The sequence below is a fragment of the Salvelinus alpinus genome, chromosome 1 (assembly GCF_045679555.1).
Source record: "Salvelinus alpinus chromosome 1, SLU_Salpinus.1, whole genome shotgun sequence".
NCBI classification, from domain to species: domain Eukaryota; kingdom Metazoa; phylum Chordata; class Actinopteri; order Salmoniformes; family Salmonidae; genus Salvelinus; species Salvelinus alpinus.
Window position 1 is genome coordinate 65,703,333 of NC_092086.1, and position 144,179 is coordinate 65,847,511.

The window sequence follows — 144,179 nt, forward strand, 5'->3', positions numbered from 1 at the left end:
AAAAAGGTTAGCATGAACAGAGACTGTCGCATGGAATGTAGCTACGTCACTATCAGCCAACGAGCCGATCCCAAATTACTTTCTTCAGATAGCAAACGTTAGCTAACTAACCCTGCTTTTATAGCTAAAATGCAGAGAAGCTGTTGCGTACCGTTTTGTTTGAACAATAGTAAGAGAAAAGACCACCAAATCAAGTTTCATCAACTGCCCAATGACCAGGTTAGACGAACCTCTCCTGGTTTCAGGCTATACGCCGCCATTGATGGAAATCTGTGGGCACCGGTTACTCGATACATTTCAAGCACTTCATTCACTGTAAGTGGCTAGCTAACACTGCTTATTTTTTTTATTTTTTTTCACCTTTATTTAACCAGGTAGGCTAGTTGAGAACAAGTTCTCATTTGCAACTGCGACCTGGCCAAGATAAAGCAAAGCAGTTCGACACACAACAACACAGAGTTACACATGGAATAAACAAACACAGTCAATAATACAACAGAAAAAAGTCTATATACAGTATGTGCAAATGAGGTAGGAATAATGGCAATAAATAGGCCATGGTGACGTAGTAATTACAATATAGCAATTAAACAATGGAATGATGAATGTGTAAGTAGAGATACTGGGGTGCATGGGAGCAAAATAAATAAATACACTATGGGGATGAGGTAGTTGGATGGGCTATTTACAGATGGGCTATGTGCAGTGATCTGTGAGCTGCTCTGACAGCTGGTGCTTAAAGCTAGTGAGGGAAATATGAGTCTCCAGCTTCAGTGATAATTGTAGTTCGTTCCAGTCATTGGCAGCAGAGAACTGGAAGGAAAGACGGCCAAAGGAAGAATTGGCTTTGGGGGTGACCAGTGAAATATACCTGCTGGAGCGCGTGCACCGGGTGTGGTCCCGTGTGGCTCAGTTGGTAGAGCATGGCGCTTGCAACGCCAGGGTTGTGGGTTCATTCCCCACGGGGGGACCAGGATGAATATGTATGAACTTTCCAATTTGTAAGTCGCTCTGGATAAGAGCGTCTGCTAAATGACTTAAATGTAAATGTGGGTGCTGCTATGGTGACCAGTGAGCTGAGATAAGGCGGGGCTTTACCTAGCAGAGACTTGTAGATTACCTGGAGCCAGTAGGTTTGGCCATGAAGCGAGGGCCAGCCAACGAGAGTGTACAGGTCGCAGTGGTGGGTAGTATATGGGGCTTTGGTGACAAAACGGATGGCACTGTGACAGACTGCATCCAATTTGCTGAGTAGAGTGTTGGATGCTATTTTGTAAATGACATCACCGAAGTCAAGGATCGGTAGGATGGTCAGTTTTACGAGGGTATGTTTGGCAGCATGAGTGAAGGATGCTTTGTTGCGAAATAGGAAGTCGATTCTAGATTTCATTTTGGATTGGAGATGCTTGATGTGAGTCTGGATGGAGAGTTTACAGTCTAGCCAGACACCTATGTATTTGTAGTTGTCCACATATTCTAAGTCAGAACCGTCCAGAGTAGTGATGCTGAACGGGCGGGCAGGTGTGGGCAGCGATTGGTTGAAGAGCATGCATTTAGTTTTACTTGCATTTAAGAGCAGTTGGAGGCGACGGAAGGAGAGTTGTATGGCATTGAAGCTCGTCTGGAGGTTAGTTAACACAGTGTCCAAAGAAGGGCCAGATGTATACAGAATGGTGTCGTCTGCGTAGAGGTGGATCAGAGAATCACCAGCAGCAAGAGCAACATCATTGATGTATACAGAGAAGAGAGTCGGCCCGAGAATTGAACCCTGTGGCACCCCATAGAGACTGCCAGAGGTCCGGACAACAGGCCCTCCGATTTGACACACTGAACTCTATCAGAGAAGTAGTTGGTGAACTAGGCGAGGCAATCATTTGAGAAACCAAGACTGTTGAGTCTGCCGATAAGAATGTGGTGATTGACAGAGTCGAAAGCCTTGGCCAGGTCGAAGAATACGGCTGCACAGTAATGTCTCTTATCGATGGCGGTTATGATATCTTTTAGGACCTTGAGCGTGGCTGAGGTGCACCCATGATCAGCTCTGAAACCAGATTGCATAGCGGAGAAGGTACGGTGGGATTCGAAATGGTCGGTAATCTGTTTGTTAACTTGGCTTTCGAAGACCTTAGAAGGGTAGGATAGATATAGGTCTGTAGCAGTTTGGGTCTAGAGTGTCTCCCCCTTTGAAGAGGGGGATGACTGCGTCAGTTTTCCAATCTTTGGGATCTTTTCCAATCTTTGTTTGTACCCGTGCGGCAAACTAGCTGTGTATTGCCTGTGTAAACCTGGAGATTCCAACAAGACGACATCCCTAGCCACGTCCTCACGGCATGCGCAGACAAGTTGTCTGGAGTGTTTACGGACATTTAAAATCTCTCCCTATCCAAGTCTGCTGTCCACGCTTGCTTCAAGTTGTCCACTATTTTTCCTGTACCCAAGCAAAGGTAATTGACTAACGCTTCTGTCATCATGGAGTGCTTTGAGAGGCTAGTTAAGGATCATATCAGCTCCACTTTACCTGACACCCTAGACCCACTTCAATCTGCATACCGCCTCAATAGATCCTTCTAGGCAGAGTTCCTCTGTCCAGTGTCTGTGTTCTTTTGCCCATCTTAATCTTTTCTTTTTATTGGCCAGTCTGAGATATGGCTTTTTCTTTGCAACTCTGCCTAGAAGGCCAGCATCCCGGAGTCGCCTCTTCACTGTTGACGTTGAGACTGGTGTTTTGTGGGTACTATTTAATGAATCTGCCAGTTGAGGACTTGTGAGGTGTCTGTTTCTCAAACTAGACACTCTAATGTACTTGTCCTCTTGCTCAGTTGTGCACCGGGGCCTCCCACTCCTCTTTCTATTCTGGTTAGAGCCTGTTTGCCCTGTTCTGTGACGGGAGTAGTACAAAGCGTTGTACGAGATCTTCAGTTTCTTGGCAATTTCTCACATGGAATAGCCTTAATTTCTCAGAACAAGAATAGACTGACGAGTTTCAGAAGAAAGGCTTTGTTTCTGGCCATTTTGAGCCTGTAATCGAACCCACAAATGATGACGCTCCAGATACTCAACTAGTCTAAAGGACAGTTTTATTGCTTCTTTAATCAGAACAACAGTTTTCAACTGTGCTAACATAATTGCAAAAGGGTTTTCTAATGATCAATTAGCTAATCCAAGTTTATCATTTTAAAAGGCTAACACAAAGTGCCATTGGAACACAGGAGTGATGGTTGCTGATAATGGGCCTCTGTACGCCTATGTAGATATTCCATAAAAAATTGGCCTTTTCCGGCTACAATAGTCGTTTACAACATTAACAATGTGTACACTGTATTTCTGATCAATTTGATGTTATTTTAACGGACAAAAAATAAAAAAAATCTTTCAAAAACAAGGACATTTCTAAGTGACCCCAAGCTTTTGAACGGTAGTGTATGTAAGAAGGCTGTTCATTGACTATAGCTCAGCCTTCAACACTATAGCACCCTCCAAGCTCATCATTAAGCTAGGGACCCTGGGTCTGAACCCCACCCTGTGCAACTGGGTCCTGGACTTCCTGACGGGCTGCCCCCAGGTGGTGAAGGTAGGATGCAACACCTCCACTACGCTCATCCTCAACACAGGGGCGCGTGCTCAGCCCCCTCCTGTACTCCCTGTTATCCAATAACTGTGTGGCCACGCACGCTTGCAACTCAATCATCAAGTTTGCAGACGACACAACAGTAGTAGGCCTAATTACCAACAATGACGAGACAGCCTACAGGGAGGAGGTGAGGTTCCTTGGCGAAGTGGTGCCAGGAAAATAACCTCTCCCTCAACGTCAACTCCTTCAAGACTATTGGAAAAGCATTCCAGGTGAAGCTGGTTGAGAGAATGTCAAGAGTGTGCAAAGCTGTCATCGGTAGCTACTGTCAAAGGTGGCTACTTTTAATAATCTCAAATATAAAAATATATTCTGATTTGTTTAATTACTTTTCTGTTACTACATGATTCCATATGTGTTATTTCATAGTGTTGATGTTTTCACTATTATTCTACAATGTAGAAAATAGTAAAAAATAAAGAAAAACCCTTGAATGAGTAGGTGTGTCCAAACTTTTGACTGGTACTGTACGTCATGATTTGACATATTTTTCTGAATTCCCAGTTGTTTTGAACACAGCATTACTGTCAGTGTTAGCAGGTCGGGTAACACATTAGTGGCAGAAATATGTATCATGTAAATCATTTGTTGTTGTGAGAGCCAAGTATGTTAAAAAGACACGTGAGGCTGCTGAAAACGTTTGTTGAAACGACAGTGTCAGTAGTTTGCTTAGGATGACGCCAAAGATAGGCTAATTGCATGGGAGTACCCTACCTAAAACACTGACCTATAGAACAATTTTAATAGGATCTCTGTCTAGTTTGCTAACGTTATTTATGATCACTCAAATAAGTACCTTTTCATATATAGGCTATGCACTATATTATGCTATATGTATGCTATATATTTTTTATTAGATGTGTCCATTAGTTATTTTGTCCGATTTATAGTGAATGAACACGGTCAACGTTTTCATAAAACAACGCGCTTCAAGTATCGCGCGCTTTTTGGATTAGTGGGTTAGTTGCCGTACAACAACAACAGAAATGGCGTCTTCCCAGGATGTCCACGTCCGTATTTGTGGACAAGAAATAATCAAATATGATCTCGAAATTAAAGCTCTCATTCAGGTACCTCCATCTTAACAACTTTTAACTTATTTTATTTATTAGGTTTACCTTGTGTCATTTCAATTTGCGGTTGTGAGCCAAGATAGTGTACATTTGGCCAGCTGTCTAATCTAGCCTAGTTCATTTTGGCTGGCTAGCTAACTAACGTTTGCTAACTGTTAATTGCGGAGAGCAAGCGATGCAATATAGCCTGTTTCAAGAATGTGGATTATATTGAATGGACAGTTACATAAAAAAAACATACTATATTCTCTTGATTAGGACATTAGAGAATGTCCGGGGCCACAAAGTGTGCTGATGGATTTCAACTCCAAAGTAAAAGAGAAATTAAATCAACTGCGACTGAGAATCCAGGTAGTTATGTAAATCAATGCTAATTTATTTTAGATCGCATTTATTGTGATTAGCTAGCTAGGAAAAACTCATCTGAACTATACATTACATTCACAGAATATGGAACAAATGGCTAAGGAACAAGACAGAGAGACAGACAAACAAGCCATCCTGAGTGAGACAGAGAGTCATCGCAGACAGAATCTGAGGTGAGAGATTGGGATCCAGATTCCTATTTAACATGCCAATTGACCTCACACCTTTTGGAATTCCCTGACTGAATATTTTCATAATATTTCCATCTACAGTAACCAGACAGCTTGGAGGAAGGCAAACTTGGCATGTAAACTGTCCATTGACAACCTTGAGAAAGATCAACTTCTGAATGGTGGAGACTCTACTGTGAGACAGCGGTGAGTAGTGCTCATCTCATCAGGCACAGCTGTTAGCTATTTTATTAATGCTCTATTTCCAGTTTCTTATTCCTACAATCATTATTCTTCATAACCTGAAAAATCATATTTTCAACACACCCTAATGTACAGGCTGAAAGATACTCCTCTAATAGGGTGACAGGGACAGAAAGTTGAGATTGCATTGAATTTAGTTCTAGTGTGTCATCCCCCCCCCCCCCTCTCTCTGTGTGTGTGTGTGTGTGTGTGTGTTCTCAGGAAGGCAACTAAGGAGAGTCTGGTCCAGACGTCTAGTGACATCACAGAGAGTCTGATGAGCATCAGTCGTATGATGGCCCAGTCGGTGTCTCAGAGCGAGGAGACCATCGGCACTCTGGGTAAGAGACTACTCATTCAGGAAAGGAGAACAGTCACAAAATGGGTGCCAGTGGTTAGGGCTTGAAGACAAATATAAGATACGATAACTTTGTCCATTCACAAGAAGAAAAAAAAGTTAGCATACAAAATACACAATCAATACACTATAATACAAGAAATGTAATACAAAGATGGCTGGAAAGTGAGAACACATAGCCTAGTCCCTTTGGTATACTGTCCTCAGTGTCCCTGGGTGGTTCCAGACTTCGTCCATTAGGCTAGAACACTTTGCATTTCCAGCACCTATTCTAATTCATGCAAGCCACTCTCTTATTAAGCTACGATAAATTACTGTAAAACTTTAATTAAACACTGAGTCTCAAATAGCTGCCTGTGCCTTTTTATTATCCAGGCAATGGCACACATTTCAGCTAAAAAACGCCGGTTTCAAATAAATGATTTCTAAATTACTTGTTTACGAGGTTACTATGAATTAACATTAATTGTTTCCGAGGTTTAATCTTTGATTTGTTACATTGCCATAATTTGAGTCACTACTGAATTATTTAATCTGTTTGTTTTTTTCGGCAGTAAGAAACTGCTAGCTAAAACAGAACAGAAACAGAACTTCGGGGGTACAGAAATCGGCAGATCGCCCTCTAGCCGCGAAAGTAAGAATTGCATGAAAATGCAGTCGAGGAGAATATTTTGTTTCCATAGAGGCCTTTTTCCCTTTATTCAGATTACAACTGCTCACTTTCGGTTGTTTGAAAACAGAATCATCTCCAAAATATAGTTCTTTTTTAAACAAGCCTTAGAAAGTTGGTTGCAATTTTAGTTTAATCCACCTGAAAAAAACTGAACAAATATTGTGGTTAAACTCAAATATACTAATTGATAAAAATAACTTATTTTTCGATAAAAAAAAAAAAAAGTATAATTTTTGTAAATTATATCATAAACAGGACTGGTGGAGTTATGTCACATATGCAGCTAACACAGACATATGGAAATGTCTGCTCTACCCAAAATTACAACCTAGAATTACCACAAAAAAAGGAAGAGGCAAGTGGAAGGGCGAAAAAGTAATGAACTTGTCTGTCGGCCCTGCATTAAAGACCAAAAATGGTTAAATAAAATTGTGATAAATAAAAACGTATACCAATTTCATTTAAGGACCGAAAAATTGACAGCTGTGGCATATAAATTGCTAAATAGTTGGGAAGAGATTTTCGATGTACCTATTCCATGGCACATGGTTTATGAATTGACACGCAAAACAACGCCGGATTCAAAACTTCAAATTTTTCAATTTAAATGATTATACAACATTTTTGTAATTAATAGAATGTTATATCATTTATTTATTTTGGTACTGTCCATATGTAGCTTGTTTTTGGTCACAGGTCCAAGAATGGCTGAAGAATTGCAACATTTGCCTAGAACTAACGCTGCAGATAGCAATACTGGGTGATTTGAAAGTCATAGTCAATCAATCAATAAAATTATTATTATTTTAGCAAAGAATTTGTAGAAGCTATGAGAATAGAAATGTTTAGTACTTCTGTGAAGCATCGCAGCACAGTTGAAACATATATGGCAAATAGAAATACAAAATGGATGGTGTTAAGAGATGGATGGGAGGGGTTGAATGGAGCTGAAGGGTGGAACTAATAACAAGATAACCAATGTAAAACATACGGGGTCTTTAAAATGTATATAGGTTCAGAAATGTTGTTAAATAGCACAGTTACAAATAGAAATCAAACTGGATGGACATCAGAAATAGAGGAAGGACTAAAAACAAACTAAATATAACTATTGTAAAATGTGTATAAACTGAAGGTAGAAGCCTAAGTGTTATTGTTTATTCGTTTACTCCAATTGGGGGAGGGGTGGTAGGGTTTGCGGGGAATAATGAAGGTATATTCTTTTTAAAAAGTATATATATGTATGTATGAATGTTTATGAGTATGTATGTACAGTTGAAGTCAGAAGTTTACATACACTTAGGTTGGAGTCATTAAAACTATTTTTTCAACCACTCCACAAATTTCTTGTTAAGAAACTGTAGTTTTTGCAAGTCGGTTAGGACATCTACTTTGTGCATGACAAGTAATTTTTCCAACAATTGTTTACAGATAGATTAATTCACTGTATCACTATTCCAGTGGGTCAGAAGTTTACATACACTAAGTTGACTGTGCCTTTTAAACAACTTGGAAAATTCCCAAAAATGATGTCATGGCTTTAGAAGCTTCTGATAGGCTAATTGACATAATTTGAGTCAATTGGAGGTGTACCTGTGGATGTATTTTAAGGCCTACCTTCAAACTCAGTGCTTCTTTGCTTGACATCATGGGAAAATCAAAAATCAGGCAAGACCCCAGAAAAGAAATTGTGGACCTCCACAAGTCTGGTTCATCCTTGGGAGCAATTTCCATACGCCTGAAGGTACCACGTTCATCTGTACAAACAATAGTACGAAAGTATAAACACCATGGGACCACACAGCCATCATACCGTTCAGGAAGGAGACACGTTCTGTCTCCTAGAGATGAACGTACTTTGGTGCGAAAAGTGCAAATCAATCCCAGAACAGCAGCAAATGACGTTGTGAAGATGCTGGAGGAAACGGGTACAAAAGTATCTATATCCACAGTAAAACGAGCCCTATATCAACATAATCTGAAAGGCTGCTCAGCAAGGAAGAAGCCAATGCTCCAAAACCACCATAAAAAAGCCAGACTACGGTTTGCAACTGCACATGGGGACAACGATCGTACTTTTTCGAGAAATGTCCTCTGGTCTGATGAAACAAAAATAGAACTGTTTGCCCATAATGATCATCGTTATGTTTGGAGGGAAAAGGGGGAGGTTTGCAAGCCGAAGAACAGCATCCCAACCGTGAAGCACGGGGGTGGAAGCATCATGTTTTGAGGGTGCTTTGCTGCAGGAGGGACTGGTGCACTTCACAAAATAGATGGCATCATGAGGGAGGAACATTATGTGGATATATTGAAGCAACATCTCAAGACATCAGTCAGGAAGTTAAAGCTAGGTCGCAAATGGGTCTTCCAAATGGACAATGACCCCAAGCATACTTCCAAAGTTGTGGCAAAATGGCTTAAGGACAGCAATTTCAAGTATTGGAGTGGGCGTCACACAGCCCTGACCTCAATCCTATAGAAAATGTGTGGGCAGAACTGAAAGTGTGTGCGAGCAAGGAGGCCTACACACCTGGCTCAGTTACTCTAGCTCTGTCAGGAGGAAGGGGCCAAAATTCACCCAACTTATTGTGGAAAGCTAAAAAAGCCTGTGGATACTATGCGATTAGAATGGTTCAAAATTCATGTAAACCATCACAGCACAATTTGAAAATATATGGCACATGGAAACAAAACGAGGGTGGTCTATGTTGATGGGCGGAGAGTGCCTAAGGGGTGGGATTAAAGAGTTTGTTTGATAATGTATTATGTGATTGCTTTATATAAAAGTACCATGTATGTAGCAGAAAAGCTGTAAAAATGTGCGCTGTAAAAATAGATGTCCTCCGAAGAGGTGGATGTATTAATAAAAAATAAATGAGACGCAGTGTGTAAATGATAACACATTACTGCAGGAAATGTATTAATATGCTGGAATTATACAATTAACTATGCAAATGAGCAAAAGCTGTGTGCATTAAGGAAATAGACGCCTGGCTCAAATAAGCACCTGTTGTGTTCAGTGATTTCAGCAAATAAGCTATTATTGAAATTTTACAGTAGTCATTATGTTTTGTAGAAATGCACCTTCACTCATACAGTACTTGTCCTCTATGTAGCTACATCTTCAAGAACAGTCCTGGAAACGGATGAAGAGTTCAAATCCATGACAGGAACCATACATTTGGGAAGGAAACTGATCTCGAAGTATAATCGACGAGAATTGACTGACAAACTACTAATCTTTCTAGCAGTAGCTTTGTTTTTAGCAACTGTCTTGTACATTTTGAAAAAAAGGCTGTTCCCATTCATTTAGAGGAAATTGTAAGCAATTGCCAGTTTTTTTTGTCCTTTGATATTACTCCCCAGAACTACATCTGTAATGTCATGCTGCATTTCTACCATTTCAATGTCTTTCTTGCCCTACTACAGCCTTGTGCCCTATTGTCTTGTGCATGGACATTTTGCATAATCAAAACTGTATGTCTGACATGTATTATCTATCTATACCACAGAGGAATGACCTTTAATGGTAAACTCAATGAGATGACATTGCACCGCAGATGTTGAGATGAGCGTGATGAAATACTAACAGAGTATCTTGAGCATGTGCACTTCACGCTGCTACGACGTGGTAGCTACAGGACCAAAACAGAAGTTTAGCCTCGCGCAACTTGATCCATTGTTTCTTTATTTCGTGCATGCAACGTCATCTCGCCGAGTCTTTACTGGCAGGAATACTTTTTTATTCCATTACCTTATTCTTACTGTATAGTATACCTCAAATGTACACACTGGTGTTAGTCCATACAAGGAGGAAATAATAAGTATAATAAAGTTTGGACGTAATGTCTGCTAATTGTTTTTGGATAGAAAACATATGGCCTAAACTCACCAAAGGAGTTTGAGTAATTTGAATTATGACTCAACTGACGCCTCGCTCAATTAAGTCTATTGTAAAGTTTTAATCGCTGGTGCTGTTAGTCACAACAAAAATATGGCCTATTATTCACTTTTTTTTTGGAAGAGGTAGTTGAGGCTTTACCATACATGGTAAATTAGACCAATTCATCCACTTATGGAAGCATTGCAATCCAGTTAGAAATAGTTACTGCTCTGCCTGTCCCGTCCTTTCCACCCGTTTCGCTCTGCTTGCTCCACCTGGTTCTGGTAAGTTCTTCGCATTAGTGTAGGAAATTGAGTTTGTTTTTCCACTTAAATGTAAATGTTTCCTGTGTCTTTTATTGCTAGGTAGCGGAAAAATCTTGCTCTCCATAAGACTTCGTCTTTAAATGTCCATTTTGGATTCCTCCAATACGTCTTCTACATATTACCAGTAGATGGCAGTAAGCAACCAAGGTATTATGGCCAGATTTGCCAGTTAAATGTCTTTAGGAGCAGACCCCTTTTTTCCAATTTTTGCCTAAAATTACGCCGTTAGATTGGGGTAACTCAGGCCCTGAAGCAAGGATATGCATTTTCTTGGTACCATTTGGAAATGTGAAAGGTATGTGGGAGAATGTAAAAGATAAAGAAAAACATTTTTTGTACCATCATCTTTGAAAGGCCATCATGTATTATTCCAGCCCAGGTGGCCACTAGATGGCAGTGTATGTGCAAAGTTTTAGGCAATGAACCATTGCATTTGATTTTGTTTTTAGACTGCCTGAAATGTGCCTACTTTGTTCAAAACTGCTCTCAAACAATAGTATGGTATTTCACTGTAATAGCTACTGTAAATTGAACATTGCAGTTAGATTAAATTCTTGTTTAGCTTTCTGCCAATATCAGATGTCTGTGTCTTGGGAAATTCTCGTTACTTACAACCTCATGCTAATTGCATTAGCCTATGTTAGCTCAACTGTACCTCAGGGAACCCACCGATCCTGAAGACGATTTGAGTTGAGGTCAATGGTGTCAAAATAATATTTATAATTTGCTATTTGAGGCTTAATTGACTAAGTTTTGTAGGTTTTAGGTTGGCGAGAATGACCCCGCCTTTGTGGAAATATATTTACATTGTTAGGGCATTGAGTCGTTTCTCTCGTCATTCTATTGATCTTTGGAAATGGTTTGTCTAATTTGGCAAGCACATTAATAACGCTTTATTTTCCACGCTGACATTTGAGCGGAGTCTGCCCTCTCCCGTCGCCTTCCTCTGGTATTACGACGTAATTGACACTACAACTTATGCGCAGTCATAGTTTTGACTGCTCCCACTTCAAATTGTGCGTGTGAGTTATTTTACATCAACTAGTCTCAATTAGACCTTTTGCACTCACTAGGATTTTATTCTGCTTATAAAATTTCAATAAATGCAGTCAAAATAGCAACAAAGTATCTAAAAATGTTTAATGTCCAAAAGTACAGAAGAGATGTATAAAATGGTTTGCTTGCATCAAGGCCTAATGTTATGCGTAGCTTAAGATAATCTAAATACATTTGTAAAAAAAGGTTTAAATACAGACATTGAATCAGAGTACAAACAAACTTCATAAGAAATAAGTTGCCTTTTCAAGTACAGACCTTCATTTCCCGATAGGTAAAAGTGAATGAAGTCATTCATTTGATTACAATTAGGTAATATCATACAAGCCAACTGTACAAAATGCATGTAAAAATGAATGTGAGATAGCTGAGTTGTATTCATACCAGTTCAATGTCCTCAATGTGTTCAGTATGAAACATCTCTAGAGCTGGCATGGCGTGAGGTAGGTTCCTTGGAGTACTAATGATGTTAGAACAAGCATTTATGATGTACTGTAGCTAGCCATTTGCATCAAAAGCTAGTAAAATGTTGAACTGTCAGTGGCAAAATGTTCTGACAAGACACTATGTAGTCATCCTGTGACAAACACTTTGTAGTTGAAAAATACATTGCAGTAGACCCCATTTGATACATGTATATTATCAAAGACCTCAGTGAGAAGTCTAAGGCCCATAATATTTTAACCAAGAAATTATGGGTCTCATGGTTTTGTTACGAGACCTGAGGTTTGTCTTTGAGTGAACATACATTACCATGATGCAGAGTTGTTACTATTGTGAGATTTGTTACGAACTTTCCTGATTGTGGTAGGCCACTTGTTCCTTGTAATTAGTGATCATGCACAATGCATCATGTGCCAGAGATGGACTTCTCTTTGCAGAGTTGATGTGCAATTACTGAGTTGGAAGAGAACGTAAACCTGTCTTAGACCTACAAATGAAAAATCCTTGTGCGGTTCACTTTTGTGCTGCAAATAAAAGTAGAAAAGAATTGTTTCCACAGAAACGTTGAGCTTGCAAAAGCACTCATCTCTATACAAATATGTTTTTCAGTAGTGACAGTATAAATAGGTAGAGCAGGTAAAGCCTAGTATTAAAGGCTCAGTTTACTTTAATTATATTTACCTCTTCTGATACCTAGAAATCTATGACCTGGAGTCAGCCATCCAAGATGTGGGTGTTTAAGTATATTAGGAAATGTACTTTTAAGAGACATAGTATCTAGAAAAATCAATAGCTCAGTCTCAATACATTGAGTGTGTACCAAGTTAAGTGTCCAGCTAAAACTAGATTACAGCCACAATTTTAAGAAATGGAAAACTTCAAACCTTCTGCAAGAGTCCTTGCTTATGACAAGCACTCATACGTCTTCACTGAAATATTATTGATAACTGGCTCTGTATATAATGGTCATACTGTAAATTGTATATACCTATTTACTTTTAAAAGGAATCAAATGAAAGCCATTTTACAATGTTTTGCATTGCACCTGTAATTAAAACAAATCAAAAGGAACTACTACTGAAAAACAAGTGCATGGCCTCAAATCTATATTTGACCACACATACTCTCCTAAATTGTAAAGGTGACAGGGTATGAATGGAGGAGCATGGTACAGGACCATTACTCTTCCTTTCTGTCATTGTTTGTAACCACTGAGGTTCAGTAGTAGGGCTGTTTGAGGGGGAAAAGTGGTTAGAGGTTAGGGGCTGCTCTATTGTGTCTACAGGCTAAAGACATTGCACTCAGTGTTTCACCCCTGGATGGCGGTATTGGGTGGGTGACTGGCCACAGCAAGCCCTCGGTCTGTGGTGTTGTCCAGGGGCTCCTGACTGAAACTCACAGAGGGGTGGCGGTAGCCCCTGTCTAGCTGGCCCGTCTTAGGTTTCTCCTGTTCAATGTCTGGGAGGAAGAGCTGTCCAGCAGGATGCAGAGAGGCGGGAGGGACGGTGATGTGTTGGGGGTCATCTGAACGACCAAGGGAGCATGGGCTCAGGCTGTCACACAGGGCCCCCCAGTTCTGCTCACACTGCATCCTCACTCTCTGTGCTACGGCCGTCCTCACCTCCTCACCACAACCCAGCAGGATGTTCACCAGCTCCACATGAGTCCTGAGGTAGGAGGAAAAATTATATTTCTGAATGCAGACTACTACAGTAATTGAATTTTGGATCAGGTGGAGTCTGGACCCTAGAAACATACTACACTGAGTTTAGTATGAAATGGAAAAAGGCCTCTTATGCTCACCCTTTGGGGAAGAGGTCCTGGAAGTGGATCATCTCCACCATGACTTTGATGTTCTCCTGGATGGCGGAACAAAGGTTGTGTTTGACGTAGCACTCTCTCTGCAGGTGGATCATCATCTCCTTCACTGCCAGGCACTTCCTGCTCACACAGCTGAACCGGTGCCTCAGGCTGTGGGCCATGCACTTCAGGGCATCCTTGATGAAGGACTTCCCCTACAGAGTTCAACATAATGGCTGACACATCACCTCGGGGCTGGCACAATAATTGTATAATCATGTAACCTACAATTATGGACCAAAAAAGTCATTCTACATTTGAGGGAGGGGTTCAACTTTATTTAAGTAGATATAGTTTACCCAATAGCAGTTTCATTTTTACATGAAGATGGTAAAGTTGGTAATCAATTTACATGCAGAAGGTTCGGGAGGAGAATCTTAATTTCCGGAAGTTCCAAGCAGTCAAAACTGTTTGAGACAGAACAGAGCTTTGGCGACACCCCTACTAATTAGATACAGTTGAAGTCGGAAGTTTACATACACTTAGGTTGGAGTCATTAAAACTTGTTTTTCAACCACTCCACAAATTTCTTGTTAACAAAACTAGTTTTGGCAAGTTGGTTAGGACATCTACTTTGTGCATGACACAAGTAATTTTTCCAACAACTGTTTAGACAGATTATTTCACTGTATCACTATTCCAGTGGGTCAGAACTATACATACGCTAAGTTGACTGTGCCTTTAAACAGCTTGGAAAATTCCAGAAAATTATGTCATGGCTTTAGAAGCTTCTGATAGGCTAATTGACATAATTTGAGTCAATTGGAGGTGTACCTGTGGATGTATTTCAAGGCCCTACCTTCAAACTCAGTGCCTCTGCTTGACATCATGGGAAAATCAAAAGAAATCAGCCAAGACCTCAGGAAAAAAAAATTGTGGACCTCCACAAGTCTGGTTCATCCTTGGGAGCAATTTCCATATGCCTGAAGGTACCACATTCATCTGTACTAACAATAGTACAGAAGTAAAGACCATGAAGCCGTCATACCGCTCAGGAAGGACTCGCGTTCTGTCTCCTAGAGATTTTGCACATCAATCCCAGAACAGCAAAGGACCTTGTGAAGATGCTGGAGGAAACAGGTACAAAGGTATCTATATCCACAGTAAAACGAGTCCTATAATCGACATAACCTGAAAGGCCGCTCAGCAAGGAAGCCACTGCTCAAAAACTGCCATAACACCAGACTACGGTTTGCAATTGCACATGGGGACAAAGATCGTACTTTGAGAAATGTCCTCTGGTCTGATGAAACAAAAATAGAACGGTTTAGCCATAATGACCATTGTTATGTTTGGAGGAAAAAGGGGGAGGCTTGCAAGCCAAAGAACACCATCCCAACCGTGAAGCACGGGGGTGGCATCATGTTGTTTGGTGTGCTTTGCTGCAGGAGGGACTAGTGCATTTCACAAAATAGATGGGATAATGAGGAAGGAAAATTATGGCTATATTGAAGCAACATCTCAAGACATCAGTCAGGAAGTTAAAGCTTGGTCACAAATGGGTCTTCCAAATGGACAATGCTTCCAAAGTTGTGGCAAAATGGCTTAAGGACCATAAAGTCAAGGTATTGGAGTGGCCATCACAAAGCCCTGACCTCAATCCTATAGAACATTTGTGGACAGAACTGAAAGCGTGTGAGAGCAAGGAGGCCTACAAACCGGACTCAGTTACACCAGTTCTGTCAGGAGGAATAGGCCAAAATTCACCCAACTTATTGTGGGAAGCTTGTGGAAGGCTACCCGAAACATTTGATCCAAGTTAACCAATTTAAAGGCAATGCTACCAAATACTAATTGAGTGTATGTAAACTTATGACCCACTGGGAATGTGATTAAAAAAACTGAAATTCTCCACTGACACTTCATTCTTAAAATAAAGTGGTGATCCTAATTGACCTAAGACAGGGAATTTTTTACTAGGATTAAATGTCAGGAATTGTAAAAACGGTGTTTAAATGTAATTGGCTAAGGAGTATGCATTATGATAAGCTCAATAGTTTCACAAAAATGTAAATTGTTACACCAAATTCCAGAGTATTTTCCAAAACATACTAAACATGTTCATACAGTTACATAAAGGATGTACTGCATGTAGGCTGCAGTACACTCTTAGCACCTTAAGAGGTTCTTCAGCTGTCCCCATAGGAGAACCCTTTCTACAGCAGATTCAACATGGACCCCAAAAGTATTATTCTTTTTTTCTATGGGAACAGATGAAAAAAACATTTTGGACCCCTTTTTCTAAGAGTGGAGAGGATTTGTGGAATAGAGATACTGGCACTCTGACAGCAGCACACTTCCGAAGGGTAGATCATATGTTTAGGAGAAGTGGAATACCTGGGAGTCAAACTTGCCGGCGTTGTGCAGAAATGTCACGCAGATCTCATGTAGGCCTCGTATTTCACAGGAGTTGTTGTTGAAGCATTCGAACATGCCACAGCCCACATCCCCAGCGTTCACCAGACAGTGCTGGATCTCCGCTGATGGAGGGAACATGTTACTTAACATGAGGGTGGCATGCATGTTTGTGGTCTCTTCAGAGACCAGTAGCTTGTTAATAATAATGCAACAGTCGATCATGTCAATGTGCTGGGTCCTAGGGAATAATTGAAAAGTCCTCCAAATATGACTGCTGCTTTCACAGTAAAAGATAATCCTCTTACAAAATATACAGCCAACTGTAGAGATGAAACATTTTAAATATGTGATCCTTAGTAGCCAACTAAAATACTTTTACAATATTATAGGGTTAGACTAGTGCTGTCAGGACTGGTCCTGGTCGTCCTGCCGCCCTAGAGACAAAGAAAAATGTGTCCCTCCTATTCATTCAGGCAAGGTACATTTAAAAGAAAATATATATATATTTTTTAAATGGGGGGCTTGCCTGTTTTGCATGTAATTTTGGCATTAATACATTTTATTAAAAACAATGTCACCTTTATTTAACCAGGTTGGCCAGAACAAGTTCTCATTTACAACTGCAACCTGGCCAAGCTAGCGCAAAGCAGCGCGACAAACAGTTACACATGGGATAAACAAATGTACAGTCAATAACAATAGAAGAATCTATAGACTGTGTGCAGATGTAGTAAGATCAGGGAGGTAAGGCAATAAATAGGCCATAGTGGCAAAATAATTACAATTTAGCAATTAAACACTGGAGTGATAGATGTGCAGGTAGAGATACTGGGGTGCAAAGGACCAAGAAGATAAATAACAATATGGGGATGAGGTAGTTGGGTGTGCTATTTACAGATGGGCTGTGTACAGGTACAGTGATCAGTAAGCTGCTCTGACAGCTGACGCTTAAAGTTACACTCCAGCAATTTTTTGCAATTTGTTCCAGTCATTGGCAGCAGAAAACTGGAAGGAAAAGCAGCCAAAGGAAGAGTTGGCTTTGGGGATGACCAGTGAAATATACCTGCTGGAGCGTGTGCTACGGGTGGGTGTTGCTATGGTGACCAGTGAGCTGAGATAAGGCGGAGCTTTACCTAGCAAAGACTTAGATGACCTGGTGCCAGTGGGTTTGACGACGAATATGTAGCGAGGGCCAGCCAACGAGAGCACATAGGTCAAAGTGGTGGGTAGTATATGGGGCTTTTGTGCCAAAACAGATGGCACTGATAGACTACATCCAATTTTCTGAGTAGAGTGTTGGAGGCTATTTTGTAAATGACATCGCAGAAGTCAAGGATCGGTAGGATGGTCAGTTTTACGAGAGTGTTTGGCAGCATGAGTGTAGGAGGCTTTGTTGCGAAATAAGCCGATTCTAGATATAATTTTGGATTGGAGATGCTTAATGTGAGTCTGGAAGGAGAGTTTAGTCTAACCAGACATAGGTATTTGTCCACATATTCTAAGTCAGAACCATCCAGAGTAGTGATGCTAGTCGGGCAGGCAGCAATCGGTTGAAGAGCATGCATTTAGTTTTACTTGTATTTAAGAGCAGTTGGAGGCCATGGAAGGAGTGTTGTATGGCGTTGAAGCTCGTCTGGAGGTTTTTAAACAGTGTTCAAAGGGCCAGATGTATACAGAATGGTGTCGTCTGCGTAGAGGTGGATCAGAGAATCACCAGCAGCAAGAGCAACATCATTGATGTATACAGAGAAAAGAGTTGGCCCGAGAATTGAACCCTGTGGCACCCCCATAGAGACTGCCAGAGGTCCAGACAACAGGCCCTTCGATTTGACACTGAACTCTGATAAGTAGTTGGTGAACCAGGCGAGGCAGTCATTTGAGAAACCAAGGCTATTCAGTCTGCCGATAAGAATGCGGTGATTGACAGTGTCGAAAGCCTTGGCCAGGTCGATGAAGACAGCTGCACAGTACGGTCTTTTATCGATGGCGGTTATGATATCCTTTAGGACCTTGAGCGTGGCTGAGGTGCACCCATGACCAGCTCAGAAACCAGATTGCATAGTGGAGAAGGTACGGTGGGATTCGAAATGGTCTGTGATCTGTTAACTTGGCGTTCGAAGATGTTAGAAAGGCAGGGCAGGATGGATATAGGTCTATAACAGTGGGCCTAGAGTGTCTCCCCCTTTGAAGAGGGGGATGACCGCGGCAGTTTTCTAATCTTTGGGGATCTCAGACGATACAAGAGAGTGGTCAAGTTGCTGCAGGGGGTGCAGAGCTGTTGGCCCAGGTAGGGGTAGCCAGGTGGAAAGCATGGCCAGCCGTAGAAAAATGCTTATTGAAATTATCGATTATCGTAGAGTTATCGGTGGTGAAAGTGTCTCCTAGCCTCAGTGCAGTGGGCAGCTGGGAGGAGGTGCTCTTATTCTGAATGGACTTTGTGTCCCAAAACTTTTTGGAATTAGTGCCACAGGATGCAAATTTGTTTGAAAAAGCTAGCCTTAGCTTTACTAACTGACAGAGTATACTGGTCCCTGACATGCCTGAAAAGTTGCATATCGTGGGGGCTATTCGATGCTAATGCAGAACACCACAGGATATTTGTGCTGGTCAAGGGCAGTCAAGTCTGGGGTGAACCAAGGGCTATATCTGTTCTTAGTTCTACATTTTTTGAATGCATGTCACATCAGTTTGTAAACAATGTAAAAAAAAAAAATATATATAATTGAGTTAAGCTGCGTACAAACAGGCAGCTCCAAAATGCAGGTGTTTCAGCCTAACTCATTGCTTTGTTCGTGGTGGGGCAGGCCAGCAGAAAATAGGAGCACCAAGATTTACATGCTAAAATCGCCACTGCGCCTACACCCCGCAAAAAAAAAAAACACTGCTGGAGACTAGGCACATGGAACGCTGGGACCATGATTCGCGAGTTTTGCACGTTGCCGCGAGCCTGCGTCCATGTGGCATTACATTGATGGATTACATAAACCCAGGGCATAAAAAAAAAAAAAAAAATTCAACATATTCACGGTGGTGCGTGGTTGCGCCGGGGGTAAGAACAGCCTGCTGTCAGAGCTTGTGTTGGCATTTCAACTGGAATGTGCTTGGATAAGAGTTGGTCACTTGGCGCATTGAATTACAGTGAAGTGACAGAACTAGAGATCACTGCGTACCTGCGTAGGACGACACTATAAAACCAAATTCTACCACAGGTCATTTCGGGGACATCATTTTGTAAAAAGTTTCATCCACAGTGAAATAGTTTAATGTGGCCTACAAAGAATACGACCTGAGAGTCGCTAGGGCATTGTGCAGACCGTTTTATGAAAACGTGAGAAACTTAAAGCAGGGTATTTATTAGACTTTATCTGGTGAACGTATAATCCGCATTTCAGACATACAAGTATGAGGCAGTAGCTATAGCCTACAAGCAGAATTTAGCCGACATACCTGTGTTTTGCAGTGAGAGTCGTCTTTTCTGCTGGTTCAATTGTTTCTCTTGAGGGGTTTCGTGAAGTTCGTTTGGAGCGGTCATCTTTACTTGCTGAAAGGCTATACAAAGAAAAACCGCCAAAGACAATTTAAGGAGCATCTCCATTCGCACTAATACACTCCAAAAAGAAAATAGCATTTTGAATATTTTTTTGTTTTTTGTTGTTGTATTAAATTCAACTAAATGGTAACTTTCCAGCAGAGACGTGAATCGAAACGAGCATTGCTGGGGAATGGATGCTGTCTATATTTCCCTCAACTCTTATGTCAGTTTTAATGAAGGCGCTAAACAGGTGCTGTAGTTTGTGGCTGCCGACCAATCACATGTCAGGCATCCACGGCCAAAGTTTAAATGGCCTGCGTTCAATAAAATTTCGCCATACTGTACTAAAGAATTGGAAGTATTGAAGTCAAAGGCTGTAATATATTTCATATTACAACGCAGTGATGCATTTATGGTTTTGAATTATGTGATGTAAAACTACAAAGTAAGGGTGGAGTTAGGTTTTGTTTGTTATAACAATGGAGGCTAGTAATTACTGCTGTTGAGGTGGCATTTGAAAAAGACAGAATTAAATCTTGAAATGTAGTTTCTTGAAGAGTGTGCATGCACATAGACATGGATAACAAAGGCTTGTGGACTACTAGGACACATGATATTGCCATTGCCTGAATGTATACAATGGCACAGGAAAGCAATGTCCCTTACCCCCAAAGAACCTAAGCACATTGTAAATCAGTTACACTGATGGGATTATCACTTCTAGCCTCAATTAATCAGGCAGCTAACGGGGGTGAGAGAATGTCAGCGTTCCGTGACAGCCAGTGTGGCAGTAGGCAGCTGCAAAGTAGTAGCCTTCATGAGGGCAATGCTCGAGGGATCAGTTTTGCAATACCCCAGAAAAATTTCACTTAGTTTTGAGTCTTTAACGGCGAGATAGTCAATGAGGGGGTGTGTACTGTGAAGTGGTGCTATTCAAAATAGTTGAGTGGAAGTCAGGAGCCTTAGTTCCCATAGCCTGGGCAGTGATTTGTGGGAAACATCCTGCTGTCTTGCCTCAAGGTTACAAATGCATGAGAGGCATAGTACATACCATGGAAAACAGAATGTGTCAAAGTGGCCTATAGTGCCAAAGAATCCCAAAGGAACATGAGGTGAGAGAGAATCCGATGCCTTTCCAGGGCTCAGTGCCAAGCCAAACATATCCACTGTCATCCTTATATTGGCACTGTGTGTCAGAGGCACACTTCAGGAGGCCAACAGAAAGTATTCACACCCCTTTGTTATGTTACAAAGTGGGATTAAAATGGGTTTACACCCCCAGAAAATACTCTGTCAGTGGCAGAACAATTCTAACATTTGTACTTATTGTCCTGCTGATAGGTGAATTCATCTCCCATTATCTGGTGGAAAGCAGACTGAACCAGGTTTTCACGCTAGGATTTTACCTGTGCTTAGCTGCATTCTGTTTCTTTTTTATCCCGAAAATGCCCCAGTCATTAACAATTACAAGCATACCCATAACATGATGCAGCCACCACTATGCTTGAAAATATGGAAAGTGGTACTCGGTAATGTGTTGTATTGGATTTGCCCCAAACATAACACTTTGTATTCAGGACAAAAATGGAATTGCTTTGCAATTTATTTTGCAGTATTACTTTAGTACCTTGTTGCAAACAGGATGCATGTTTTGGAATATTTTTATTCTGTACAGGCTTCCTTCTTTTCAGGCTGTCAATTCGGTTAGTATTGTGGAGTAAGTGGATCCATCCTCAGTTTTCTCTTATCACAGCCGTTAAACTCTGTAACTGTTTTAAAGTCACCATTAGCCTCATTGTGAAATCCCTGAGCAGTTTCCTTATTTTCTGGCAACTGAGTATCTGTATCTTTTTAGTGACTTGGTGTATCGATACACCATCCTAAAAGTAATTAATAACTTCACCATGCTCAAGGGGATATTCAATATCTGCTTTTTTTTTACCCATCTACCAATATGTGCCCTTCTTTCCAGCACTGGAAAACTTCACTGCTCTTTGTGGTTGAATCTGTGTTTGAAATGCACTCTTCGACTGAGGGACCTTACAGATAATTGTATGTATGGGTGTACAGTGATTAGGTAGTCATTCAAAATTAATGTTAAACATTATTGTACACAGTGAGTCCCTACAACTTATGATGTGAGTTGTTAAGCACATGTTTACTCCTGAACTTATTTAGGCTTGCCATAACAAAGGGGTTGAATACTTATTGTCTCAAGACATTTCAGCTTTTTATTTTTGGCATTAATTAGGAACATTTTTGAAAAACATAATTCCACTTTGACATTATAGGGTATTGTGTGTAGGCCAGTGACAAAAGACAAACAAATATCAATCTAAGTCAAGGGGTGTGAATACTTTCTGAAACCACTGTACCTTAAAGCGGACTATTGAAGTCACTTGAGTGACAATTCATTTTTTTCCGGTACAGTTTAGAAATGTGTATATACAATATATACTGAATAAAAATATAAAGGCAACAGGTAAAGTGTTGGTCCCATGTTTCATGAGCAAAAATAAATATCCCAGAAATTGTCCATATGCACAAAAAGCTTATTTCTCTCAAATTTTGTACACACATTTGTTTACATCCCTGTTCGTGAGCATTTCTCCTTTGCCAAGATAATCCATCCACCTGACAGGTGTGACATATCAAGAAGCTGATTAAACAGGATGATCATTACACAGGTGCACCTTGTGGTGGGAACAATTAAAGGCCATTTTAAAATGTGCAGTTTTGACACATAACACAATGCCACAGATGTCTCAAGTTTTGAGGGAGTGTGCAATTGGAATGCTGACTGCAGGAATATTCATCAGAGCTGTTGCTAGATAATTGAATGTTCATTTCTTTACCATAAGCCACCTCCAACGTTGTTTTAGAGAATTTGGCAGTACGTCCAACCGGCCTCTCAACCGTAGACGACTTGTAACCAAGGCAGCCCAGGACCTACACATCCGGCTTCTTCACCTGCGGGATGGTCTGAGACCAGTCACCCGGACAGCTGATGAAACTGTGGGCTTGCACAACCAAAGAATTTCTGCACAAACTGTCAGAAACTGTCTCAGGGAAGCTCATCTGTGTGCTTGTCGTCCTCACCAGGGTCTTGACCCGACTGCAGTTCGGTGTCGTAACTGACTTCAGTGGGAAAATGCTCTCCTTCGATGGCCACTGTTAAACTGGAGAAGTGTGCTCTTCATGGATTTATCCCGGTTTCAACTGTACTGGGCAGATGGCAGACAGCGTGTATGGCTTTGTGTGGGTGAGCGGTTTGCTGATGTCAACGTTGTGAACATAGTGCCCCGTGGTGGCAGTGGGGTTATGATATGGGCAGGTATAAGCTACGCACAACAAACACAATTGCATTTTATCGATGGCAATTTGAATGCACAGAGATATCTTGACGAGATCCTGAGGCCCATTGTCGTGCTATTCATCCGCCGCCATCACCTCATGTTTCAGCATGATAATGCACGGCCCCATGTCGCACGGATCTGTACACAATTCCTGAAAGCTGAAAATTCCCCAGTTCTTCCATGGCCTGCAAACTCATCCGACATGTCACCCATTGTGCATGTTTGGGATGCTCTGGATTGACGTGTTCAATAGCGTGTTCCAGTTCCAATATCCAGCAACATGGCACAGCCACTGAGGAGGAGTGGGACAACATTCCACAGGCCATCAACAGCTTGATCAACTCTATGCGAAGGAGATGTCATGCTGCATGAGACAAATTGTGGTCACACCAGATACTGACTGTTTTTCTGATCCACACCCCTAGTTAAAAAAAAACAGTATCTGTGACCAACACCAGATGCATATCTGTATTCCGAGTCGTGAAATCCATAGATTGGGGCCTAATTAATTGTTTTCAATTGGCTGGTTGCCATACATGAACTGTAACTCAGTAAAATCTTTAGAATTGTTGCTTTTATATTTTCACATTCAGCAGACGCTTTCATCCAAGTGACGTAGTCATTCATGCATACATTTTATGTATGGGTGGTCGCGGGAATCGAACCCACAATCTTGGTGCTGCCAACTGAGGTACAGAGGACCACAGAAATGCCCAAAACCAACATCTTCAACTCAGAAGTCATAGATACATTTCAAAACAATTTGTCTTTGCTTTTAGTATTAAGGTGCTTAATAGAAGATTAGATTTAATGATTATTACTGGAGGGGAATCAAACCTAGGTCTGGTTGCAATGCTGACCCAACCCGGGTTAGCACCATCCATCCCTCTAACTGATATAGGATCTGCACTTGTTAACAGGGTCACACACTGATCGCTGGGTCATACTACCCCCCTCTCTCAGGAAACACAGCCATCTGCCTCCATTGCACCACTACTCCCAGAAGAATCAACTACACCCATCTGTAAGCAAACAGGTGTAACGTATCCTTTCTGTGCAGTGCCAGATGTGTTAACTTTTCAGAGGCACCCGCACCTCAACTTGAAAAGAAGAATACTAATTGTTGCCCAAGCGGTTCAATTTTGGATGATCAATTACCTGAGGCAGTGGGGAGAGGTTTCCTTTTACTCAAGTGATTCAGTATGCTCCTGTCAAAACCGCAGCTGAAATATGAGCCTGGTGGTCAGAGAAGGTGGAGGTCAGGGGAAGGTCACACAGAGAACAGAGTAGGACAAGCTGATGACCTCAACACTGACCTCATCCAAATATAATTCTGGAAAAATGGAAGGGGGGGATGGATTCCAAGAACCAAGAGAACTAAGATCAGTGATATGGTGAATCACAAAGTGTTCTGTCAAATATTGCATATATTGAGGTTCCACATCATCCTGCAGCCGTCATCTTATAATTGTGTAGAACAGATATTGTAATAGTCCCCTGAGCCATAGAGTAGTTGGCCTGTGTTTGTTTTGAGAAGTCCAATTGGCTTAGTTAATATCATTAGCATTACTCCCAGTGGCCTGGTAAGGAGAGGGGGGGGTCTGAGGTTTACAAAGCATATATCATTCATGGCTGTGTACTGAGGTCTGGGAATAATGGCATACTTCCCTCAGTAATAGCAGGGCCCTAGAGATGGCCCCAGTGTTTAGTTAGGCTAACATTAATGTTACAGAATGGGTGAGATCCAGTAATGGGACAAGATGAGAAGCTATCTCTCTCCCAGCAGAAGGCAAGTTCAGCAACAGCTTTCACCCTCTCTCCAAAGATGTATGTTCCTCCATGGCCAAATATGGTCAAATGTTATGGTGCTATAACTTTATGGCCTTCTGAAATGGCTGTAAATGGTTTAGGGTTGAAAGAATTTTGCGAGCTGATTACACAACTCCAGTTAAACCGAGTTTAATTCATTCCCTCAATAGCGTGGGTGCTGAATGTTTAGGCTGTTGAATATACCGATGTTTACTTTATTAACAACAGCTCAAGTGTTTACATAGCATAGACATATCACTCTCTAAACTTCCTTAGTGAAAGTGTTCAGTGCCATAACGGCGCCAGGAGCATAAGTGACACTGAAGAACAGTCAAATAGGGACATACAGTACATTCGGAAAGTATTCAGACCCAATTACTTGTTCCACATTTTGTTACATTTCAGCCTTATTCTAAAATTGATTAAATAAATTAAATTGATTGGACATGATTTGGAAAGGCACGTTTATATTTTATATAATGTCAGAGCAAAAACCAAGCCATGAGGTCGATGGAATTGTCTGTAGAGCTCTGAGACAGGATTGTGTCGGGGCACAGATCTGGGGAAGGGTACCAAAACATTTCTGGAGCATTGAAGGTCCCCAGGAACACAGTGGCCTCCATAATTCTTAAATGGAAGAAGTTTGGAACCACCAAGACTCTTCCTAGAGCTGGGGAGAAAGGCCTTGGTCAGGGAGGTGACCAAGAACCCAATGGTCACTCTGATAGAGCTCAGAGTTCCTCTGTGAAGATGGGAGAACCTTCCAGAAGGACAACCATCTCTGAAGCGCTCCACCAATCAGGCCTCTATGGTCGAGTGGCCAGACGGAAGCCACTCCTCAGTAAAAGACACATGACAGCCCACTTGGAGTCTGCTAAAAGGCACCCAAAGGACTCAGACAAGGACTTGATAAACAAGATTCACTGGTCTGATGAAACCAAGATTAAACTATTTGGCCAGAATGGAGGAAACCTGGCACCATCCCTACGGTGAGGCATGGTGGTGGCAGCATCATGCTGTGAGGATGTTTTTCAGCGGCAGGGACTGGGAGACTAGTCAGGATCGAGGGAAAGATTCATGAAGCAAAGCACAGAAAGATCCTTGATCAAAACCTGCTCCAAAGTGCTCAGGACCTCAGACTGGGGCGAAGGTTCACCTTCCAACAGGACAACAACCCTAAGCACACAGCCAAGACAACGCAGGAGTGGCTTCGGGACAAGTCTCTGAATGTCCTTGAGTGGCGCAGCCAGAGCCCGGACTTGAACCCGATCGAACATCTCTGGAGAGACCTGCAAATTGTTGTGCAGCGACACTCCCCATCCAACCTGACAGAACTTGAGAGGATCTGCAGAGAAGAATGGGAGAAACTCCCCAAATACAGGTGTGCCAAACTTGTTGCGTCCTACCCAAGAAGACTTGAGGCTGTAATCGCTGCCAAAGGTGCTTTAACAAAGTAATGAGTAAATGGTCTGAATACTTATGTAAATGTGACATTTCAGTTTTTTATTTATTTTTACATTTGCAAACATTTCTGGTTTCGTTTTGTCATTATGGGGTATTCTGTGTAGATTGATGAGAAAAACAAACAATTTCATCAATTTTAAAATAACGTAACAAAATGTGGAAAGTGTCAAGGGGTCTGAATACTTTCCGGATGCACTGTATCTACTGCATGTCAGGCAGGGGGGATGACAATCAACCATGAAGTGGACTACAAGGACCACATAATTATAGCTATGCGTTGTCATGGAATGTGGTTGGTTGTTCCTTACTTTGAGACAACAGAACCCTACAATGGATGAGTTATGAATGAGCAGGGAGTTGGAAGAATGAAGAATACAAGTAAAAGGTGTAACCTTCTAAAGCGATTGACCATGTTGGTGGCTAATTACTACCCTAGTGTTCTGTTTTTCCAAGACCACTGCTTGAAATCAGGGTAATTTTATCTAAAGTGTTGGAAGAGAGAATATCTGAAACCTCTGGTTTTGCTCAGCCACAGTTTTTCCCACAATAATATTTCTCCGTGTGCAATCATGATTGTGAAATAGTCCGATTCCATTTTTCCCATATGCAGGTAACCGATACAGGGATACTTGCCGTACTCTGTTGTTCAGTAGTAAATGTAAACTGTTTACCCTTCTGACTCTCACCCAACACATCCAAAGAATGTGGTCCTCAAAACAGTCTACATCATTTGTCTCTTGTGTAATACCGATACCACCACATGTAAAACCTGTGTAACCACTCTGGAGTCAGATTTAACAAAATTACTTAATGAAAACAGTTGTCATCAATAAAAGTGGCTATTGCTGACTGGTGGAAGGTATTGAATAGCCTGCTTTTCCAGACCTACACGCATATGTCCTCATTAGCTGTGGCAACACAATGACATAGGATTAACCACACTGTTGACGGTGTGGTTAAGGGGTGGTGTTCTCTGGGTGTGCTGTGGGTGTGCTGCTCTCAGACAGCGGGCCTAATGGAGCCGGTCTCGGGTCTCTGGTGGCAGCAGATGCTGACTCTGCAAAGTGAATCTGAACTGTCAGAGGAAAGCAACGATAGTCTTAGCCTATTATGTCAGAGCACATTTAACAGGGCCCCGCATGCTGCCAAGAAAAGGAGCAGGCTTCTCAGGAGGGTAGTAAGTTTGGGTTTAGGAGGGTTGCTGCTGCTGTTCAAATAAACACACTTTACCAAGCTGAGAAAAGAGTACAGGCTGCAGGGCCAGGCAGGCCTCCCCCAGGGCCCAACACAGGGCAGGACTACCGCATTTGGGCCCCTGGAAAACTGTTTTCTTTTTTTTTTACACATTTGTACACACCTTACACAAATTTTATAATGCTATTCTTCAAATTTCCTCACGAGTCTACGAGAAAATGTTGCAGTTTTAAAGCAAGTTTCCTGCTATTCTACACATTTTGTCATGAGGCTGAGAGAATTTTGCAGTTAAAGCAAATTTCCTGCAATTCTACACTTTTTGCCATGGGTCAGAGAGAAACATGTGCTATTTTAAAGCTCTATTGTTCACATTTTGCCATGAGGCTTAGAGACAATGTTGCAGTTTTAAAGCTATTTTCCTGCAATTCTACACATTTTGCTATCATACGCTACATGACCAAAAGTATATGGACACCTGCTCGTCGAACATCTCATTCCAAAATCATGGGCGTTAATGTGGAGTTGGTCCCCCCTTGCTGCAATAACAGCCTCCACTCTTCTGGGAAGGCCTTCCACTAGATGTTGGAACATTGCTGCGGGGACTTGCTTCCATTCAGGCACAAGAGTATTAGTGAGGTCGAGCACTGATGTTGGGCAATTAGGCCTGGCTCGCAGTTGGCGTTCCAATTCACGGGGTTCAGGTCAGGGGTCTGTGCAGGCCAGTCAAGTTCTTCCACACCGATCTCGACAAAGCATTTCTGTATGGACCTCGCTTTATGCACGGGGTATTGTTATGCGGGAACAGGAAAGGGCCTTCTCCAAACTGTTGCCACAAAGTTGGAAGCACAGAATCATCTAGAATGTTATTGTAAGCTGTAGCGTTAAGATTTTCCTTCACTGGAACTAAGGGGCCTAGCCTGAACCATGAAAAACAGCCCCAGACCATTATTCCTCCTCCACCAAACTTTACAGTTGTCAGTATGCATTGGGGCAGGTAGCGTTCTCTTGGCATCCGCCAAACCCAGATTCGTCTGTCAGACTGCCAGATGGTGAAGCGTGATTCATCACTCCAGAGAACACGTTTCCACTGCTCCAGAGTCCAATGGCAGCGAGCTTTACACCACTCCAGCCGACACTTGGCATTGAGCATGGTGATCATAGGCTTGTGTGCGGCTGCTCGGCCATGGAAACCCATTTCATAAAGCTCCCGACGAACATTTCTTGTGCTGACATTGCTTCCAGAGGCAGTTTGGAACTTGGTAGTGAGTATAGCAAATGAGAACAGACAATGTTTACACGCTATACGCTTCAGCACACACCGGTCCCATTCTGTGAGCTTGTGTTTCCTACCACTTTGCGGCTGAGCCGTTGTTGCTCCTAGACATTTCCATTTCACAATTTAAAGCACTTAAAGTTGACACAGCTCTAGCAGTGCAGAAATTTGATGAACTGACTTGTTGGAAAGGTGGCATCCGATGACGGTGCCACGTTGAAAGTCACTGAGCTCTTCATTAAGGCCATTCTACTGCCAATGTTTGTCTATGGAGATTGCATGGCTGTGTGCTCGATTTTATACACCTGTCAGCCACTAGTGTGGCTGAAATAGCCGAGTCCACTAATTTGAAGGGGTGTCCAAATACCTTTATGTATATATAGTGTATTTGCAGGGTCACAAAAACAAGCCTTGGCACACACGTCCATGATCTCACATGACCTCTCTGAGTTGGGACTAACAATGAACTTGGAAAAGAGCTCTCTGGTCCCAACTCAGTGTGTGCACTTCCTGGCCTTGACACTGTACACTCAAATCATGCGAGCAACAGTCTCCAGAAAGAGTGGTATCTTTGACAAATTGTCTTTTAACAGCTCTATAGAGCTCTATAGAGTCAGAGGCTCCTAGGCCTCCAAGCTGCTGCAGTCCATGTTGTACCATTGGGCTTCTCCACATGTGGCCAATATAATGCTGGTACAACAGACATAATCTATGTCCCAAAAGGGACAAACACAAAAAGCTGACAATTTCAATGAGTTACTGGAGAGCAATACAATGGTGGTGCCTAGCACATCAGACTCCCAGTGGAGTTCTCCTATGCCCAGTTCACAACCGGGTCTTTGACCACAGAGCCTCCCTACAGGGATGGGGAGTAGTCTTGAACCAGTCTGGGGTCCATGGTGTATGGTTAGCACCATGGACAACGGCTCACATCAACGTACTGGAGCTCAAGGTGGTTCACCTTGCACTCCGGCACTTCCTCCCAGTATTGAGAAGACAACATGCACTGATATGGACAGACAACACAACCGTGGTTGCACACATCAGCCCCCCGGGAAGGATTGAGGTCAATGATACTGCACTAACAAAGGAGCTACTGCTTTGGGCAAACAGACACCTTACGTCCCTCAGAGCAATACACCTCCCAGGGGTGGAGAATGAGGCAGCAGAACCTCTTCTCCAGAGGAGGCCTTCTTCCTCTGTAGTGGAGAGGATCTGGGCGCGATTCAGAATGGACGTCACCGATCTGTTTGCAGCGCAAGATTCAACCCATTGTCCTATGCAGTTTCTCCAAGGGTTCTGCAGGCCCACTTGGGGCGATGCCCATTCACACAGAATAGTCAAGGAGGCTGCTGTATGCGTTTCCACTAATTTCCTTGCTCCCTCAGGTCTTGAAGAAGATCAGTCTTGAGAGTGTGTAAGTTATGCTTGTTGCATCACACAGCATCACTCGTTTTCAGACCTTGTACAGCTGACAACCTCCCAACCATGGGAACTCCCGCTTCGAGCGGACCTCATGTCACAAGCGAACGGCACGCTCTGGCACCCCAAACCAGCATACTGAAGTTGTGAATGTGGCCCCTGAAAGTAACTGCCTTGTAGCTGCAGGGTTGCTCTCTTTGGTAGTTGATACAATTCAGGCAGCCAAGGCATCCTCTACGCAAACCCTGTATTCCTACAAGGGAAATGTGTTCAGGAAGTGGTGTGTCGACCATGCAGAATTGTTAACTTCCTGGCCAATTCCTGTCATTTTGACTTTCCTCCAGGAGCTTATGGCTCCAGGGAAGTCCCCATCTACATTGAAAGTGTGTATGGCAGCCATCTCTATGAATCATGACCAGATTGCGGATGCATTACTACAGGCACACCCTCTAGTATCGCAATTCATGAAAGGTGCCCTCAGGCTACCGCCACCCAAGGCTACTTCAGTACCCTCATGGGAGTTAGATGTTGTCCTACGATCATTTATGAGTCGACCATTTGAGCCCCTGTCTTCACTTGAGCTATGGGAGATCTCAGTCAAGAATGCCGTTCTATTGGTTATTGTTTCAGCCAAGCGTGTTAGAGAATTACAGTACATGCGCTTTCTACCCATCCTTCATGCCTCACTTTAGCAGAAGATGCATGTAAGGTAGTGCTTTGGCCAGATCCAGCAATCTTACCTAAGGTCCTTTCATCATCACATGTTAACCAGCCCTTAATCATAGCGGCATTTCACCTGCCTCCCTACTCCTCACAGGAGAGTTGTGATACACTTTGCCCTGTTAGGGCATTGAGTGCCTATCTTGCTGCGACAAGAACTGTTCGTCAAACAGAAGAGCTTCTTGTGTGTTATGGGAAAAACACCAAAGGGCGTGCTGTCTTGAAGCAGAGACTGGCACATTGGATGAAAGTCCCAGGGTGCATAACCTGTTTTTGTGAACGATCCCCCTGGACTTTGGGACAGTCTAGTAAAGCCCAAGGGCAGCATGATCATGTGCAGCATGCCATGATGACATCACAGGGTCCCAGTGGAGTAGCGCCACACAGACATGGTGATCTCCAGTCTCCTCCCCCTGGCCCTGGGCGATTGAAGATGGGAGGGGGAGCTGTTGTTTTGTTTTGGGAAGGGGGTGAAGAGGTCTCGTGTGTGTGTGTGTGTGTGTGTGTGTGTGTGTGTGTGTGTGTGTGTGTGTGTGTGTGTGTGTGTGTGTGTGTGTGTGTGCGTGCGTGCGTGCGTGCGTGCGTGCGTGCGTGCGTGCGTGCGTGCGTGCGTGCGTGCGTGCGTGCGTGGGTGCGTGTGTGTGTGGGTGGGTTTACACATAGTGGGCCCCATGTTCGGACTGGTGACTGTCCAGCTCTCTTTCATCCTCGCAGAGAGCTTTCAAAACAACCAAAGACAACAGTTCCAACTTCAGGCAACCTCTGTGTTGATCACCCACTGAATGACCCCTGCCCTAGAAACATATGCCTACACATTGTCTCAAACACACAATGTTCATGTGCATTCTTGTACCCCCTGTCTCTCACATGATGATGTTATGAAAAATGCAAAACGTAAAACTGGTTTTATGTATTGTCTAACTGTCAGAATTGTAAAATGCAAGTCTTGTGTGTGCATGCTGTATGAACACAATTTTAGTCGCTTTTAAATGATGATGGATTAAACACAAAAGAAAAGGTAATGCAGGTTTAGTATAAGCATCCCAGAGACTGTATTTTGATATTGGGGTCATTCTTGAATTACGGTGGCATTTGCTTAAATGTAAATGTATTTGGGTACATTTTCCCCATTCTAAATCAACTAATATGGTAGCAAAATGATTGGAGTGAAGAGATGGAAGATGTGGGTTGAGAATGAACTCTGTGAGACACTCAAGTCAAACTTTCTGATAGTGTTGAAGGCACCTGGTTTGTGTTCCACTGTGATACAGTAGGTCATGACAATGCATACAGAGAGAGTATTTGTCCTGTCCCCTACTAGCGGCCCCTAAGCACGTGGGAAAAGACAACAGGGCCCACTACACACAACGTCTACTCAAATCTGCACATTGCCTGACATTAAACATGTGAGTTGCATACACTTTGCCCTTTTAGGGCATTGCGCCTCAGACTCATGCCAAAAACAAGTGGATAAATCAATGAAATTACATCAGCGTTGACATCTGCAGATGAATAGAATAGCCAAGCTGTGCTCATGTTACGAACTTACTTTCTTCTTTCTCACTCTGAAAAACAGTAGAATGTGCTTGTAATGGCCAAATTAATAATATATTTTTTTAAATAAAATGTACAATGAATACAATTGCCTAATATGTATATAGGCCTGCTAATAATTCTCTCTGTGTAATGAATCGATCCTTATTTGTTTTGTTGTTGACATATATACTGTAGCCAGCCGCTATCCTCTGTCCTTATTGAGTCCTTATTCCGCAACTAATTACTTCAAAATATAACTTTCCAAATATGATATGAATCAGAAATTTGCAAAGAACACATTCACCATGCGTACAGTCAGGTCCAAAATGATTGGCAACGTTGATAAAGATGTGCAAAAAAGACTGTAGGCCTGTAAAATAAATAATACAAATACTGCTATATTGTATGCAAAAACAAATATTGAAAATTATATTATTTTCTGCTAATACATTTGCTCAGAGAAAGAGGTTAGGTTTAACAAGTAATAAAAACAAATCTAAAAAAGATGGGGGTCAAAATGATTGGCACCGCTGAATTCAGTACTAGAGCACCCTCCCATTGTGGGGTTAACGATACTGAGCCTTTTTCTAAAATGTCTAAAACACACACCAGTGGTGGGTTTGGTGTCGAAAAAAACGGAAGCACATGCAGAAAAGTATCTCATACCTACTGTAAAATATGATGGTGGATGTTTGATGTTAAGGGGCTATTTTGCTTCTACTGGTCCTGGGGCCCTTAAGGTCAATGGCATCATCAACTGTTAGCCAAAAACCTGGTTGCCTCTGCCAGGAGGCTGATAATTGGCTGCAAGTGGATCTTCCAGCAAAACAATAACCTCAAGCACACATCAAAATCGATAATAAATGGTTAATTGACCACAAAATCTCAATTTTGCAATGGCAATCTCAGAAACCTGTGGTTTGAATTGAAGAGGGCAGTCCATAAACGCAGACGAAGGATATCAAGGATCTGGAAGGATTCTGTATGGAGGAGTGGTCTAAGATCCCTCCCAATGTGTTCTCCAACTCTGTAACGTCAGGTGAATGATGGGTGTAGAGTCAGGCGCAGAGAGAGCAAAAGTATTACGGGGACAAAACGCTTTAATGTCCACAGCATAAAACAGGAACAGGTACAAAAGGGTGACGCCAAAACACAGGCGCAAAACAACCCACAGACCACTGTTTAAATTAAGCTGGACAGCGAACATCCCACAATCCAATAATCCACTCACGACGTAAAACATGTACACACATAATAAGCCCGCACAAACACTAGCGGGCGAAACTAACCTAAATAGTACCCCTCCCAAAACCCCAACAAGAAACAGGTGAAAACAATTAGACAGACATAAACGAAAAGGAAAAAGGGATCGGTGGCAGCTAGTAGACCGGCGACGACGACCGCCGAGTGCCACCCGAACGGGAAGGGGAGTCACCTTCGGTAATATTCGTGACAGTACCCCCCTCCTGACGCGCGGCCCCCGCAGCGCGCCGACGCCGGCCTCGGGGACGACCCCGGGGGCGAGGCGCAGGGCGATCCGGATGGAGGCGATGGAATTCCCTTAGTAGATTTGGATCCAATATATCCCCCACCGGGACCCAGCACCTCTCCTCCGGCCCGTACCCCTCCCAGTCCACGAGGTACTGCAGGCCCCTCACCCGGCGTCTGGAATCCAGTATGGACTTTATCGTGTACGCCGGGGACCCCTCTATATCCAGAGGGGGCGGAGGGACCTCCGGAACCTCACCTTCCTGCATGGGACCAGCTACCACCGGCCTGAGGAGAGACACATGAAACGAGGGGTTAATACGATAATACGAAGGAAGTAACAATCGATAACACACCTCGTTTATTCTCCTCAGGACTTTAAATGGCCCTACACACTGCGGACCCAGCTTCCGGCAGGGCAGGCGGAGGGGCAGGTTTCGGGTCGAGAGCCAGACCCTGTCCCCCGGTGCAAACACGGGGGCCTCACTGCGGTGACGGTCAGCGCTCTTCTTCTGCCGTCCACTCGCCTGACGCAAAGACTCCTGGACGGCTCTCCAGGTCTCCTTAGAGCGCTGCACCCACTCCTCCACCGCAGGAGCTTCGGTCTGACTCTGATGCCATGGTGCCAGAACCGGCTGGTACCCCAACACACACTCAAATGGTGACATGTTGGTAGAGGAGTGGCTTAGTGAGTTCTGGGCAATCTCTGCCCAGGGGATGTATCTTGACCACTCCCCTGGCCGGTCCTGGCAATACGACCGCAGAAACCTACCCACCTCCTGGTTCACTCTCTCCACCTGCCCATTACTCTCCGGGTGATACCCCGAGGTCAGGCTGACCGAGACCCCCAGATGTTCCATAAACGCCTTCCATACTCTGGACGTGAACTGGGGACCCCGATCAGAAACGATATCCTCGGGCACCCCGTAGTGCCGGAAGACATGGGTAAATAGTGCCTCCGCAGTCTGCAGGGCCGTAGGGAGACCGGGCAACGGGATAAGACGGCAGGACTTAGAGAACCGATCCACAACGACCAGGATAGTGGTGTTCCCCTGAGACAAGGGAAGATCAGTAAGAAAATCCACCGATAGATGGGACCACAGCCGTTGTGGAACGGGGAGGGGTTGTAATTTCCCTCGTGGCAAATGTCTAGGAGCCTTACTCTGGGCGCACACCGAACAGGAGGAGACATAGAATCGCACGTCTCTCACCAAGGTAGGCCACCAGTACTTCCCTCTAAGACTTCGCACCGTCCTTGAAATACCCGGGTGACCTGACGAGGGTAGACTATGAGCCCATCGAATCAATTGATCACGAACAGCGAGCGGCACATACCTACGACCCTCCGGGCACTGGGGAGGCGCAGGTTCCGCCCTTAGTGCCCGCTCGATGTCCGTGTCCACCTCCCATACTACCGGTGCTACCAGCTTAGCCGCCGGAATGATGGGAGTAGGATCGATGGACCGGTCATCAGTGTCGTATAGTCGGGACAGCGCGTCAGCCTTAGTATTGAGGGAACCTGGTCGATACGAAATCGTAAAACGAAATCGGGTAAAGTACATGGCCCACCTTGCCTGACGAGGATTCAGTCTCCTAGCTGATCGGATATACTCCAGATTCTGGTGGTCGGTCCAGATGAGAAAAGGGTGCTTAGCCCCCTCAAGCCAGTGTCTCCACACCTTCAGAGCCTTGACCATGGCCAACAACTCCCTATCCCCCACATCATAATTCCACTCCGCTGGCCCGAGCTTCTTCGAAAAAAAAGCACAGGGGCGGAGCTTCGGTGGCGTACCCGAGCGCTGGGAGAGCATAGCCCCGACCCCAGCCTCGGATGCGTCCACCTCAACTATGAACGCCAAAGAGGGGTCAGGATGCGCCAAACACTGGCGCGTCGGTGAACAGCGCCTTCAAACGACAGAAAGCTCTCTCCGCCTCTGCGGACCACTGCAAGCGCACCGGGCCCCCCTTCAGCAGTGAGGTAATAGGGGCCGCCACCTGACCAAAACCCCGGATAAACCTCCGGTAGTAATTGGCAAACCCTAAGAACCGCTGCACCTCCTTTACCGTGGTCGGAGTCGGCCAATTACGCACGGCTTTTACGCGGTCATCCTCCATTACCATCCCCGAGGTGGAAATGCGATAACCCAGGAAGGAAACGGCTCGTTTGGAAAACTCACATTTCTCTGCCTTCACGTACAGGTCATGCTCCAGCAGTCGCCCAAGAACCTTGCGCACCAGAGACACATGCTCGGCGCGTGTAGCGGAGTAGATCAAGATGTCGTCAATATACACCACTACACCCTGTCCGTGCAGGTCTCTGAGAATCTCATCAACGAAGGATTGAAAGATGGCTGGAGCATTCTTCAACCCATACGGCATGACGAGGTACTCATAATGGCCAGATGTGGTACTAAACGCGGTTTTCCACTCATCTCCCTCCCGAATACGCACCAGATTATATGCGCTCCTGAGGTCCAATTTTGTGAAGAATCGCGCCCCGTGAAATGATTCCACCGCCGTAGCGATGAGAGGTAGTGGGTAACTAAAACCCACAGTGATGGAATTTAGACCTCGATAATCAATACACGGACGTAAACCACCCTCCTTTTTCTTCACAAAAAAGAAACTCGAGGAGGCGGGTGACATGGAGTGCCGAATGTACCCCTGTCCCAGAGCCTCCGTGATGTATGTCTCCATAGCCAACGTCTCCTCCTGGGACAACGGATACACGTGACTCCTGGGAAGTGCAGCGTTTACCTGGAGGTTTATCACGCAATCCCCCTGTCGATGGGGTGGTAATTGGGTCGCCTTCCTTTTACTGAAGGCGATAGCCAAATCGGCATACTCAGCAGGAATGCGCACGGTGGAAACCTGGTCTGGACTCTCCACCGTTGTCGCACCGATGGAAACTCCTAAACACCTGCCTGAACACTCATCAGACCACCCCTGGAGAGCTCCCTGTCTCCACGAAATCGTAGGATTGTGAATAGCCAGCCAGGGAATCCCTAACACCACCGGGAAAGCAGGTGAATCAATAAGGAACAGACTAATCCGCTCCTTATGATTTCCCTGCGTCATCATATCCAGAGGTATCGTGGCCTCCCTGACCAGCCCTGACCCTAATGGTCGACTATCTAAGGAGTGCACGGGGAAAGGGGGGTCTACCTTAACGAGCGGAATCCTCAACCTCTTAGCGAGTCCGCGATCAATAAAATTCCCCGCTGCGCCTGAATCGACTAGCGCCTTATGCTGGAGAGATGGGAAAAACCTTAGAAAATAGATGAACAAAAACATGTGACCAACAGGAAGCTCTGGGAGAGTGTGGTGCTGACTCACCTGAGGTGACCGAGGAGTGTTCTGCCTGCCCTCTCGAATCCCAGATGGACTCCTCCAGCACCGACCGGAAGTGTGCCCTCTCCGGCCACAATGGGTGCAGGAGGAGCCTCCTCCTCCGGTCTCCCTAGACGCAGCCCCTCCTAGCTCCATAGGAATGGGAGCGGGGGGGGCAGGAGGTGGAACTGACAGGACCCTCTCAGAATGTCCGCGAGCAGCCAGCAGATGGTCTAGCCGGATTGACATGTCGATCAGCTCATCCAAGCTGAGCGTAGCATCCCGACAAGCCAGCTCTCTGCGGACGTCCTCCCTTAGGCTACACCTGTAGTGGTCTATCAGGGCCCTGTCGTTCCACCCTGCTCCAGCAGCCAAAGTACGGAAATCCAGCGCAAAATCCTGCGCGCTCCTCGTCCCCTGCCGGAGATGGAACAACCTCTCACCCGCCGCTCTGCCATCCGGGGGATGATCAAACACAGCCCGGAAACGGCGGGTGAACTCCAGGTAGTGACCCCTCGCTGAGTCGGGTCCATTCCATACGGCGTTGGCCCACTCCAGGGCCCTACCCGACAGGCAGGAAACGAGGACACTCACGCTCTCCTCGTCCGAGGGAGCAGGCCGAATGGTGGCCAGGTAGAGATCAAGTTGGAGTAGAAATCCCTGGCAACCGGCCGCTGCTCCATCGTACTCCCTCGGAGGCGTGATGCGCAGGACGCTGGCACCGGCTCCCGCTGGAGGAGATGGTAATGTTGCTGGTGGGAGGGTAGGTGGGGTAGTAGGGAGACCACTCCTCTCCCAACGATCCATCCTCTCCATCATCTGATCCATTGCCGAACCAATGCGATGTAGGATGGACGTATGATGCAGGACTCTCTCCTCCATCGTGGGGAGAGGGGTGGTCGCTGCTCCTGCTGACTCCATCAGTAGGTGCGGGCTTCTGTAACGTCAGGTGAATGATGGGTGTAGAGTCAGGCGCAGAGAGAGCAAAAGTATTACGGGGACAAAACGCTTTAATGTCCACAGCATAAAACAGGAACAGGTACAAAAGGGTGACGCCAAAACACAGGCGCAAAACAACCCACAGACCACTGTTTAAATTAAGCTGGACAGCGAACATCCCACAATCCAATAATCCACTCACGACGTAAAACATGTACACACATAATAAGACCGCACAAACACTAGCGGGCGAAACTAACCTAAATAGTACCCCTCCCAAAACCCCAACAAGAAACAGGTGAAAACAATTAGACAGACATAAACGAAAAGGAAAAAGGGATCGGTGGCAGCTAGTAGACCGGCGACGACGACCGCCGAGTGCCACCCGAACGGGAAGGGGAGTCACCTTCGGTAATATTCGTGACAAACTCATAAAACAATTTAGCAAAAGGCTTTATATTTATCCTCGCAAGGGGAGGGTGCTTGCGTACTGAAAACAGGGGTGCCAATAATGTATATTACCTGTTAAACAAAATCTCTTTCTCTGAGCAATTGTATTAGTATAAAATAATGCAATTTCAACTAAATAAATGTGAATGCAATATACAGGTAACTGACAAAATACAGGAAACACCAATATAAAGTTTCTTAATTAATTGGGTGTTGGGCCACCACAAGCCAGAGCAGCTTCAATGCACCTTGTCATATATTCTGCAAGTGTCTGGAACTCTATTGGGGGAATGCAACACCATTCTGAGAAATTCCATAATTTGGGGTTTTGTTGATGGTGGTGGAAAACGCTGTCTCAGGCACCACTCTAGTGTTCAATTGGGTTGAGATCTGGTAACTGAGACAGCCTTGGCATATGGTTTACATTGTTTTCATGCTCATCAAACCATTCAGTGACCACTTGTGCCCTGTGGATGGGGACAATGTCGTCCTATGGGGGGCATGGCCATGGTAGCCAAAATAATTGCCTGCCCAGCATTTTTAAACATGACCCTAAGCATGATGGGATGTTAATTAACTCATGGACCACACCTGTGTGGAAGCACCTGCTTTCAATATACTTTGTATCCCTCATTTACTCAAGTGTTTCCTATATTTTGTCAGTTAACTATAGCTCAGTATTTGTATTATTTATTTTCTACAGTTTTTTTGCTCATCTTTATCAAGGGTGCCAATCATTTTGGACCTGACCGTATGTCCTCCATCAAACTTTTAAAAGAGGATTGCACCTATATATCCCCCCTAATCACTACACCACAGATTTTAATACACATTATGTCTGCATATTCCCTGGCTGAAGTGGAGAGAAGAGACTGAGGAACTTGTGCCTAGTGGTGAAAGTGAACTTGCCTGGATCCGGCAACCTCAGTGTGCCACTTTATGTAATGAATCCCCCTACTAATGTGTGATAAAAATCTGAGGGGCAATAAAATGAACAGATGCACTAAGGCTTTGCAGAGGAACGGGGATTTAATTGTTGTGGCTTGGGGCTCTGAGAGCCAGAACTCTGGGACCAACGTGCAGCTGTGCTCTAATGGGGGTAAGGGGAGGGGCGTAGGGTGTGACTTTATCTCCCCTTTGTCCTCTTTCAATAATAACTCTGGTGATTTATAATGTCCTGAAGACAATTGCAACGTCAACTGAGACTTCCCCACCCAAGATGTGCAGTGAACACACAAGTTCACACTGTATTACCTGTGCCCCCCAAGGACCCCAAATTGAATTGCTGCAGATCTAAGGCCAAAAGTGCTGTGTCACTTGGTTCCTTACACAATGCACTGTTCAACCATGTGTGTCATTTGCATTTGACATTTTAGTCATTTAGCAGACGCTCTTATCCAGAGCGACTTACAGTAGTGAGTGGATACATTTTTATTTGTACTGGTGTCCTCTCTCATCAGTGAGTGATTGGGTACATCTGTGGATTTGAGTTTCTTACACTTGATGATAAATAATTTACTTGCTATGTCCTACAAATATGATAAAAACCTTGAATTTATCATTATCATTATGCAATATGAACAATTCCAATTAGGGAGTCATGATTGCATGTCATGATTTGTTGCCCAAGTATAGACAAAATAGTGGTAGTAGCCAGTGCCAGAGCCGAGGCACAACAATTAACCCCACAGGCGACCAGCTATCTCCCAATTAATACCCCTTCCTGTTGTATTGGTTGCATACATTGTTCTTCGCCAGAAATGATACATCATACTTTGTCAACTATGTCAAGCCAGACACAAGAGACGCGGCTAGAGGATGATGTCCCTTAGCTAGTTTGGATCACTATGCCCCCTTTGTGGGTTTTGCCGTACATTTGAGATACTGCCAAAGCATCTGCTTCAGCACAGCCTTGTGTTGCCCTGTACACTGTACAGTACTCCTCCATTGTGTGGGAGGAAGATGCAGTTGTTGTGAGAGTTCTGAAACACAACTCGGTCATCACTTGACCTTTACTATTCAGAAAAAAAAGCATTGTGTTCAGACCATCTGGTCGTAAGTTGCCATTGCTTTTAATTGAGTTACTGGTATTATGCCTGTGTAATAAGTGGATTTACTTGACTTAGCCTAAATGCAACGAGTATTAGTCGATAATCCCAACCACGTACTATGACCTGCATAACAGGTACAGACAAGAGGGAGTGAGGACGAGAGACTTCCAGCTAGAGTGCAACGGAGCCAGGTCATTCAATTCCTCACCCGGATTTCTGATTACTCACGCCAGACAGCTGACAATTGTAGTGTTAAAATCAGGACAAGATTGGATTTCCCCAGATGGAGGAACTGTGGCAAAGCATCTTAACTAGCATGAGCAGACACTGACGTCAGGGGGGGGGGGGGGGGGGGGGCTGGAGTCGCGTAGCCTTGGCCCTGGTCTCTGTAAGTAAGACTTCCACCAAGACCTTTTATTCAATATGTGTGTGTGTACTGTGTACGTATGTGTTGGGGGGGTAGTTAACTTTCACTAGGTGACACTTCTGTTAGCAACCAACAAATGAGCTATATTCAATGTCCAATATGTCACTAGTATCCACTTGCCCTAAATGCTTATCGATCTACTACACTCCTCCAACGTATTTATTCGGACAGTGAAGCTAAAGCTTTTCACTTGGCGCTATACTCCAGCATTTTGGATTTGCGATCAAATGTTTCATATGAGGTGACAGTACAGAATGTCACCTTTTATTTTGATGGTATTTTCATACATACACTGCTCAAAAAAATAAAGGGAACACTTAAACAACCCAATGTAACTCCAAGTCAATCACACTTCTGTGAAATCAAACTGTCCACTTAGGAAGCAACACTGATTGACAATATATGTCACATGCTGTTGTGTAAATGGAATAGACAAAAGGTGGAAATTATAGGCAATTAGCAAGACACCCCCAATAAAGGAGTGGTTCTGCAGGTGGTGACCACAGACCACTTCTCAGTTCCTATGCTTCCTGGCTGATGTTTTGGTCACTTTTGAATGCTGGCGGTGCTTTCACTCTAGTGGTAGCATGAGACGGAGTCTACAACCCACACAAGTGGCTCAGGTAGTGCAGCTCATCCAGGATGGCACATCAATGCGAGCTGTGGCAAGAAGGTTTGCTGTGTCTGTCAGCGTAGTGTCCAGAGCATGGAGGCGCTACCAGGAGACAGGCCAGTACATCAGGAGACGTGGAGGAGGCCGTAGGAGGGCAACAACCCAGCAGCAGGACCGCAACCTCCGCCTTTGTGCAAGGAGGAGCACTGCCAGAGCCCTGCAAAATGACCTCCAGCAGGCCACAAATGTGCATGTGTCAGCATATGGTCTCTCAAGCGGTCTGAGGATCTCATCTCGGTACCTAATGGCAGTCAGGCTACCTCTGGCGAGCACATGGAGGGCTGTGCGGCCCCACAAAGAAATGCCACCCCACACCATGACTGACCCACCGCCAAACCGGTCATGCTGGAGGATGTTGCAGGCAGCAGAACGTTCTCCACGGCGTCTCCAGACTCTGTCACGTCTGTCACATATGCTCATGTGCTCAGTGTGAACCTGCTTTCATCTGTGAAGAGCACAGGGCGTCAGTGGCGAATTTGCCAATCTTGGTGTTCTCTGGCAAATGCCAAACGTCCTGCACGGTGTTGGGCTGTAAGCACAACCCCCACCTGTGGACGTCGGGCCTTCATACCACCCTCATGGAGTCTGTTTCTGACCGTTTGAGCAGACACATGCACATTTGTGGCCTGCTGGAGGTCATTTTGCAGGGCTCTGGCAGTGCTCCTCCTTGCACAAAGGCGGAGGTTGCGGTCCTGCTGCTGGGTTGTTGCCCTCCTACGGCCTCCTCCACGTCTCCTGATGTACTGGCCTGTCTCCTGGTAGCGCCTCCATGCTCTGGACACTACGCTGACAGACACAGCAAACCTTCTTGACACAGCTCGCATTGATGTGCCATCCTGGATGAGCTGCACTACCTGAGCCACTTGTGTGGGTTGTAGACTCCGTCTCATGCTACCACTAGAGTGAAAGCACCGCCAGCATTCAAAAGTGACCAAAACATCAGCCAGGAAGCATAGGAACTGAGAAGTGGTCTGTGGTCACCACCTGCAGAACCACTCCTTTATTGGGGGTGTCTTGCTAATTGCCTATAATTTCCACCTTTTGTCTATTCCATTTGCACAACAGCATGTGACATTTATTGTCAATCCGTGTTGCTTCCTAAGTGGACAGTTTGATTTCACAGAAGTGTGATTGACTTGGAGTTACATTGTGTTGTTTAAGTGTTCCCTTTATTTTTTTGAGCAGTGTATCTGTTTTACCGTTTAGAAATGAAAGCACTTTATGTATCTAGTCCCTCCATTTGAAGGTGTCATAAGTATTTGGGCAAATCCCCTTATATGTGTATATAAGTGGTCAAAAATGTAGTATTTGGTCCCATAGCCCTAGCACGCAATTACTACATCAAGCTTGTGACTCTACAAACTTGGATGTGTTTGCAGTTTGTTTTGGTTGTGTTTCAGATTATGTTGTGCCTAATAGAAATAAATGGTAAATAATGTATTGTGTCATTTTGGAGTCACTTTTATGGTAAATAAGAATAGAGTATGTTTCTGAACACTTCCACATTAATGTGGATGCTCCCATGATTACGGATAATCATGAATGAAACGTGAATAATGTTGAGTGAGAAAGTTAGAGGTATAAATATCATACCCCCCCACCAAAAAAGGCTAACCTCCACTGTTATTGGTAAAATTGAGAGGTTAGCATGTCTCGGGGGTATGATCTTTGTGCCCATGTATCTATATATGCAAATTTGTCAAAAAATCTATGACAGACACCTTCAAATGGGGGGACTAGATACATAACGTGCTATCATTTCTAAACGGTAAAACATACAGTGGGGAGAACAAGTATTTGATACACTGATGATTTTGCAGGTTTTCCTACTTACAAAGCATGTAGAGGTCTGTAATTTTTATCATAGGTACACTTCAACTGTGAGAGACGGAATCTAAAACAAAAATCCAGAAAATCACATTGTATGATTTTTAAGTAATTAATTTGCATTTTATTGCATGACATAAGTATTTGATACATCAGAAAAGCAGAACTTAATATTTGGTACAGAAACCTTAGTTTGCAATTACAGAGATCATACGTTTCCTGTAGTTCTTGACCAGGTTTGCACACACTGCAGCAGGGATTTTGGCCCACTCCTCCATACAGACCTTCTCCAGATCCTTCAGGTTTCGGGGCTGTCGCTGGGCAATACGGACTTTCGGCTCCCTCCAAAGATTTTCTATTGGGTTCAGGTCTGGAGACTGGCTAGGCCACTCCAGGACCTTGAGATGCTTCTTACGGAGCCACTCCTTAGTTGCCCTGGCTGTGTGTTTCGGGTCGTTGTCATGCTGGAAGACCCAGCCACGACCCATCTTCAATGCTCTTACTGAGGGAAGGAGGTTGTTGGTGTAGATCTCGCGATACATGGCCCCATCCATCCTCCCCTCAATACGGTGCAGTCGTCCTGTCCCCTTTGCAGAAAAGCATCCCCAAAGAATGATGTTTCCACCTCCATGCTTCACGGTTGGGATGGTGTTCTTGGGGTTGTACTCATCCTTCTATTCCTCCAAACACGGCGAGTGGAGTTTAGAGCAAAAAGCTCTATTTTTGTTTCATCAGACCACATGACCTTCTCCCATTCTTCCTCTGGATCATCCAGATGGTCATTGGCAAACTTCAGACGGGCCTGGACATGCGCTGGCTTGAGCAGGGGGACCTTGCGTGCGCTGCAGGATTTTAATCCATGACGGCGTAGTGTGTTACTAATGGTTTTCTTTGAGACTGTGGTCCCAGCTCTCTTCAGGTCATTGACCAGGTCCTGCCGTGTAGTTCTGGGCTGATCCCTCACATTCCTCATGATCATTGATGCCCCACGAGGTGAGATCTTGCATGGAGCCCCAGACCGAGGGTGATTGACCGTCATCTTGAACTTCTTCCATTTTCTAATAATTGTGCCAACAGTTGTTGCCTTCTCATCAAGCTGCTTGCCTATTGTCCTGTAGCCCATCCCAGCCTTGTACAGGTCTACAATTTATCCCTGATGTCCTTACACAGCTCTCTGGTCTTGGCCATTGTGGAGAGGTTGGAGTCTGTTTGATTGAGTGTGTGGACAGGTGTCTTTTATACAGGTAACGAGTTCAAACAGGTGCAGTTAATACAGGTAATGAGTGGAGAACAGGAGGGCTTCTTAAAGAAAAACTAACAGGTCTGTGAGAGCCGGAATTCTTACTGGTTGGTAGGTGATCAAATACTTATGTCATGCAATAAAATGCAAATTAATTACTTAAAAATCATACAATGTGATTTTCTGGACTTTTGTTTTAGATTCCGTCTCTCACAGTTGAAGTGTACCTATGATAAAAATGACAGACCTCTACATGCTTTGTAAGTAGGAAAACCTGCAAAATCGGCAGTGTATCAAATACTTGTTCTCCCCACTGTATGTATGAAAATAGCCTCAAATAAAAGGTGACATTCTGTAGTCATGAAACATTTGATCTCAAATCCAAAATGCTGGATTATAGAGCCAAGATAAATGTTTTAGCTTCACTGTCCAAATAAACACACAGAGGAGTGTATATATAATTTCCTTCTGACATTCTTTTGACTTTTCTCCTACTACTTCTACAAAGACCAGGAGAGCGAAGAAAACTCATTCTGTTGTGTCGGGTGTGTGGAAGTATCTGATATTATTTATTTTTTAAACAGAAAGGCGTGCTTGCCAGTTCTCAGTGATGCAGCATAGAGGGCCTGCTAGTCTGCACGTCCTCAAAGGCGAGGTGGTGAAAGACAGAAGCAGCTCTATCAATTGGACCTTTGTCCCAGCCTTAGGAACACTCTGCACAGCTCATCCAGAGCCCCTCGTCCCCTTCCTGGGGGCTGCATCTTAGGGCCATTGAGCTAAGCCTCTCCTACACGGCCGAGGGTAGCAAGAGAAATATAGCATGGATGTGGAGACAGCAACATACCGTGCCCCCAGGCATTGCCAATCACCTTGCACCCTGTCTGCTCAGAGAAATGCCAACATACCTGTCAGAGGCAGCCTGTTGGGTCCCCCCTGGGAGCTAGTTTCATAACCTGGGTTGTACTCCAGATGTCAAGTCTCAAATTGGCAAAGACTGTCGCACCCTTTTATGGCTAAGGTTTTGCCCAGGACTGTGTGCTCTATAAGGAACACATTGCACCTCCCTCCCCTCAAGAGATCTCACTGATTGTGCTCCGGGTGGCTCCAAATTGGATAATAATGCTGAGATCATTCTCATCTAATAAGAATATAGTCAAATGTAGCAGAGGTATGGATCATTTAATCTAGGCTAACTCAGCAATGAAGTCTTACCATGGCCAGTACAGCACATTTTCTATTGACCCAGTTTAAAAATGAAAGGGCAGTGTAAACATTTCTACCAAATCATTTATTGTTGAAAACATTTATTTACAAAATTCACAAAAAAAAGTGGCAAAACATTTGGGGGGAAAAAATCAGTTAGCAAACATTACGAACAATGACTACTTCTAGCTTTTAAGAAATAAGTGTTACCATTCTATTGTTAATTCAATAACCACAAATGCAATATAAATCAGAGCAATTCATACAACTTTATCTGGAAGTAAAAGATGGTATATTTAGCCAATTGTGCTATCTACACAAAGTGTCATTTTGCACAATTCCTCCTGTGACTTGGTAGTTGGTACGCATGTCCAGCATTGACAGCTAAAATCCATGGCTTGGTTTCTCCACATGAAGAATGAATAAGAGTTGTGGAAACCTCTTGCAAAGCCCTTGCGCCATGAATCCTCCACACTAGTTTTAAAAGTTGGAGTTCCTTGTCCAGTCTGATGGAGCTCTAGAAAAGTCTACCTTTAGCAGAAGACGTTCCTCTGCACCTGAAATAAAGATAAATGACAAACTGAGAACCTGAAACATTCTGAGGAGATTATAGTTCAATACCTATAGATTTTCCCATGATTTGTATGTTTATGTTGATTTCAGCAATCTTGACCACAGGTGACACACTGACCTCATGGTGTTTTGGGTCCAGTGTGGCTTGGAACCTCTTGCTGTTCTGTCTCTGATGGAGTGTTGGATGGTCCCTCTTCCTTCTTCTCAGCAGACAGGAAGTCGTGAATGGCTTCCTCAATGTGGGGCCTGAAGGTGTGGTTAAGCTTGGGATCCACCACCTGGGTGATGATTCTGTCCACTCCGGACTCCAGCATACCTGACCTGACACACCACAGAGACAATACATATGACTGTCACATATACCCTAAATCCGTAAACATGGGCACCCTCATAGATATTATCCTGACCAACTTGCATTCCAAATACACCTCTGCTGTTTTCAACCAGGATCTCAGCGATCACTGCCTCATTGCCTGCATCTCCTATGGGTCCACGGTTAAACGACCACCCCTCATCACTGTCAAACGCTCCCTAAAACACTTCTGCGAGCAGGCCTTTCTAATCGACCTGGCCCGGGTATCCTGGAAGGATATTGACCTCATCCCGTCAGTCGAGGATGCCTGGTCGTTCTTTAAAAGTAATTTCCTCACCATCTTAAATACACATGCCCCTTTCAAAAAATGTAGAACTAAGAACAGATATAGCCCTTGGTTCACTCCAGACCTGACTGACCTTGACCAGCACAAAAACATCCTGTGGCGGACTGCAATAGCATCGAATAGCCCCTGTAACATGCAACTGTTCAGGGAAGTCAGGAACCAATACACGCAGTCAGGAAAGCAAAGGCTATCTTTTTCAAACAGAAATTTGCATCCTGTAGCTCTAACTCCAAAAAGTTTTGGGACACTGTAAAGTCCATGGAGAACAAGAGCACCTCCTCCCAGCTGCCCACTGCACTGAGGCTAGGTAACACGGTCACCACCGATAAATCCATGATAATCGAAAATTTCTATAAGCATTTCTCTACGGCTGGCCATGCTTTCCTCCTGGCTACCCCAACCCCGGCCAACAACCCCCAACCCCCCCCCCCCCCCGTAGCTACTTGCCCGAGCCTCCCCAGCTTCTCCTTCACCCAAATCCAGATAGAAGCTGTTCTGAAAGAGCTGCAAAACCTGGACCCGTACAAATCAGCTGGGATAGACAATCTGGACCCTCTCTTTCTAAAATTATTCGCTGCCATTGTTGCAACCCCTATTACCAGTCTGTTCAACCTCTCTTTCATATCGTCCGAGATCCCTAATGATTGGAAAGCTGCCGCGGTTATCCCCCTCTTCAAAGGGGGTGACACTCTAGACCCAAACTGTTATAGACCTATATCCATCCTGCCCTGCCTCTCTAAAGTCTTCGAAAGCCAAGTCAATAAACAGGTCACTGACCAATTCGAATTCCACCGTACCTTCTCCGCTGTGCAATCCGGTTTCCGAGCTGGTCACGGGTGCACCTCAGCCACGCTCAAGGTACTAAACGATATCCTAACCGCCATTGATAAAAGACAATACTGTGCAGCCGTCTTCATCGACCTGGCCAAGGCTTTCGACTCTGTCAATCACCGCATTCTTATCGGCAGACTCAATAGCCTTGGTTTCTCAAATGACTGCCTCGCCTGGTTTACATTTACATTTAAGTCATTTAGCAGACGCTCTTATCCAGAGCGACTTACAAGTTGGTGCATTCACCTTATGATGTCCAGTGGAACAACCACTTTACAATAGTGCATCTAACTCTAAGGGGGGGGGGGGGGGGGGTTAGAAGGATTACTTTATCCTATCCTAGGTATTTCTTAAAGAGGTTCACCAACTACTTCAAATCGTGTCAAATCGGAGGGCCTGTTGTCCGGACCTCTGGCCGTCTCTATGGGGTACCACAGGGTTCAATTCTCAGGCCGACTCTTTTCTCTGTATATATCAATGATATATCCACCTCTATGCAGACGACACCATTCTGTATACATCTGGCCCTTCTTTGGACACTGTGTTAACTAGTCTCCAAACAAGATGCCATACAACACTCCTTCTGTGGCCTCCAAATGCTCTTAAACGCTAGTAAAACCAAATGCATGCTTTTCAACCTTTCGCTGCCCGCACCCGCCCGCCCGACTAGCATCACTACCCTGGACAGTTCTGACCTAGAATGTGTACAACTACAAATACCTAGGTGTCTGGCTAGACTGTAAACTCTCCTTCCAGACTCATATTAAACATCTCCAATCCAAAATCAAATCTAGAATCGGCTTTCTAATTCGCAATAAAGCCTCCTTTACTCACGCCGCCAAACGTACCCTAGTAAAACTGACTATCCTACCGATCCTCGACTTCGGCGATGTCATCTACAAAATAGCTTCCAATACTCTACTCAGCAAACTGGATGCAGTCTATCACAGTGCCATCCGTTTTGTTACCAAAACACCTTATACCACCCACCACTGCGACCTGTATGCTCTAGTCAGCTGGCCCTCGCTACATATTCGTTGCCAGACCCACTGGCTCCAGGTCATCTATAAGTCTATGCTAGGTAAAGCTCCGCCTTATCTCAGCTCACTGGTCACGATAACAACACCCACCCGTAGCACGCGCTCCAGCAGGTATATCTCACTGCTCATCCCCAAAGCCAACACCTCCTTTGGCCGCCTTTCCTTCCAGTTCTCTGCTGCCAGTGACTGGAACGAATTGCAAAAATCGCTGAAGCTGGAGACTTATTTCCCTCACTAACTTTAAACATCAGCTATCTGAGCAGCTAACCGATCACTGCAGCTGTACATAGCCCATCTGTAAATAGCCCACCTAATCCCCATATTGTTTTTATTTACTTTTCTGCACACCAGTATCTCTACTTGCACATCATCTTCTGTTCATTTATCACTCCAGTGTTAATCTGCTAAATTGTAATTACTTCGCTACTATGGCCTATTTATTGCCTACCTCCTCACGCCATTTGCACACACTGTATATAGACTTTCTTTTTTCATATTGTGTTATTGACTGTATGCTTGTTTATTCCATGTATAACTCTGTGTTGTTGTTTGTGTCGCACTGCTTTGCTTTATCTTGGCCAGGTCGCAGTTGTAAATGAGAACTTGTTCTCAACTAGCTTACCTGGTTAAATAAAGGTGGAAAAAAAAAAAAAAAAATACTGGCATTAAAAGAAACACCTGATTGCAATCCAGACTGGGTACATGATCTTAACCATTCATGTGCAGATGGCACTGTCTTTGGCTTGAGAAAGTGATTTAATTGTTATGTACTGTCAACAATTACAATATATTAGACATTTACAAGCTGAATTATAATCATATATAGTAGCTACTCACTGCACGACGCTTTGTCTTAGCACATTTCGCACTTGATTTTTGTTGATTGATGGGTTCCAGTCTTGAGTGTTCAAATGAGTAGAGACGAAGTTGTCAACTTTCTGTCGTAGATTCTGGTAGGCAGGCTGATGACAACAATGACAGAAGCACATCATTTACGTTACCCATTGATCAATAGCCGCAACATTTCCAACAGCTGGCTAGCTAGTTAGCTAAGCTAAAAACAACAACAAGGTGGGACAAATAAAGCGGAAACTATTTGCTAGCTAACGTTAAATAGCAGGCTTAAAGGAACGTTGATAGCTAGTTAGAAAAAGTTGAAAGCTAGATTAGCTACCTTTGTATCCACATCTGCCAGGCAGTCTCTGCGGAACTCGTCGAACAGGCCTCGGTTCTTGAGATGTTCCACGATGAGCCCGATGAGCTGCGGATCTCCGGGGGGAAGATTCACTGCGTTACCGACACCCTCCGCCATACCGATGTTTGTTGAATTTCAGCCCGCCAATGAGTTTTGTACATATAGATGTGTAGCAGTATCGATATAATTTCAAGAAATTACACAAAATAACTGCTGGTGGCTCTAAAACCTAGCTACATTATTTAGAGGTGTACACAAGTACCAACATGCTTTGCAATAGGAAGTCTCTTACATTGGGTGCGTTCGTAAATTAATCAGTTATTCTGCTCTCTGCATACTCAGACGGGAGTGCTCTGAAATCGGAGTAGATAGCCAGAGCGAATTTACCAACGTGCCCATTGCGTCTTCTTCTTTAACATTTTATGTTACGGGCATGATAGTCGACTACACCTATTGGTGTATTTCCGCCACCTACTGTACGGGTTATTAAAAAATATATTACATTGCGGGAAGAGGCACATTGGATCTTGGGATATGTAGTATTTAACTTAGCTAGTTTTACCTTTAGTTTTGGTTTACAGAGGGAATGAACTGTATTTTCTTTTCATGGTTACACACAGTTCTGCCTAAAAACGACCAAATATGCTAATGACAATGACTATGACCAGATAATTTGCATGATAATTTTTGAGGAAACAGGTGATATAGAGCACTACAGTATGAGTCATAATACCCATAACACCTAGCAGTCAAACAGGTAAATTGTTCCAATCGTTTTTCCACCATTCATTTTTCCCATATGAGATTTTAGAAACACTTTCGTGTAGGTTACCCTGGTGTGACGTTTTGATAACCGTGTAAATCTCTTCTAGACAAGGTGACCTTTATCAATATTGGGTTCTTCAGAGGGTGGTGGGGTCTGCCTAACGCATCACCGGGAGCACACTGCCTGGCCTCCAGGACATCTACAGCACCCGGTGTCACAGGAAGGCCAAGAAGATCATCAAAGACCTTAGCCACCCAAACCACAGCCTATTCAACCCGCTACCACCCAGAAGGCGGGTGGTGTCGCTCTTGCTGCTGGTGATTTTCTGATCCACCTCGACGCAGACGACACCATTCTTTATACATCTGGCCCTTCTTTGGACACTGTGTTAACTAAACTCCAGACGAGCTTCAATGCCATACAACTCTCCTTCCGTGGCCTCCAACTGCTCTTAAATGCAAGTAAAACTAAATGCATGCTCTTCAACCGATCGCTGCCCACACCTGCCCGCCCGTCCAGCATCACTACTCTGGACTGTTCTGACTTAGAATATGTGGACAACTACAAATATCTAGGTGTCTGGTTAGACTGTAAACTCTCCTTCCAGACTCACATCAAGCATCTCCAATCCAAAATTAAATCTAGAATTGGCTTCCTATTTCGCAACAAAGCATCCTTCACTCACGCCGCCAAACATACCCTCGTAAAACTGACCATCCTACCGATCCTTGACTTCGGCGATGTCATTTACAAAATAGCCTCCAACACTCTACTCAGCAAATTGGATGCAGTCTATCACAGTGCCATCTGTTTTGTCACCAAAGCCCCATATACTACCCACCACTGCGACCTGTATGCTCTCGTTGGTTGGCCCTCGCTTCATGCTCTCGTTGGTTGGCCCCATATACCACCCACCACTGCGACCTGTATGCTCTCATTGGTTGGCCCTCGCTTCATATTCGTCGCCAGACCCACTGGCTCCAGGTCATCTATAAGTCTTTGCTAGGTAAAGCCCCGCCTTATCTCAGTTCACTGGTCACCCTAGCAGCACCCACCCATAGCACACACTCCAGCAGGTATATTTCACTGGTCACCCCCAAAGCCAATTCCTCCTTTGGCTGCCTTTCCTTCCAGTTCTCTGCTACCAATGAACTGGAAAAATCACTGAAGCTGGAAACTCATATCTCCCTCACTAACTTTAAGCACCAGCTGTCAGAGCAGCTCACAGAGCAGAGCAGCTCACATCACTGCACCTGTACATAGCCCATCCAACTACCTCATCCCCATACTGTTATTAATTTGATTTATTTTGCTCCTTTGCGCCCCAGTATCTCTACTTGCACACTCATCTTCTGCACATCTATCACTCCAGTGTTTAATTGCTATATTGTAATTATTTCACCACCATGGCTTATTTATTGCTTTATCTTCCTTATCCTACCTCATTTGCACACACTGTATATAGACTTTTTATATTGTATTATTGACTGTATGTTTGCTTATTCCATGTGTAACTCTGTGTTGTTGTTTGTGTCGCACTGCTTTGCTTTATTTTGGACAGGTCGCAGTTGTAAATGAGAACTTGTTCTCAACTAGCCTACCTGGTTACATAAAGGTGAAATACATAGGGCTGCTGCCCTATGTACATAGTCATGGAATACTGGTCACTTTAAGAATGTTTACATACTGTTTTACCCACGTCATATGTGTATACTGTATTCTAGTCAAGGCCTATCCTTTTTAACTGTTGCTGCATGTGTACTATTATTCAGGTATACTGCATATTGTATCCATATAGTGTCCATATTGTCTATACATCCCATCACATATACAGTGCCAGTCAAAAGTTTGGACACACCCAATCAAGGGTTTTTCTTTATTTTTACTCTTTTCTACATTGCACTTTGCACATTCTCAATTATGTCTGACTCATATTGTCAGACAGCATCTTCTGTTTATTTGAATATTAATTCCAAATGGCTCTTTTAAAAACCATTGAGGCAATTGTTGTTTGGGAAACTATTGGCCAAGTTGATGATTTATAAAGAACTTGAATGTGTTTGCAAGGCCTAGTTGTAAAATTAACTACGGAGATATGATTTGGCATTGCAATTATTTTCTCTAATAAATGTAGTTATTGTAAAGTGTGGGCGTGGTCTTTAATTATGAAGTCAACTGTAGTCTCAATTTCCAGGAGGAGCTGGTTGCCAGGCAACTAGGGAGAGGAACCATGGTGACCCTGAGAGAAGGGGGAGGGGGAGAAACAAGAGGACCTGATGAGGAGGGCCGTGACAAGTATATCAAATGTATTGTAGCATTGGGTCTATTTAAGTACACAATGTCCTTGTAGGCCTTGCCCCAACTCATATGCTTTCTGTCATCTGGGGCCACGAGGCAAATGGCCCAGGAACACAAGGATAATACCAGCCAGTCAGCCCTTCCCCCGTCAAGAGGTCAAAATGCCCGTCTCTCTCTCACACACAGTTCCCAGAGGACTGACTGCTAAAATAAACGTGTGTTAGAGTAATACTATGGCATCCATGTTTGGTATCTATCTGAAACTTTTTCCCTGAGGAGAACGTCGATGCCATCTATATGGATGTATGATCTCTGTGGTAACTTGTATCTGTTCAGAGTGAACTCTAAACTACTGTAAGCAAGAGAGTTTATTGTCTTTTCAGGAATTCTAACTTATCTGTGTTTCTCTCTCCAACCCCCCAATCTTGACACCTCTGGGGACCAGATTCTGCTGGTCCTGTAGGTCTGAGGAGTTACACTAATGCTATTGGTCAAAAAACTCAGATTTTGAATCCAAACAGTCAGCACAGATGATGCTGAGTACCATTTTGCACAATGGCGCTGTCGGTGTGATCAAGGCGTTAGGATATGTATGCCTAGAATAATGCCTGGTTAATGCCAGTAATGCCTTGTAACATATAATTTCGCCTTGTATTATGGAACTCGTTCATCTTACAATGTTAATTAAATACTTGCTTTGATATTTGTTCTCATTACTATTTCTTGATCTTAGTCAGGTACTCATAACACTTGATTGCACATGGTTTTACCATAATATTAAAAGTATTAAGTCAGATTTATTTTATGTAGATTGTTAAATATTATGTAGCCCTATAGCCTTCTATGTATTGTGGCTGGAGCCTGAAGGCCTGGTTAATTTAACTCTTTGGAAGATGAAAAATGCAAATAGGCCAAATGTGAATTGACAACCCTTCTGCAATTGTCAATGTGTTTGGAGAGGTAGAGGCCAACCAGATGATCTCAAACTTCTTTTTTTCAGACACTTCTGTACGGCATTGTCTTTTTCACTTGCAGTTATGCACATTAATCCATTGAATTAATTTCTTAACGTAGCCTCGGGATGGTTTGAGCAAAGTCATTTAATCTCAATAAAGGTTAAATTTAATATGAAAAAGTAATTTCATCTTCCAAATTTAGGCCACAAGGTGGTGACATAATATCAATATGTGTCAGAGTTAAAGCAGTTTAAGCAGAGGTTTAATTATGCAATACCCTCTAATTTATTCTCCAGTTGTAGTTGACAGTTTTCGACATGTGCAGCGGCATATGTATCTTTGATCTTTCGACTAAGATATTCTGTAATGGCCACCAAATAACAAAAACAAAGCACTCCGGCAGAAACACACACGCACGCACACACACACAATTCTTAATGGTAGTAGTCCAATGCATAACTCTGCCAATTTATCAGAATCAGGCAGGCCTGGTGTAATGTAATCAGGGTTGGACTGGGACAAGAATTCGGCCCTGGTATTTTATCCACACCAGCCTACATCACTGCGCGCGGTGTCAACTCAACCCACACATACAACTCAGACCCTACACCCTAGTTAGACACAGGCAGTAGTGCTGACACATAACATTGTCAGTACAGTACAGCGTTTCTCAACCATTTCTTTACCAGTGACTGGTGTGACATGATCCTCCTCCTCTTTTTTAAGCAGCGCATGTTTAAAACAAATACAATATGTAAAAACACCACTGGCAATACAACTCATAAATAACAGTTGTAGGATCTTAATTTAAGACAGTTTGGTCAAGCAGGAATATTTAATTTAATCTTTAACTAGGCATGTCAGTTAAGAACCAATTATTTTTTTATGACGGCCTACCCCAGCCAAACCCTAATGACACTGGGCCAATTGTACTCCGCCCAATGGACCTCCCAATCACGACAGGTTGTGATACAGCCTGGAATCGAACCAGTCACAACAGGAAATGTGAATTGTTATGTGGATTATAATTAATGGACATTTTTGTAGGGGTTGATACATTTTTCACAAGGGAAAATCAAGTCTGAAATTTCAAAGTGAAAATTACAAACTTCTGAAGCCTTTTTAAACCTCAAATTCTCAAAGTTATCCTGCAACAGGGTGCTCAGATTAATGTTTTATCCTCCTATGTCTGATTGAAAATGGGCTAATGAAATGTCCAGCGCCCAAATTATTTTACCTGTTCAGGCGCTGAAAATCATTGTGCTTCTTGAAGGTGACATATCTGAGCATACAATTGCACCACATTCAGTAGTAGGCTATACAAGGCATGGAAAGGCAAACATCGACATATTTAATCCAAATTGCTATTTCCAAAGTACATCTTTGCTATTTCTGTAAAAATAAAAAATGCTGCATAGAAAATGCAAAGCTCCAATCATAAAACCTATTCTGGAAGATAAAAACGTAGGCCAATCTTTGTGAAAAGTTATTTTATTCATTTAACAGAAAATCCAAGTTGCACACGCTCAATACCCCTGCCTGCCCTGTTTGTTATTATGGACGATGCGATGGGTGCAGATTGGGTCGTCAGCGGTGGTCCCTCGGAGTCCAGACCCAGCGTGGTGGTAGAGTGTTGGTCTCTGATCCACTCAAAACTGTCAATACATAAATTGTGAATCAAAATTCTGATATTGCAAGAAAATATTGCAATTTCACATAACCATAACACAAGGTAGAGCTACTTTAGCTGCTTTATCATGACGAAAGAACTATAGTAATTGAAATTAAAATTAGACAGATAGTCAACAAGCTAACTAGTTAGCTTATATTAACTAGTAATATAAAATACGTCTAAACGTTTTAAAACATTAGCTGTCACCTTGATGCTTGATAGGGGGGTAAAAAAATATTTTGGCGATTCCGTTATTTGTTAGCTAGGCTACCAGTTAGCTTTTACCCCCTAGCTAGCCTAGCTAGCTAGCCCTACTGCTACTGGAGACATTTGTTAAGGTTATTGATTCAAGTTACTAAGATAATTAAAACAGATGTCAAATTAGCTATTCATTTTAGCATTTACTTCATTGCGGCATTTTCTGAACAGCTTCTTACTTCTTTATTTCTCTAGTTGTCAGTTCAATCACACCGTTTATGCACTCGTTTGTGGCAGAAAATACGTCATTCTTGTTGCTAAGCTACAAGTTAATGCTTTTTTTTAGCTTGCGGTTTGCGTGCGCCTTTATCCAGAAGTAAAATAAAAAAATATAGGCCTAGTTTCTGAAAAAATGATATGGATTTAATATTTGTCAAATTATTGTGCATGTCCTCAAAACTCAAATAAGCATCAGAAATTGTCCCTATTTAGCATATCAAAATGTATATCAAGATCCTGATATGGACCTCAGCCAAGAGAATATGCATGTATGTGCTGATAAAATATACTATGTTGGCCTAATGTCAGTATTTGTCAACATATAAAGCAAATAAGATGTCCACATATGCCTATCTCAGGATATCTAATGAGTCCATATCCGGCCATACCATGTATGATATCCGGAGGGAATCCAAAAAGTATATGTGCATGAAAGAAAAATATGGATTTCATATTTGTGAAATTATTGAGCATATGCTGAAAACTCAGAAATGCATTAGAAATCATCCTTATTTTCAGCATATCAAAAAGCATATCAAGATCTGGGATATGGACCTCAGCCAAGGGATGCAAATTTAATTAAATTGTATCTTTATTTAACTAGGCAAGCCAGAACACATTCTTTTTTACAATGACGGCCTATATCTGGACTCAATGTAGCTTCTTATTTTGAATGTGGTGAGAAAACGCATATGCTATGTATACAGTCAGTATTTGTCAACGTGAAGAGAGAACATAGGATTTCACTTATCTCAGGATATCTAATGAGTCCATATCCGGCCATAGTAAATGTCCATGTGTGATATTCTGAGTAATCACAATATCAAATTGGTCTTAAAGACACATCTGGATTCAGAACTTGTCAATGATATAGTGGATATTCACAAAACTCCAAATATGCATTGGAAATGGTCTGTATTCTCTAGATAATCAAAAACGTGTCACGTAAAGATATCCCCTGATATGGACCCTTTTCGCCCAGTGCAAAGATATGTGACTTTGTTATACTGCAAACCCGAAGTCAACGTAGTAGGGAGACAACCTACCTCCAGTTACCAAACTGTCATCAATGTTTACAAAATGCTTGATTATTATTCAGTGCTTTGACTAGGTAGGATGAATCAAGTGCAACTGCTTGAGATGTGGCTGGCTGGCAGACAGAAGCAGCAGAATGTCCAGTGCTACTGTCGGTAGTCGTGGGGCTTGTCTTGCGCATGCAAATTCAGCGCACACAACATTCTATAATAGACTTGTGTTATTTGACCCGTCAAATGAAAAGCTTAAAATAGTGTTATATGACGCGTCAAAGTGTTATTTGACGTGCATCTTTTTTGACACACAAAGACCAAAAATGCGCGAGCTCGCCGCTCCGTATGTCAAAGCCATATCAAATATCTTGGTAGTAAAATAGTTGCTATTGAGCTGAATATTGAGAGTTGAGAAATAAAATGCATACAAAAAGCTGAGACCCTCTCTATTCGACAGGGACAAGGGGACGAAGCTTCCAAAGCTGTGTTTTTCGTTTTGAAATGTTAAATGGTGAACGCATTTTTCTTTAGAGCACGTCATGGAAGGAGAGTGGCTCGCTCATCACAGCAACAGGCCCCAGAGTGGCACAGCGGCAGTGCAGACACTTTCATTACATTAATCATGAGCGTAGTGTACTTTACTGTTTGACCATATCATGGTTTTAGCCGCCACATAAAATATAACGTTTTGAGTGAGGTAAAAATGTGCTCTTTCTTTTGTTTACGATCAATGATCTTGGCTGTTTAACTGATGAGGAGTTGGAGCAGGTCTCTTTGCTGATGCTGTGTTTGACTTTGAATGTGAGTTTGCCGACCTCAGAAAACCAGGCCGGCCCATCTTGGTAGGGGGCCAGTCGTTAATCACTGATCAACCAAAAGCTCATTATAGATTAGTATAACAGAAATATAGCAGTTTCGTTTAGCTTTAGGGGAGTTGCTAACTACTGCTAGCACAATTGCTCACTAGCGTTAGCGGAATAACTGGAAGTCTATTGTTATCTGCTAGATACCCATAGACTTCCAGTCATTGTGCTAACGCTAGTTAGCATTGGCTCACAAAAATACCTTTATCTTCCTTGATGCTGGACACAGACACATACAAATGGTATCCACAAGTTCATCTAACTCTGGGAAACTAGATAAAGGGCATCATTGCCAAAATCCCGATGTATCCCTTTAACAGGTCGATTGGCCGCCGGCCATGTCACCTTTTTCATATTTTTGTGTGTGGCAATTTCGACCAGCCCACACAACTAAAAATGGTCCAGGCAATCTGGCATATGAGGGAATATGAGAGCTTGGAACTGAAAGGTTTACCCAGATTTGTATTCCATTCATATTCCATTCAATTTACAAATGCATTTTAGTCCCTTATGGGGACAGTATACGCTCAGATAGAGGTGTCAAAGGCACAACAAAAGTAAGGCAGTATATTGTGACAGTATAATGTGGATTCTCGTGGGGCATGTATTTACCTATGTAATTTGATCACCCTGTTGCAGGAGAACTTTCCTGCAATGCAGGACATGTAGTGTATTTGTCACACCCTGATCTGTTTCACCTGTCTTTGTGCTTGTCTCCACCCCCCTCCAGGTGAACATTTTCGATGCTCCATTGTCCTGGAGAGAGGCTGCCCGGAAGTTACTCCAGCTTCGGGAAGACTCCCGCACTGTGGCAGACTATGCAGTGGATTTCCGCATGTTGGCAGCGGAGAGTGTCTAGAACCCGGAAGCGCTGTTCGACATGTTCCTGCACTGGGTATCGGATGAGGTAAAGGGTGAGCTTGCAGCCTGGGAACTACCGACGGATCTCGACTCGCTCATCGCCTTTACCATTCGGATCGATGGGGCGACTACGGGAACGAAGGAAGGAGACGAGATTCGATTTCACGTGCCCGCCCAAGGATTCCACCTTGCCTCTGAGGCATCCCGGAAGTCCCCGACAGCTCCGTTGATGAGAGAACCCGAGGCTACCCGAGTTCCCCTGAGAGTCTCCGAAGTCTGCCGATTCACCGCTTCCCGAGCCAATGCAACTAGGCAGAGCTAGACTGTCTCCAGCCGAACGGCTATCCAGGCTTCACACTAAGAGTTGCATGGATTGCGGCACTACTAGTCATTTCGTCTCCATCTGTCCACTAAAAGACCAGGCTCACTGGTAGGAGCGAGTACTCTGGTAGGCCATACGGATAACTTTTCCTCTCCCCTTGCTCGCACCCCTTTTCGTGCCATTTTGCTGTGGGGAAACCAGTCGAAATCTCTGCGGGTACTCATCGACTCTGGGGCCGATGAGTGCTCTATTGACGCTACCCTGGCATCCAAGCTGGGCATCCCCACTCGGCCCCTCTCCATTCCCATGGATGTTAGAGCGCTGGACCGGCGCTCTATAGGCCGGGTGCTCTATAGGCCGGGTCACCCACAATACCACCCCCATCAACCTACGTGTGTCAGGGAACTTTCATTCGTCCTTCTGCCTCCCCCGCTGGTGAAGGGTTCTTCTTTGTGGAGAAGAAAGACAAAACCCTGCTCCCGTGCATCGACTACCAGGGCATCAACGACATCATGGTGAAGAACCGCTACCCGCTACCATCATCTCCTCTGCCTTCAAGCTGCTCCAGGGTGCCACCGTGTTCTCCAAGCTGGACCTACAGTACTCCTACCACCTGGTGCTGATACGGGAAGGGAACGAGTGGAAGACGGCCTTCAACAAGGCCAGCGGTCACTACGAGTATCGACATGTTGAACCGGTTGATCTTCATCTACCTCGACAACATCCTCATCTTCTCCCGCTCTGCCCAAGAACACGTGCTCCACATCCGACATTCTCCAACTCCTCCTGGAGAACCTTTTTGTGAAAGCAGAGAAGTGTGAATTCCATCGCTCCACCATACCCTTTCTGGGTTACATCATCGCTGCAGGGAGTGTACAGATAGATCCCGGGAAGGTGAGAGCGGTGGTGAATTGGCCCCAGCCTACGTCCAGGGTGCAACTGCAACGTTTCCTGGGATTCGCAAACTTTTATTGCCGCTTTATCCGGGGTTACAGCAGCCTGGCTTCCCCCCTGCCTGCACTCACCTCTCCCAAGGTTCCGTTCATGTGGTCCCCAGCTGCTGACCGGGCGTTCTGGGATCTCAAACACCGTTTCACCACAGCTCCCATCTTGGTTCATCTTGTCCCGTCCCGCCAGTTTGTGGTGGAGGCCGATGCTTCGGATGTCGGAGTGGGGGCTGTCCTGTCCCAGCGTTCTGCCCTGGACCTCAAGTTACATCCCTGTGCCTTCTTCTCCCATCGCCTCAACGCCACTGGGAGGAACTACGATGTGGAGAATCGTGAGCTCCTCGCGGTGAAGATGGCGTTGGAGGAGTGGAGGCACTGGCTGGAGGAGATGGAACATCCGTTCATTGTGTGGACCGATCACAAGAACCTGGAGTATGTCCTCACTGCCAATCGTCTCAATTCCAGTCAAGCTAGGTGGGCCCTGCTTTTCACCCGGTTCAACTTCTCCCTCTCATACCGACCGGGATCCAAGAATGTCAAGCCGAATGCGCTGTCATGCCGCTATAGCCCCACAGCTACAACCCCGTAACCCGAACCATCCTTCCCACCTCGTGCCGGGCGACGGGGCACTCAGCTGGGGAATAGGGAAAAATGTTCGTGAGGCACAGCGTTTCCAGCGGAACCCCGGGGAGGGCCCAGATAACCGGATGTTTGTTCCTGATGCATGCTACAATGTGATTTTCTGGATTTTTCTTCCTCATTTTGTATGTCATAGTTGAAGTGTACCTATGATGAAAATTACAGGCCTCTCTCATCTTTTTAAGTGGGAGAACTTGCACAATTGGTGGCTGACTAAATACTTTTTTGCCCCACTGTATATGAAAATGAACCATGCGTCAACATCGCAACATTGCTATATTAACCATCATTTTCTCATCTCACTTCAATGGGAATGCAGTAGGAGATGTTTTTCACCATTTTCCTTGACTAATGCTTAGCCCCACCAATCAGGTGCTCTGTGGCTGTCCTTGTCATGCGTGCTCCTCGTGTCTTGATAGAATAGATGTTTTCATTCTCTTCACAAATGGCAAACTCATCATGCTTATCACATTCCCATGGCTTGCCACAAGGTAATTGACCCCCAGAATCATAAAGATATATATTTTTAACCCCTAACCTGTCGATAAAAGCTTATGCAAGAAGCTGATCCATCCATTCAATTGATTTAGGCATAATTCTAATGATGTCACATATCATTTTCAAACATTCAGACACTTGTTGATATTTTGCTAACGCCTGTGCTTAAATGTTTATTTTGATTTATTCCAGGTCATCAGTTAACATTGTGTTACTTTCGTCCCTAATGTCTCTCCTGTAACTTCTCCCAGGCTAACACCCAAGACTAGCTAGCATGATACTTAAAACCTGTGCTAGATGGTTTAAGAAAAGGGCTAAATACAACTCTACAACTGAAAAACCCCCGGGGTTCATTTTTTACTTACATCTCTCAAAACCACTTTTTTGTTGATAACTCGGCAAAACATGGTCGGACTGGGCAGTTTTTTCGCAGGGAGCTCGCCCTCCGCATTAGGAATGTGCTGACTTCACTACGTCATTCTAGCTTCTGTGTTATCTGTGTTGCTTTTACCCCGTGTTACTTTTGTCCCAGCTCTCCCCTAGCCTATTTCCATGGCAACAATGATTCTAGGGCAATGTGACCACAGAGATCCTATTAAATTCATATTCTTATTACTCATTATAGAACTGTGACAAACAACGGCAATATACAGTATATGCAATGTCACATCTATATCAAAGGCCCCTTTTCAGCACACGACACACCGACGTCACGTACAGATGCACGCAACTCATGGCTGCAGGAAGAAAGCCACCACCATCTGCACCCGTTAATGGGATTTAAGTTCTTTTTACTTCTAAACAAAACAACTTTTTGGAGTTTTCATACCCTAGAATGTTGTTTTTGCTTGAACATTTGCTAAGATTATATTTGGTTGTGATCTTTGCAAAATTCCTATTTTGGATGCAGCATCAGTTTGCTAGAATGCTAATGCTCATTGACATAGGCTGTAGCAAAAGCTAGCCAAAGAGCCATTTTACTGTTTGAAGTGCACACATTGCCCTCTTAGGATGATACTGTTGGAAATGGTTTGGTCAAGAGTCCATTTTCTGTTGGACATTAAGATTTAACCTCCACCCAGAACATTGTCTTCATTCATCTCTCTCTCTCTCTCTCTCTCTCTCTCTCTCTCTCTCTCTCTCTCTCTCTCTCTCTCTCTCTCTCTCTCTCTCTCTCTCTCTCTCTCTCTCTCTCTCTCTCTCTCTCTCTATATATATATATATAATGTCACCATACTCTGTCACACCTTAGCATCAGCTCTCAACCCCACAAGTCTCATAGACAAAGTGTAACGCTCTGTCTGAGTGACATGAATACTCACACAATGGTCCTTGAAACTCATCCCTGTAACACCCATTCATCCACTGGCCATTTACCCTCCCCTGGTGCTCATTCAGCCTCACATGGCCCAGCAAATTATCCTTGTGGGTTTCAGTAGCAACCTCAAAATGGAGGTCCTGTTTCACTGCATGAAGTTTGTGCAGTGCTCGATCCGTCATCTCCCTTGTACACAACATTGTCGTAGTTCATCAAGGCAAATGATTATGATAGCGATGTTGATGATGGATACCATGTATGATTTATGTGGGTTCTACAGTGCAAATCAGTATGATTGGAATGGATTGTATGGCCATCTGTGTGGTTGGCTTGGTTACTAGAATGGAACAGTGGAGCAGAGTCCTGGTTCAAGGAGACTGTAGGTGCTGCTGAGTTCTGCTCAGAATGTTGTTGCAGTTTTCTTTTCAGCTTTTTTGTTAGCATTCCACTTAATTCAAGTAGGCCTATATGTAAAGTATGCTATCAAGATTTGAGCTTCCACAGCAAATGTGTGTGTGCGCGTGTGTGTGTGTGTGTGTGTGTGTGTGTGTGTGTGTGTGTGTGTGTGTGTGTGCGTGTGCGTGTGCGTGTGTGTGTGTGTGTGTGCGTGCATGTGTGCGTCATGAGTGCGTGTCTAATCCCGCCTGAGTAAATATCCACTCAAACACTTTGTAGAACACAATTGATAGGAAGTGAGACAGATTGGGAGGTCAGACCCACAGTACTGTGCTGACAGACTAATGCTCTGGAAGATTGTGTGTGTGTGTGTGTGTGTGTGTGTGTGTGTGTGTGTGTGTGTGTGTGTGTGTGTGTGTGTGTGTGTGTGTGTGTGTGTGTGTGTGTGTGTGTGTGTGTGTGTGTGTGTGTGTGTGTGTGTGTGTGTGTGTTTATGCACAAACACATGGGTGTATCTATGTGCACGCTATGGGGGCAGGGTATCCATGTCCTCCTCACAGATGATTCATCTTCATAATGTTGGACTTTAATGTGAAGAATCCCCTCCCACCATCCTCAGGTCAAGAGGAGCGAGCACCAACCATGCCACCATGAATAAGTAAAGACCGCTGAGCTGTGAGGGAACATGTAAGTTAGCCTGCATCTAGGTCCCATCTCTATGGAAACAGGTAAATGGATGAGTACAGTTGAAGTCGGAAGTTTACATACACTGCGGTTGGAGTCATTAAAACATGTTTTTCAACGACTCCACAAATTTCTTGTTAACAAACTGTAGTTTTTGCAAGTTGGTTAGGACATCTACTTTGTGCATGACAAAAGTCATTTTTCCAACAATTGTTTACAGACAGATTATTTCACTTATAATTCACTGTATCACAATTCCAGTGGGTCAGAAGTTTACATACACTAAGTTGACTGTGCCTTTAAACAGCTCGGAAAATTCCAGAAAATTATGTTATGGCTTTAGAAGATTCCTGATAGGCTAATTGACATAATTTTAGTCAATTGGAGGTGTATCTGTGGAAGTATTTCAAGGCCTACCTTCAAACTCAGTGCTTCTTTGCTTGACATCATGGGAAAATCAAAAGAAATCAGCCAAGACCTCAGAAAAAAAATTGTAGACCTCCACAAGTCTGGGACTTGGGATTTCCAGGTTTTTGAATGGGCTGCGTTTCTCTGTTTTGCTCTACGACGGCCACAAGCTTTACAGGACTTGTCCGAAGTTGGTCCCTTCGACCCCTGTCAATTATATATATTTTTTACTAAAACTTTATAAATTCAGAACGGTTTGAGCTACAAACTAATGTGAACCCACTATGGACCCCACTATTACACCCTCAAGATTCACAGGACTTGTGAGAAGGTCACCCGTGATTGTGCTGTAAATAATTAATGAAAACGAATACACTTGAATAGGCTTTTTTTTGAAGAAGTGTTGTTTTATTGTTGTCGCTGAATGTATTATTCAATGCGTTTCTATGGACTAATAGCAGTAAGGTCATAGATATAAGGCAGGCTTCAGGAAAGCTCTGAATTATGGCTCCTTCTCTTTCGGCTCAGATGGAGCCAGTTGGAGTGAAGCCATTTTGAGATTGCAGGGGGGGGTATGGTAGCTGACTCAATGTGTCACTGTCTTAAAGCTGTATCATCTAGCAACAAACAGCACTACCCAGATGTGTGTGGCCCTGATTAGGACCTGCTGACTGTCTCTACTAAACCAGCAAATATACTACTGGAAGAGGACCACAATGGAAATAAGGCCCAGACATTGTTGTGTGTTATCCTTGATGATTTTACTCATGTACTTGTATGTCTTTTTCAAGTTTCATGTGCGCTTGTTTTTAAAATTGTCAAATTATTAAACTAAACTAAATCAGTGAACACATATATTCTACTAATTGAAAATGGCAGGTTAAAATGGCATGCCTTGTACAGAATGCATCCCGAGACATCCCATAGCAAGAGCAAGATGTACAGTGCATTCGGAAAGTATTCAGACGCCTTGAATTTTACACATTTTGTTACGTTACAGCCTTATTCTAAAATTGATTACATATTTTTTTCTCATTAATCTACACACAATACCCCATAATGACAAAGTGAAAACAGTTTAGATTTTTTTGTTGCAAAAAACAGAAATAAACTTATTTCCATAAGTATTCAGACTCTTTGCTAAGAGACTCGAAATTGATCATCCTTGAGATGTTTCTACAACTTGATTGGAGTACACCTGTGGTAAATTCAATTGATTGGACATGATTTGGAAAGGCACATACCTGTCTATATAAGGTCCCACAGTTGATAGCTCATGTCAGAGCAAAAACCAATCCATGAGGTCGAAGGATTTGTCTGTAGAGCTCCGAGACAGGATTGTGTCAAGGCACAGATATGGGGAAGGGTACCAAAAAATGGCTGCAGCATTGAAGGTCCCCAAGAACACAGTGGCCTCCATCATTCTTAAATGGAAGAAGTTTGGAACCACCAAGACTCTTCCTAGAGATTGCCGCCCAGCTGAACTGAGCAATCGGGGGAGAAGGGCCTTGGTCAGGGAGGTGACCAAGAACACAATGATCACTCTGACAGAGCTCCAGAGGTCCTCTGTGGAGATGGGAGAACCTTACAGAAGGACAACCATCTCTGCAGCACTCCACCAATCAGGCCTTTATGGTAGAGTGGCCAGACAGAAGCCACTCCTCAGTAAAAGGCACATGACAGCCCACTCGGAGTTTGCCAAAAGGCACCTAAAGGACTCTCAGACCATGAGAAACAAAATTCTCTGGTCTGATGAAACCAAGTTGGAACTCTTTGGACTGAATGCCAAGTGTCACGTCTGGAGGAAAACTGGTACCATCCCTACGGTGAAGCATGGGGATGGCAGCATCATGATGGGGGAATGTTTTTCAGCGGCAGGGACTGTGAGACTAGTCAGGATCAAGGGAAAGATGAACAGGACAACGACCCTAAGCACACAGCCAAGACAACACAGGAGTGACTTCGGGACAAGTCACTGAATGTACTTGAGTGACCCAGCCGGAGCCCGGACTTGAACCCAATCTAACATCTCTGGAGAGACCTGAAAATAGCTGTGCAGCGACGCTCCCCATCCAACCTGACAGAGCTTGAGAGGATCTGCAGAGAAGAATGGGACAAACTCCCCAAATACAGGTGTACCAAACATGTAGCGTCATACCCAAGAAGACTCGAGGATGTAAATGTGATACATTTCTAAAAACCTTTTTGCTTTGTCATTATGGGGTATTGTGTGTAGATTGATGAGGGGAAAAGTCCCCGATTTAATCAATTTTAGAATAAGGCTGTAACGTAACAACAATTGGAAAAAGTCAAGGGGTCTGAATACTTTCCGAATGAACTGCAACTGCCGTGTTAACTGCCATGATAACCCTTTGTGCAATCTATTGACGCTCATTTATTTTTCCTCTACTGCAATTGAAATTAGGTCGGGAGGGGTGAATTTGGAAGTTCACAAAAACACAATTACATTTTTAGATTGATGCTTGAAAAATAGAATGGATGATTTATGTCTGTCATCGTAAAACAGATCCATGTACAATAATGAGGGCTAACAGCCTTGACGTATTAAATTGTTGCCTTTAAAAATGACGCCCACAGATCCAAGGCAAGGCAAGGCGGAGGAGGAGGAAGAGATCATGGGGGATGGATGGCAGCAGATTCTAGTCGCCATCTCCTGACACACACACACACACACACACACACACACACACACACACACACACACACACACACACACACACACACACACACACACACACACACACACACACACACTAGAATAACACTAATTACTGTCTGAATGCTCCATCCTTCTAGCACCCTGACGGGGTTATAATAGCTCTGTAATATAGATGAACAATATAGGGCTGGAGGAAAATGGCTTCCACAGATAGAAGAGTATTCTGTCATGGCAACTGCAGCTGATGACATCATCTAGTGTCACATGATCTTATGCATTCCTGCCGGACATTACAGAGATATTAAGTAAATATCAAGGGGATGAATATCTGATTTGCGGATTGCCCACCCCTTCCCAACCCAGGTGTGAATGGTTTTGTTTGATCTGAAAATTGTCCTCTGCATCCTGCTGAAGTGCTAGATTGAATTCTGTGTGTTGTTTTATTCATGCCTCCAGAGAATCGCTCCCATTTGTTTTCCTCATAGATGAGCTGCACTGCTTGAAGCACGAGCGTGTGTGTTATGCGCACAGGAGACTGTGAAATATTAAGTCACTGTCATCTCAAGGCAAGCCACTAAGGGGAGAGGAAATGATGTGACATGTCCCTCATCTTTGTTTTACAGCACTCACATTCACACATTGGTGCACTAGACGCTCTAATCAAACAGCAAAATTGAGGTGACATTAAACCAACAATAAAAGTTTATTTTGAGGAAAGTCTGTTCTCTTTCCAGGGGTGGTGCATCCTGTTACATTAACTAGGCTTTTCTTACTGAATGTGAATAACCAACTATGAAATCTTCCCTCTGTTCATTGAAAATGTATACACAATGTGTACATCTGCATTGGGTGTTTTTTATGCAAAATGTGTGTGTCTGCTTGTGTGCGTGAATGTGTGTGTTTTACTATACCTCAAGACAATGCACAGCTGTCTCTTAAACTTCTGCAGGGGTTCCTCTGTTGCCTGGCAGACAAGTCGTTTTAGTTGATGCCGTTAGTCTCCAATTATGCTAATCATCGTGGGGACAGAGATGATCCACATTGTCTGCTGCAAGCCTTCACTCACATCTGCAAACCATGTTTGCAAATGCATGCTAATTCAATTAGACATTACAGTCATCACTCAGTCACAGAAGGGACTGTCAGTCTGAAACGTTGGGGCCTGATAGGCTGGTGTGCCTTCAGAATATCAGAATCCCACCAGGTTGCCAGTCTCCTTGCAGCTGGAATTAACTCATGCTCCTTCTTCCCTTTGCAAAGTGTGAAACCCAAACAAAATGGTGAATCTCAATAAAATGGAGATTGTAAGTGACATCGAGAAAACCAAAACCCAAAACCCAGATGTGCAGGTCTGCCTGGCTGGTTAGCAGGCCTGGGCCATATGTTTGCCTGAGGCTGCTCTCCTCACCAGATGCATCATTTGTGAGTTTAGTATTGTGTGTATTTGTGATTTGGCTGTGCTGGGTTGGAGCAGGCTGAGGAGACAGACAGGCTGAGGAGACAGACAGGCTGAGGAGACAGACAGGCTGAGGAGACAGACAGACTGAGGAAACAGACAGGTTGAGCCTCTGCAGGTGTCAGGCAGGCACGGAGGAAACGTCCTTGACAGAAGCTGGAGGCCGTCGTCGGCAACTAGAGGGCATGTGTCTCACTGCTCACTCCCTGCTCTACTTTACACATCATCTTACCCCCTCACTCATTACTCAGAGAATGCAGAGGAGAGAGATAAGTAACTTTCAGTTGTAAAGAGTCATGTTCTAATGGAACAGTATGACCTATAATTCAATAGTATCTGAATAGAAAAAGGTTCCTCAAACCAATTCTAAATATGCCTGTGAAGTTTGATGCTCTCAAACAAGATAGACATCTCAGGAATTGATGAAAACCAGGTCAAATCAGCACCACCAGAGTATCGTCACCTTCCTCACATTTATAAAACCTCAATCGATCAATGTGTCACGTCGTGTCAAATGTAATGAGAATCAGTCCCATTTGAGGACATGTGTCATAGGTGGGCGGGCAGGCAGGATAACACACAAAGGGGCCGGAAGGTTCTTGCACCGAAACAAAAGTTCCCAAATCTCTTTTCATCTTGCCATATTCTGGAGAGAGATCAAGCCCCCTCGAAACAAAGAGCTGGCTTTTGTTTTTTGATAGGCTTATTTTAATAAGAATTCAGTGCTGTATGAAATATAAAAAAATGTGTCTCTCTCTTCCTCTCTCGCTCTATATACACTACATGGCGAAAAGTATGTGGGCACCTGCTCGTTGAACATCTCATTGCAAAATCATGGGCATTAACATGGAGTTGGTCACCCCTTTGCTGCTATAACAGCCTCCACTCTTCAGGGAAGGCTTTCCATTATATGTTGGAACATTGCTGCAGGGACTTGTTGGGCGATTAGGTCTGGCTCGCAGTCGGCGTTCCAATTCATCCCGAAGGATTTTGATGGGGTTGAGATCAGGGCTCTGTGCAGGCCAGTCAAGTTCTTCCACACTGATCTCGACAAACCATTTCTGTATGGACCTCGCTTTGTGAACGGGGGCATTGACATGCTGAAATAGGAAAGGACCGTCCCCAAATTGTTGGCACAAAGTTAGAAGCACAGAATCGTCTCTTCCCTTCACTGGAACTAAGGGGCCTAGCCTGAACCATAAAAAACAGTCCAGACCATTATTGTGAGATGAAGACTTTTGGAGGATGGCCTGGTGTCAAGAAAGACAGCAAAGAAGCCACTTCTCTCCAGGAAAAACATCAAGGACAGACTGATATTCTGCAAAAGGTACAGGGATTGGACTGCTGAGGACTGGGGTAAAGTAATTTTCTCTGATGAATCCCCTTTCCGATTGTTTGGTTCATCCGGAAAAAAGCTTGTCCGGAGAAGACAAGGTGAGCGCTACCTTCAGTCCTGTGTCACGCCAAGAGTAAAGCATCCTGAGACAATTCAAGTGTGAGGTTGCTTCTCAGCCAAGGGAGTGGGCTCACTCACAATTTTGCCTAAGAACACAGCCATGAATAAAGAATGGTACTAACACTTCCACCGAGAGCAACTTCTCCCAACCATCCAGGAACAGTTTGGTGACGAACAATGCCTTTTCCAGCATGATGGAGCACCTTGCCATAAGGTAAAAGTGATAACTAAGTGGCTCGGGGAACAAAACATCGATATTTTGGGTCCATGGCCAAGAAACTCCCCATGACCTTAATCCCATTGAGAACTTGTGGTCAATCCTCAAGAGGCAGGTGGACAAACAAAAACCCACAAATTCTGACAAACTCCAAGCATTGATTATGCAAGAATGGGCTGCCATCAGTCAGGATGTGGCCCAGAAGTTAATTGACAGCATGCCAGGGAAGATTCTAGAGGTCTTGAAAAAGAAGGGTCAACACTGCAAATATTGTCTCTGCAACAACTTCATGTAATTGTCAATAAAAGCCTTTGACACTTATGAAATGCTTGTAAGGAGGTGAGGGCCCTCGGAGTGTGGTGTCAGGAAAATAACCTCATACTCAACGTCAACAAAACAAAGGAGATGATTGTGGACTTCAGGAAACAGCAGAGGGAGCACCCCCCTATCCACATCGACGGGTCAGTAGTGGAGAAGGTGGAAAGTTTTAAGTTCCTCGGTGTACACATCACGGACAAACTGAATTGGTCCACCCACACAGACAGCGTTGTGAAGAAGGCGCAGCAGCGCCTCTTCAACCTCAGGAGGCTGAAGAAATTCGGCTTGTCACCAAAAGCACTCACAAACTTCTACAGATGCACAATCGAGAGCATCCTGTCGGGCTGTATCACCGCCTGGTACGGCAACTGCTCCGCCCACAACCGTAAGGCTCTCCAGAGGGTAGTGAGGTCTGCAGAACGCATCACCAGGGGCAAACTACCTGCCCTCCAGGACACCTACACCACCCGATGTCACAGGAAGGCCATAAAGATCATCAAGGACAACAACCACCCAAGCCACTGCCTGTTCACCCCGCTATCATCCAGAAGGCGAGGTCAGTACAGGTGCATCAAAGCAGGGACCGAGAGACTGAAAAACAGCTTCTATCTCAAGGCCATCAGACTGTTAAACAGCCACCACTAACATTTAGCGGCCGCTGCCAACATACTGACTCAACTCCAGCCACTTTAAAAATGGGAATTGATGGAAATTATGTAAAAATGTACCACTAGCCACTTTAAGCAATGCCACTTAATACAATGTTTACATACCCTACATTACCCATCTCATATGTATATACTGTACTCTATATCATCTACTGCATCTTGCCATCTTTATGCAATACATGTACCACTAGCCACTTTAAACTATGCCACTTTATGTTTACATACCCTACAGTACTCATCTCATACGTATATACCGTACTCTATACCATCTACTGCATCTGCCATGCCGTTCTGTACCACCACTCATTCATATATCTTTATGTACATATTCTTTATCCCTTTACACTTGTGTGTGTGTGTAAGGTAGTAGTGTGGAATTGTTAGGTTAGATTACTGTTGGTTATTACTGCATTGTCGGAACTAGAAGCACAAGCATTTCGCTACACTCGCATTAACATCTGCTAACCATGTGTATGTGACTAATAAAATTTGATTTGATTTTATTTGATTTAATTACACTTCAGTATTCCATAGTAACATCTGACAAAAATATCTAAAGACACTTTGTGAAAATGTATATTTGTGTCATTCTCAAAACTTTTGGCCACGACTGTAAATACTTAGAAAAGTCCTTGTTTTTGAAAGAAAAGCAAATTGTTTTGTCCATTAAAATAACATAAAATTGATCAGAAATACAGTGTATACATTGTTAATGACTATTGTAGCTGTTCTGATTAAAGAAGCAATAAAACTGGCCTTCTTTACTCTAGTTGAGTATCTGGAGCATCAGCATTTGTGGGTTCGATTACAGGCTCAAAATGGCTCCAGATATTCAACTATAAAGAAGGCCAGTTTTATTGCTTCTTTAATCAGAACGACAGTTTTCAGCTGTGCTAACATAATTGCAAAAGGGTTTTCTAATGATCAATTAGCCTTTTAAAATTATAAACTTGGATTAGCTAACACAGCGTGACACAGGAGGGATGATTGCTGATATTGGGCCTCTCTACTTATGTAGATATTCCATAAAAAATCTGCCGTTTCCAGCTACAATAGTCATTTACAACATTAATAATGTCTACACTGTATTTCTGATCAATTTGATGTTATTTTAATGGACAAAAAATGTGCTTTTCTTTCAAAAACAAGGACATTTCTAAGTGACCCCAAACCTTTGAACTGTAGTGTGTATGTATATACTGTATATATATATATACACTGAGTGTACAAAACATTAAGGACATCTGCTCTTTCAATGACATAGACTGACCAGGTGAATCCAGGTGAAAGCTATGATCCATTATTGATGTCAATTGTTACATTCACTTCAATCAGTGTAGATGAAGGGGAGGAGACAGGTTAAAGAAAGATTTTTAAGCCTTGAGACAATTGAGGCATGGAGTGTGTACATATGCCATTGAGAGGGTGAATGGGCAAGACAAAAGATTTAAGTGCCTTTGAACGGGGTATGGCAGTAGGTGCCCGGCCGGCCCACCGGTTAGTGTCAAGAACTGCAACGTTGCTGTATTTTTCACACTCAACAGTTTTTCCGTGTGTATCAAGAATGGTCCACCACCCAAAGGACATCCAGCCAACTTGACACAACTGTGGGAAGCACTGGGGTCAACATGGGCCAGCATCCCTGTGGAACGCTTTCGACGGCTTGTAGGGGGGGAAGGTGTTCTTAATGTTTTCTACACTCAGCATATATCTCTCTCTCTCTGTCTATTGATCTCCCCACCCATTTCATTTCCCGCTAAATAGACAGTTGATGAGCTTTGCATGCTTTCTCTGTGTTGCATCTGTGTACTCTCCAGTCTGTGTGTGAAGCCTGCAGATGGGTGCCGGTGTGAATTCAAAGTAGTTTCCTTGTCAGTATTTAATGCACATTCCATGCTAATGCAAGCTAGCTTCCCCAAAGGTCTGTATTTTTACACAGAAAACGAATGTGTTAGTGTGGATCAATGGAGGAATTTTTAATGGAGGACATGACTCCACTGCAAACACGGGAGCGAGGCTCCACTTTCTCACGCTATGTATGACGAAGCGGGAGAAAGGGGGACAGAGAGAGCAGGAGTGAGAGAGTAAGAGGAACAGAGAGAGTAAGTGGGAGGCAGGCAGCACATCCCTCTGCAATTAAAAGCCACTCTCTCTCCTCCTCTCTCTCCCTCTCTCTGTGTTGTGTGGTATTCCCCAAATCCTGATGCCCTCTCCTCTGCGTCGTGCCGCAATCTACAAATATCACCAGGAGAATTATTTGCTCACAGGCATCTGAGGCCCAAGCATCTGGCCCTTCTTCTGTTAACCTCCACTCCCCTTCCCTCTCCTGCCTTTTCTAGCAAGCCTGTTATGCCTTCCTACCTCTCAGATTGATTAGCTAAAACAGAGGCTTGGTCAATTAAACATGCATGCCTTGTCTTTTTTTTAGAAAGGTAGATAAAAATGTAGATGGATGATATAAAGAGAGAGGGGAGGGGGGCAGAGAGCACTGGGAGAGGAAATGATTGACGCTTCAGCATTGTATCAATCGAAGAGGCGTTCGTGTACAAATGGGTAACTTTGATATAGGAAGCTATCAGCGTGTTGCTTGTCTAGGTCTTTCGCACTAGGGCCAGCTACTCCCGATCCACTGATGCTTGGGATGGGATGGGTGTGCGTTGGATCAGCACTGCAGGTTTGGTCCTGCAGCTGGTGTCACAGCTCCCTGGGGTGAGGGCTAAAAGCATGCCTGTGCGTGCCGCTGGTCTGCCGCACCAATAGGATTGGTCCCTAACCATGATCCCTTTTCAAGGTTGTCTCGTGGCCCTTCCCCCTTGCTTCTGTTTCAGCCACTCAGGAGTCAGGATGGTGGAGACAGTCAGGAGGGTGGATAAGAGTGATGGGTGGATCTACTGCACTGTGGGAAGTTTTATGTACTGGATGTGTGGCTCTAGTTGTAGGTAACAGCTGAGTCATTCTCTGTTACTTAAACGCCATCGACTTGTAGATACATGAAGTGACTCCATATCACCATCTGTACACTACAGTATTAAACTGCTTGCGAGTACTGATATGAATTATGTGTCAGCATGGATTGATAGATTTCTATCAATCCTGTTCGTTATGTAGACCATCTTTGACTTAGCTCTGACATAAGTGACTATTTGTCAAATGACTGATTTAGTAGTTGTTTAATGTAGAACAATAGAATACATGCATTATGCATCGTTATGCAAAAAAATCCCTGGCATCGTGAAACATTATCAGCCAGAAGTCAATTGCTGTCTGGCAGACATCAGCAAAGCTCATCAACTGTCTAATTAGCAGCAAATAAAATGGGTGGGGATATCAAATTACAAAATATTCATGATATATGTACATTAGAACCAGTGAGAGTGGGGATGGGCTCTCCAATTACTCCCATCTCTCCACGATTCACAGAGTCCAATAAAAACAGGAGAGCATAAAGAAGCGTATGGCACAGTTTGTGGATAGGACCCTGGGAATTTGGGGGGCACAAGGCACACCCATTAATAGATAAGAGTCATAGACTATATCTCTCCCTTGCATGGTGAAACAAATGAACCATTGCCAGCTAGCAGGGCATGATTCAGATTTCAGACTGCCCTGGCATAGTCTGTGTATACGACTTCCTTAGCATACGGCAGCATCGTTAAGACATGAGTGATTTTAGGGGGCATGGGTAATCTCTCTGTGGCTGCCATGTTCATGGGGGGCGTGCATTCTTAGAAAAAAGGGTTCCGAAAAGGTTCTTCGGCTGTCCCCATAGGAGAACCCTTTTTGGTTCCAGGTAGAACCCTTTTGGGTTCCAGGTAGAAACCCTTTTGGGTTCCATGTAGAACCCTTTCCACAGAGGGAAGGTAGAACCCAAATGAGTTCTACCTGAAACCAAAAGGGTTATACATGGAACCAAAACGGGTTCTCCTATGGGGACAGCCAAAGAATTCTTTAAAGTTCTAGATTGCACCTTTTTTTCTGGTGTAGTGAAGGCTGTGCCCCCATGCGGAGCGTGGTGAGGGCGGTGTGGGATGTAGCGTGAGAGGGAGTGGATGTGGCTGCCATGGAAACCCCTTCTCCTTGGCTCAGAACAGAGTGGCTCTGGGGAAAGCCCCAGTGTGTCTTCTCTCTCTCTCTTCTCCTCTCCTTCCCTCTCCTGTCCTCTTAGCACTGCTGCTAACACTGTGCAGATCTGCCTCAGTAGATCCGCTAAAATGATTCAGGCTCCACATTTATACTGAACAGAAGTATAAACGCAACATGCAACAATTTCAAAGATTTGACTGAGTTACATGTCATATAAGGAAATCAGTTAATTTAAATAAATTCATTAGACCCTATTCTATGGATTTCACATGACTGGGCAGGGGTGCAGCCATGGGTGGGCCTGGGAAGGCATAGTTCCACCCACTTGGCAGACAGGCCCACCTACTAGGGAGCCACGCCCAGCCAACCAGAATGAGTTTTTCTCCACAAAAGGGCTTTATTATAGACAGAAATACTCCTCAGCACCCCCCACCCCCCACATCCTGGGCTGGCGTGGATACACATGGTATGCGGATGTGAGGCCGGTTGGACGTACTGCAAAATTCTTTAAAACGACGTGGCAGTCAGCTTATGGTAAAAAAATGAACATTCAATTATCTGGCAACAGCTCTGGTGGACATTCCTGCAGTCAGCATGCCAATTGCGTGCTCCCTCAAAACCTGAGACATCTGTGGCATTGTGTTGTGCGCAATTATTTTTTGTTGTGGCCTTTTATTGTCCCCAGCACAAGGTGCACCTGTTTAATGATGATGCTGTTTAATCAGCTTCTTGATATGCCACACCTGTCAGGTGGATGGATTATCTTAGCAAAGGAGAAATGCTCACTAACAGTGATATATAATTTAATTTTAGCTCATGAAACATGGGACCAACACTTTACATGTTGTGTTATTATTTTTGTTCAGTGTACATAATTGTGGGCTCAGAAACGTGTCAGTGGTTCCAATTAAAAGCATGTTCTTGTGACGTAAAATGATCTACGAGGCTGGAAGAATAAGGTGTGTTAAACCAGCTACTGTATTTCAGTACGCTCTCATCTTTTTCAGCCTCTTAGGTCCGAGTGTGTTGATTCATTATTCAGTTGGGTTTTTCCTCTCTGCTTCCAGCCCTCTCTGCCTGCCTCTGTAATGCAGTGGACTGGTGTTTTTGTTTTCAATACATGAGCCTGGCTGGTTTCATTAATCTCCTCTTCCATTTGCCTAGCAACAAAAACCTGCCAGAATGAAACAGAACAGAAGGAAAAGAACAGCGTAACGCAGGGCAGCAATTTCCACAGTGAACAAATCAATAGCCTGGGATCTACCCAGCTAACAACAAACCTCCCCACAATTTTAGAGGACATTCCCTTGAAGGTCTCATTAGGTTATTTAACTAATGATTTAATAGGAACGTTCCTGTGATGTGCAAAGAATGTTCCCAAGAGACTATTCCCTTCATGTAAAATAGAACTTACCCAGAACGTGGTTGCCATGTTACCAATTTAAGATATTCATGTTCTAGACACGTTTCATGGGAACGTTGCAAGAACATTCATGGGTCCAGTTTTCTGATGGTTAGTAGAATATTTTATCCATGTCCCACCAAACATGTACACGGAGCGTTGTTGCCATGTTCTCAGAACAAAATATGTTAAAGTTCTATACACGTTTAATGGGAACGCTGCAAGAACGTTTCTGTGTATCAGTTGTCAGGACATTTCCAAAGAAACGTCCCCCCCCCCCCCCCAAAAAAAGTTTAATTACACATTTTAATTACACGTCACACCTTGTTACTGTTGCCAAGCCCATCAAGGCCCTGATTGGTTAACCACTGATCCATTTATACAGTAATTATTATTCAACATGTCTTCGCCTGGAATCTCACAACCACTTGGTTCACGGTACACTGATCTTCCCGCTACGCCACCATGTGTCCGGTATCGGTTAATTTGACTATTCTCATCATTGATTTGATTGACTTATTTTAGCAATTTAAGGTCTTTCTGTATAGTTGTCTAATGTTGGTGGGGCATATTAACCTGTTTTAATGATACTCCTGAATAACATATTTTCTCTTGAGTGTACTTTTAAACAGAGCTGAGATTTACAGAAAAGGGCATTCACCCTATTGCTTACACCTATCACGTTGTTTCATCTACATAAGCGGCTAGGGAGGAGGGGTTATGGATTATTTTGGACAGGGCCTAACTATACTGGCCCAACAAGCACATGACCTAGAGATATCCCTTATTGGAACAGTGGTTAGGGCATTCGAGACCAACTAGGAGAATCACCCTACTCTCACTTTTTTTTGTTGAGCTTTTTTGTTGTTGTTACTTATACATATAATTTACATATTACATTTTATATACTACATAAATGGTACTTTTATATACAGCATTCACCTGACAAAGATATATATATATATATACACACAATACATTACCAAAAGTATGGGGTTGAGGTCAGGGCACTGTGCAGGCCAGTCAAGTTCTTCCACACCGATCTCGACAAACCATTTCTGTATGGACCTCGCTTTGTGCATGGGGCTATTGTCACACTGAAACAAGAAAGGGCCTTCCCCAGATATGCATCTGTTTGTCACAGATACCTTAAAAAAAGGTAGGCGAGTGGATCAGAAAACAAGTCAGTATCTGGTGTGACCACCATTTGCCTCATGTAGCGCGACACACCTTCGCATAGTGTTGATCAAGCTGTTAATTGTGGCCTGTGGAATGTTGTCCCACTCCACTTCAATGGCTGTGCGAAGTTGCTGGATATTGGCGGGAACTGAAACATGCTGTCGTACACGTCGATCCAGAGCATCCCAAACATGCTCAATGGTTGACATGTCTTGTGAGTATGCAGGCCATGGAAGAACTGGGACATTTTCAGCTTCCAGGAATTGTGTACAGATCCTTGCAACATGGGGCCGTGCGTTATCATGCTGAAACATGAGGTGAGGCTGGCGGATGAATGGCACGACACCGGGCCTCAGGATCACGTCACAGTATCTCTGTGCATTCAAATTGCCATCGATAAAATGCAATTGTGTTCGTTGTCCGTAACTTATGCCTGCCCATACCGTAACCCCAATGCCAACATGGGGCACTCTGTTCACAACATTGACATCAGCAAACCGCTCGCCCACACGATGCCATACACGCGGTCTACTATCTGCCCGGTACAGTTGAAACCAGAATTAATCTGTGAAGAGCACACTTCACCAGCCTGCCAGTAGCCATCGAAAGTAAGCATTTTCCCACTGAAGTCGGTTACGACGCCAAACTGCATTCAGGTCAAGACCCTGGTGAGGACGTCAAGCTCTCGCAGATGAGCTTCCCTGAGGTTTCTGACAGTTTGTGCAGACATTCTTCGGTTGTGCAAACCCACAGTTTCATCAGCTGTCAGTGTAGCTGGTCTCAGACGATGGTCTCAGGTGAAGAAGCCGGATGTGGAGGTCCTGGGCTGACATGGTTACACATAGTCTGCAGTTGTGAGGCTGGTTGGATGAACTGCCAAATTCTATAAAACGACGTTGGAGGCGGCTTATGGTAGAGAAATTAACATTAAATTATCTGTCAACAGCTCTGGTGGACATTCCTGCAGTCAGCATACCAATTGCACGCTCCCTCAAGACTTAAGACATCTGTGGCATTGTGTTGTGTGACAAAACTGCTCGTTTCAGAGTGGCCTTTTATTGTCCCCAGCAACCTTGAGCTCCTGTGTAATGATCATCCTGTTTAATCAGCTTCTTGATATGCCCCACCTGTCAGACGTATGAATTGTCTTGGCAAAGGAGAAATACTCACAATAGCTGGGATGTAAACAAATCTGTGCACAAAATTTGAGAGAAATAAGCTTTTTGTGCGTATGGAACATTACGGGGATCTTTTATTTCAGCTTATGAAACATGGGACCAACACTTTACATGTCACATTTATATTTTTGTTCAGTATAGTTAGGCCCTGTCCTGTCCAGATGAAACCCTACCCCCATCCTCTCTAAGTCCTTGTGTAGATCTGAAACAACTTGATAGGTGTAAGGCTATAAGCAATAGTGTGAATGCACTTTGAAGTAAATCTCAGTTTTGTTAAAAGTACATTCACTATACACTTGTATTGATGATAGGGATTCAGAAGTATCAGGTTATCATGCCCCACCAACATTAGAAAACTATACTGAAAGCCCTTAAATTGCTGACATAAGTCAATCAAATCAATGATTAGAATAGTTAGATTAACCGATACAAGACACATACATAGTGTCGTAGCCGGACAATTGGTGTACCGTGAACCAAGAGGTTTTGAGTTCAAATCCCAGGTGAGGAATTGAGAATAATAATTACTGTGTAAATGAAAATGCACAATGCAATCAGGTATCTCAAGTGTGTCAAATATGCAAGTTGGAAACACTCCCACTGGGCACAGATGTAATTTCAACACCTAGTTTTGATTTACATTTGGTTGAGTTGTCAACTAATGTGAATTCAACGTGAAATCAACAAAAAAATGTCACCATGTCTTTGAATCTAGATTGAAAGTTGGGCGAAAAAAATATGAAATTCCCTTACGTCGGTGACTTTTCAACGTCATCACATAGATTTTTATGTTGTTGAAATGATGTGGAAACAGCGTGCTGTATGCTAAAAGCACTGCGTTTGTGAGTATCCATAACCTTGCCAACAGTCAAAGAGCTGTGAATGGATCACTAGTTCCCCAATCAGGGTCTTGATTAGCACGGCAACAGACGTGGTGTGTAATGAAACCATTTTTGGCGGAGAGAACGTTCCATTGGTTCCATCAGGCGATGACCTGACAACTGACACACAGAAGTGTTCTTACAACGTACCCATAAAAAGTGTCTAGAACATGAATATCTTATGTTCTGAGAATATGGCAACAACGTTCTGTGTTTGTTTGGTGGAACATTGATGAAACATTCTCCTAACCCTCAGAAAACTGGAAACATGAATGTTCTTGCAATGTTCTCATGAAACGTGTCTTGGAAATGTATATATTATATACTGAGAACATGGCGACCACATGCTGTGGGACGTTGATGGAATATTCTCCTAACCCTCAGAAAATTGGACACAAATGTTTTTGCAACGTCCCATGAAATGTGTCTAGAACATTAATATTGTGTATTCGGAGAACATGGTATCCGTGTTCTGGTTATGTTCTCTTTGACATAAAGGGAATGTTCTCCGACCTCTAACGCCAAAACATGCTAAAAAGGTTCTCAGAAGGTTTTTGCTAACATAGAGATAGAATGTTCCCTTAATTAACGGAAAACTGGACACTCAAACATTAGGGGAACATTATGGGTAACATTACAAAAACGTACACTCTCCCTAGAATTGTTAGCTGGGTAACATCTCTCCTGCCCAAACTATGACTCAGAGCTCGAGGGGAATCAATACGGCCTGTAAGTGATTGCCATAATGGGAGGCAGTGGTGGTGCTTGTGTTTGTCTCTTTTTGGTTGTGTGTGTGTGTGTGTGTGTGTGTGTGTGTGTGTGTGTGTGTGTGTGTGTGTGTGTGTGTGTGTGTGTGTGTGTGTGTGTGTGTGTGTGTGTGTGTGTGTGTGTGTGTGTGTGTGTGTGTGTGTGTGTGTGTGTTTGGCCCTGCATTTGTCTGTGTGTGTGTTTGGTCTTGTGTATGTACTCCAGTGAAGGCCAGACATATGGGGCATGGTTCATGGCGGGCAGACTGGACCTCACTCCCAGCCGGGGGTGTATGATAACAGTAATTAAATTGAGTTGGCGAGCCGAGGGCGATGGGGTTTACAAAGTGCGGGCAGGTGTGTGTGTTTGTGTCTGCGTCTGTGTGCATCTTTGTTTGTGTATATCTGTGCGCATGAGTGTGTATGTGTTTGCCGGTGTGTGTGCGTGTCTTTGTTTGAGTTACTGTGTGTGTGTGTGTGTTTCTATGCTAGTGTGGGAGTTGACATTACTGGCAGGCCGTGATCTGTGATTGTGTGTTTTATTTCAGTAGGGGGCAACTTGAGAAGCCTGCCTCTTTCCCTCTGTGTCCAATAAAGAAATGATAAGTGGGAGTGGATTAATTATTGAAAAGCCTGTGGAGGCAGGAAGAGATGACATGTCCATACAGCTTGGGAGGTCAAGGGTCACCAATCTAACCAATGCCAGGGCCAGATTTCTCCAACACTGACATGTCTGCTGAGGCATGTCCTGTTCTCCTGCTCCTCCTCCTGCCCAGTCCAGTTTGAACAACCATACCTTGTTGGGACCTGCCCACAGTGTTGGGGAGTAGTGAACAACATTTAGTTCTAGTAATCTACTAGTAAAATAATTACATTTTGCAGTAGATTGGTGGTGGTTGAACTAAATTCAAACCTTGGTAGTGTTTTCAGTAGTTAATAACTTTTTTGCCACGTAGTAGTGTTGCTAACTACTGGAACTACACATTACTTTCTTTTGCAAAAAGTTAAATATGGGTGAAGTAGGCAAGAATGTCCTTTCATTTTCAGCATCAGACCAACCTAATTCTCACTTTAAAAATAGTTTGTGTGCCTAATTCAACTGCGTTTAATAGGCTAAATGACACATTCTGTTAACATCTGACTCCAGATTGAACTGTTCTTGCAATTTGTAGTCTATGACATTTCAGATTTAGATATGCGGATTTTTCACAAAGTAGTTTGGATGTAATGAACTACTTTTTCTAAGTAACTTCAGTTAAAGAGATTCTCCAGTAGCTGTGTATACTTTTTAGTCAGTAGTTCTGAAAGTAGCGCGCACAAGCAAAAAGTAGTCCCCGAAAATTGCATACTACGTTACATACGGTACCAGTCAAAAATTTGGACACACCTACTCATTCAAGGGTTTTTCTTTATTTTTACTGTTTTCTACATTGTAGAATAACAGTGAAGACATCACAACAATGAAATAACACGTATGGAATCATGTAGTAACCAAAAAAAGTGTTAAACAAATCAAAATACATTTTATATTTGAAATTCTTCAAAGAAGCCACCCTTTGCCTTGATGACATCTTTGCACACTCATGGCATTCTCTCAACCAGCTTCATGAGGTAGTCACCTGGAATGCATTTCAATTAACAGGTGTGCCTTGTTAAAAGTTAATTTGTGGAATTTCTTTCCTTCTTAATGCGTTTGAGCCAATTAGTTGTTTTGTGACAGGGTAGGGCTGGTAGACTGAAGATGGCCTTATTTGGTCATTGTTCTCTCTCGCAATATGCTGTGTGTATCTTGCTAGCCGTCACTCAAAAATTCATTGGCTAGAACTTGAACTGATAGGGGGCCTGCCCACGTGGGGGAAAATGGCGCAGCATGGCTTCCAGAAAAAACAATCACTTTCAAACTAGGGATTTTGTGGCTAACTGAGGTAAGACAGTAATTCTGCTCATAGATTATGCATGAATGAACTACACATCCAGCCCGAAAGCGGGAGATTTAAAAATGACTCAGTAGTTGCCAAAGTTCCGGGAACATGTTATTAAGTTGGCCTAAAATATATTCTTCTTAAGAGTAGCTTTAGTGTAGCTTAGCTTCTTCCAGTGTGAAGTACTTGGTAGCTTGGTAAGCTACATTTTCAGAGTAGCTTCCCCGACGTTGCCTGACCAAATGGAAACAAACAGCCGATTCCCCACCAAAACCACGCCACACTTCCCACATTCCCCAGTCTCCTCTCCCCTCTATTCTTCTGTTCCTGCACATGCTGTACTCTAATCCAAAGCTAATTAAGACACCAACTGTGTGTTGTGCTCTCTCTCTGTGTGTGTGTGTGTACTTGCGTTTGTGCATGTGTGCGTGTTAGTCTCTGTTGCCTCCACATGAGACAGTATTGTGCCCTGGTTGGGACGGGGAGAGATTCATGTAGCAGTGGGTGTGTGTGGGGGTGGGGGGTGGGTGTGATGGATGCAAGCCCAAAATGCCCAGATTGTAAGCTCATGGTGACACTTTAATGAGAAGAGCTCAATATGCTGCCTGCCTCTGGCTTATGGGATCCCAGGCAGTCAGCCTGCAGACTGAGTGGTACCCCCATATTGTATTCAGAGCGTTTCCTGCCGGGTCAGCTATAGCTATAAAATTGCTTCCATTCAGGTATCCCATGCATTATCCATTCAGCATTATCCAGCAGGAGCTCAGGAGCAACTCATTCTGAGAAATGTTCAAATCTCAGTTGATTAGAAGCGTAATCCTTTCATGCCCCCATTTTCCCATCCATTGGGATTCTAAATATAGGCTATGAATACTAGTAGGGATCCGGTTCACATGCAAGGTCTGATTACCACATGAGTGTAGCCCTCCTCGGGCACACGACGGTCATGGCTGGTAGAATGGTAGAACGGCACTGTGCCACTCTCAGGCTCCCATCATATTGGCAGGCTACAGTTCGACTGTAGTTAGAGCTTGTTGTTCTAGAGAGCAGGAGAGAGAGAGAGAGAGAGAGAGAGGGAGAGAGAGAGAGAGAGAGAGCAGGGCTTTAAATTCCCTATTCGTACCACCACAGACCATGGCAACTAATCTCCAAAGAAACACACTTCCTGTAGCTCCCCCTGTTCCTCTCTGGCCTTTGATTGTGATAAAGGCAGGCAGAAGGATACGTCTGACCCAGTCTCCCCTGTGCCCCCTCCCCAGCTATGTCGGGGACCAGAAGTCCACACAAGGATAGTAAAACAAGGACAATTCATAAAGTGGGGACATTTTGCCTGAAAATGCTATTTTAGGCTTAGGGATTAGGTTTAGGGCTACAATTAGGGTTAGAGTTAGGGTTTTGGGTTAAGGTTATGGGTTTGGGGTTAGGGAAAATATGTTTTTTATTGTTTGGTCCCCACAAGGACAGTAAAACAAAGGTGTGTGTGTGTGAGGGTGTGTGCGTTCGTTCATTCGTGGAAATAACAAATGGTTAAAGAATAAGGTTAAAGAGAGTGGACTTATCCCTTCTTCTCTTTTCCTTTGTCCCTGTAAAATCTCTGTCTCTCTCAGGCTAAAACTCTCATGCTATATCACATTCATCTTTCACATGACTGACTCATTAATACAGTTCCTCTACAGAAGTTTTCCATGGTCAATTATAGAGAGGATTTATGTGAAAAGCTAATCTAGCCAGCAATGCTGAGGTAACACTGTATCACACAGAGAGGAGCTGGAGAAACCCAAGATGATGGTCTAAATTACATAAAAACAGTAGAGGATCAGGATGTGGTTTGTATATCAGCTTCTACATGGGAACTAACAATGTTCCAGTACAGGATATCCTCAATATGGCAGATCTAATGATCTATGAACAAGACAGAAACAGGAAGAGAATATTATGAAGAGGGTATCTCTCTCTCTCTCTCTCTCTCTCTCTCTCTCTCTCTCTCTCTCTCTCTCTCTCTCTCTCTCTCTCTCTCTCTCTCTCTCTCTCTCTCTCAGCAGGTGTAATCTTGGGCCACTTGGCTGGGATCTGAGATCTGCAGCTCTGTGCCTCTATTTATGGCTCTCACATGCATCCTGTCTGATAACTGTGCCAAACCGGGCTGGGATAGGATGGGATGGGTTAGATGAGATGGGGCGGGGTTGACCTGGACTGGTCCTGGACTGGTCTTGGACTTTGAAAGGGTGGGATGGGGTGGGGTTGGTTGGGGTGGGCACTAGCCCCCTGCACCACACCCTATGCACATCAAAGTCTCCACAGCGCAATCCATTTAGCCTATAGCAGACCTTCCCTGTCCCCGTGCTACTGTATGTGTAAATACACTATGACAGGGTCTTCCTGGCTGGCACTTTCCTGTAGAAGGTTTTGCCTTCTGAACTAGCTCCTGTGCATTCTGCTTTTGTTTGTTCAAATAGCAATTTATGGATGTTTGATCATTATGTTTAAGACCAAAGTGAATCCCGGTGAGGTAGCACCATTTGTTCCAACATTTTTACCAGACATGCCACTATGCAAATCTTATGCCATTAGTAATCCTAACATGCAATACATGTTGCTTTAAAAAACATACAATGCTCTGCCTATAATACAATTAACAGACACTCACCTCTATTCCTCAACCCCAATATCTATTTACCTCAGCCCACTTACCCACTTACCCACACACCTAAACCCAATTACCCACTCACCCCAGCCCTGTTACTCCCATGCCCTAACCCTACACCCACATGTCAATACCCTAAAACTGATACAATACCGATACACCCATATCCTAGCCCTAAATGCCCTATTTGTTACTCATAGACCCCAGTTATTTTGCCAATACATGTTCATTTTCATGTTAATTGCCTATCTCAGCCCTGTTACCCACTTTCCTTTGGCCTGTATTCCAAATAACCAACAGTAACCTATATCCAGCTATTTGCTGCACATCCAAACCCTGTTATTTCCATATCTTAGTCATCAAATCAGATGTATTTATAAAGCCCTTTTTAAATCAGTAGATGTCACAAAGTGCTTATACAGAAACCCTGCCCAAAACCCCAAAGAGCAAGCAATGCAGATGTAGAAGCAGTGGCTAGGAAAAACTCCCTAGAAAGGCAGGAAGCTATGAAGAAACCTAGAGAGGAACCAGGATCTGAGGGGTGGCCAGTCCTCTTCTGGCTGTGCTGGTAGAGATTATACGAGTACATGGCCATTATAAGGCTAGATTGTTCTTCAAGATGTTCAAACGTTCATATATGACCAGCAGGGTCAAATACTAATCACAGTGGTTGTAGAGGGTGCAACAAGTCAGCACCTCAGGAGTAAATGTCAGTTGGCTTTTCATAGCCGAGTATTCAGAGGTCGAGACAGCAGGTGCGGTAGAGAGCGGGAGGGAGGGAGAGAGTGAGAGAGAGAGAGAGAGAGAGAGAGAGAGAGAGAGAGAGAGAGAGAGAGAGAGGGTTGAAAACAGCAGGTCTGTGACAAGGTAGCACGTCCGGTGAACAGGTCAGGGTTGTCAGAATTGATTTGAATGGGTAATAGGCGTTCATCCAGACTCATTTCCTGTATGAGCCTTGTATATCCCTAAACCCCATTACTCATACTGTATAAACCAGGTAAATCCATGGGCACACTCATATAGAAGAGGTTTACCCCAGTGCCGTAGCTTCCAGGTCTAGCTTCAACATTCATACAAACCAGGTCTACACTTGTACTTTAGCCCAATATTCGTACAGACCAGGTGTACACCTGCACGTCAAACTCAATATTGATTCAAACAAAACAGGTCTACTGCTACAGGTCTGTCAGCACCAATTGTCATAACAATAGGAGTACTCCTGCATTTCAGCCCCAATATTAATACAAATCAGGTCTACACCTGTACTTCAGCTCCAAATGACGTACCTAGGAAGTCTGCGCCTGTGCTTGAACCCAATTAGTCAACTAAGCCAGGTCTTAATGTGTCAAAGCCTGAATACTCATAAACTGTATACCAGGTCTATCCCTGCACATCAGCTCCAGTACTCCTACACAAACCAGGTCTACACCTTTGACTGAGTCCCAATACTAATATAAACCAGATCTACATCTGCATATCTTGGCCCAAAAACTAAAACGAACCAGGTTTACACCTGTAGTTATGTCCAAATTCTCTGAAAAACCAGGTCTACCCGAGTGACTATTCAGCAACTCACATAAACCAGTTCTACCATTGTCTAAGAGACACTAAACAAACGTATTGACATTCAATATTTGTTAAGTTATTACACTAATTCATGGCCAATTCTCCCCTTGAAATAACAAAATGACATTTTACAATACCTCTGTTTTTAAACATATTTAAAGGCTAATGGATAATGGTAAAATCTGAAAGATCGTCTTGAATTAAGTATATCCATATCCCGACTAAACTTCAATCTACTGAAACAATAAATAATCTGCTATGATTAAATATACTGTAGATAATAAATTAGACTCACTGCATTTTCCCATCGGTCACAAATGTGACGGCTAAGATAATTTCATACACAACAGGCATCATGGGTTCAATGTATTGAAAATGAAGGCACATATGTAAACTAGACCCTTTAAACATTATATTTACAAAGAAAATATTTCAACATTTCAACAATTCGTTTTTTTAAGTTGTTGAATACAGACTTCTGGTGTCAAATCGTCTGTAAAAGTACACCTTGGAGATTTATGCTTGTGGTCTTCACCACTTTGAGAAATCATATGAAACTTCCCCGAATCACACTAGACACCTTAACAATGCAAAATATGGGACTTATTTGTTAATGAAGTACAACTTTAACTTCCCTAGAGGCTCTAACGTACAAACATTTCCCTTCTTCACTGTTGTGACCGCTGGGATGAAATGGGTTATTAATGGACTCTTTTAACTACTTATGGGAAAACAACTTTCATCAAAGGTAACATGGGTAGATTGAATGGAAACCCTTCCACATGGCAGCTAGCAGCTGGAGGGTTGGGTGGTACTGAACTGCCACATAGTTTCATGGCTCCACTGAACCATGTGCTCTGCGATGGAATGTGAAAAGCAAGTATCAGCACTATCGGCTCTAGAAGAAAAAAAAGCCCAAACAAAACAGTAGGCATCTCTACCCCTCAGGCTGTTCCTGGCTGACCAACGACCTCCCGCCCCACTAGGTTGTTCATCTCTTGCCAGCCTTGAAAGTGAAAGGTTTAATCAGCTGAATTACTGGAAGTTATCGGTCTCAATCAATTAGGTCTTACAGGGAGAGCCGTGTGACCTCCTCCCACTGCAGCTCTGACCAATCCCAACAGCTATAGGGAGGGAGGGGATTCCTAGCAGTCACACAGCACAGAACCTGCTTCCCTGCCTTACAGGGTAGAGGCAGCCAGGCAAACACATAGGCTATGCCCTCAAACTCTGTCAAAGAGATACAATCCACTCACTCCTACTCCTACTAACACAAACAGTGCTGTGTACACACTGTAACTGGCTGCACACACAGACTGATTGACGGGGGGGATGTACAAACACACAGGCTTCTATGACCTACACACACAAACAGACTGAAAGCAAGACACGTGCCCAAGAACGACGTGCAAAAAATAGTGCGGAACTCAAGAATATCCTCTGAAAATGCATATTATAAATGCACGGGGACTGTATATTTTCAGTACATTCGGATTCTCCCTAACAGTATTGCAGACAGTGCTATAAAATGATAGCAACGGACTTTCACCACAAGATCAGAGAAGTTGGTTAAAAACACATTGACAGAGCTCATGTGGAGAAGGTCTCTGGTTATGGCAGGGGGGAGGGCGGAGGGTGGGGGGGGGGTATAGATAAGGGTGTGCCCTCCCTTCTCATTCCACAGAAGTGTGTGAGGCCTTTATCAGTCTGCCCTATCAGCCCCGCTGCTGTCATGCAGGAAAGACACTCTGCCGAGGTGAATGTCTAGCCCCTTCAACCTTTGAAACATGCTGGCTCGTCCCTCCTGCCAGAGGGAAAGGTCCGCTGTTGCTAGTTACCTACCTCTCCGATCAAGGTGCGTGATTAATGGATCTAACTGGGGAAATCTGAAGAATGTTCAGCAATTTCACTGAAGTTTGACTAGCAAAATGCATATATTACTATCAAGACCAACAATTGGTCACATTTCTAGTGGTTCCTACCACACTGTACTGTACATGACCAGGTCACATGTGTTGTTGTTCTGTTTGGCCAAGGGCTTAGCATGGGTTGGTTATGCTGGAACAGAACAGAGTAAGAGCTGCATTTGTTAACTGGTGAGAATGAAGGAAAACAGCCCTGCAGATTAGATTAACAGTGGACTATGACTGACACTCACACAGCAGAGCTATAGGCTCACCCCTCACCCATTCCACCCCCCCCCCCCCTCACCCCCCCTCGCCTTGTGTTAGTCCTCACATGACTAGCTCTCCTCTGCACACTGCACTGGCCCTCTGTCCTTGTGTTGTATCTCTGCTCTGCGCTCTGTTTGGGCAGTCAGCATGGTGAAGTACTATATGTGCAGGGCTGGGTGTCTCTGGGTGGCTAAATAGGCCACTAATGATCTATTTAGTCCGCCAAAACTAAGAAGTGAGGGATTCTGAGCCAGCTTGTGAACAAAGCTACCATACAGTGCCTAGCTGTGTTTGACATGCGGATGTGACAGAGGCTGTGACGTTCCTTTTTCAGGCTCTTTAGATAAAACAGGATGGCACGTCCTCTAATTGTGTATGAGCATGACTAAATTGTGTATGTAAATCATTATGGAATTTCTTTGCTTATATACTGTTAGAATGGACGGTTTTCTGACTAAGGTTGCCTTAGTCATATGGTGTACAGTATTGTTGTTAAACTGGCTGAGCTAATGATTTTGATAATGAGTTTGACTTACTCTCATAGACATACACTCATGAAGACGAATATAGACATACTGTACACTCATATAGGCATACTGTACATTCATGTAGACATACTGTACACTCATATAGACATACTGTACACCCGTGTTTACATATCGAACACTCATACATACATACTGTACACATATAGATTTATGAGGACTCATAGACGAGACGAAGTGTGACAATGATGCAGTGTAGTTATTCAGGCGCTCCAGATCCCTCCGAGGTCATGTGTCTGGTGAGAGGTTAGGCATGGCTGTGTGTCACATTGTCACCTGACCCAAAGTCTTCTGTTTTGCTGAATGAATTACAGAACAAGATTTGTGCAGAGATGTCCACATTTCTCTTAACTGGCTACCACGTGTGTTTGTGTTAGCAAAAAGCTAGTATGTTTGTGTGGGTGAGTGTAAAGTATGGTATAATCAGCTTGTGACTATGTGCCTGTAATCAGCTGTGTGTGTGTATATATTGTATTGCACATGTGTATTTGTGTGTGTGTGTTATTGCACATGTGTTTACAGCATGTGTGTGTGTGTGTGTGTGTGTGTGTGTTTGTGTGTGTGTGGGTGTCAGTGAGCGCTCTGAGTGTTGGGGGAAGGGTAGCTAGCTAAGTGAGGGAAAATTCAGAACAGTGCTAGCTAGTATGCATTTGCATGTGTAGATAGATACAGTCCACACAGTAGGGGGTGGATAACATAGAATTACATGAGAAGTAAACCGATAAACGTGTATTTTATAAGCCATGGAGGGATGATAGACTGGCGCAGATGGGTAGTACGTGTTTCTCTTACACAATCCCCGAAATTCCATTGAGCGAAGAGTGCCGTAATCAGCACATGGAGTTCCTCCTGGAGGTCACCAGCCCCCAGAGAACCGTGTTTCTCCATCTGCAGTAACGTAACCCTTTATGCACATGCCTACATAATCATAGAACTGCGGTGCATTCACCAATGAAATGAGGATAACTATGTGGTCAATTCGCCATGTAACAAGATAATGGTTGACAATGCACCAAGGTTATAGGGGAAACAGACAGGGCCAAATAAATAGCTAGGTTTCCATCCAGTTGGGGACAGATTTTCACGCGAATATTCCAAAATCTGTAGGCCAGAGGTCTTATTCCTTCAAACTGACTTGTTGAGGATAACATGCTGTGCGTGATGACTTAGTGTACATAAATAACACTTTTGCACTGACGTTTCCATGTACCGAATAAAAAGCAGAAGTTCAATGGGTTGGGATAAATAGCAAACTTTCTCAATCTGGTTTAAGTGCATGCTGTCTAAACAACAGTTCGCTGATCAAGTGGACAGGGTAGGTTATCCGATGAGATATGGTGCCCTCAATATGTATTGGAAATTTGCGTCAAACTCATCACCGTCTATCACTTAACCACCATGAAGGCCATCATAAATTATGATTTAATCTGCCTATAAACTCTTGATGCTTTCCAAGGTCGTAGTGGTAGTACAATTTAGCATGTCATTGAGTTTCCACCTCAATTGTGGCATAATTAATTTTACCGACACAAAGAAATCTACATTTATGAATTCGTACTGACACTTTGTGTTTCCATCACACTTGTCGTGATTTGTTTTATATGGCATGACTTCACTCGCATTAAAACTGTGGATGAAAACATAATTAATGTCATAGAAAAATCTGTATTGTAGAGCTGGTGAAACATAGAGAGACATACTGTAGATGAAGTGACATAATCCAGCAGGAAGGAATCCCACAAGACCCAACACTGTGGTTTTCCGTGAGCACCGGCTTGTCACACTGCAGGCTTCTGAGAGAGAGGGAGAGAGGGAGAGAGGGAGAGAGGGAGAGAGACTCACATGGCCGAAAGTAAGTCACATGGGCTCACCATGTGCAGCTGCTCTGTGTCGGGTGGACTGGGTCGGCTGCACTGGAGCTCAGCCTCTCGGCTCCACACAACAATCCCCTGTTTGTGTGTCTCTCTCTCTCCTTCTCTCTCTCTCTCTCTCTCTCTGTGTCTGAGTGAGAGCCTTTGTGCTTGTGTCGCTGAATGTGTGCATGTCTGTGTGTGTATGTGTGAGTGTGTCGTTGTGTCTGTACTTGTGTTTGTCTGTGTCTCTCTGTGCATCTGTTTATGTTCCTGTGTACCCACCAGGGCCTGAGAGACTGTAGGGAGAGGCAGACAGAGAGAGCAATAAAGAGACAGAGGGAGATAGAGACAGCGGGAAAGAGAGTGGTGGTAGGATGGGGATGGAGACAAGGTTCAGCATTAGTCACCGTCTAATTCCTGAGCACTGCATGCTGGCTCTCCCCGCTGCTCTAAAGTGTCTGGGTACCTAATGGAGTCTGAAGAAAACAAACCACTGGAGCACCATAAACAGCAGCTGTCCCTACGGCCACACGGACAGCTCTGTGAAGGTATGCCACACAGACCGACACACTGCTGTCCCCATAGTTCTGCGAGGTACGCCACACAGACAGACACACTGCTGTCCCCATAGTTCTGCGAGGTACGCCACACAGACAGACACACTGCTGGCCCCATACTTCTGTGAGTTATGCCACACAGACAGACACACTGCTGGCCCCATACTTCTGTGAGTTATGCCACACAGACAGACACACTGCTGGCCCCATACTTCTGTGAGGTACGCCACACAGACAGACACACTGCTGTCCCCATACTTCTGTGAGTTATGCTACACAGACAGACACACTGCTGTCCCCATACTTCTGTGAGTTATGCTACACAGACAGACACACTGCTGTCCCCCTACTTCTGTGAGTTATGCCACACAGACAGACACACTGCTGTCCCCATAGTTCTGTGAGGTATGCCACACAGACAGACACACTGCTGTCCCCATAGTTCTGTGAGGTATGCAACACAGACAGACACACTGCTGTCCCCATAGTTCTGTGAAGGTACACCACACAGAGTGACACACTGCTGTCCCCATATTTCTGTGAAGGTACGCCACACAGAGTGACACACTGCTGTCCCCATAGTTCTGTGAGGTATGACACACAGACAGACACACTGCTGCCCCCATAGTTCTGTGAGGTATGACACACAGACAGACACACTGCTGTCCCCATAGTTCTGTGAAGGTACGCCACACAGAGTGACACACTGCTGTCCCCATAGTTCTGTGAGTTATGCCACACAGACAGACACACTGCTGTCCCCATAGTTCTGTGAGGTATGACACACAGACAGACACACTGCTGTCCCCATAGTTCTGTGAGGTATGACACACAGACAGACACACTGCTGTCCCCATAGTTCTGTGAAGGTACGCCACACAGAGTGACACACTGCTGTCCCCATAGTTCTGTGAGTTATGCCACACAGACAGACACACTGCTGTCCCCAAACTTCTGTGAGGTATGCCACACAGACAGACAGACTGCTGTCCCCATAGTTCTGTGAAGATACGCCACACGGATAGAGTGGCATGAAGGTAGACCACCCCAGCAAAGCCACCCCTATATCCCATAGCTAAACATGACACACCTACCTCCTAAACAGACAACTACCCTACACAGGTGGAGGAGGAGAGGGGGGGGGGGGGTGTGTGTTAGAGGAGGAGGATGAGGGGTCAGTTGGGCGGCAGTAGGATTAGCTAGGTATGGCATTCGATGACAAGGAGCAGGTCATGGCTTAACCTTGAGATCCCTGTTGTCTCCGCGATAACGGTAACTGGAGACCAGCCAGGTCTCCTCTCTCTCTCTCCAGCCACACAGGGCTGAGGTCACTCAGCGCCGTTGTATGGCCAGTTCAGAGTAAAGTAAAGGGAGAAATGTGTTCAAGACAAAACATTGCTGTCCTAGATTTCAACAGGGTTATGTCGGTATTGTTCTTTAGAATCCAAACATCCTATTATTCATTGTGATCATGGCAGCCAGAGATGTAGGATCTTCATTTGGATCTTAATTTGATCATTCTTTTGTTGCTGGGAATTTTTCTGCACAGCAGGAAATGCAAACTTGTAGTGTATTTGATGTTTAAAAAGGCTTCTAAAGTTTGTCATTTCCACTTGAAAATGTCAGACTTGATTTACCCTAACGAAAAATGTATCAACCCCTACAAAAATATTCCATTAATTATAATCCACATAATTCACATTTCCTGTTGCTGCAGGATTATTTAACTGCTGTAGCAAACCTGCTCAAATTAAGATCCTACATCTGTAGCTACTATTGTGGGGTGTAAACAGACACTGGCCTGGATATGGAGAGGGGGCTCATCAAAATCAAGCCAGCTTCAAACAGGAGCCTGGGGTGGAGGGGTGGAGGGGAGGAGGGTATGATGTGGGTATGGAACAGTGGGTTATGATGATGCGGGGGACATGGAGGGGTTGGATGAGTTCAGAGATGGGGCATATAAGGGTTGATGTGGGCATTTGATTGGGGTAGGGTAGTGAAAGTAGTGAGAGTGAGATGGAGGAGCCCCCCTCCTCCACATGGGTCCTCACATGGGTCCACCGAGGAATGTGGTAGTGTGTAGGGGGACATGGAGGCCAGGAAGGGGGCACAGAGGGATGGTGTAGTGTGTGGGGGTACATGGAGGGCGGAAAGGGGGCACAGAGGGATTGTGATAGTGTGTAGGGGGACATGGAGGGGTGGAAGGGGGCACAGAGGGATGGTGTAGTGTGTAGGGGGACATGGAGGGGGAGAAGGGGCACAGATGGATTGTGGTAGTGTGTAAGGGGACATGGAGGGTGGGAAGGGGGCACAGAGGGATGGTGTAGTGTGTAGGGGGACATGGAGGGGGAGAAGGGGCACAGATGGATTGTGGTAGTGTGTAAGGGGACATGGAGGGTGGGAAGGGGGCACAGAGGGATGGTGTAGTGTGTAAGGGGACATGTAGGGTGGGAAGGGGGCACACAGGGATGGTCTAGTGTGTGGGGGGACATGGAAGGTGGGAAGGGGCCACAGAGGGATGGTGTAGTGTGTAGGGGGACATGGAGGGTGGGAAGGGGGCACAGAGGGATGGTCTAGTGTGTGGGGGGACATGGAAGGTGGGAAGGGGCCACAGAGGGATGGTGTAGTGTGTAGGGGGACATGGAGGGTGGGAAGAGGGCACAGAGTGATGGTGTAGTGTGTAAGGGGACATGGAGGGTGGGAAGAGGGCACAGGGGGATGGTGTAGTGTGTGGGGGGACATGGAGGGGTTGGCATTGAGATGGGATAGGTCATGTGGTGTGTTGCAAGAGGTGCGAGGGCCCTGGCGATAACGCAGGGCAGGCTGGGCAGTGTATGGTGGAGGTGCTGGAGCACCCATTCCTGGGGCTGTGCTGCCTCTCCAGCCTCTGTATGGAGCTCATTGTTCCTAATCCGGTCATGAGAGAAGCCAGATCACATGCAACAGCTACACACTCCCACAGATACCAACCAACACAGATCCACCGCCGCACAGATCCACAGGGTTGTTGGTTGTCACGCGCACACACACACACACACACACACACACACACACACACACACACACACACACACACACACACACACACACACACACACACACACACACACACACACACACACACACACACACACACACACACACACACACACACACGGTCAATGTGCGGGGCACCAGTGGCAAGGTAATTCAGGTAATAGGTACATGTAGGTAGAGTTATTAAAGTGACTATGCATAGATAATAACAGAGAGTGGCAGCAGCGTAGAAGAGGGGGTGGGGGTTAATGCAAATAGTCTGGGTAGCCATTTGATTAGATGTTCAGAAGTCTTATGGCTTGGGGGTAGAAGCTGTTTAGAAGCCTCTTGGACCTAGACTTGGCGCTCTGGTACCGCTTCCCGTGCGGTAGCAAAGAGCAGTTTGGGTAGCAATTTGATTAGATGTTCAGGAGTCTTGTGGCTTGGGGTATAAGCTGTTTAGAAGCCTCTTGGACCTAGACTTGGCGCTCCGGTACCGCTTCCCGTGCGGTAGCAAAGAGAACAGTCTATGACAAGGGTGGCTGGAGTCTTTGACCATTTTTAGGGCCTTCCTCTGACTGGTATAGAGGTCCTGGATGGCAGGAAGCTTGGCCCTGGTGATGTACTGGGCTGTACGCACTACCCTCTGTAGTGCCTTGCGGTCGGAGGCCGTGCAGTTGCCATTCCAGGCAGATCACGTTGAGGGAGAGATTGTTGTCCTTGCACCACACGATCAGGTCTCTGACCTCTTCCCTATAAGCTGTCTCATCGTTGTCGATGATCAGGCCTACCACTGTTGTGTCATCGGCAAACTTAATGATGGTGTTGGAGTCGTGCCTGGACCGTGCAGTCATGAGTGAACGGGAGGGGACTGAGCACACACCCCTGAGGGGCCCTAGTGGTGAGGATCAGCTTGGCAGATGTGTTGTTACCTACCCTTACCACCTGGGGGCGGCCCGTCAGGATGTCCAAAATCCAGTTGCAGAGGGAGGTGTTAAGTCCCAGGGTCCTTAGCTTAGTGATGAGCTTTGAGGGCACCATGGTGTTGAACGCTGAGCTGTAGTCAATGAATAGCATTCTTACATAGGTGTTCCTTTTGTCCAGGTGTGAAAGGGCAGTGTGGAGTGCAATAGAGATAGCATCATCTGTGGATCTGTTGGGACTGTATGCAAATTGGAGTGGGTCTATGGTTTCTGGGATAATGGTGTTGATGTGAGCTATGACCAGCCTTTCAAAGCATTTAATGGCTACAGCTGTGAGTGCTACGAGTCGGTAGTCATTAGTTAGGCAGGTTACCTTAGTGTTCTTGGGCACAGGGACTATGGTGGTCTGCTTGAAACATGTTGGTATTACAGACTCAGACAGGGAGAGGTTGAAAATGTCAGTGAAGACACTTGCCAGTTGGTCAGCGCATGCTCGGAGTAGACGTCCTGGTAATCCGTCTGGCCCTGCGGCTTTGTGAATGTTGACCTGTTTAAAGGTCTTACTCACATCGGCTGCGGAGAGTGGGATCACACAGTCGTCCGGAACAGCTGATGCTCTTATGCAAGTTTCAGTGTTACTTGCCTCGAAGCGAGCATAGAAGTAATAGTTGGCTCTTGTCACTAGGCAGCTCTTGGCTGTGCTTCCCTTTGTAGTCTGTAATAGTTTGCAAGCCCTGCCACATCCGACGAGCGTCAGAGCCGGTGTAGTACGATTTGATCATAGTCCTGCATTGACGCTTTGCCTGTTTGATAGTTGGTCGGAGGCTAAAGCGGTATTTCTTATAAGCTTCCGGGTTAGGATCCCGCTCCTTGAAAGAGGCAGTTCTACCCTTTAGCTCAGTGAGAATGTTGCCTGTAATCCATGGCTTCTGGTTGGGGTATGTACGTACAGTCACTGTGGGAACGACGTCATCGATTAACTTATTGATGAAGCCCGTGACTGATGTGATGTACTCTTCAATGCCATCGGAAGAATCCCAGAACATATTCCAGTTTTTGCTAGTAAAACAGTCCTGTAGTTTAGCATCTGGTTCATCTGACCACTTTTTTATTGATCGAGTCACTGGTGCTTCCTGCTTAAATTTTTGCTTGTAAGCAGGAATCAGAAGGATAGAATTATGGTCAGATTTGCAAAATGGAGGACAAGGGAGAGCTTTGCACACGTCTCTGTATGTGGAGTAAAGGTGGTCTAGAGTTTTTTTCCCCTCTGGTTGCACATTTAACATGCTGATAGAAATGAGGTAAAACTGATTTGTTTCCCTGCATTAAAGTCCCCGGCCACTAGGAGTGCCGCCTCTGTATGAGCGTTTTCCTGTTTGCTTATGGCCTTATACAGCTCGTTGAGTGCGGTTTTAGTGTCAGCATCGGTCTGTGGTGGTATGTAGACAGCTACGAAAAATACAGATGAAAACAATCTTGGTAGTTAGTGTGGTCTACAGCTTATCATGAGATACTCTACCTCAGGCGAGCAAAACCTTGAGACTTCCTTAGATATCGTGCACCAGCTGTTGTTTACAAATATGCATAGGCCCCCGCCCCGTGTCTTACCAGAGGCTGCTGTTCTATCCTGCCGATAGAGTGTATAACCCGCCAGCTGTATGTTTTTAATGTCGTCGTTCAGCCACGACTCGGTGAAACGTAAGACATTACAGTTTTTAATGTCCCGTTGGTAGGATATACGTACTTTCAGTTCGTCCCATTTATTTTCTAGCGATTGAACATTAGCTAGCAGTACGGATGGCAAAGGCAGATTAGCCACTTGTCGTCTGATCCTCACAAGGCACCCCGATGTCTTTCCGCAAAATCTCAGTTTCTTTCTCGAGCGAATGACGGGGATGAGGGCCTGTTTGGAGTATATCCTTCCCATATGACTCATTAAAGAAAAATTATTTGTCCAATTCGAGGTGAGTATTCGATGTCCAGAAGCTCTTTCCGGTCATAAGAGTCGATAGCAGCAACATTTTATACAAAATAAGTTCAACACTGCGAAAAAACGAACAAAACAGCAAGGTTGGTTAAGAGCCAATAAAATGGCAGCCATCACCTCCAGCGCCAGTTTTTTCTTAAATCAGTGTGCCTGGCACCTGCACTCTTAGAAAAAAGGGTTCCAAAAGGGTTCTTCGGCTGTTCTCATAGGAAAACCCTTTTTGGGTCCAGCTAGAACCCTTTTTGGTTCCAGGTAGACCTATTTTGAGTTCCATGTAGAACTCTCTGTGTAAAGGGTTCTACCTGGAGCTGAAAGGGTTCTATCTGGAACCAGAAAGGGTTCTTCAAAGGGTTATCCTATGGGGACAGCCAAAGAACCCTTTTAGGTTCTAGATAGCACCTTTTTTTCTAAGAGTGTACCACCATACCCTGTTCAAAGGCACTAAAATATTTTGTCTGCCCACTCACCCTCCATGTCTAGAGGCTTGAAAATCCTTATTTAACCTGTTTTTCATCTCTTTTCACCTGGATTCACCTGGTCAGTCTGTCATTAGGTGTTCCTAATGTTTTGTATACTCAGTGTATACTGTAATCACACACACTGACCAATGCGTGTGAATAAAATAGAAAGTATTCATACTTTCCTATCTAATCTTTTTTATATCCCAGTTTTTAACCTAGATTCTCTACTTGAGTACTCTTCCCTTGTAAATGACTAGAAAGACTCTCTCCTCTCCTCCCCCACCGCCAGATGTGACCTATCACAAGCTCCATCTGTCTAACGCATCTCAGAGCACCAGCAGTGCCATTTCTATGACAGGGTCCAGGATACCTCTGACACACACACACACACACACACACTCACAAACAGACCCACTCACACTTAAACACACTGTCACGCCAAATGGATGCTGTAGTCTCTAAAGGAACTAGAGTGCTTGGCAACCATTTTAGACTATCCACTGCATGAGATGCATAGGATTTATATCATATGCCTTTTCTCCATCTCGATCGTGCCTGTGTTGCAGTCTCTTGGGCGATTTTGGGGAGCTGTTTTTGAGTCTAAATGTCGATCACTCATTGTAATACTAAAGAATAAGGAATCATTAATCTGATTTAACCACCCATATATTCTGGCATGTTGTACAGACTAATGTTTGGTTCCTTCATGTAGATAACCCACTCACCTCGCCTTGCCAGCTGTGTTCCCAATCCTTTCCACAGCACAAGATGGTGTCCCTCACTCCCACTAGCGCATGGAGATGCCTGTCTTCCCTCGGTTTGAATGTGCTCTCCATTGCTTCTACCCCGCAGCCTTCACGTGTAGGCTGCAATGCAATCCTCGCTGTTGCCATGGAGAGGGAGTACATGCACCATTGGCGGTGGCGGTGGCGGTGGCTTTTGGGTATACATGGACACACGCTTGCATGACCTCGTGAGGAATAGCTTGGCGAAGGAGCAGCACGCTGCCTGAGTATGATTCTGCAATGAGTCACCATGAGAAGCCGTGCACAGAACACTGCACTGCCACGTTGCTCCATCACGTTGTCATGGTAATTAGTGTTTTCTTCGTCACCCACAGAGCCATAATGCATTGTTTATGTGGCACGGCGAGGGACAGCAAGAGAGGACTCTGGGTATAGGGACGGACCGCTTTGAGCGCTTCAGTGGCATCAGGGATTTCTCTATCTGTAAATCAGCTTTGCAGAGCGAACTGTACTGTAGCCTATATGCACTCAGCTAAATCTGCTGCATGTCAGGGAGCACACCACACCACAGAACCCTGCTGCATTCAACCTTCCTTTTAAGTCTGACCTTGTGCTGATGCATTGACTGAGAGAGAAAAGAAGGGGGAAAAAAGCTTTTAGACTGTCAGCTGAATCCAGCCCTGGGAAAAAGCCAGACTTCTTCCTGTATGGGTAATTCAGTTCTGGGGTTGATACACTACACCGGCAGGCCACGGCACCTGAAACAAAATGGCCCCGTTGTTGAGAGTGACTGTGCAGTTTCTTCCCAACAGTGTGGTCTATGAGGCGTTGCCCTGAAACCGGGCCCGTGAGGTTAACAGTGGTCAGGGTGTGAGACAGGAGCCCCACTCCATGCCAGGACAGAGGGCTGGTCTGTGCCGGGCTAAGCAACTCTGTCCAGCCTGGTCTCATACACTAGACGTAACATCCAGGACATCAAATTAGTATAATATGTTATGTTTGGTATGGTTACATAAGACTGAAGGTTACTTAAGGCAATAACGAAATTAGGGTGCTTGGTCGAGGTTAATGGGTGGACGGGCGTATAACGTGAACGTCTAGAAACCCAAAGGTTGTGTGTTTGAATCTCATCACGGACAACTTTAGCATTTTAGCTAATTAGCAACTACTTACAAATTATTTTCTACTTTGCAACTACTTAGCATGTTAGCTAACCCTTTAACCTAACTCCTAACCCTAACCTTAACCCTAACCTTATCCCCTAGCGTAGCTTATGTTATCCACCTAGCTAACGTTAACATTAGCCACCTAACGTTTGCCACAACAAATTGGAATTCGTAACATACACTATAACACTTTTTGCAAAATTGCAATTCATTACATATTGTACGAATTGTAATTCATAACACATCACATGAAATGGATGATGGATAAATGAATACATACCACATGAAATGTAACATATATCAATTACCTTTATTATGCTATGTCTACCCCGGAGTCCAGGTTGCTCGGTCGGGGGCTGGAGGAGCAGACTGGGACCCTTGTCAGGGCAGAGCTGGAGGGTAAACATCCCCAGCTCAAGTAGCCCTTATCCTCCTCTCTACTTCTAGAAAGAGTAGAGTAACAGACTAAAGGAAAGAGAGAGAACCGGAGCACGGCACTCTATGACACACAAAATATATATCCTCATTTGCGGACGATAAATGACACCTGAGCGTGAGATGGGAACCTGGACCTGAATGTAACAAAGTTAATCGTTAAGAGGCTGAGGCTAGGTACCACTGTCACCACCGATAAATCCATGATAATCGAGAATTTCAATAAGCATTTCTCTACGGCTGGCCATGCTTTCCTCCTGGCTACCCCAATCCCGGACAACAGCTCCGCACCCCCCGCAGCTACTTGCCCAAGCCTCCCCAGCTTCTCCTTCACCCAAATCCAGATAGCAGATGTTCTGAAAGAGCTGCAAGACCTGGACCCGTACAAATCAGCTGGGCTAGACAATCTGGACCCTCTCTTTCTAAAATTATCCGCCTCCCTTTTTGCAACCCCTATTACCAGTCTGTTCAACCTCTCTTTCGTATTGTCCGAGAGCCCTAAAGATTGGAAAGCTGCCACGGTCATCCCTCTCTTCAAAGGGGGTGACACTCTAGACCCAAACTGTTACAGACCTATATCCATCCTACCCTGCCTTTCTAAAGTCTTCGAAAGCGAAGTCAATAAACAGATCACCGACCAATTCGAATCCCACTGTACCTTCTCCGCTGTGCAATCCGGTTTCCGAGCTGGTCGCGGGTGCACCTCAGCCACGCTCAAGGTACTAAACGATATCATAACCGCCATCAATAAAAGACAATACTGTACAGCCGTCTTCATCGACCTGGCCAAGGCTTTCGACTCTGTCAGTCACCGTATTCTTATCGGCAGACTCAACAGCCTTGGTTTCTCAAATGACTGCCTCGCCTGGTTCACCAACTACTTCGCTGACAGAGTTCAGTGTGTCAAATCGGAGGGCCTGTTGTCCGGACCTCTGGCAGTCTCTATGGGGGTACCACAGGGTTAAATTATTGTGCCGACTCTTTTCTCTGTTTATATCAACGATGTTGCTCTTTTTGCGGGTGATTCCCTGATCCACCTCTACACAGACGATACCATTCTGTATACATCTGGCCCATCTTTGGACACTGTGTTAACAAACCTCCAAATGAGCTTCAATGCCATACAACACTCCACTCCTTGGCCTCCGACTGCTCTCAAACGCTAGTAAAACTAAATGCATGCTTTTCAACCATTTGCTGCCCGCACCCGCCCGCACATCTAGCATCACTACTCTGGACGGTTCCGACTTAGAATAAGTGGACAACTACAAATGACTGTAAAGACAGTAAAGTCTCCTTCCAGACTCATATTCAGCATCTCCAATCCAAAATTAAATCTAGAATCGGCTTCCTATTTCGCAACAAAGCCTCCATCACTCACGCCGCCAAATATACCCTTGTAAAACTGACTATCCTACCAATCCTCGACTTCGGCGATGTCATCTACAAAATAGCCTCCAACACTCTACTCTGCAAACTGGATGCAGTCTATCACAGTGCCATCCGTTTTGTCACCAAAGCCCCATACACCACCCACCACCGCGACCTGTATGCTCTCGTCGGCTGGCATCTGAGCAGCTAACTGATCGCTGCAGCTGTACATAGCTCATCTGTAAATAGCCCATCCAATCTACCTACCTCATTCCCATATTGTTTTTATTTACTTTTCTGCTAATTGGAAAACCAGTATTTATACTCGCACATCAGCATCTGCACATCTATCACTCCAGTGTTAATTTGCTAAATTGTAATTACATCGCTATTATAGCCTATTTATTGCTATCCTCCATTTGCACACACTGTATATAGACTTTCTTTTTTTCTAATGTGTTATTGACTGTACGTTTGTTTATTCCATGTGTAACTCTGTGTTGTTGTTTGTGACCCACTGCTTTGCTTTATCTTGGCCAGGTCGCAGTTGTAAATGAGAACTTGTTCTCAACTAGCTTACCTGGTTAAATAAAGGTTAAAAAAAATAACATCACATCGCTGCCTGCCTGGCTGAGTGTACGGGCCCTGCGCAAACACACACTCCCAAGCCCTGCCCCATCCTCCTACAGTACACTCTGTCCACCAGCCCCCTCCTCCTACAGTACACTCTGTCCACCAGCCCCCTCCTCCTACAGTACACTCTGTCCACCAGCCCCCTCTTCCTACAGTACACTCTGTCCACCAGCCCCCTCCTCCTACAGTACACTCTGTCCACCAGCCCCATCCTCCTACAGTACACTCTGTCCACCAGCCCCATCCTCCTACAGTACAGTACACTCTGACGGCACAGACATAAAGACTACTTTTTAAACACCTCCAAGTGTCCCAATCTCATTTCCAGCAGCACCACTACAATACATTGAAATGCATGGCATGGTCCGGTATTTTTAAATCAGTCAGACTGACACGGAATAAGCAATCAGAGTATTTTACGATACAGTTGCAGCTCAAGTTGGTGTTTGAAGGCCCAATGGTTTCTCTGTCAAGGATTTCCAGTTAGTTCATCCCACCCCTTGTGAGAGGAGTAACTTGCCCCCCTCAACTTGCCCCCTTCCACATTAGTAACTTGCCCCCCTCATACTCCCCCACCCCCGGGGTAGGTCTGTCAAAGGGTTTAAGAGCACAAAGGTCAGACCAGAGCAGGGTGAAAAGGGCTGGTGCATAGCGGACCTACTCAGCCTTGAACAAGCACCACTAGCCTTGAAAAAGCACCACTTTTTGTTTTTTTCAAAGGCAGAAAAAGTAAGAACACAAACTGTTTTGGCATGTGCACCCTACAGGATTCTCTGAGGTTGCTCTAGTGTGCAATTAAATCACAAAGCTAGTCTGCTCTTTGGCTCAGCAGCACTGGCATTGAGGAGGAGGAGGAGTGGAGAGACAAGAAAACTCCTCTTTTAGCTGCTTGCTCTTTTTTTCATCTGGCGAGGCAGTTTACTCTGTAAGATTTACCAGACCAGATATTTATTTATACATTTAACTAGGCAAGTCAGTTAAGAACAAATTCTTATTTACAATGACAGCCTAGGAACAGTGGGTTAACTGCCTTGTTCAGGGGCAGAACAATAGATTTTTACCCTGTCAGCTCGGGGATTCGATCTAGCAACCTTTCGGTTACTGGCCCAACGCTCTAGCCACTAGGCTACCTGCCGCCCCATATAGCTGCTACAGATAAGGAGTCTGATTCAGATGCTGTAATTGGCGCCAGGGAATCATCATTATAAAGACAGCCTTCTCCCTTGCCTGCCTGCCACCGACGTGCAATTATCTTTTATGGGTAGGTGGTGCCATGACACCCCAAGATGCGGTGACCCCGCCGTTCCGCTCCACTTCGGTCGCCGCTGCACCCCTAGTCTCAGTGGGGGTGGGATACCCCCTCTACCTGAATCCTCCACAGCAAGCAGCCCCAGATAGCCACCCAACAGGAACGTGTCATAGCCCTGGTGATAACACAATACCCTATGCACTCCCATCTTTCATTTTTATTTTATTTCACCTTTATTTAACTAGGCAAGTCAGTTAAGAACAAATTCTTATTTACAATGAGAGCCTACCGGGGGACAATGAGTTAACTGCCATTGTCACGCCCATCAGGGTGTGATGTGGGGTGGGCATTCTATGTTTTGTATTTCTTTGTGTTTGGCCGAGTGTGGTTCCCAATCAGAGGCAGCTGTCTATCGTTGTCTCTGATTGGGAATCATACTTAGGTAATCTGTTTTCCCACCTATGTTGTGGGAGCTTGTTTTTGTACAGCTCTTGTAGCCTACGGAACGATACGTTCATTTTGGTTTCACGTTGTTATTTTGTTGCTGGTTCTCATTTAAATAAATATGGTGACCACAAATTACGCTGCGTCTTGGTCCACTTTTTCAGACGAACGTTACAGCCATGTTCAGGGGCAGAACAACAGATTTTTACCTTGTCAGCTCGGGGATTCAACCCAGCAACCTTTTGGTTACTGACCCAAAGCTCTAACCACTAGGCTACCTGCCACCCCAATGTGATGTCCTGGCTGTTACATTATCCCCACTGGCAGAGTGCCTCCTGCCTCCTCGCTTCTGTGGGCAGCTGAACAAATGACCTTCCAGCAGGAATTTGATTACAGTGCATTTGCCTGGCATCCGCTCCATGAGATTAACAAAAAAAAAACACTGGACAACGGCAGCTTGCATAGCATCATCCTCCACTGCAAGTGATCCAGTACTATACATTTTTGCTTGGAATGCAGTCTTTTTATCATACGTACAATACGTTTTAACAATTCATTCTTACGTAATTGCTCTGTAATATAGTGCCCAAAGACCGAACATGTATTCCCTGTATCAAGCAGGACTTTCGTACAATACCATGCCATCCATAATTTGCAATCCACATAAAGTGGAAATATTTTACAGCAGCAATATAGGTACCTCTCACAAAGGTTAGCATGGCAGTGGGCCTGTCGCCTAGAAAAACACTCCATATACTCCAACAGTTATCTGAATTCTCTCCCCCACTGGGTAGGCAGGTGAAAAGTCTTAAGGTGCTCTGACCTGGCCTCTCCTAAGGAAGGGTGAGCTGGCTTAAACCATGATCAATGGTAATGTTTTGGCTTGAAATAGAACCGGACAGAGATTCAAGTGGACTTTGTATTGAGAGATGTTGCAGCACTCCTATTGGATGTGATGAGAAGGAAGAAGATAACTTAGGATAATAGGGCAATGGTTGACTTGGCAGCCAGCACAGAGAGTTGTCGTTTACATAAAAAGACATACATAAAAGGTGCGCTTGAGAGATGACTTACTAGTGCCATCTAGACTAGCATGCCTCTGGTATACAGCGTCTATGTCTGTCTCTGTGTAGTATATTAGCTGATATCCCCTATCAAATCAAATCAAGGTTGATTGGCCACGTGCACATACAATACAGCTTTGTCTCTGTGTGCGCTGCTGCGCTGGCCTTGCTATGTCCCAGCAGCATACCACCCTGCATACCACTGCTGGCTTGCTTCTGAAGCTAAGCAGGGTTGGTCCTGGTCAGTCCCTGGATGGGAGACCAGGTGCTGCTGGAAGTGGTGTTGGAGGGCCAGTAGGAGGCACTCTTTCCTCTGGTCTAAACAAAGATCCCAATGCCCCAGGGCAGTGATTGGGGACACTGCTCTGTGTAGGGTGCCGTCTTTCGGATGGGACGTTAAACGGGTGTCCTGACTCTCTGAGGTCATTAAAGATCCCATGGCACTTATCGTAAGAGTAGGGGTGTTAACCCCGGTGTCCTGGCTAAATTCCCAATCTGGCCCTCAACCATCACGGTCACCTAATAATCCCCAGTTTACAATTGGCTCATTCATCCCCCTCCTCTCCCCTGTAACTATTCCCCAGGTTGTTGCTGCAAATGAGAACTTGTTCTCAGTCAACTTACCTGGTAAAATAACGGTAAAATAACGGTAAAAAAATAAAATAAAAAAATAAATAAAATAATGGGGAATGGGCCATGGCCTTGCACAAGATGGCCCGGAGGAGAGCCTGGTGTGACAGAGATGTGTGCTGTCATCCACACCTTTCACTGCTCACACACTGCGAGATGCAACACACTCGGGCTCAGCCGTTGCCATGAGCACAAGGACAGAGGACCCCTTCTCAATGCCTGGCTGAATCAAAATCAGGTAACGGAAAAAGAAATACTGTGCTTAACCAGGATTCCTTAGAAAATGTCTTATCTTTTCCATAAAATTATGTTTTCTTAGATTTGCTCTTAATTGTTTAAGCTGTAAAATACAGTACCATAATAGATATTTACGGGAAAAAAAGCTTAATAATACACGACAAAGATTGGTCCATGCCAGAGACTGTCATAATTCAATGGACACACGTTAATGTTTGTGTTGTTGCAATGTTTGTGGGACGGTTGTTCGATAATGCCTGTGAGTTACTGTGAAGGTTAGAGCCTGAAAGTGCTATACATTGCATAGCAATTGTTTATGTGTCAATAAAGATTTATAGACAGCGAATGACAGAAATCAATCTAATCAGCTCCCATGTTGGCCTGTAGCAGAATGGCCTGCCAGTGACCCAGCCAGACCTGGCGAGTGGAAACTGAAAGAACATGTTTCCCAAAAAACTGTGCCACATCCCTTCACCCCCTCCCCCAAACAGCTCTCCCATCCCCATGAAAAGGAGGAGCTCAATGAATGCAGATGAAAGAGAAGTTCAATGGAGGGTAGTATTGATCAGAGCTAGCTACATAGGTTTCAACTGAATTCATAAAGGTTTAGAATGGTCTCAGAGTATTGATGACCGGTAAACGTGTGCATGTATATGTCTATGGCTTCAAAGGTTAGAGGCACACATAAAAATATGCATCAAACTCATCAGCAGATATATAAACCAAGGCATTGAAGCTTTTTCTCTCACACAAGTACCTATTCGCTCCATTCCTTTCCTCCAACACCATCATGTTGCTCCGTGGCATCTCTAAGAGGACAGACAGTATGGGAGTCGACACATGCAGGGATGTCCTGTACGTAGTGTTTCTGTGAAGGTAACTGGTAACAGGAGACTAGCAGGGCGTGTACTCCCAGGCAGGCACCAAAGGGCTGGGTCTGTCATGCTAGCCTTGGAGGGGGGTGGAGTGGCGGTGTAAATGTTTTGTGGGATTGCAGATTGCTGGTCTGATATGTTGCATCATGCCATCTGTCCCCTGCCTAGGCCTGCGTTCTGAGCGGAGAGATGGAGAAAAAGAGAAAGAGAAGCAGAAAGATGTAGTCATCGGCGTTCCCTTCCCCTGCCCATGAAACCGTAATATCAAGAGGTTATTAGAGGGCGTCATAAGTAATGATCAAAGGATATGTTAAATGGTTTCCTCATGGATTTCGTATGGTATTGATCCTGCATGGTGGTGCAGTGTATAGGTGGGGCCGGGGATAGCTCTTTTTCATGCACAGTGCACACTGCAGGGCCTCTCCTTTGGTTCCATCGTTGTTACCTAGGCAGCAGTCCCATTGTGCTGGGAGGCTGGGAGCATCCCAGGCAGGGCTGGGAGGAGAGTCAGAGAGAGAGATTTAAACTGATTAATAATCTATGTTATACTTCAATCAATGGGACCAACTATCAATCCGCCAGATTGTGAACTCTGCAAACTGAGGTCAATAAACATAACAGTGCCTCGGGGGGCCTGAGGGGAAATCAATCTCTTTACTAAAGCCCAGCCTCACTCTGGTCCTGATTAAAAGGTCAACAGTCCTCTTCACATCATAAAAACACAGTGGTGCTAATCATAATGTTCCCAGGAAACAGAAAATAAAACTGAACTATGACTCTAGGATCAATGCCCTTCCATTTGTATTAACTCTGTCTTCGATTATTTATTCTGTAAGCACCGGCACCCACTTTGGAATATTGGATTGAATCATACATTAAAGCTACGGTACACTTATGATCATGTATGACCTGGAAGGCTGAAACCCAACCTGGACATGATACAGATACAGTTTACCTCATGCATAGCCAAGCCAGTTGCCCAGACCCAAGTAGGCTACTGTATACTGAAAGCAGTGAAGAAAAGAATGGGGCTATGCCAAGCCTCAGGGAATCCATCTCAGTTCTCTTTTGTCTGTTGCTAAAACACAGGAAGTTTATGGGGACACCAAGAAACGAACATCTGGAGCAGTAATTAAGACAGAAGAATATAAGCTCGGAAAGAGAGCGAGAGAGGGAGTCAAAAGCACAAGTATCTTCCCTCCTCAGGCTTTCAAGTTTTATGATGATGATGGTCTCAAGCACTCCTGGGACAAGTAGATAACAGTTTAGTGACTGGCGCAACTCTTTTTCACTCTCCTTCAAATTTAAAACACTTTTTAGATTCTGTTGAAAAAGAAACCGGTTCTTTCACATGGGGAGCCACTGTATCACAAGTGGCTGACACATAGACATTACATTGTCCATGGGCTGACAGGGCATCAACTGATGAATGTTGAAACTCCATCCATCAGCTGAGTAGAGGTGGAACCATAAACTTTAGGCTATGTCCCCTCAAATACAGCATGGCGGAGGACTTTACATTATTGATGAGGCCCCACTATGCATCTCTGCCGGGGTGAAGGATGGCTCAGGTCGGTCTTACTCAGCACTTCTGCTTCCAAAGCTCCATTATTTAGGCCGCGTCAGCATTACGTGAGAGAGAAGAGAGAGATACATGTAGGTGGAGAGAGGGGAGTGAGGTGAGAGAGAGGGGCGAGAGGAAAGAGAGGTCGTTCTAGGTGGATTGGTAGTGTGAGTGAGATGATGCTAAGGTAGCCATTTTGATCATTCACCATCGCAGTAAGCTATACCACTAGCTCTGGCCACTGTCAGATGTTCCCTGTCAACAGGCCAAGCTCATCAACAGTGGAGAGCTGCCCCAAAAGGAAAGTGGACCCAGTGCTGGTAGAGGGAGGATCTCAATTGTTACACACACACACAGCTGGTCCATTGTAATGTATTCCTTACAGTACCCAAAGGACTAATGAAATCAGCAAGACCTTTCTGACATCCACCATCCAACATTCCTCCCTCAAACACTGATATATTCCACTGGCCAGACCTCTTTGGCTTAATTAGTATTTCATCCCTGGGGAAAGATGCACTAGGACAAATACACGGAGAACAATATGAAAAACCCCTGGCCTGCTGTACTGGAACATAGTCCATGACTATATTCCATTCCTTTCAAACAAACTACCGTGATAAGGAATGGATTAAGTGTCAAATATAAGGAGGCAGTCTAGAAATATAGTGGAACATGCTAGTGTAAATTTAGGTTGGGCGTCTGGCACTTACATAGCAGTGGTGTTAAGCACATGTTGCTGAAAAAAACACTATGTTTATAGTATATACACAACACGTCAAACATAAATGATGCCTTTGTTGATCCTCCTGCCTTGCCCTCATGAGGACAGATGACTGCTGTGAACACAAGGCCAGGCACCCAGTAGCTTTCCCAGATTGTTTTGTCTGGTGTATGTACACGGCTTGAACATTTCATGTGGCACGATACAATGGTATTACGCAACATAATGTGGCTTTGTTACAGTCTATTCTCAGCCCTCTAGGAGAAATCGCACCACAATTATGCCTTAGGTAGGGGTGATTAATTTTTTAATGGATTCAATGTTTTATTCATAGCCTCCGCGGCACTATTGCGATATATACACAGGAAGAACAGACACAGAACATGGCTGGATCTGCGATTGGTTTACATGCTACGGTGGACAAACAAATGCACATCCTGATAGGAAATACATAGTAATACATAGTAAATACATAGTTTAAAAGCTATTATCATCCGCCAAGCTGCTCTCTCTTATAAATATGGATGTTATTTCCCTGGGTTGCATGGGAAGGAAGATGAGTTGGGGGGGGGGGGGGGTTGTCTCTCTCTGAACAAGGCCAGTAAGACCAGTTCTTCTATTCCTCTGTATTCTATTTGCCTACACTTCAACATCTCCACCCCACTGTGCGAGAAAAATATGTACAGCATATCAAATGTTCCCTTCCTCTGGCTCTTCCCACTATTGTCGAGGTGAATGACAAAATATCCCTAGACCATGTTTGCTGAATTGGAGAGAAAATGGGAAAACAACAGGTATAGGACAGAGAGCTATGGAGATGTCTGCTGTCTACATCAGAGTTTCCCAAACTCGGTCCTCAGGACCCCAAGGGGTGCCTGTTTTGATTTTTGCCCGAGCACTACACAGCTGATTCAAATAATCAACTAATCATCAAGCTTTGATAGACCAAAACGTGCACCTCTTGGAGTCCCGAGGACCAAGTTTGGGAAACACTGGTCTACATTAACTGACACTATGTAATTATTACTGTGGAAGCATTAGGCTGCTATCTGTCTCGGAACTGGAAAAACTATGGGTCATAAATAAGCATTTACTCAGTGTAAAAAAGCGGCTCCTCCACAGTTCTGAGAACAGCAGCACCCAGGGAAACAGAGTTGGTTCCCTTTTACTCCTTTACAGAAATCCTGAAATGTTGGCTGAAGTGAATGAACCCCATTTAAAAGGGACATGACACATGTAATGTCATGGCAGAATGATTGGATCTTGAACTGTTGAAAGAGATGTTCCTGAAGATTGAAAACAACCTCAGTATTTTTAACGACCTCCCGTTTTGGACTCGGCGTATACACGTCTGGCTCGTACATGAAAAATAAACGATCTACAGTCTTTTTCCCAGTGGAAAAAGACCATCCTTACATTCTAACCTGCCGTCAAGACACGCCGTGCTTGTTCCTGTCATGTAGTGAACGCGCACTCTGAAGCAAGTTTTCAAGTGGCTGCATGGCTTACCATTAGCTGTTTTGATGACAGCAGATATAATTTGAATAAATTGATCAAATCCATGCATCATAAGTTACAAAAAACATCAGAAATTAGAAGTTTGATCTATTAGACCTCACTATTATTTTTATGCTTATTTGCTTATTGTAACATTTGTGCTTTTAGAAAACCTCAACATTGTGCTATTGATTTTGTGTACGTGTGGTATGTTGTTGTTGTTGGTGACAGTATTATTGAAAATATAAAATAATTGAAAGAACGACTTTGTGGTAGTTTCATTTCCCTGTCAATGCATTTCTCTGCAAACCAGAAAATGCCTGGCATCACTGCCTGGTACGGCAACTTCTCGGCCTCTGACCGCAAGGCACTACAGAGGGTAGTGCGTACGGCCCAGTACATCACTGGGGCTAAGCTGCCTGCCATCCAGGACCTCTACACCAGGCGGTGTCAGAGGAAGGCCCTAAAAATTGTCAAAGGCCCCTGCCACCCCAGTCATAGACTGTTCTCTCTACTACTGCATGGCAAGCGATACCGGAGTGCCAAGTCTAGGACAAAAAGGCTTCTCGACAGTTTTTACCCCCAAGCCATAAGACTCCTGAACAGGTAATCAAATGGCTACCTGGACTATTTGCATTGTGTGCCCCCCCCCACCCCCCAACCTCTCTTTTACACTGCTGCTACTCTCTGTTTATCATACATGCATAGTCACTTTAACTATACATTCATGTACATACTACCTCAATTAGCCCGACCAACCAGTGGCACATTGGCTAACCGGGATATCTGCATTGTGTCCCGCCACCCATCACCCGCCAACCCCTCTTTTACGCTACTGCTACTCTCTGTTTATCATATATGCATAGTCACTTTAACCATATCTACATGCACATACTACCTCAATCAGCCCGACTAACCGGTGCCTGTATATAGCCTTGCTACTGTATAAAGCCTCGCTACTGTTATTTTTCACTGTCTTTTTACTGTTGTTTTTATTTCTTTACTTACCTATTGTTCACCTAATTCCTTTTAGACAGTTCACTGTTGGTTAGAGCTTGTAAGTAAGCATTTCACTGTAAGGTAAATCTCTCTACACCTGTTGTATTCGGCGCACGTGACAAATAAACTTTGATTTGAGTTCAGACACGATCAGCCTACCTTTATTTTGTGTCAACCACCCATCAAAATGAAATAATTCCATGTATCCACATTTTGTCTTTCGAAACTTTCACACACAAATTCCACGTTATGGGGTAATCCAATGTGGGCACAACCGCAGCTGTTGATTGATTTGGCTGTCAACCGAACTTGATGTACAATGTTGATTGGCAGGTGGAATGATGTCCAAAGAGGTTGCAAGATTAAAGTGGGATCAGATCAGCAAAGTATTGTCCAATGAGGTTGCGGGGTGAGCCCAACATACACAGGTTGTCTTTTTGGGGGGCACATGCTATAGAGGATAAAGAACAATGACGTTGTACACAATTTTCAGGGACCGGTTGTTGCTCGTGAGCGTTACATTCAAAACTACTGGCTGCAATTATACAAAACCTTTATAAAACATCTTTAAATGGCGCCTGATGCTGCATTATAATGCGGAGTAATGGAATCCATTGCAAACAAACGCCTCATTGTATTTGAATTCCGTTGGCTTGTCAAACACAACAATGGCAGCACAGGCAGATAATAACACACACATTTGAATTCAATTCAGTCAAAGCTGTTATCAGCAGGTGAAAGGACATGTCTCACTGAGTGAAGTATGAGGTTAAATAGAAATGAGACGGAACATTCTAAAATGGGCTATCATGCTCTAGTAGCCATGGCCACCACCAGCATGCGGTTACACACTCTGTAGAACCCCCAGTACACCACAATCACACTTCAAAAAAATAAAATGGGGCATTTATTTTTTTATTTGTTTCATGAAAAGGCAAATTAGAGAATTTCAGTTAGTTGTGTCCCGAGCAGCCCAGGAAAATGATCAGGCAGGAAGAGCTTGCTTAGTGGGTGAGAGAAAAGAAGACTAGGTAGCAGCTTGGTTTAATTAGATCTCTGTCTGTGACACAGCTGTTCAGAGTGGAGGCTCTCTCTCGGTGCTCCCTGACCCATCATTTCACAGCCCACTGGTAATGAGATTGATCCTGCTTGCCCAAAAATGGAGAGAAGAGAGCAAGCAGGTGCCACCACCACTGCCACAGACAGCAGGCCTTTCCCTCGCTGTCAAAATCTGCCCCATCACCACCAACTTGCCTTTCAAAACCACAGAGATAGGAAGAATTTCAGGAAGTTGAAGAAGATATTTGCATCCCAAGCTTCCATGCCTATGGCCTGCAGTTAAAGGGCTGCATGCTCATTTAAGGCACATCACATGATCCTGGTTGTCTGTGAGTGTTTGATGGTGAATATATCTAAGATCAGAAGAGCAAGCTCTCTTTTCCATGTTGAATATTGCCTTCAGAACAGCCTCAATTCGTCGGGGCATTGCCTTTTCTGGGTCAAGATCACTTTCCCAGTCAAAATTCAAGCCGAGATCTACCGCTCAGATTTTTTTTACACATCTTAAATGTAACAGTTCTGTAGGAATGAGGTTTGTGCAGTAGGCCTAATACATTATCACAGCACATTGGCTATATGCCTGGCCTGCCAATATTGTTCTTCTCAGACCATATCTTATATTTCAAAACTTGAGCTTTGATTACAAAATAGATCAGTTGGTGTAGCACTTGCGAGGCACAGCTCAGGATACATTGAAATAATTTGATAACAATTCGCTTTTTTGTTGGTCATGGTGCTTTCAAGACAACTGGGAACTCGGGAAAAAAACGAGGTCAAATCATGACGTCAATGATCTTCAGGTTGGAGATCTAGGGTGTGTTCATAAATTCAATCTGGAGTGCCAGAGTGCACTCGTAAATTTAGAGCGTTTCGCTCTGGAAGCGTTCAGAGCGCACTGGACGCTCTGGCCGAGGAGTGGGGTTGATCCGAGCGCTCTGACCTCACAACGGCAGTCAAGCGCCCAAGCTAATTGGCTAACGTTGGCTAGCTACTTCCAGACACATATGAGAGAACACCTCACTCTGACCCTTTTACTCGCCCTAGCAGAGCTGGTTAGGCTGTTTTCATGTTATCCAGAGCGTTGGTGACTAACTGTACTGCTGGCAACAATTGAATGACCCTTTTTTTGCCTATGTTTACTGACACCGGCCATATTCAACGGGTGTTGAGCGTTCATAAATTCCTCAGTTATTCTGCGTTCTGGCACACAGACGACAGTGCTCTAAAATCGGAGTAGATAGCCGAATTGAATTTACGAACGCACCCCTAGATAGATGCCAGAGTTTCCGACTTGGAATTCCGAGTTGGATGACCGTTCAAAACGATTTTCCCCAGTCAGATCTTGTTTTTTTCAGAGTTCCCAGTTGTTTTGAACACGACATTCGTCTCAGAGGGAGGGAGAGAGCAGCAGAGGGTCAGCCTCTCATGGTCCCTGCTCTCTCTTTCCTTTCTTCTGCTGAGACTGACCAGAGACCTGATGGCGAAACTCTAGTCGCATAACATCATGCACAAATTCATTTTGTTCCTATGACCAGAGAAAGTGAAATATTCTTCGATATTCATTCACTCATTCATTCCAACTGCAACTCGTGTGGACATAGAGAGACGCGCTTTTTATATTTTGTAATAGTGATGAATAAAACAGTGTTGACAGTGTTGGATAAAAACCTAAACAACCTAAACATAAACTAACTGATAACAGCAGCTCTTTGCTGTATTCTTTGACAGTCCCTCTCTGGTCATGGTTTAAAAATGATGAAATCTCAAGTAGGCTAGTATCAAACTGTGCTGTGGCAGGGGTCGTAGAAGCTGTAGGCACGGTGATTTAAGCTGTCTGATTGGCCAGCACAGTAGGCACACTCAATTTGGCCACAGATCTCCCGGTCCGCCAGGTAGGCAGAGTTTGTCTTTTCAGACAAAGGAAATGGTCCCAAAATAGGAACACTTTGCCTACCCAGTGTACAGGGCTTTATCGTTGGCTTTTCTACAGAAAAGTTTGATGATCTATTAGGGATGCCTTGAAGATTGACCGGCTGATGACCACTGGACAACAAGGTGTCGAAGCGTTCCACAGGGATGCTGGCCCATGTTGACTCCAATGCTTCCCACAGTTGTGTCAAGATGTCTGGATGTCCTTTGGTTGGTAGACCATTCTTGATACACACGGGAAACTGTTGAGCATGAAAAACCCAGCAGCGCTGCAGTTCTTGACACTCAAACCGGTGCGCCTGGCACCTACTACCATACCCTGTTCAAAAGCACTTCAATCTTTTGTCTTGCCCGTTCACCCTCTGAATGGCACACATACACAATCCATGTCTCAAGGCTTCTTAAACCTGTCTCCTCCCAATCATCTACACTGATTGAAGTAGATTTAACTAGTGACATCAGTAAGGGATCATCACTTTCACCTGGATTCACCTGGTCAGTGTCATGGAAAGAGCAGGTGTTCCTAATGTTTTGTACCCTGTGTATATGCATCTAAGAGTAAGGTAGGACTGTCACTATATCATCATAACTACAGCCTGGTCAATGCTTTAATTCTGCTCAGGATCCATACCATTCACCTTTTTCAATCTTTTTGTAGGAGGCTCATGACATGGTTGCATAAGATACCGTGCATGGAATGCAATTTCAGTTGGATCTCATCTCTCACGATTCAACCCTACTAGGTGGAGACTTGGCGTGAAGAGAATATGCATATGCATCACGTTAAAGACCTTAAAAGGCGGACACATCTTTCGCATGTGCGCCTTATTTGGAAAAAATGGGTGAGGCTACTTTTTGTATGACCAATTACACGACGCTGTCTCACGAGGTGTGGGTGGTGTCACGAATTGAGGCGAGGCTCTCAGCCATCCGTGGGAGGGCTTTAAGAAGGGGGCAGAGCTCTAACCGGAAGTGTCTTGCGGATGAGAACCTTGTCATTTGGCCACGGTCGGTTCTGAGGAGAGGTAGAGCTACGGCGAAGAAACACAGGAACAAGTCAGTTGACTAGAGAAACATTTGAAATAATTTAAACAATGAAACCGACCGAATAAGCCACTACACTTAACTAGTATTGAATTAGTTGTATATATTTAATTCAATTACGTATTTTTTTTTTTATACAGTCAAGGTTAGCGCTCTCCAGAGAGGGCTGTGTCATTGATCAGGCAGGACACGTCAGGAGAGAGAGAAAAGCAGTTTAGCCATAGCTACTGTATGAGCGAAAGGCATAGAAGGACCATATCGCTTGAGTCATAAACTTTCTTTTCATTATTTTATCAGACACATCGAGGTTGCAGGTTAACTACAGGACGGATCGAGTCATCGCTTGGATCAAGGGTAGCGACCAAAAGGTGAAAAAGGATTTTATGATCGATGTTTGCAGCGTCGCTTTAGCCAGATTATTCAGAAGTTAGCTAGCTAGCATCTACGACTATCGACTTGATAATATCCGTTTCATATTTTGCCTAAAACAACCAGAAACTATATAAATAAAGAGATTGCTAACGCGTTAGCTAGCTACGTCATAAGTTTTATGTAATTAAAGGGTCGAGTCCAAATAGCACCCACACAGGGAATAGGCTTTGACAGCTGTCACGCAAGGTCGCTTGTCTGTCATATTTTCGTTCTAAATTTACCTAGCTAGATACATTTTCCAAATACTCTTGAATAATACTATTGCAACTATAAAGCTAATTGCGCCTGTTATCGACAAAATGCTAGCTATTAAGTTAGTTGGCCTCAGAAATGTTGGAACAACTGTCGACTGTCCGAAATAGCAGGCTAACGTTTACTAGCTAGGTAGGCTAGCTTTCCGAGTTGCTAGCAAATTGGCTAGCTGCTAGCGCGTAGCATATTTGGACTGTGGCAACGTCACGAGCCTGTAGTTAAATATGTTGCTAGCTAAACAGCTAGCATGCAAACAAAATAGTTAACTACAGGGAACTGATGTGGCAGAGAAACATGTCTCGTTAGTAAGGTTGTTATATTGACAGCTATTCTCGACAGACGTTAGCTGAGTATAGCTAGCTAACTGTTATTCGACTAGCAAGATGGTTAGCAACAGAAAATTAGAACGCTGGAGTGCTATCAATGTCCTGTCTGATTTCTCTATCAGCCTGATTGTCATTTACAAACATTGAAATAATAACGGGTGTATTTTGTTTCCCCCCCCCCCCTCTCTTTAGGACCTAAAGATCAAGGGATAGCTGATATTGTGTGTGGGAAAACAAATGGGGGATTACGGGTTTGGAGTCTTAGTGCAAAATAACACTGGCAACAAGTCTGCTTTCCCAGTTAGAATTCATCCACATCTGCAACCTCCACACCATCATCAGAATGCGTCTCAAAGCCCTGGTGCTTTTATAAACAGTACCACAGCTGGTAATGGCAGTAACAATGGGTCACCTTGGCTGTTTTCAGCCACAGCTGCCCACAGCAGCATGCAAGATGAAATTCTTGGGTCAGAAAAGCCCAAAGCCCAGCAACAGGAAATGCAAGAAACGCAAGAAAAACAGCTACTATCCCCTGGCCACCCGGAGTCTGGAATCGTATCTGAGTTAGAGAAGGCGAGGTCAGAGGAGAACAAGGTGGAGGGCGGCCCCTCTGAGGGTAGCAATGGAAAAGAGAAGCTGCGCCTCGAGTCCCCAGTACTGACAGGCTTCGACTACCAAGAGACATCAGGTCTTGGGACTCCGTGCCAGTCCAGTACCTCCTCGTCCCTGACTGGCTTCAACAACTGGTCAGCTGCTATTTCCCAGACCCCCTCCACCATCATCAACGAGGATGTCAGCTTCTTTAACCCAGCTGCCTCCGCTAATAACGGGCCCCTCCTGTTCCAGAATTTCTCCCACCATGTCAGCCCAGGCTTCGGAGGAAACTTCTCTCCCCAGATTGGACCCATCTCCCAGCACCATCCCCCACACCCCCACTTTCAGCATCCCCACAACCAGCACCAACAGCACCGAAGGTCCCCGGCCAGCCCCCACCCGCCTCCCTTCCCCCATAGGAATGCTGCCTTTAGCCAGTTGCCGCATTTGTCCAATAACCTGAATAAGCCCCCGTCACCTTGGGGTAGCTACCAAAGCCCTTCTCCCTCCCCCTCCTCCACCTCCTGGAGCCCCGGTGGGGGCTATGGTGGCTGGGGAGGCTCCCAGGGGCGTGAGTACCGTCGGGGCCTCAATGGAGGCATGACTCCCCTGAACTCAATCTCCCCATTGAAGAAGACCTTCCCCAACAACCACGTGCCGTCGCAGAAGTACTCCCGCACCAGCCCCGGCTTCAACCCCAAGTCCTGGATGGACGAGAGTGTGAGCAGGAGCGAGAACATCTTCCCCTTCCAGGTCAGTGAATAATTCCCTCTGCTTTTATACCTCTTAATTCTGTAATCATACTTAGAGCCACTCAGCGAGATGTAATTGTGTTTTATGTACCCAAAGGCCCTACTCTCCGTTATATGATGAATTTTCACGATATTAATGTTAGTCCTATGCTTTAATTGCCAGATACCCCTTATGACTAACATAGCTTTGCCACTGCAGTGATGGGTGCCACGTATATGAGATAGAGAAGCTATGACATAGCCTAGAACGAATCAGATATTTTTCTTCATCCAGAGAACACGCGGTAGAGAAATGGATGGAGCATCAATTACCCATCTTCCCGTGAAATAGTGATTTTAACATTACAGGGCTAATAATAACCCAAGACTACCGGTCTACGCCGTCTTTATAATGCAGTCTCATTTTTAATGCAATTTGATAGCACACAATTAAGATGACTTAGATAACAGTGTTATGTGCAGAGAACACTGATAGGATTGATGGAAAGGGCATGGAGGTTATTTTATTGATTAAGCACCGGGGTGTCTGTGGGGTGAAGGTGGGTGCGGGGGTTGGGCTGATATAAACATGTGCTGGAAGGCCTGATTTGAAGGCTTTGAGGATCTCCTTCCCCCCCAGAAGTGCTGCATCAGCCATGATGCCATACCGACCATGATACATATTGCTAATAGCCTAGCTACTATGTTACTATATCACACAGCAGTGCTGTGCCCTTGTTGGTTTATAATCACCCTGTGTAGCTCAGGCTAGCTCGATTATGACACTCTGCCTTCTAAATGCATTGGGGGTAGAGGGCTAGATTGGGGGTTTTAGTTTCCCTTATGCAGGCTGTAATATTTAAATGTGTCTTTTCCAGAGGCTGAATATTCTCACACGTTAGGTTGGGCTGATCGGCAGTTCAGGATGCAGAGCGTTGAATAGAGACTGTCAGAATGAAGTTGTGGTCTTAAAATCCATTGGAAATGAGGTTGAATTCTCTGCAACGGTCTCTATATTCAACGGTTGAGTAGAGAAAGGACAGGCTACTTTTGTGTGACTGGACCGAGGGATCTGTTTTGGGTCAAAATGCAGTATAGTAGGCTAAGGTTAGCTGTTTGAAAGTGCTGTTGATTTATTCAATTTCTACTGTGCAATCATGTTTAGTCACACTAAGCTAACTCTCATGGTTGTGTTCTATTTTGAGTGTTTCCTCAGCAGTGGTGGCAAGGTTGGTGGGGGTGAGTGCATTGCTACTAGCGTTAGCGCAATGACATGCTAGCTGTTCCCATCGACTAACAATTATTGAGCCAACGACTATCCAATTAAAAGCACATCTCGGCAATTTAAAAAAATATATATATACTATTTTTGTGGCGTTGGTAACAATGGTCGGTCACCGCCACTAAATTAATTTTGGGGAAACACAGATTTTTGTAGTAAGGACATTACTAGGACTACTAGGTTTCCTGTTTGTCTCTGTCCCTGACCAAGCAATGTTTTCAGCTTAAAGTGGACAGCGATGGTGAACACAAGCCCATTTCCATGGATCACATGCCTTTCTCGTGTGACTGCCAGGCATTTCCAAATGGCTCCACATAGTTTCCATTTTATCACAGAGGCAACATGTAGATGTTGTCCCCCGTTTGTTCACTCCCTATTCATTCTTAACCACTCACCTGTTTTAAAATAATAGATTGCAGCAGCCTATAGGCTCTCCAATTTCCTTTGTTAATGTTAATCAACACTGGATGTCTGTTTGTAGCCTATTTTAAAGGAGGCTTCAGTAATTGTTTAGGTGTATGCCTTAGGGACTTAACTAGTTACATTGATACAAGTGATGTGATACCCATCTCTTAGTCAAAGCTTAATGGCGCTGTAAGTTTCAATAGGCCTCCTGTATCTCAGCCTAGAATATCTCATGTTTGGTATGAAGGCAGAGGCGGTGGGGTAGGAGAGCACGGGTTCCATGCAAGCTGACACAGGTGAGGCGTTCATGATTAGGCTAACTAGCAGCTTAGGGAGAAAATAAGAGAAGGGAGGTGCTGCTCCCACTCAGGGGAGAACAAAAGCGGGCAACAAAAGGTTTGTCAAGAGACAATGGTGCTAAAAACAAAAGGCCCCTCCCTTTTATTTAGATGTGACGTGCATCCTGTGATGGCCTTGGGCTGTGCTGCTGATCACAGTTCAGTTCTGTACTGGGCAACCTAGACTACTGTAGGAAGGCTGTTTGTTTTACTGGCTAGGCCACTGTACTCTGTTTGTTTCTGTATTAGAGTAGCTTTTGTCATTGGGTGCAGGTGCCCATGACAAATAGTCGTCTGTTGCCTAGGTCCAGTGTCATCTTTCAGGGATTAGTGACTGTGCCTCCCAGAGAGGGATGTCATGATGATATTATACAACGTGGACGAACACACACACACCAGTATCATCTCTCATGATATTCTTTCAACGATTGTACATAGGAGACAGTTTGTGTGAAGGGCCCTGGTCCCTACTATACTGCCTTTAGGTATGGTACTAGAGCTGTGTTATTAGGCCTCTCTGCACTGAGGCAAAGCAGGTCTTTCACTTTTTAAAAACCAAACTTCCTCTTAGCCCTGTGTAAGCTGCTCTACAGCCTTCCGTGACTGGGAGGAACAGGGCCTGCTGCCCGGTAACATGCCTTTTGGATTTGGGGCTGGGCAGGCACCCAAAGGGCCACATTAGCAATCTACGTGGGAAGTTGTTAGTAGATGTAGGTTATGGTATTCTGGTTAGCTAGTTTAAGTGAAGGACATTTGCTTGAATGTATAACAGCTCCAAATCAGAATTCAGATTATCATATACATTTATTTTTTTCAATGAACCATGCAATATATATTGATGCCCTAATAGAATTATGGGGACATTGGGCTGTGAACAAGGACCTTATTGGATGGTGATTGCATTGTCCTTGTATACAAGGCTGAACGTTTTGAATCTGGAATTAATTTAATATTTTCTCATTTTAGAGAGATTCATAAATCCTGATTGAATAGGTATGACTGAAATACCTGTAAATCATTAGTTTATAGTAGACCTTGCTGCTTTGTGTTTTTACATTCTTTAAAGCATTACGAACATTCCAATTAGTCTGATATCCATTGGGTCACAATTAGAGGTTGACCAATTATAATTTTTCAACGCCGATACCGATTTTTGGAGGACCAAAAAAAGCCGATACTGATTAATCGGCCAATTTTAATAAAAATAATTTAAAAAAACTTTTTTGTAATAATGACTATTACAACAATACTGAATGAACACTTATTTTAACTTAATATAATACATCAATAAAATCAATTTAGCCTCAAATAAATAATGAAACATGTTCAATTTGGTTTAAATAATGCAAAAACAATGTGCCATGTAAGAAAGCTAACGTTTAAGTTCCTTGCTCAGAACATGAGAACATATGAAAGCTGGTGGTTCCTTTTAACATGAGTCTTCAATATTCCCAGGTAAGACGTTTTAGGTTGTAGGAATTATAGGACTATAGTATTGCCAGTGTAACAGTATAGCTTCCGTCCCTCTCCTCGCTCCTACCTGGGCTCGAACCAGGAACACATCGACAACAGCCACCCTCGAAGCAGCGTTACCCATGCAGAGCAAGGGGAACAACTACTCCAAGTCTCAGAGCGAGTGATGTTTGAAACGCTATTAGCGCGCACCCCGCTAACTAGCTAGCCATTTCACATCGGTTACACCAGCCTAATCTCGGGAGTTGATAGGCTTGAAGTCATAAACAGCAGAGCTGCTGCCAAAACGCACGAAAGTGCTGTTTGAATGAATGCTTACGAGCCTGCTGGTGCCCACCATCGCTCAGTCAGACTGCTCTATCAAATCATAGACTTAATTATAACATAATAACACAGAAATACGAGCCTTAGGTCATTAATATGGTCGAATCCGGAAACTATCATCTCGAAAACAAAACATTAATTTTTTCAGTGAAATACGGAACCGTTCCGTATTTTATCTAATGGGTGGCATCCATAAGTCTAAATATTCCTGTTACATTGCACAACCTTCAATGTTATGTCATAATTACATAAAATTCTGGCAAATTAGTTCGCAACGAGCCAGGCGGCCCAAACTGTTGCATATACCCTGACTCTGTGTGCAATGAACGCAAAAGAAGTGACACAATTTCACCTGGTTAATATTGCCTGCTAACATGGATTTCTTTTAGTTAAATATGCAGGTTTAAAAAATATATACTTCTGTGTATTGATTTTAAGAAAGGCATTGATGTTTATGGTTAGGTGCAGTTGTGCAACGATTGTGCTTTTTTTTCGCAAATGCGCTTTTGTTAAATCATCCCCCGTTTGGCGAAGTTGGCTGTCTTTGTTAGGATGAAATAGTCTTCACACAGTTTGCAACGGGCCAGGCGGCCCAAACTGCTGCATATACCCTGACTCTGTTGCAAGAGAAGTGACACAAAGAAATTCATGTTAGCAGGCAATATTAACTAAATATGCAGGTTTAAAAAGATATACTTGTGTATTGATTTTAAGAAAGGCATTGATGTTTATGGTTAGGTACCTTTTTCGCGAATGCGCACTGCATCGATTATATGCAACGCAGGACACGCTAGATAAACTAGTAATATCATCAACCATGTGTAGTTAACTAGTGATTATGATTGATTGTTTTTTATAAGATAAGTTTAATGCTAGCTAGCAACTTACCTTGGCTTCTTACTGCATTCACGTAACAGGCAGGCTCCTCGTGGAGTGCAATGAGAGGCAGGTGGTTAGAGCGTTGGACTAGTTAACCGTAAGGTTGCAAGATTGAATCCCTGAGCTGACAAGGTAAAAATGTCGTTCTGCCCTTGAACAAGGCAGTTAACCCACCGTTCCTAGGCTGTCATTGAAAATAAGAATGTTCTTAATGGACTTGCCTAATTAAATAAAGGTGTAAAAAAAAAAAAATACACATTTCCGTTTGTTATGAGAACTAGAAATCGGTCCTGATTAATCGGTCGACCTTTAGTCACAATGTGGCAGGATGTCTTGTTGTTCACATCACTGTTGTATCAGATAAGTGTACCAATGGGAATATGTTTTTGATCGTGTGGACTGGACTGTGTGACTGACTGCTGTTCTGAGGTCAGTTCCAGATTGAATCTTTTGTTCTACTGCTGTAGTAACGAGCCTCATTCATTGTCATTCAACACCTCGTTTATGGCCAGAACACTCTTCCAGCTATTAACATTTTGAGGACATCAGACAATTATGGAATGATCCTATGGCGTTAAATTCTGCAAATGTCCCTGGAATAATGAAATAACCATCAGTGACTAGCGCATAACTGTGTTGTGTTCTATTCGCCCTTCTCCTACCCTTGAATGTCGTTTTGAAACAGGAAGCATCTTGTGTGTTGTAATGAGAGAGATGAAAGAAATGAGAGCGAGAGAAAATAAATGTCAGAAGTGTCACAGGCATTTAACACCCCTTCTCTGATTAGGCTCTGTTGCTGTTCATTAATTACTTTATCACCAAAGTAGATCTGGGTCCCCCGTGGGACCAGTCTGCACCCCCTGCCTCCCTAACCAGGCTCTGAGGCTGGATTAATGGGCTTGAGGGTGTTTTAATGTGCAAGGCTTTGAAATACTCTGACCAGCAACACAAAAATCAACAGTGTCAAAGCTGGGCCTCTTATACCTACCTCCCTCCCCCCGTTCCATTCCCTTTTTCATTAGTATAGCTGTGACATTGTAGATTAATGTTGTAGCAGAAACACCCTTAGCATGCCATACTTAATCATTCTGCTCAGGGTGTTTCATCAAGGCCTATTTTAGCAGTGTTCTTCACGTTGGATAGTTTGGCCCTAGCTTCAAGCTCCCAGACACAGGCTCTTTGCCTGGAGAGAGATATTATGATACAAATGGGTTACACTGGTTTGTTCTCCTTCAGTTTCCTTTGTTACACCGGTTTGGTCTCTCCCTCACTGTTTCCCTCAATTCTTTTGTCTCTGTAAGGTGCAACTTTTTTTCCTCATAGTTGGGGTCGGGGGAATTCTTTGATTACATTCCTGTATATGTGCAATTCGCCTATTATGTGGACTAAAGGCGTCGTCATGCTTCAGTTTGGCTGGCGGCTAGCCGAAGTTCGTTAGGCGAACTGATAGTGTGTGCTGGCATACTCCCTTAAGACCTTCTTTTGAAAGAAAATGGCAATAGTACTGTTTGGTTATTTTGAGACGCAGCTGCCAGTACACACTACCTCAAAATAGTCCGAGTTAATCTAATCTGTCATTCATTTAAAGTTTTTTGCAGAGGGGATCTTAGGATGTAAAACGACTTGTTTTCTAAGATGTTTGCTGCAGTATTTCTCAATGAAAAAATGTGCATGAATACAAGTCATCTCGCGTTGAATGACAACAAAGACTTTATTGAACAATCCCTACAGTTCACCAATCACAGACGAAGGGGTGTGGACTTCGGGTCCCGAACTTCTGCTGGCTTCGAGGAAAACATTTTGTTTGCCCAAACAGCCGAAAAAACAAACAAAAATGTAAATGTCGCCATAATGTATGCAAAACAACTCTTCTGAAACTGTTTCGACTGGGAAGCATGCGTATGCCTAAAGCCTGACTTTTTTTATTTTATCATTTTCTTTTCTTTTTTCAAAGGTTATTGTTGAGCTTGGTAAGGAAGTGCCTTATCTGACCCGTGCACCTTTCTATCTGTGTACCTTGGAGATTAACCAAACTTCTGAGGCTGTGAGATAGACACTGAGGGCCAGGCAGGTTCAGCTGGCCCATGCCATGTGTGCTATTAAGGGCTGTTTGTGTGCACCTAAGTACGTAGCCTGGGCCCTCTAAGCTTCCAGGGATGAGTGTTGCTGCCTGTTCATCAGATGGGTGGAGGTGCGTGAGAAAGGAGGGCAGAACAGATAGTTAATCGCTACGGTTGCCAATCCATTCAGATGCTTAGCAACAACAGCAGCCATGCTTGTGCGTCGTGGTGGCGGCAGAAGGGTTTTACAGGATCTTGCACAATGTCACACCTTTATGGCATATTGTTACTTAGTACTGTACTAGAATTTAATTTGTAATGAGTATTTTTGTATTCATCTCTGGTAGCCTATTTGACTAAGTAGTTCATGTCTCAGCATTGTAGAAAATAAACCACAGTCTACTGGAGCACCAGCCTGCTGGTAATAGTTTGGTTGTCCCTGTCAAGGCCATGGTTGTTAATGTTATCACTTTAAATGGTGGCCATGGAGCATTAAACGCCTGCTTCAATTCCCACCGCCTAGCGTGATGTGTATTTTACCTGAAGGTGATAGGATGTTGCGTACATTTTATTCAAAGTATGGATTTTTCAGTAAACGGTTTTGAAATTCCTGAAATGGGGCCTGTGTAGAAATCATGGTATTTGATTCCATGACATATGAGACGTGACCATGTCCCGAACACCACATGAGCCTTCATACTAGTGCTTCTCCTGTCATATGACAGCCAGATCTTGTCTGGCCTGGGTTGAAGGATAGTGTGAATCATTCCCAGCTCTTGCGCAACAAGCTTCGCATTATCATCAGGTAGGACTTGTCTTGTGTTATTCATGGCTGGCCTCTGGTATGCCATTCAGTAGAGGGGTTTAACCTGCTTGCTGTTCAAGTAATTTTTAGAAATGAGTCGTGACTACCATTGTCATGGGAAGTGTTGAGTGTCCATTGAAAACCTTCAAGTCAAGGACAGCGAGTGAGAGGCTGCCTTGTTTTAGTAGTAGGCCTCAATATTGTTTCTGTATACAAGTTGAACTGCTGGCTTGAGAAGGTGTTTGGTTTAGGTTATGAGCGCTCTCTTATCGCACTGCCACGTCGTGCCCGACTGACTGAAAGAATTGAACATTTCCAGTTTGGTCGTGGTGTCGGCCCTTTTTCATGGTCTGGTGTTTAAAGTTCATCTCAATCATTGCTTGCCTGAGCTTCCTCCTGCGTGCGCAGTGAGCGTGTTTTTGAGCCGACGACCTGCGTTCTGTACTGAATCATACTTGCAACGAAAATGTGTAGATACAGATTGACTTCTGTAAGAGATAAAGCTATAAAATAATTATAACACTGCAGCAAAAAGTAACGGTCACGATTGCATTTACTTTATTCACAGTATTCTGTATTCCATGCATGAAGTGTGTGTGATGAAAGCCTAATGGAAATTTCATTGCGTCGGACTCCGAATATAGGCCAACAAATGTAACATTTAACCAGCGGCGGCTCCATCCCTCTAAAGCAGAACTCTCATCTATCTTTTACACAGGAGCGCACCAGATCCTTTGATGGCTTCAACATGCACTCCCTGGAGAACTCTCTCATTGACATCATGAGGGCTGAGCAAGATACCCTGAAAGGTAAGATGACAATCACACAACACCAGGATCGCATGTCCGGTCACAAAATTGCTGTTAACGGCCGTATCTTACAGCCTTTGTCCTCCCAAATCTTCTGCAAGGTCATCAAGGACAGCCATGTCAGACAACTGCTGATTTTGAGTTTTCATTTCAGTGGCCCTAGAGTAGACTAGGAAGTAAGGTGTGGAGGCTATTATGTAGGCTATTCTACTGAGATTGCAAATGGACTTATGATTGTGCAGTAGTGGTGTAATGGTACGCATTTGTGTACGGGGACCTCGGTCCGGTAAAAGCATAATAATTATATAAATAAATAAAACCCCTAGGCCTATAAGCTATGCCGGGTTGTATGCCATTGCCACTTGAGTAAATCTGAGCTGAAAACAAACATTGTAGGCTATTCCATTAAAGCTACACCTGACCAGATTCACATAGAAATTTGAGTTATAGATCTTTCATTCCTGTTGAAAGCAATTCTAAGAAGTGTGCTATTTCTTTGCTTCCTTTTCTGATATTATTTTGTCTTTTACTTTCGGTTTTGTACACCAATTTCAAACAGCTGACTACATTATTTTGGGTTATGGAAAATATATTTCAGTGGTTTAGATGGTACAATGATTCTCTATAGAATGACTGCTTGTTTTGTCACAAACTGAAATTAGGCAACCTATTTAAAATTTTAGCAACCAGGAAATGGTGGAGCGATTTCTGCGTCTTTTTAATACAACTAGAGCCAATGCGCACTTCAAAATGCTAGGCTTTTCTACAGAGGGTGCAAATTGAGATCTATTCCTGATCTGGCACATCTGCGTGTCACTTTCAGCATTCAAATGTTTGTAAAATGGCTTTCGCAATATTACGCTTTATTTGTTGAGTGAGAGCCACTGCAATTTGCTAGGTTATTTTTATCAAATGCGCCGTTGAAAATGTTTTACTGGAATAAAAGTAGCCTAAGCTACCACCGGATACTATCTGGCTAAGGCACTACATCTCAGTGCTAGCTGCAGCTATTTTCATAGCTGCAGCTAGTGGGGTTTGTTGATTTCGCAGAGTTAAAAAAAAACTACAGACCCTGGTTCGATTCCAGCCTGTATCACAACCGGCCCTGATTGGGAGTCCCATAGGGCGGCACACAATTGTCCCAGTGTTCGCAGGGTTTGGCCAGGGTAGGCCGTCATTGTAAATAAGAATTTGTTCTTAACCGACTTGCCTAGTTAAAGTTTTTAAATAAATAAACCTAATCGGGGCTTATATTTTATTTTGATTGTCCAGGTTCACCATGAGTAATAGTTTTGGTAGTTTTACTTGAAACAATTAATATGGTCATTTTTAGATATACAGAGTGAAGTTGATACTTTCTTAACAGGGACAGCAGTCACTTTTGCTATAGGAAGAGGAGCTCACTCCGAGAAGCTCACATCGCGTCTGACAACTTCCAAACGGTCCATAAAATTAATAAAAATGCAAACCCCCCCCCCCCCGAGCTGATAGTGGGGGTGGTAGTTTCTCTCACGGCTCAGCTCAGGTGCCTACATACCCATACACATTCACACACCACACACAGATCCAGCTCATAAGTTCCATCAGCAGCAGATGCTAATTTACAATGGAAAACGAACGTGTTTGCATCGATTCCTTCCTCTAATTAAACCGTAATGTTGCAATGCCATTAGACCTCTCAACTTTGCATTGCATAAGGTACGAAAGTCCCATCATTTCAGGTGTGAAGTCAAATGGAACAGACATGCAGAGTCCCATCACTTGATGGGACTAAGTTTTCCTTCCCAACTCTTCCTTCTCGTTCATAGTTGCCTGTAGTTCCCCATTTTTGAGGTCGTTGCAGATGGATTTTGAGCAGCTGCACAACTTAGGTCCATTAGAGCTGTGCGGCTGCACACGTACAATGCCGTGGCGCAGCAGACTGGTGTTGGCAGCAGCTACACTGACCTATAAACGCCAGCACCTCTGATGGAGCAGACCTCCACAGGTGCCTCTTTCCCTGTCCCAGCCATGGAGCACTTGTGCTGGGTGTGCTGACAGGCCATCTCCGTGATGCAAGGATAATCCTCAGGATTAGTCCGGCTGATCCAGGATGTGGAGGGTGGAGATGTTGTGACGTGGAGGAAGGGACTCCACCACTAATAAAACTGTCTGGATTTTGAATCAGTTTCTAATGATGTAAAGTGAGGCGTTTTAGAGGTCATCTTTGGGGGTTAGCTGCTGGTTGTGTGGGAGGTATTTTCATAGCTGCAGCTAGTGGGGTTTGTTGATTTCGCAGAGTTTTAAAAAATAAATTTAATGGGGAATGTAAATGCAACGCTTGCGACAGTCTCTATAGGTTGTCCGTCTGGTTTGTGACGCAAACATTGCAAACCGGAACGTTCCTTTTGTCAGTCAGTGAGGACAACCTAATCTACACCTAGCCTACTCTTTGGTTTGTTTGGGTAAGGACAGACTGGGTCACGATTGGTTAGAGGGAGTAGCTTAGGCATGGGTTTCTAATGTTTATCTCTTCAGTAGCGTGTGTATTCATTTTTACACCTCCGTATTGAGCTGTTAAACCACACAGTGAAAGTCAACAACTTTGTCACACACAACAGCTCATCACCTCAGGCTCTCTGCCTCTCAGATGTTCTCCAATCTAGTTTGTGCCTTTGCTGATTATTGGAATGACGCTCCCAGTGCTGCGTGCCAGCTACAGAGGGCAGAGAAAAACATAATTCTGATGCATTATTTGCCTTGTGAGCAGCAGCAGTTCCTCGCCACTGTCTCCAGGGCAATGTGTTTCTACATTAGAAATATCCACACAGATGCAGGCCCTACTCCGGCTGTGTCCTGACCTTACTGGGTCGCTTTGGGTGAGCTCCAATGGTACCAAAGCAGCACCCCGGCCCCCCCTATCCCTAATTGAAAAGAATGATCTGACCGTCAAACGTGGACCTCTGTAGAACAGATTAAAAGGAAAGAGGGGAAAAATGGACTGTAGAAGTGGCTTTGAATCGATTCCAGCATTGTCCTCTGCGACTAAAAAGAGCACTCTGTTCTCTGAGAAGTTACAAAATGGTGTGTTGGCTCTGTGTCACCATTGACTGCTGAGCCTGTCCACCAGCCTGTTCGCTCTCTTTGATTGAATAGGTGGAGGGAGGGGAGGGGCTTAGAGAATTGGTGAAATCCGTTCCGTCACAAATCACGGCACTCTCATCTAGTCCACACAGGAGCCATCTATATAGAGAGTTGGTCAAACAAACAAAGCGAATTATTGTTCCAATTCTAGACATGAAATATTCCCCATGTAATGCTTATGGGGCGTTGACATGGCTGCCATAGAATGTTGAAGTGTCATGTAAATGCATCAACGCTGAAACCTCAATTGCTCAACTCTAAATACGTGGCTCTGGTCCACACCAGTCACAATGGGTTTACTATTGCGAGTTTTCCCTCTCATTATCCCCTTCACCAAGGCATCCCAGCATGGCACAGTTCAACACTCAAGTACATTTGGCAGGAGGTCATGGGAGGAACAGGGTGCGCGCAAATGGCTCAGTGTATATTGTATGAGGTGCCAGCGAGCAGGCGGCTGGGCGATGGACTACGTGGGCTAATGTAACCACGGCTCAGTTTGTGTATTGCAGCATATGCTTGTAACTGAATCTTTTAATGATTTATACTCTGTTTCCTCTCACTAGGTCGCCTAGGATTCACACATCCAGGGGGAGATAGTCCTTTGCCCATAAATGATATGTAAATGGTTTTATAGCACTAGTGATCTGATGGCTTTACCCATGCTAGCGGATGGATGGATGGATGGAGGGAGGGAGGGTGAAACAAGCCATATGTTAATGTAGTCAGCAAGATTGGCAGCACCATGTTTTTGCTTAGCGTGCTCTTGAGGCACCAGTGTGGGTTTGCTGCTCTGTGGACGATTCTTATGCCATTAGTTCTTTAATGATTGATGTGGATTTATTGAATAGTAATCTCTTGTGGACAGATGCACGTAGAATTACTGGTGTTGTAGCATCTGTCAACAGACTATGGATTGCAACCAGGTGCGTAGATTTTCCAGCACGGGTAATTACAACAAATCACAATTTCGCAGGTGTAAGCATCATTTGAATTTCGGATGGGATGGGGACATTTGGCCCATAGACTTGCCTGTAACCTCCAAAAAAAGAGGGGGTGGAGCTTCTCGTTCCCCTACCGCTCCTCATTCTAGTATCTTCTAGTACCTCATTCTAGTATCACGTCTCCCCCAGAACTGAATCTTATTTTTTTTTTCTCTGGATGTCAGATTAATTGAATAGTGATAGGATTGGAAATCTACGGTAGACTAATTTACCAAATCTACTGCAATCTTGGATCTTTTTGGTAATTAACAGATAATGTATTGTAACTTAAGTAATTTTTACTAGAATAACTTTTAAAAAATGTATTCATAAGCCTCCCAAGTGGTGCAGCGGTCCAAGGTGCTTCATCGCAGTGCTTGAGTCGTCACAACAGATCCGGGTTCTATCCCGGGCTGTGCCGCAGCCACCCGGCCTGACCTGGAGAACCATAAGGCGGCGCACAATTTGGTCCGGGTTAGGGGAGGTTTTGTCCGGCCGAGATGTCCTATCCCGCTCTAGCGACTACTGTGGTGGGCTGGGCGCATGCATGCTGACACGGTTGCCAGTTGGACGGTGTTTCCCCCGACACATTGGTGCGACTGGCAAGAAGCGGTGCGGTTTGGCAGGATCTCGACCTTTGGCTCTCGACCTTCGCCTTTCCCGAGTCCGTACGGGAGTTGCAGCGATCGGACAAGACTAACTACCAATTGGATATCACGAAATTGGGGCAAAAAAGGGGTAAAGTAGTACAACAACAATGTCATAGTAGTCTTTTTTTATATTATACCATATTGTCCATGAGTTTCTAGTAGATAGACCATATGGTTCAAGAGAGAATAGCCTAATCAATGAAAAAGCATCTAATCAACAATGGCATTATTTTCTATTAATCTGCAACTCTTCCAGCTATTGACTTTTTTCACAACTGCCACAAGTTTGGCGCCAACACATTTACAACAAAGACATATTGACGTAGTAAAATAAAAATAAGGGTGTTAAACATTAGTAATAAAATACATTTCATGCTGAGTCCCTCATATTAAACAGCAGTGGAATTCACTAAGTTGATGGTTTATATTTAGGATACTGTTTTACAGCTTTGTCATTCTAATTTCTGTTTTTAAATCATGTTCTGACGGAGAGACTCCGTGGTGGATCACTGGACTCTCAGTTGCACGTCGGCTTATGCATATCGAAATGCAGTTGAGGAAGCTGTATGTTATATTTTTGAAATGAACATGTCACCATCTCTAGGCAATGGGTTTCATTCTCAAGTAAGAACACAAATGGGGAGCTTAGTTCTTTCATTGCATAGGCAAGCTATTATTTTACATGTGATAAGGCCACAGAGGGCCAGAGGCTATGCTATTTGCATTCAGCCAGACCTCTAATTTGCCTAGCTATGCAATGAAAGAACTAAGCTCCCCATTTGTGTCCTTACGTGAGAATGAAACCTATTGCCTAAAGATAGTGACATGTTCATTTAAAAAATATAACATACAGCTTCCTCAACTGCATTTTGATATGCATAAGCCGACGTGCAACTGAGAGCCCAGTGATCCACCATGGACTCTCTCCCCGAGTCTCATAGTGTTAGCCTATATTGCTCGGTCATATGGTCAGACAGTGATCAAACCGTACAGATGGTGGTCCTGCATAGATACCATTCAGAGAGTACTAGTCTTAGAGAGGCAGTCACACCAGCTGGTAGTTTCTCTGTGGAATGCACACACGTGTATCAGAGAGCGTGTAAAACCACCCTCCACTGACTTCCTGAAGAGCTGCTCGCCATCTGACCCATGGAAGGGAGTGGGTGCGGGATCCTCATGACACAAGGGCATCCTCTGGCTCTCTCTGCCATGTACTGCTGGGCACTGAGGAGGCAATACAGCACTAATCACGTGTAGGATTTGACTGCAAAGGAGAAGGGCACGTGCTGTGCCTGAAAGAATGAGCATTTCAATGAAACTGTCACTGTTGATGTTCTATGCATCCGTTTGTTCACCTGTCTTGTTTTTACATGCAGCAAGGAATTATGGGAGGAGACGAGGTAAATTTAATCATTTTGGGTTATTCAAGTGGATTATGTTTGTTTGGTTTTACCTTCAAAACGGGCATAGAAAGACCCTGTCTTTTGCAGCCATGTCCAATGTTTATGAAGGGCGACCGTATGTGTTTGCATGTAGTTGTCATGCTTCATTGTTGGTCTGTGGTGTTGTGGTTGTCAGCATTACATTTGTTTGTGTACAGAGCGAGACACACAGACACACACGTCAAGCAGTGACCACAAGCCGGCCCCCGCCCAGTAGCGTGCCCTGTACTTTAGTCACTGTCACTAGACGGCTACCACCCAGTTAGTCTACAATGCACCTTAGAGGCTGCTGCCCTATGGAATACTGGTCACTTAAATAATGTTTACATACTGTTTTACCCACTTCATATGTGTACACTGTATTCTAGTCAAGGCCTATCCTATTTAACTGTTGCTGCACGTGTACTATTATTCAGGTATACTACATATTCTATCCATATAGTGTCCATATTGTCTATACATCCCATCACATATACAGTACCAGTCAAGTTTGGACAAACCTACTCATTCAAGGGTTTATATATATATATATATATTTTTTTTTTTACATTATAGAATAATAGTGAAGACATCCAAACTATGAAATAACGTAGTAACCAAAAAAGTGCTCAAAGTAGCCACCCTTTGCCTTGACAGCTTGCACACTTTTGGCATTCTCTCAACCAGCTTCACCTGGAATGTTTTTCCAACAGTCTTGAATGATTTCCCATATGTTGAGCACTTGTTGGCTGCTTTTCCTTCACTCTGTGGTCTAACTCATCCCAAACCATTTCAATTGGGTTGAGATCGGGTGACTGGAGTCCAGGTCATCTGATGCAGCACTCCATCACTCTCCTTGGTCAAATAGCCCTTACACAGCCTGGAGGTGTGTTGGGTTATTGTCCTGTTGAAAAACAAATGATAGTCCCACTAAGTGCAAACCAGACGGGATGGAGTATCACTGCAGAATGCTGTGGTAGCCATGCTGGTTAAGTGTGCCTTGAATTCTAAATAAAACACTGACAGTGTCACCAGCAAAGCATCCCCACGCCATCACACCTCCTCCTCCATGCTTCACGGTGGGAACCACACATGTAGAGATCATCCATTCACCTACTCTGCGTCTCACAAAGACATGGTTGGAACCAAAAATCTCAAATTTGGACTCATCAGACCACTGGTCTAATGTCCGTTGCTTGTGTTTCTTGGCCCAAGCAAGTCTCATCTTCTTATTGGTGTCATTTAGTAATAGTTTCTTTGGAGAAATTCGGCCATGAAGGCCTTTTTTACACATTCTCCTCTGAACAGTTGAGACGTGTCTCTTACTTGAAATCTGTGAAGCACTTATTTAGGCTGCATTTCTGATGCTGGTAACTCTAATGAACATGTCCTCTGCAGAAGACGTAACTCTGGATCTTCCCTTCCTGTGGCGGTCCTCATGAGAGTCAGTTTCATCATAGCACTTGATGGTTTTTTGCAACTGCACTTGAATAAACTTTCAAAGTTCTTGAAATGTTTAGCATTGACTGACCATGTCTCAAAGTAATGATGGACTGTTTCTCTTTGCTTATTTGAGCTGTTCTTGCCGTATGTACTTTTACCCTATTTGGTAAAAGTCCATCTTCTGTATACCACCCCTACCTTGTCACAACACAACTGATTGGCTCAAACTCATTAAGAAGGAATTTAACTTTTAACAAGGCACAACTGTTAATTGAAATGCATTCCAGGTGACTACCTCACGAAGCCGGTTGAGAGAATGCCAAGAATGTGCATTTGTGGTTACTGCATGATTCCATATGTTGTTTCATAGTTTTGATGTCTTCACTATTCTACAATGTAGAAAATAGTTAAAATAAAGAAACCCTTGAATGAGTAGGTGTATCCAAACTTTGTGTGTATTTTTATATTACATTATTTTACTTTTAGTTTTGTGTGAATTGTTAGATACTACTTCACTGTCAGCGCTAGGAACACAAGCATTTCGCTACACCCGCAATAACATCTGCTAAATATGTGTATGTGACCAATAACATTTTATTAGATTTTGACACAATACACACAGTGTACAGACTCAGGGCTAACTCTCTCACGTAAAGCTGCTCAGCTCTGGTTTCCGTCACTTGGTTAGGAATAAGGCTGGGGTGGCTCCAGGACACGCGGCCGGGAACAATATTTTAGGCCTGCACGGCCTCTGCTGCTTCCATGGGCTTGGCTGCAGGCGCTCATGTGGGTGGGTGTGTGGACTGTGTGTTTTGAGCTGAAACTGGGGGGTGGCTGGTGTAGTTCTGTGCTGGGGGACGGATGTGGAGAACGGGAGATTGATTAGTATCCCTGGCTCAGTCCCTCTTAACACAGCTCAGCAGGGCCTTATTGTAGCATTGTTTCTGGCACTCAATGATTCATGTCAGATGAACTACTGGAAAATGGGCACGTTGTTGTAGCTAAAATTGCTAGACCATACCTAACCATGCAATGATATCCCCCCACTCAATTCAGGTTGATGATAAACCGAATGAGTATTGATCTTTTTGTTGTTGTATCAGTTGTGTTTAGTCATGCTATCCTCTGTTATTGGCTGACTGCGTTGTCTGCGATCCTCTCCTCAGTCCATTCTTCCCTGTTCCCCATGGAGGATGGTTTCCCTGACGACGAGCGCGGCGAGCAGAGCCTGCCTGGCCTAGGCTCGCCCCACTGCTTCCCCCACCAGAACGGGGAGCGAGTGGAGCGCTACTCACGCAAGGTCTTCGTTGGAGGTCTCCCCCCTGATATTGATGAAGGTAACCTTTTTTAAAAATAATAATTAAAAAAATATATATAAAAACATCTTCACTGAACACCACTGCTGACGACGGTTACGTGGGTGGAGGCAATGAACTGTGAACACAAGGATGATACTGGACTGGACACCTGGTTGATGGGGTGGATGTCTAGACTGTGCACGTCTTCATGGGCTGTAGTCTAGGGTTACACGACGGATGTTGAAGATGTCTCCCTTTTGGGACCCATTTCTGCCGTAAGAGCAGCGATGCGTAGTGAAAGTCTCTTGTCATTTTTCTCACTGCATAACACAACATCTTGTGTTATTTTGTTCAGTTTCTGCCCGGTTCTTATTGCTTCCTGAGGGTTTTGGCTCTTAAGTAGGCATAGTTGTAGTACATTCTCTGTGTATTTTTTTCGAATAAGGAATGGAGGACATCTCGTGTCAGATTGGTGTTGCTGGCGGGGGACTAGAGAACAGCTGAGGCCCTGCTTGTTTTCTTGATGCTACCATCTGCTCTGCTTTATTCTCCTTGTTTACCGTTACAATCTACACCCAACGTAGTAGGGACTCACATATCCCTGTAGTCTACACTAAGAACAGGCATCTGATGTTACACACATGCACCATATCACAGTATAACCACTGTGAAGCAATAGTTGAATGTTTTTTTTCTTTTCTTTTTCGCCTTTTAGATGAGATAACGGCTAGTTTCCGTCGCTTTGGACACCTCTTTGTGGACTGGCCTCACAAGGCAGAGAGCAAATCGTACTTTCCCCCGAAAGGTGAGTCGCGTTTTAAGTCAACCTACTGCTACTGCCCTTATCGTCAGCCACATACGGCATTGCCATCAAAATGTACTATCAGAATTGACTATTGAGGCCTAAATAGTGTAAAATATTAAAACAAACTCACGAGCAGAGCGGTCTTACCGTTGACAGTCATTTCCAGCAGCAGACAAGAGAATGAAACGGCAGAGGTAAGTCCTCTAGTAATCTCTGTGACGTTGTTCCGTGTAGGTGGTTTGAGTGACCTTGACCTCCGTTTGCTCTGTAGGTTATGCCTTCCTGCTGTTCCAGGATGAGAGCTCTGTGCAGGCCCTGATCGAGGCCTGTATTGAAGAGGACGGCAAGCTCTACCTGTGTGTGTCCAGCCCCACCATCAAAGACAAGCCGGTGAGCGGATTGCCCCATCACCCATCTGCAATTATCTTCTCTCCCCTTCTCTCATACTATTGTGAAAGGTATCAAGACGCAGCGCCACAGCAGCGTTTTACGGCTTCATTTATTATTTAGGGAGCCCATTCGATTAGTGGCTGACCAAGTGAATAACCAAGCAGCCACCCTTCTTTGTGGAATTGGCTTTCCATCATTACAAGCGTAACATGGTTGACATGACAAACATTAAGACGTAACATGTTGTGATACATACGTCTCCCTGTGTGTGTGTGTGTAACAGGTCCAGATCCGCCCCTGGAACCTGAACGACAGTGACTTTGTGATGGACGGCTCCCAGCCTCTGGACCCCAGGAAGACCATATTTGTGGGTGGGGTGCCACGCCCTCTCCGTGCAGGTAACCTATTGACCCTAGTCCACACTCCCATTGGCACTTTAGTCCTGGGCTGTGTTCCAAATGGCACCATATAGTGCACTACTTTTGACTAGGGGCCCATAGAGAATTTGGGATGCAGCCCCTAGCTCCTCTATGGTATATTAAAACCGGTTAGATGAGCGTCGCATTTCATCACATCAGCATGTGTGTAATGGGGGGAGAAGGGAGGACTTTCGTATAGCTATTTGGAAAATGATGGCCAAGTTCGGAATGTCACATGAAATCTATGAGGCTAGATCCTGGAACTGTGCTGTATTTGAACCCATCTGTAACCTGTGTTTCCCTCTTTTCACAGTGGAGCTAGCAATGATCATGGACAGGCTGTATGGAGGGGTGTGCTACGCCGGTATCGACACAGACCCCGAGCTCAAGTACCCCAAGGGAGCAGGGCGGGTCGCCTTCTCTAATCAGCAGAGCTACATTGCTGCTATCAGCGCTCGTTTTGTCCAACTGCAGCATGGAGAAATCGATAAACGGGTTAGTGAAGACTTTCTTTTTTTTTTCTCTTTCTCTCTCAGGAAAATGCAGCATTACACACACAAATATGCGGAAGGACAGAAATGTTGTACAAAACAGATAATAGGCTCTTGTCTCCTGTCTTTTAAAAGGACAAATTGTTCTTTATTGTTCTGGTTTTAAAAGATTAAAGCAAAATATTTGTTGGCATTTTGACTGTGGCATACGAGGACAGAAAACAAATGCCTTGTACCGTTAACCAGCTGCCTCCTGCAGAAGAATTTGGCTATTTCACTCGGTCAAACTGGAATAATTGTTTACAAATTAGTATGTGCCAAGCCAACATGTCTCTATTTTTGTAGTGACTTGAGAATTTTTGTAGATAAAATGTTTTTGTAAAAAGGATGACGTGCGTAATGTCAGTACAATGATGTGTTGTGTGTTAAATCTTTGAAGATACACTATATATCTATATACAAAAATATGTGGACACCCTTCAAATTAGTGGATTCGGCTATTTCAGCCACAGCCATTGCTGACAGGTGTATTAAATTGAGCACACAGCCATGCAGTCTCCGTAGACAAACATTGTCAGTAGAATGGCCTTACTGAAGACCTCAGTGACTTTCAACTTTGGACTCTGGAGCAGTGGAAATGGGTTCTCTGGAGTGATGAATCACGCTTCACCATCTGGCAGTCCAACGGACGAATCTGGATTTGGCGGATGCCAGGAGAACGCTACCTGCTCGAATGCATTGTGCCAACTGTAATGTTTGGTGGAGGAGGAATAATTGTCTGGGGGTGTTTTCATGTTTCGGGCTAGGCCCCTTAGTTCCAGTGAAGGGAATCTTAACGCTACAGCATACAATTACATTCTAGTCGATTCTGTGCTTCCAAATTTGTGGCAACAGTTTGGGGAGGTCCATACAGAAATGGGTTGTTGAGATCGTTGTGGATGAGTTGGAACGCCGACTGAGAGCCAGGCCTAATCGCCCAACATCAGTGCCTGACCTCACTAATGGGTGATGTAGTGTACATTAATGTAAATGAATCCTAGCTTTGTTCTTTAGTGGGTGTCTGACAGATGGTTCTCTCCTCTCTCTATCTCTCTTTACAGGTGGAAGTGAAGCCATACGTCCTGGACGACCAGCTGTGTGATGAGTGTCAGGGAACCCGGTGTGGGGGCAAGTTTGCCCCCTTCTTCTGCGCCAACGTCACCTGCCTTCAGTATTACTGTGAATACTGCTGGGCGGCCATTCACTCACGCGCCGGCCGGGAGTTCCACAAGCCACTGGTAAAGGAAGGAGGAGACCGGCCTAGGCACATCTCCTTCCGCTGGAACTGACTGACACACAGAGAAAGAGGCAGAGGGGGGAGTAGGAGTCGCAAATCATTGTACAAATAAATGCACTTTTCAGTTGCTGGTTACTTTTTAGCTCTAATTTGATTTTTTATTTTTTATTTTAAATTCATATTTATTTCAAAGATGAGAAACTGGAATTATATCCAGATATGTCAAGGAAGGAAAAGAAAATGTTTAAATCCCATTCTTTACTTTCTCCAGTTGATTTTATATTTTATTAGTGCATATAGACATTAAAAAAAAAAAGAAAAAAAAAAAGGGCTTTCAATTCTCACTCTATCCAATTTGGCGTGTCATTGACCATGAATTTCAAAGCAGTATGTTCAGTTGTAATTCAGAGCAAATGTGAATATAAAAGGTGTCGCTAAAGAAGAGTGCACTTATTTATTTACTTTAGAGTGCAGATGATTCAGTATAAAATCCCAGTAGTTTAACCAAAGCTTAATCTCAATTGGTTTGAAAAAGAAACGACTACAGATCAAATGTTTGAAATAATGTTTTAAGACCATGCTAATATTTGATGTTACTTGACAAGATCGATTTCACAACAGGCGTTTGAGTTTGATCTCCATTTTGACATGCAAAAACTAATACCTCAAGCTTAGCTGCTAATGTGCCGAATAAGTTAAAGAAAAGAAGCTGGTCTCCACCTTTCCCTTAGGACCACAATCAAAGGGAAACGCACCAGCGAAAAGGCACACTTTTCTAGACACTGCTTTGTCACTTCCTTATTTTTGTAATCCAACCAGGGTTGTAGTAAGAATGAACAGAGCATCTTATTGAGGAATGTATGGCGTTGGAGGTCCCAGAGGCCCTGAGTGCTGGCCGGTGTCGGGATGATAATAAGTGAACCCCCCTCTCTGTGTCTGTGGTCTTGCTAGCTCGGAGAGGAGGAGGGGCTAGGGTCTAGTTCTCATCAGGGCTGCATGTGAGCAGAAAGCCCTGTTTTTTTTTTTCTCCATTTATTATTATTAATGCAGGTGTGCAAATCTCCCAAGCCTTTATCCACAATCCTATTTTGTTTTTACCCCCCCTTAAAAAAAGAGAAATTAATTAGAAAAGTCGGGGGTTGTCATCAACACACATTTACACCTAGAGGAGTTGATATAGCTAGAACAGCGACCTCTTTTCCTGTGCCAGCCGAGCTAACTCAGCCAGTGTTTTAAGCATAAATGAAGATACTCCATGTAATGTGCTCTACTATGTGAGTCCCACATGCAGTTCATTCACTCAAGACTGCAATAAAGAGTTTATACCTAGACGCTTTAGGGAAGCAAAGACGGCTGTGTGGTAGTGAGTAATACTAGCTAATTTCTTCAATTTAAAAAAAAAAGTTTTCATTCTCGTTTTTATATCATTTCTACCCTTTCCTTACGAAGACCAGATGGACACCAGTAAACCAAAGATTGGCCTTGAATAGATAACAGTGCAGTCAAAATCCAGGAAAACATTAGTGAAAACAACTGGATTTATTGAGCTTACAAGCACCCAGGCCTTTTCACCAGTCAATCCGCTCATTTCTAAAGGTCAAAATGGAGAAGCTTCTTGCTAGGCAGTTGTGTAACTTGGATAGATCTGCAAAAGGTTTGGAAATGTAACACAAAAAGCTAAACAAAGACTCACAGTTGGTCTGGTTAATATAGTCATACAGTATCTGAATCTACTAGCGTTAAATATGTCGGAGTAAGTGCTGAAATATAACTTAATACACTAGTGAAATACGTATCCTTGTGTTGGCTTGATGGTGTGCTAATGCACCAGTTCTGCACCATGAATTTAGCTTGGGTGTGGTGGGTGAACATTTTAGAAGTTAAAAACCCTTTTTGAAGAATTTGCTGTTAATGAGAAAAAGATTATTTTATACATGGCCTGCTGATTTTTGGTACAGTGTTTTCTAGCTAAATTATTTTGTCATGCACATATAAACATTTATTATGCACTACTTTTCTAAACATTTTTTTCAACAGTCATTTTAGGCACATTTTTTCACAAATGGGAAAACTCCTTTTTGCAATACCTCAATTTTTCACATTGTGAAAGGTAGCTTTTGTACTTTTGTTACTGAGAGATCTGCATATATGGAAATTTTAATTTAAAGAAAAAAGTTGAGTGATTTCAATATATTATTTTCAATTATGCTTTTTATACATTTCAGTGCTGAGGAATCTTTACAACTAAGTGCACACTTGTGTTGATGCGACTTCAAAACTGCAGAGGAATGATGAAAGTGTATTGCTTAAGGTATTAGATCTCATACACTAAATGTTTCACAAAAATCTGATCTTAACAGCATGGTGAGAATAAGTTGTCATTTAAAATGAATGTTTAAAAAAATGGCTATCCTAGTTGGAAAACGGTAACTTCTATTATTTTGGTTTCCTCTCTCCATAGCTGGAATGTAACAATTATAAGGAGAATGCAAATGATGGTTCATAATTAGGCTGAATCTCGTATCACAAGAATGGATGTTTGGTGTTTAGATATTTTAACATTGGAAAATGTATATTCTTGAACTTGCCAACTAGCTCCTATTATAATCCTTAGCATGCATGATAAAAAAAAAAGATAAGTACATGAATTAGCTATTGAAATTAATTGTTGTAGTGCACCAGATGTTTCACAACTTTTAATTTGTTAAGGACACCCCCACACCTCACTCCCCTCCCATGTGTTCATCTCTTTGCCTTCCCCATACTCAGACCTCTGCAGGATGCACAGAAAAATATACAAGAAAATAAGAAAAAAAAAACTCTAAAATATATTTTAACAGTGCAAGACTTGAGCATCTTTTAGGACACTGTTGAAAAGACTTGATAACTCATCTCCACTGTCTGTTGAGGCAAATCAACCTAGTTGGAGGAAGGGGAACATTAAGACTTGAATGTGGTAAATGTTGCAAGTTAACTTCGAGTTATGTGCAATACTTTTTTTGAACTTTTTTCCAGAATAAGACTTTGCAATGTAATTCTTTAATGCCGTTTTTAATTGCAGACATTTAAAGAAGATGTTAATATGTTTTTCACAGTCATTTTCTACTGTTATTGTAATCCTTTTCATGCTGGTGTTTGTAAAAAAGAAAAGAAAAAGAAATCAAACTATTTGTACTAATATAAATAATTGAAGTTATTTTTTAAAACATTTAAAGGTTTTGTGCTCATTTGCTTAATTTGTTTATTTCAAGCTACTGTGATTGATTGCATTGTAATTATTAGGTCAATAATGTATTTAGCTGTTTATTGGTATATTTTTAATTGGAATGTATAATTTTTTATAATTTTGATCAGATTTTTGTTATATTTTTGAGGTGAAGCTTTTAATATGTTGGTGTCTAGTTTTTACTAATTGCTATATTGTGCTCCACAATATATGGTTCACATTTTCTGAAGGAAATAAATATTTAAATATTGGTCTGTTAATGATGTTACTTAATGGCAAAATGTCAATAGTTTTTAACTGTGTATGGGAAGGTTGTATTTATTAATATTTTTTTTAAACTTAAGATATCACCTTAATTTTTATTGTCATTTCACTTTATAAGTTACTATTTTTGTATTTTCCTTTCAAATTAAGTTATGTAATACAAAATGTCCATATTTCTAGGAGTTGGTCTGTAGAAGTGCTAGTGAAATGAAAAAGAGAAATCTAATGTTATTTAATTGTTTGCAGCCAACTATTTATAACAGTATGCATAACTTTTAAATATTTGTAATGTGAAATGTTGAATGAATAAAACTTAACTGTGACAATAAGGCCCATTGTGTTTTTCTTTGTGTGGACAGTGTATTGTGTTTTCTGTAGATGCTCATTGGTTGCTGCTTTCATAAAGCTAGGCAGCAGCCATTGCTGGGCCCTGGCTGATTAAACCTCTGAATGAATTCAGATATCTTTACTACATACAAGAAAATAAGGTCGCAATGAGTTATGAACGTTATGCTGTGTGTGAGCGAGAGAGGGTGTTAAAATGGCGACCACCAGCAGCTTTTGCAAATGTCGGTATCAGATTAACCATTAATATTTTATGAGCTGTTATTTTGCAACCATTATTTCCTTTTCCACACTAAGAAGTCAGTGTGTTTGTATGACAGTCGTTACTGGATCCTTTCAAAGAATGTCACTGTAATGCTACTCGTTCCATGGAGGGCCGGGTGTCTGCAGGTTGTTGTTCCTCTTTTGTACTCGGTTGATGAATTCAGGTCATTGATTAGTAAGGAACTCCCCTTACCTGGTTGTCTAGGTCATAATTGAAAGGAAAAAACTAAAACCAGCAGACATGAGGCCCTCCATGGAATGAGTTTGACACCCCTGCTTTATACAAACCGTAGCTGATGAAGCCAGTCATTCAAAATAGATGTATCATCACACATGCCAGGGTATTGATAATCCTGCCGAAATGTCCTGGGATAAAGAATGTGATTAATGTCAGTCTACAAACACACTGTAAGTGATCATATTCATCAGACTCAGCAGCTCCACCTGCCTGCTGACTGGTACATTACCAATATAAAGCACCACTCAGAATTCACTCTAATGTACTGTAGTCTTCTAATAATGTGTCAAACCTGAAAGAAAACCATTAGCTCACTAACCTTGGGACCTTATGTACCGTAGGTAGCAGCACTCACATTGCCTGAGTAAGTGTAAATCCTTCAATGTAGGCAAAACCATGAATTACCTTGCTATCATCAAAATAGGTAATGCAAGAGAAAAAGTTGTAGGTCCC

At 43.9% G+C, this 144,179-nt stretch overlaps 3 protein-coding genes across 7 annotated transcripts; 2 read left to right on the top strand and 1 right to left on the bottom strand.

Moving 5' to 3' along the window:
- Window positions 1-4,573: 4,573 nt before the first annotated feature.
- LOC139583453 (vesicle transport protein SEC20-like) lies at window positions 4,574-54,438 on the top strand. 3 transcript variants are annotated; one of them, XM_071414581.1, is made up of 6 exons: window positions 4,574-4,701; window positions 4,963-5,055; window positions 5,152-5,243; window positions 5,343-5,447; window positions 5,706-5,824; window positions 53,634-54,438. In XM_071414581.1, exons 1-6 carry the CDS (start codon window positions 4,618-4,620, stop codon window positions 53,714-53,716), a joined length of 576 nt encoding a protein of 191 aa, XP_071270682.1. In that variant the 5' UTR covers window positions 4,574-4,617; the 3' UTR covers window positions 53,717-54,438. The 3 variants fall into 3 exon arrangements, with proteins under 3 accessions (XP_071270682.1, XP_071270663.1, XP_071270672.1); XM_071414562.1 differs by lacking the exon at window positions 53,634-54,438 and adding an exon at window positions 9,631-10,360; XM_071414571.1 differs by lacking the exons at window positions 4,963-5,055; window positions 53,634-54,438 and adding an exon at window positions 9,631-10,360 and having other exon boundaries at window positions 4,595-4,701.
- LOC139539961 (stanniocalcin-2-like) lies at window positions 11,850-51,065 on the bottom strand. The gene is made up of 7 exons (XM_071343411.1): window positions 50,653-51,065; window positions 50,316-50,440; window positions 47,071-47,269; window positions 19,889-20,174; window positions 16,421-16,563; window positions 14,027-14,238; window positions 11,850-13,890 (listed from the first exon to the last, which is right to left on the bottom strand). Exons 1-7 carry the CDS (start codon window positions 50,788-50,790, stop codon window positions 13,533-13,535), a joined length of 1,461 nt encoding a protein of 486 aa, XP_071199512.1. The 5' UTR covers window positions 50,791-51,065; the 3' UTR covers window positions 11,850-13,532.
- A 61,873-nt stretch (window positions 54,439-116,311) lies between the features above and the next one.
- LOC139583467 (cytoplasmic polyadenylation element-binding protein 4-like) lies at window positions 116,312-139,828 on the top strand. 3 transcript variants are annotated; one of them, XM_071414593.1, is made up of 11 exons: window positions 116,312-116,395; window positions 116,681-116,751; window positions 117,586-118,740; window positions 127,003-127,093; window positions 133,223-133,246; window positions 135,877-136,047; window positions 136,724-136,813; window positions 137,085-137,203; window positions 137,487-137,601; window positions 137,936-138,117; window positions 139,214-139,734. In XM_071414593.1, the coding sequence occupies exons 3-11, from the start codon at window positions 117,631-117,633 to the stop codon at window positions 139,439-139,441; spliced, it is 2,130 nt and encodes a 709-aa protein (XP_071270694.1). In that variant the 5' UTR covers window positions 116,312-116,395; window positions 116,681-116,751; window positions 117,586-117,630; the 3' UTR covers window positions 139,442-139,734. The 3 variants fall into 3 exon arrangements, with proteins under 3 accessions (XP_071270694.1, XP_071270710.1, XP_071270702.1); XM_071414609.1 differs by lacking the exon at window positions 133,223-133,246 and having other exon boundaries at window positions 139,214-139,828; XM_071414601.1 differs by lacking the exon at window positions 133,223-133,246 and having other exon boundaries at window positions 116,334-116,751; window positions 139,214-139,828.
- The last annotated feature ends 4,351 nt before the right edge of the window (window positions 139,829-144,179 follow it).

Bases quoted from the DNA above. Each gene is read 5' to 3' on its own strand.
- LOC139583453 (XM_071414562.1), top strand. From the start codon at position 4,618: ATGGCGTCTTCCCAGGATGTCCACGTCCGTATTTGTGGACAAGAAATA. The intron at 4,702-4,962 runs GTACCTCCATCT...TCTCTTGATTAG, and splicing joins AAATTAAAGCTCTCATTCAG to GACATTAGAGAATGTCCGGG. The intron at 5,244-5,342 runs GTGAGAGATTGG...TTCCATCTACAG, and splicing joins CATCGCAGACAGAATCTGAG to TAACCAGACAGCTTGGAGGA.
- LOC139539961 (XM_071343411.1), bottom strand. From the start codon at position 50,790: ATGGCGGAGGGTGTCGGTAACGCAGTGAATCTTCCCCCCGGAGATCCG. The intron at 50,441-50,652 runs GTAGCTAATCTA...TGTTGTCATCAG, and splicing joins TGGCAGATGTGGATACAAAG to CCTGCCTACCAGAATCTACG. The intron at 20,175-47,070 runs TGAGGTCAGTGT...AGGGAAATATAG, and splicing joins ACACTGGACCCAAAACACCA to ACAGCATCCATTCCCCAGCA.
- LOC139583467 (XM_071414593.1), top strand. From the start codon at position 117,631: ATGGGGGATTACGGGTTTGGAGTCTTAGTGCAAAATAACACTGGCAAC. The intron at 127,094-133,222 runs GTAAGATGACAA...TTTTACATGCAG, and splicing joins TGAGCAAGATACCCTGAAAG to CAAGGAATTATGGGAGGAGA. The intron at 133,247-135,876 runs GTAAATTTAATC...TCCTCTCCTCAG, and splicing joins GAATTATGGGAGGAGACGAG to TCCATTCTTCCCTGTTCCCC.